Below are 144,179 nucleotides of genomic sequence, written 5' to 3' on the forward strand. Positions count from 1 at the left end.
CAAATTAATCTATGTCATAAATATTAATATATTAGTTTTACAATATAGAAAGAAAGTACATAAACCTGTTATCATCACAAGATTCACACTATCATCACAATAATTTCTCCTCCGTAAGTGTATTTAAGGAACTGTACTTCATTTGATTAATCACATCTGATTACTTAACCTTGTGCATCTGCATTTATTATTAGTAGTTAATGGAGTAATGTTATATTATAAAAATAAACAAATAGAACATGCTATCTAAAATATAGAAAAAGTACAAATTTGAGATTTAACTTGTAACATGATTTTGAAATGTTTAATTAACCTGGTACTCAATAAATATTATTAATTTATAATTTAAATTTATGTGAACATAAATTATAAATTAAGTAGAACAGATATTTTTATTTGTTATGAAATAAATATAAAAAGAAATAGAAGATGCTTTTAGACTTTGCAGTATGCAGGTGACACAGAATGGGCGTACTGTATGAAGTGACTGGATGGGCAGATAAGTCCTGCCCGTCAAATCTATGGCCCCTTCCACTGCACTGCTTGCAACCTTGTTACTGTAAAATAAAATACTATTTAAATAATTAATTTTCTTATAAATAATATATCAATGTGTTATTAGCATAAACTTATTGTTATTATTATTAATTAAAAAAATTATTAGATGTAGTGCGATTAAATAATAACAATGTACTTTTTTTTGTACACCTGTTACGTATGAAATAAAATGGTAGAAATATTAAATTATATTTTTTTTGTCTACCTGAGGTCTGAATCTTTTTCTATTTTCCCTTCCCTCTATATCTTGGTTATGTGTGCAATAGATTCACCTACTAGCATTCAAGTTTTCAGAAGCTGCCCAAAAAAAGTTCATCACACCATTACCATTTCAGGCTCTTTCTTCTTATCCACTTTGCTATTTCATTCTGGGTTTAATATAGGGTTTAAGAAAAAGCTAAGTGGGGGTGACAGATTTTTCTTTTCTTATTTTTTACCAACAAAAAAAATATATAAGAAAAGAGAAAGAAAGAAGGTAAAAGAGGTTGTGTGTGTATATATACATGCCCACATACCTACACAGATCCCTATGGAATGAAGTGGGTGCTCCCAGTTTCACTTGCTTCGTAACTTATTCCTTCTGCTTAGTTTAAAGAGACCAGTTTTGTTACGAAAGGAGAGAAAGAGAAAGAGAAAGAGAGAGTTTGGTTCTTGTAGTTGATGTTGGTGTGAGAAAAAACTTCATTGTTGTTCTTGTTATTATTTTGATATGATTTGGTTATTTGCCACGCAATGATTGATTTGCGTAGCTGATAATAGTGGTGTCTGGTTAGTTTCAAACCTTTTCCGAGTAATTAAGCTGAGAAAGGAAGAAAAAACAAAGACGGGAAAAGAAGGTAAGATGAAGTCGATGAATGATGGCAACACTGATGATGGGAACAATCATAACTGGTTGGGGTTCTCTCTCTCACCCCACATGAAAATGGAAATTACTTCTTCTGCTGACCCTCCCCATCATCACCATCATCACTACTATCATCACCCTCAGGTTTCTGCGGCTGCAGGACCTTGCAACACTGTTCCAACAGGCTTCTATATTTCCCCTTCACACCTTAACCCCTCAGGAATCTGCTATGGTGTTGGAGAAAACAGTGCCTTTCACCCTCCCTTGGCCATGATGCCCCTCAAGTCAGATGGCTCACTCTGCATTATGGAAGCTCTCACCAGATCACAAACCCAAGGTATCTATCCCTCTTCCCCTCTTCCATGCATTCAAAACTTTCCTTTCTTCAGAAGTAAAATACTGGTTTTGATTCATTCAAGGTGATAAAGGGCAGCTAAGTTTTGTTTTTGCTTTCATTGCTTTGCAATTTACAACATAATTGTATCTCTAAGAGGGTTTTTGTGGTCTTGTTGAAGTGATGGTGCCAACCACATCCCCAAAACTGGAGGACTTTCTTGGTGGTGCAAGTGTGGGAGCTCAAGACTATGGAGGCCATGAAAGAGAAGCAATGGCTCTGAGCCTAGACAGCGTCTACTACAGCAGCCAGAATGCAGAACCTGAAGCCAACAGAGGCCATCCTTCTTCTTTGGGTCTTCTTTCTGACCCTTTCAGACAGCAAACCCACCCATATTACTCTGGGCTTGGGATTTACCAGGTGGAGGAAGAACCGAAGCAACCACACGTGACGGTTTGCAGCTCCCAAATGCCTCACGCGGTGGAAGAAGGCATTGCTTGCTTCAAAAACTGGGTGCCACCAAGGGGTTATTCTTCCACTCAGCAGAATCTGGAGCAGCAGCAAGGCAATAATAGCAGTGGCATGGTGGAGGGTCATGGTGCTTCTGGAAATGCTGGTGTTGGTTGTGGGGAGTTACAGTCTTTGAGTTTGTCTATGAGTCCTGGTTCTCAATCTAGCTGTGTCACAGTCCCAACTCAGATCTCATCTTCCAAAACTGAATCAGTAGCTGGGGATGCCAAAAAGAGAGGCTCTGCTAAGCTTGGCCAGAAGCAACCTGTGCATAGGAAATCTATTGACACATTCGGCCAGAGAACTTCTCAGTATAGAGGTGTCACAAGGTTCGTTTACTTCACCTCACTTCACCTCATCCCTTTATCACTCTAATAATTTCTCTTGCCATCATGGCAAAAATCTGAACTTTCATGTAAACTAACGAAACTGTTGCTGCTAGGCTGAATCTTGTGCTTCGATTTTCCATATAATTGTCATTACCTCATCCTCTCTCTTTAGTTCCACTTTTTAATCATTCTGTACTTTATTTATTCAGTCAAGTTCATGGTGGTTCTACTTTTTTGAATTTACTTATTGTTTTGTTTGCCTTCTTTTTAAGTCAATTATTTTGTGGTGATGTGTATCAGGCATCGATGGACTGGAAGATATGAAGCACATTTGTGGGATAATAGTTGCAAGAAGGAAGGGCAAACCAGGAAAGGACGACAAGGTTAGTTACCAAAAACTAGAATATTTTATAATCTAAAATCCTTTTTCTCGTTTTGAAGTATTTTTCGTTGTTTTTGAGCTGTGCCCACCCACTAACTCTCTTTCACCTATTGTGTGTTCACAATGTGGATGACCAAAACGTTGCATGTCACAGTTTATTTGGGTAAGCTACTACTTTTCCAAGGGTCTGCATTTTCAATGTTCTTGTTTTTTTTTTTTTTTCTAAATGCCAATTTATTGAGTGGTGTATTTTCTTTTTGAACTGAAGGTGGTTATGATATGGAAGAGAAAGCTGCAAGAGCCTATGATCTTGCGGCTCTTAAGTATTGGGGACCTTCAACACACATAAACTTCCCGGTATGTTTTAAAAGTTGGCATTTGTGGCTCATAATCTTGTACTCCTAGGAGTCTCATTTTCTTTTTTATATTTGGCAGCTAGAAAATTACCAAACTGAACTTGAAGAAATGAAGAATATGAGCAGGCAGGAGTATGTGGCCCACTTGAGAAGGTGCACACATTATTATCATTATTATTATGCTAAAAGCTATCCATTATTTTTATTGTTTAATGATGATGTTGGTGATTGCTTTGCAGAAAGAGTAGTGGGTTTTCAAGGGGTGCATCAATGTACAGAGGAGTGACAAGGTTCAATGCTGTTTCTCTGCCACTTTTTTTTTTTTTTTATGTATTACAGAGATTAAACATGGTGGTTAAGTAGGTTAAATCCACTTTTTTTTGTTGCACAGGCACCACCAGCATGGCAGGTGGCAAGCAAGGATAGGCAGAGTTGCAGGAAATAAGGACCTTTATCTTGGGACATTCAGTAAGTCCTTCCAGAAAGTTGTTGCATTTCCTCGTACCACACCTTGGCAAATCTTTCACTGCAATAGCGGTGGTTATTTTAGCATTCGAAACCTGAAACTGTAACACTAATGTATATGTATATATTCTTAGGACGTTGTTATTAATGCTATTATGCTGGTGTCTGGCAATGCTTTCTATAAGGCTGTTGATATGGTCACTTTGAACAGCAACGGGTCACTTTTTTTTTAAAGCTGTTGTTCTCCCTTGAAAGATTAAAAAAGTGGTATCTAAATAGTAATATCGATCTCCAGAAAGTTCATTTTTTCTTTTCTAAATGCCAATACCCTTTGGATTTTATATTTTATATTTCAACTACATTCACGGTCATGCATAGTAAGACTGTTTCAAAAGTCGCAATTGATGTTGATAGTGTATTTTTTTTATGAACTGAATTAGGTACTCAAGAAGAAGCAGCTGAAGCATACGACGTAGCTGCGATCAAATTTCGTGGGGTGAATGCTGTTACGAACTTCGACATCTCAAGATACGATGTCGAGAGGATCATGGCCAGCAACACTCTTCTGGCAGGAGAGTTAGCTAGAAGGAACAAGGAAAGTGAGCAAAGAACTGAGGGCATGGAGTACAACGGTGTGTCAAGCCAACAACAAGAGGCTGAGAATGTGAACAACAATGAGAAGAATGAGAAGGGATCATCATCATCATCGGATTGGAAGATGGGTTTGTATCATCAGCAACACCAACAACAGTCAAACAACAACAACTGTGAGATGAAAAACATGAAGTGTGGAAATTATAGAGGTTCTGGTTTCTCTGTGTCCCTACAAGATCTCATTGGGATTGACTCAGTAGGATCTAGCCAGGCCATGATAGAGGAGTCTACTAAGATAGGTGCTCATTTTTCAAACCCCTCCTCGCTGGTCACCAGTTTAAGCAGCTCAAGGGAAGGTAGCCCCGACAAAACGGGTCCCACCATGCTCTTTCCTAAGCCTCCGGTGGGGTCAAAGGTTGTCACTAGCCCTATTGCTAATGGTGTGAGTGTTGGCGCATGGTTTCCCTCTCAAATGAGGCCAGTTTCAATGTCTCACTTGCCGGTTTTTGCTGCTTGGAGTGATACCTAGAACATGATCATGGTTTGGTTTGGTTTGGAAGATGGTTGAGAAGAAGTGGAAGTATCTGATGTGAAACCAAACACGCCATAGCCTATGTCATCTGTCATGTGTTAAATTTTGCATGTGAAAGGGAAGGGGAGAAAAGAAAAGAAACAAAAAAAAAAAAAAAGGTAGAGTGGGGGAAAATGGAAAATGGAAAATGAAAAATGAAAAATGAAAAGATATTGGGGTTTGAAGATTCAGAATATTATGTTGTTTTGCAAAAAGACATTAGTGCAGGAATTTTGGGGATTAATTAGGGGCATGTGGGGGCCATTTATCTGTCATCTTTGTGTATCTTAGTGGAACAAGAGCTTTCCAACCGTAGCCTTTTGGATCTATATTGCGAATTTGAGAAGGAAATGTGGAAATAGGAGGGAAAGTGGTTTTATTTAACAAGAGGACTAATGATTAATTCAGTGAAATGATGTTTGACGAAATGAAAGTGGCCCTTAAATTATTGAGTTTGCTTTTTTTGGAGTTTCACCTTTTCTTAGGTCCAGCTAAGTACAAAACCAACTCCATGTTTCTCAATAATGCAAAAGAACCACCCCTTTGATCACATTCTCTCTATTTCTTGTCTCTGTGTTCCTCAATCTGCATAATACCATCATTGCACCTAACTTTCTTATCTTGAACTTTCTCCAAAGACACAATACTCATTCAAAAAGAAAACCCTTGTCGTAGATATTCTTGCACTAAAGTTTCTGGCTGCCACATCTGTCATAATTAGTCAAGCCACCCATAATTTTACTTTATCAAAAAAAATATATACATAGCACACACATTATGTGGTTAAAATCTCGTGTAACTTTACTCCTTCTTGACAAATCCAAATTCCAAAGAGACACTTAAAAGTTGTTCCATGTCTTGGTGTGGTGGAATCATGATTAGACCCTTAACACAAATATATATATATATATATATATATATATATATATATATATATATAAATGGAGTTCCTTCATTATATGTATCGAGTGTGTGTGCATGTGTGTTTGGTTTGGTTTGGTTTCACTCCCACGTGTGTGCCCCTCGTGTTGTAATGAGTTGTGTTTTGTGCTTGATTGCGCAGTCTTGAAATTCTTGACCGTAAACATGGGACGACAAGGAGGAATTAGTGCCGTCAAAGCTGGAAAATGGTTCCTAAGTTGTGTCGGGAATAGCTGTTTTCTTTTCTGCATGGAACAATAACGTGGAAATAGTCCAAATAATTTGAAACATTGTTAGAGCTATTCAACCATAGGTGAAAAGGACAGGTTCTAGCGATTCAACAATAATGGTGAGTGAGTGAGTGAGTGAGTAATCGGCTTGAGGAATCCAGCTACGTTTTCTGCAGTAATTTGTTCTTTTCTTAAAGAATACTGTTATACCAATGTTCAATTAATGCCTTCCTCCCATCAGACTTTGTCATATATAAATGTTTGAGTATTTACATTCTACAATTCTATTTAATGTTAGTCACACATTCCACAGACAAATAATATACTGAATGTAACTTTTAACTTTTGGTGATGCTGTGTATGAACCGTGCACGTAGATAAAAAATTAAAAATATATATATATATATTTCATTATTAATTAAAATTTATTAAAAACTGTAAAAGTCAAAAATAAATGCATTAAGTAAGTTGTGAGATCATTACTTTTTGTATTTTAAAAGTTTTCCAACATGAACAAAGGGTGTCTTTGAAAAAAGTGAAAGGTGTGTCACTCATTGTGTTATTACTATATTTCTCTTAAACAATATAGGGACAAAAAGAAATCAAATAAAAAATGGTTAAATGGTTAATTATGTATTTGTTTCTAAATTATAATTTGATTTTATTTTAAATTTTGATTTTGTTATGTCTTTAAATTTAAGAAATGTATGAAGACGATCTTTTTTATCCAACGATGTGATTTATTATGTCATATCAAGATACAGTTAACGCGAAAAAAATTGTATTCATGCATATAATGATCAAAGTTTTGAAAAATGAAACGAAAATAAAATAGTTTAAGGATAAAAAAAATGTTAATCTATTGTTAAAATATATCATTTGAATAAAAATAAAAAAGGAGATACATAAATTATTTATGGTGGTGTTGTTTTTATTACACTTGTGATTGGACTTGGAACTAATCTATAACTTCATTTTTAGAAAATGAATAAAACTGAAAAATATTTGAGAAACTGTATTAAGTTTTGTTCATTATTTTCTTATCAATTCTACAAATAATTATGGTAGATGTGTTTGATTTAAGAATAACTGAGTCATGAAACATCTTTTAAACCTGAAGGATAGCGAGTATTGCTTAGAGACAACAAAAATAGAGAAGGTTTCTTATAAGAGGAGATTTTCTTCCATAAAAAACATTTTCTATATTTGCTATTTTTTATATTGTACAAAAAATGAGAAATGTAAATTACTTATCATACATGTCTCCATTTTATATATTTCTACCGAGATAAATAAACCTGTACGGTTCTCATATGCAAAATACCTAAAAGAGATATATATTCATACATAAAACAACATGTAGCAAAAAAGTCCATGAAAATTTTGTTTTTTTTAATGTTAAAAGTACACACATTGGTTTAGTTTAATGTCCATTTCCTCCTCTTATTATTTTTCTCCAAAAGTGTAGAAAGAGACTTATAATCAGAAAAAAGACAGCATATTCTTTGATTTTGCATATTTTTCCTTAGTAAAGTATTATGTTTCAACAAAATATACCTCTTTGTTCAAATGGGAAGAAACATTTTCTTCTTTTCTTGTTCTTATTCTCTCTCTCTTTAAATTTTGAGAAAGAAAGTGAGTTATAAGTGTGGTACATATGTAAAAAAAGGCTTTGTTTTTGACAAAGGAAAAGAGAGAATATCTAAAGTAAAATGCAAGAAGCAGTGAATTGCATGAGTATAAGAAAAGGTTGAAGCAAAAAATGATTTATGGTCAAAAAAGTAGCAAGTGTGGTGGAAAAAATAGGAAAGTGAAAGATGTGCATGAGTCTTTTAACAGAAAATAAAGTAAGATCCATATATTTCAATTGTAGGGTTTTTGTTTTAGTCAACAAATATGATTACAAATCGATCCTAAGCATCAAAAGTTTGCAAAGGACAGCTTTCCAAAACCACCATAGTTGCGCATGAGCTGGATCATCGTCTTCATCATCTGTTGAAAACTTGGTGAAGAAAATTTCAGAGTTACGTATTGACATTCGGATATGAAATTAATTCAAATGTTAATAGGGTAGGTGGGTTCTGTTCTCTCATACATAGCTTAATTCTTTCTGAATAATTTATTAAAAAATACATTGAGAATCAAAGTGAAAAGACTTGTTTAAAAATTGGTGCTCACATTTAATGTTTTTAATGCATCCACATCTAACTATTCTTATCAGAGGAATAAGTACCAACACGAAATAAATAAAGCCCCCTGAAAATATATATATTTCATTAGTTGTGAGTGTAATTTTTATTATTCCTTGCATTTGAAATTCGACATATTTACTGGTTCTAACAATTGTGGTACATGGTTACATAATTGATTCCGAAAGGTCCCCACACACACACACGAGCAGGGTGATGCATGGAAATGGTCCCGAAAATATGTTGGTATCATCTTACAAGTTGATTGAAACTGGAAATAAATTGTGACATATTCGTACTTTTTTGGTTGTGAATTATATATAGTACACAAAATGGGGACCAAAAGAAAACGTTGTGAATGTTTGGTTCTGTTAATGAATAGAGAATAATGGGTGTTCCCTATACACCAGCCATGTTTCACCCTGGGTGGCCTTCACCTTATTTTATATTTATATATATATGTATATATCCAAAAAATATTTTATATCATGGATTGGTTTAAGAGTTTTTACTTCAATGATCTATATGATGAATACTTTTATTAAATGTTTTTACATATAATAGTAAAACCCTAAGTTTAGTTAAAAATAATACCAACATTTTTCATGATATTGTGTATGAGATATTTATATGCAAGCTTGTATTGTTGGAGATTTATCCTATTTAAAAAAAATGATAATACTTACTAAAAACTCAAATTTTAGTCAACTTTTTATTAAAAACTTAAGGAGAAATGGTGAATTTAATACAAAAAAAAAAAATGTTGATACAGTATACTAATTTTGTAAATATTTTTGAAATGCAAATGCAGGTGGAAAAGAAAAGATTTAAAAATGGAATAGTAAATGTTGTCATTTATTGAATTTGGTGAGGTGAGGTCGTTCTCAGTGGATGTACTAAGGTCCATCTCTGAAAATGTCCGCTTAAAATGTAAAATCGAATCTTACTTCTCTATGCAATTTGAACCACCTCCTGTGTCTTCCACTACTTCTTTCACTCCCATTTCTACTCATACTTATCCACTCAACAAATTCATCTCAAAAAACTATATCTTTTGCACTCAATTTTTTATATATACCTATTTTGTATTGTTTTTAAATTATATTTTTCTTTTATAAATATAAAAAAATTATTTTTTTATTATTATTTTACTGCTACAGTTATCAAACAATCTTTTTTCAACCAATTTTATATTACAGATCATGATCATGTATTTTTACTCATCAAGAGAAATCATTGTAAAGTTTAAGTAGGTCATTCTAAAATTAATGTATGTATAATCACATCATGCATGACTGTGAGAAAAATGTTATCTATAATTATCTTGTACGAGTATTCCAAGTTAAAAAAAAGTTATAGTTTAGAAAAAATTTATTATATATATATATATATATATATATATATATATATATATATTCTCATTCACTATATATATAACAATAATCAAAGTCACTAATTGATTGAAATCATAATTTTAACCAATTGTCTTATTCTTACAAGTCTAACATTGTTTCAAATAACCATATAAGCAATGATATGTTATAACTAGTTTTACTAGATTTGGACATGTTAAATCTAAAAATATAATATAAGATTAGGAAATCAATAACACACATTCAAGATCTAATTTCTACATAAACAAATTGATCAACTTGAATACATCTCTAATACAATATGTCATTCTAATAGTTATCTCATTCATAAACAAGTCTAAAATATAATATTATTCTTACCTAATAAGAGCTTGTCTTCCAAGTTTAAAGAAAAAAAGAAGTAAAATATTTCTAATGAGAGCTTCAATCTCCTAAAAAACATCTAAAACACTAAAATATCAATATCCATTTTTTTGTAAAGCATCGTATCATCTTCTCACAAAACTTCGGGAAATCAAATACTTGAAGTGATAATCATAAAAGACTTGAAAGAAATTTTAGAAATAAACTTACTCCATAAAAAAATGTTATAGGTTACAGTTTTTGTGTTTACTATTGTTCATTGTATATATAGTTATAAAAAAATATAAACATATAGAGTAGTCATTATTCATAAAAGTTGAACCCCAATTTTTAAGACCAACTACCTGGTTTTAAAATTTTGCCTTTGTAAAAAATTATTATAACCGCTTGTACATAAAAAGACAAGGAAACTTTTAAATTTGTTTTAAATACCACCAATTCTATGAAATAACTTTAAGAAAGGTTAACAATATTCCAAATATAAAGTTAGGATATTTGAAATTTGAGAATGCATTATGTCCACCCTCTATAACATGTTTATTTTGTAAGAAGTTTTTGTTGAATTTACTGTGGATGAAGATAAGGAAGAGAAAGGACAATAGTGGCCCATGCATGAACTTCAAAATTGTCCTTCAACTGCTAATAGTGTCACTAAAACTGTTCCTTCTTCATTTCAAAATGGTACCATCTTTCAAATATTTCATGTTTTTAACTTTCTTTTCATATATTATTGTACTTGTTTTGTCCATGTATTTGGTTTTCTCTTTAGTTTTTCATATGAACTAAAAAATGTTTTTAAAATGGTCTCTTGATGATTTTTAAACATAAAACCTAAAAGGTAAGTTTTGTTTGGCTATTGAAACTGAATATAAGTATAACTAAATCCTTTTTATATGTTTAACAAAATTTGGTCACATAATTTTATATTTAAAATCGATTTAATTTTTTATATCTGAAACTCTCGTGTGCTATTTTCTATATCAATGTGTAGGTATTTATGACGAACTTAACATATTAGTTGAACTTTTTTGGTGAAGTTTGAAAGATTTAATGTAATGCAAGATTTGAATTTGAAATTGGATTGACTTTACTTCGTAATATTTAGTAAAATTTTATGAGTTTTGAATAAAATTAAAATGAAATCGATTAATAAACTCAAATGTGTTTGTGTGTGTTTATCATATTGATTAATGAAATTATCAAACTATCCTTTATACATTTTTATTAATTTAATTATTGAAATATAAAAAGTCACAACATAAGAAAGAACCATGGATTTATAAAAATAAAGGGATCACTCTTCATGTTAACGAAGAATATTGTCTTATATTTAACATATAAATATGAATTAACTAAAGCATATAATAAATTACATTACTTTTTAAGAAAGTTACATTTTTTTCAAACAATACGAAGTGTGTATAATGTTCTTGCTGGGCCTGAATGGTTTTGCTGGCCCGTTCATATATAAAAAGAGTTCCGTTCAGTAAACATGGTCCGTTTCATGACCCAAAAAAACTATACTTCATTAAAACTATTGGGCTATCTCTGAATTAGCAAGATTTTTACTTTTTGACATTTTAAAACACCTATTTTGAAGGCTTTTATTTTCTTCATTCTCACTTCAAATTTCTTTGCGCAGCCTCATTTCTCAAATTTTCAAAATGACCATTTTACACTTTCTAAAAGTGATTTGTAAATTACATGTTTTGAATTTTTTCTGAAAGAGACTTTCCAAAATTTTCAAAATAAGATTTTTGGAGAAAAATTTTTGAAATTATATTTCACGAAAAAAAACGAAATACATATAATATTTTTCAAAACGAGTTTTCTGAACACTAAACATGAATTGTGTTCGAGAAATAGCTTTTAGGAACACATATAATCCATATCAATGACGATGGAAACGATAGTGGAAGCAGCAACAGTAATAGTGGGGTGTTGTAGTGCAGTGATAAAAGATAGTTTGGTCTTTTTCATTGATATGTGTGTGGAGTGCAGTTAATAATAGTAAGAATGCAGGAAGCAACAACCATTTTGAATTAATAGTGAGCCATGAGTTTTTCAGACTAAGAAATAAGGCCCATAAAATTCACGTCCGCCCTAAAATAATTTAGAGCCCAAAGTGTACAAGTGAGACGGGGCTTGGAATCTAAGTTGATGGATCAACGGCCCATTATACCTTCATCTATGATGGTGGTAATAGGGAATTTGTTCGTGCTGCCCCCATATTTTGTTCCTCATTCTCATATTTTTAAAATTCCAATTATACTGTTGTTATAATTATAGTTTCGGTGTAGATATTATGGATTGTACAATCTGTGATGTAAAATCATGTTTCGGATTGTACAATTCAGAATGCACCTGGATCGTGGAATTTGAAACTTATATTCCATGTCTTTCATAATTGATTCTTATCTTTTTTATGTATATTTTATATTATTATGATATTTTTATTTGTTTTAACAGATATCTTATTGAGGGTGGAGGCGGTGGAAGAAGATAGGATGGAGGTGAAGGTGGAAGAAGATAAGGTGAAGTTGAAGATGGAGATGAAAATGGAGGTGGGAGAAGCTAAGGTGGAGTAAGAGGTGGAAAAAAAATAGGGTGGAGGTGAAGGGAAGTGGAAGAAGAAGAAGATGAGGTGGAGGTAAGGAAAGTATGCAAGTGTTGTGGGGGAGGAGGAAAGAAGAAGAGGAGGGTAAACTAGACTTGTTACCTTGTTGATGGGTGTAATAAGAAAATATAGGGGTGCAAAAAGCAATTCTTGTGAAAACTATTTTCCCAAGAAAGAATAAAAAAAATGATGGTATTGACCGCGAGAAAATAAAATATGATAGTGTTATTTTAATCAGGTTACTAATGTGACGATAACAATTATTTAATAAGAAGACTTAGATAATCATTTTTGTAAAAAGATCTTTTGCCACAATTTTTTTTTATTTACAAAATTTTATTTTTAATATTATTAATTCAAATAAATTTTTACTCGGATAACTTGTTTGTGTTGTGTTCGTTTTTTTATAGAATTAATGAATACATTTTATATACAATAGTTTAAGTATACAAATTAAAAGAACGATAAAATTTAATTTTTTAAAATTTAGATAATATTATAATTATGACAACAATCAATTAAAGGCAATAGAATTTATTAGATTTGAATTTAAATTGAAAAATATTAGTTAGTTAAATTTTGAAGAAAAATGAGATTACTTTAAATTTAAATTTAAAAAATATGACATGTTTATAATAAAAATAATGTAAAGTTATTTACATTATTGAAGTATTGTTGATATAGGAAGATACATAAATGGTTGCAACTAACTGTAGATTGTTAAGTGAAAATATATGAATGGGTTGAAATGATTGGTATTTTGTGAAGAGGAGTGATTGGTTTGATACTTTGGTGAGTTTCTTAATAAACAATAATAGCAGCCTTTTGAGATTAACTTTGAAACCAAACCCTATGTTTCAATCATCATCATCATTCATTGCATCTTCTCCAACCAACCAACCCTTCATCGCATGCTTCCTTCTAAATCTTTTCCATAATCACAACACATAACTTTATTAATTAATTCTGTAATCTCACTTAATTAAGAGATGTACTATGTTTGCTCTCATTAGATTCTCTAATTCACTTTTATATTACTATTATTATATTCATTGATGGGTTATATCCACCAGAACTCTTGTCTGATACCAAAAGTGACTGAGCTATGGCATTTCATAACTTTATGTAAAGAAAAGATAGAAAAGAAGATAAAAGCTTCTTTTCAAGAAGAATTCACAAATGGTTTTGCTCCCATTAAAACACTAACAATATCTTCTTCTTCTAACACTCTCAACATTCTCTACGTTATGGTACTTTTAATAAGTTATATATTATGTAAGAGTCGAGATCAAACCTAATTTAAATATTTTTTCTCTTAATTTTATGAGATGTCTTTTAAAAATAAAACTATAATGGAGTTTCATACTCTTAAACGGATAATATCTCGAGAACGTAATAGTTATTTTTAACAATGCTACAAACAACTTGGATCGAGTTAAAACATTTCACTTTCATTATTAAGGATAACAATAATAAAGTGTATACTTAATGCTTCAATAGAAGGAAGAAATAAGAAAATGAAATAAAAGAATAAGAAGAGAAAAAAAATTATTAAAACAATTTTGTTAAATTAGTATAGAAAAAATAGTTATATTTTTAGTTCTATGTTTTTATTTTCATCAAATGTGGTGTATTCTTTTGTATTGAAAATTTTGGTTCTTAAATTTTTAAGAATGTATAAATTTATATAAATGTGGTGTATATAAATCCTTTGAGGAAAAATCTGTGTTTTTTTTAACTTCAAAAACTAAATTCATCACGTAGAAGTATGGAGATCTCGATCATGTTTATTAAAAGAAAGATAGGAGTAAAATATTTTTTTATTCTTATTTAACTTTTGTGCTCACATTGAAAACTAGTGTAGAAAAGCCTCTACAAATTAGAAACTGACTAAGAATTAAAAAATAAATAAAACTTAAAAGTGATCAAAACTGTAAACTTAACATAGTGATTTAGTCAAAATTTTAATCACAGACGGTGTGTTAAATCACGTGATATTCTAATAATTATGCCTGCAAAAATTAACATAAAATCAAATTTGAAAACATGTAATATTAGAAGAATGAAATAGATCGATCAAGTTTCAAATTTTTAAATTGAATAAATTATGTTGAAAATAATTTAATTATTAATTAAAGTCTCGTATGAAATAGAAAAAATAAAGTTAAACATAATATAAGATGAAAAACTTATAATTTTATTGTTTTATAATTTTATTGTTTTGAGATAAAAGTGACCTCAAATGATTTATATGTATAAATTTAATTTATAAAACCGCAAACTCTCACTAATTATGACTCATATACGAAAAATTTATAAACTCAACAAATACAAATTAGTGGGGATGCATTATAAGAAAACTTCTAATTAATATAATCAAAATTTTGATAATTAATGTTAGTGTCGAATTTAGATATCAATTCATAATAAAATTTATTTTAGTTATTAATTTAAAAATTAATTATAATGTTTTATTTATAATAGAAACTATTTTAATTACTATTAATTTTTAATTTATAAATTAGTATTTAAGTTGAATACTATAATAATTATTTATTTTTAGTTATTAAAATTAATTATTATTTAAGAATATTTTTAATTATACCTAAAAAAACTTGAATAACACATTGTATTAGAAAAAAATGTATATAAGTAATTATTAAATAAAAAAATCTCAATTTTTAGCCTATCATTTCATTTTTAGAAACTTTTAATATTAGTTATCATATACAGTTATGACGTGTAATTAATATATATTACATTATTAATAATTTATAGAAAAAGTTAATTTTGTTAACGATTAGATTATGGCTTCATACAATTATTCTTGTAAAATTTTATTATAATTAAACTATAACAACAAAGTAATGTTTTAGTATTTTTGAAAAATATATGTTATATCCATTTTATTCTATATAAATAAGATATTATATAATTATATAGAATTAAATATGTATTTGACCTCTTAGATTTAATTGAAAATTGAAATTAATTCATTCTTGAAACTATTGATCAATCTAGCCTTCTAATTTTATAGATACATAAATTTAGTCATTTTATCTAAATTTTATCAAGTTGATTTAATGTTTTACACTATTTAACATATCTCGTTTCAATGATAACTAAGAAAATGCGTTTAAAATAGCAATAAATTTAACAAAATTTTAATAAAATAACTAAATTCATATATCTATAAAAATGATAGGCTAAATTAATTTAATGTACAGGTAAGTTTAAAAAGAAATACACAACCAAAATATTAAATAATTAACAAAAAACTATTAAGATATTAGGTTTTAGGAAGTAAAGGTAATAAGGAAAATGTTAAATTAGAAATGATTTGTTGTCTTAATTAGGCATAAACCCATCATTGCTAATTAGGCAGGACCACACTTTGTGGACCATACAAGATGCATACGCACGCGTGATCTTTTCTTTTCAATTTCTTTTTTTATTTTTTCTCTTCCAAATCCATTGCTCAATTATAATATTTCTCTTTCATTAAAAAAAAAAAAAACTAAAACTCACACACACCACACACTTCTCCTAAACTTAGGATAGGAAACTTGCAACTCATTGCATTGCATTGGTTTACATGGAACAAGATTAAAAATTAATATTGAAAATTCTACATTAATTAAATATATTAATATAAGTATATAAATAAAATCCATAACAAAATAATTTTATAAAATTAAACTAAAACTAAAATTAAATTTTTAATATTTGAATTATTTTTATTTTTTTAATTTTATATATTTGTAATTTTATCACTTTGTTGTTAACTTTCTATTAATTTTTTCTCTCCTTTATTATAATATTTACACCGTCTTATTAGTGAGAGAGATAAGATAGTTTTAGAAAACACTAAACAGCGAACAATAAATACCTCCCCTCATATTTGTCAATTTTCCTTTAACTTCTGAAATTAAAAATAATATTATTGTAATAATTGTGATATGTGGAGACAAAATCTGAACTGTAATGGCAAATGACAGCAGAATTAATGATTAATGCTCAATGTATTTGGACTAATTTATTTTAATTTTAAAAATTGCTACTATTTTAATCCTTCACCATTGATTTCCATTATTAATTATTTATTATCAGGTTTCAATTTTTGTGGCATTTTCTCTAAATTGTCTCCAAATTCATTTACATGTGTGATTTTCCGTAAAACGATTTTAGTCTTGGCCCTTTCTTTTTTTCATGGTTTGATTTTAGTTTCTTTATCATTTTGGGTTAAATATTTAACAAAAGTTTGATGTGTTATTAATGGATTATATAGTTTTTATGTAATTCTCATAAATAGTGTGAAGAACTAAAAGAATCATGTTTTAAAGGTGATTGAATTTTAAAATAATGAGATCCAATTATAATTTAATGGATTCTGAAAAAATGTGAGCTAAAAGGTGGTTGAAGGGAACAATGTAAAATTATAGTTTGATGAGTAATTGAAAGATTAATGTTTCGCTAACAAAATATACACTAGTGCAAAATAAGTATATTAGATCGGTTCTGAAGCGCATATTAGATTGGTTCCGCAACCGATCTAATACACACTGATGTAATATGTCAAAGACATATTAGATCGGTTCTGAAACAACCGATCTAATATCTTTTACTGAAAAGAAAAACAAAATATTTTTAAAAGTGACCATGCGAAGGGGCAAAGGAGAACGAACCACCAAAGACCACCAACAAACCACCACAGACCAACACCAACGAACCACCAAGTGAACCACCAACGAACAACCATGGAGAACATCGCACCCCAACCGCAAACTTGACCAAGAGACTTCATGAAACACCATGGGGACCAGCTACACACATTCGGTAAAGCAGCGTCATCACAAATTTGTTTCATTTGCAAAGGAGATAGGAAAGCACCAAGCACCGAGAAAGACAAGTACAAAGAAAGCTTTCTCCACAAACAAAAACTCTAGGCATGAGAAAATGAGGGAAAAAAATACTAACTTGTTGCATTGGTTGTTGAGGAGTGGCATGGAAGAGAAGAAGAAGCTTGTTGAAGCACGATACGACGGTGGTAGGGCATGGTGACGGTGGTCAATGGTGCTTGGAAGAGAAGAAGAAGCAGCAGCGGAGGCGCAAGAGAGAAGACCAAAGGAGGCACGAGAGAGAATACGAAGTTTGAAAAATGAAAAGGGTTTTCACAATTTGTAGTGCAGAAAACATATTAAATTGGTTGTTTTTTTAACCGATCTAATATGTTAGATCGATTCTCCCTATAACCGATTTAAAATACTTTCCAGTATTTACAAAATTGCCACTGCGTTTTAAATTAAATCGGTTCCGCTTCAACCGATCTTATATCATGTTCTAATATCATCATTTTGCACTAGTGATACGAGAATCTTTTAAAAATAAGAACAATAAATGACATTTGTAACATCCAAAGAAAGAAAATAAAACTACGATGCAACATTGACAATATTAAAAGGTAATATTGAATGCACAAATTAAAGGATCTTGTTTCTAATCGTGAAGGAAGAAATAAGTATATGACAAAATGTCAAAAACATATTTTCTAATTTTGGATCAATTGGAGATTTTTTTTGTTTTATTTTTTTTATTTTGAAATTTAAAATTTTCCTCCATGTATATTATAATTTTTTTTGCAAGTTTTACAAAACTACTGGGTTAGATCTCCATTTCATTTTAGTTTTATTTAAGTTTCACTTAGGTAATCATGTCAAAGTGAATTAAGTTGACTTGCATGAATCACACCACAAGTTAAACTAAAATAAATAAGTTCAACTCATAAATTTTATAACCTACACACCAAGGTTATTGAGTTAAGTGAGTTTAATTATTTAAAAATATTTTGTTTTTTAAACTTGTTTTACGTATTTATAACATTTAGGTGAGAGTGAAACAACTCAACTCACCTTTTTATAACATTATAATAGGGGTGTTAGCTTATTTAAATGAGCATTAACCACAATTAGAAAATGACATTATAAAGATAGTTAATAAAAATTTATGTGTTAACGGATAAAATTGAAGAAACAAATAAATTAAATATTTAAATTATTCAAAGACTATTCAATAATGTTTTATAGTCTTAAAAAAAATGGTAATTTACATAATTAAAAATAATAAATTATAATGGAAAAATGATAAAAAGTTATTATCAGTATATTTCGAGTCATTTGTCACTTTTAACCCAATTATAACTCGTTTAATTCATAAATTAAGTAAGACAAATTTAATTTGATACGTTTAAAACAAATTATATTTTTTTCAATTCATTGTCGCTTGAAATTGTAATGAGTTAAATTACCTCATGAGTTTAAATCTCTTTTAACAATGGTACAATTAGGTTTAGTTTTATGATGCACTGATACTTCAATTTGGATCACGTATCCGTGTCGGACACGTATCGTGTCTGATACTTTAGGATACTTCAATAATACTTATCAATGAAGTATCTAAGTTATAAGTCGTAGTACACTATAATAAAATATTTGAATAATGACTTATTTTAGTGACAAAAAATAAGTAGTCACTATATAGTGACAAGATTGACAACTAAAGTAGTTCCAAAAAATTATAATTGGTCTCTAAATTGATAATTAAAATCGTTTCAATTATGAATTGGTTTTTAAATTGGCCACTAACATTAACTACTAGATTTTGGCTACCAAAATAATTGGTCTATAATTATAAAATTTGGATTCACTCCTTAACAACCATATATATTTATTATGTTTGTAAGAATTATTGTACACTTTTAAATGTTCATATATAACGTATCTATCACGTATCGTATCCTATTATTTTGAAAATAAACATATCAACTTATCAGATACGTGTTATATCCGATACACGTATCGTATCTGTGCATCATAGGTTTAGTTACACCATTTTGAATTATAAATAGACTTTCTCTCTTTGTAAATAACTTGTAATGATATTAAACAAGAGTTTAAATTATAAAACATTTATAAATTATGATTAAGAAACATCATTTTTTTATACTTAAATTTTATCTTGATTTATAGGTATAATTGATTTTTAATAATGTGTAATATTCAATATTATTATCTTCTTTTTTTACGCATGAATATAGTAAAGAAAGATTTAAGGTACTCGTTACCATTGCTAAAAAAAATTGGAGCCATATTTAAAAGAATTGAAAGTGGTAAGAAAAATGATCCTACAACTTCCTCTTAACTCTCCCTAATTTTCCATTTGACTAAACTTTTAGCCAAAATAATAGCATAAAAGAGTTAAAGACTTTATCAATAACAATATACAGAGAGTATTTTCTGTGTCCATATTTTAAAATACCAATTTTACTTTTTAAAATATAATTATTTATTAAATTTTAGAAAATTAACCATTATTTTTATAAGTTTTTTTATAAAATCATCTATTTCTACTTCTTTTTTTTTTCTAATTATCAACAATTATTCTCTCATTTTTCTTATATATTTTCTCATTTTTCTGATATATTTTACTTTATTTTTAATAAATATAATTTTATTTTATATAATATTATGCATATTTATAAATGCATAAACACATACATTAGTGTAAAGTAAAGGAAAGGTAATTCGAGTTCTAAAATGTAGACATATCTTAGATATTTTAAAGAGTTTTGGTTATATAAATTTTTTATTAAAAGTTAAGATTATAATTTAAATTATATATTCAGTGACATCACTAGTATTTTTTTTTTCTTCTTCTGTCTCTATTTGATTGTCTCTAACTTTTATTGTAGTCGTTTTCCAATGTATCTAGTTGTCTGTCCAGAAAAGGAGATTATCGAATGAACGATCGTAATAAAATGGCCCACACATTTAATTTTGGTAAGTTGAACTAAGATCATACTAAATTATGATTTTTTTTTTTATCCACTGTGTTGAATCTCACCGGAAGCATATTTTCTTTATTGAGTATATAAAAAAATTTACGACCCAAAAATAATATATTAAACTTACTCGGATAGCCAATACAAAGATAATAATATACAGGATCGATTACAATTAAAAAAACCTAGTTTATCTCCTAAAAAATTACATATAGGTAATTTTTTATATGTAGGTGAAATATTGAAGACAGTGCACGACCTTGTGCAATCTTGCATTAAATAATAAACATGAGATTATGGGAATATGATGTAGATGAATGTTGTGTAAAATTATATGATTTTGTTGGTTATGTAATAGATAGTGATGTTATAGAATAAAGAGGTTAAATATATTTTTGGTTTCTTAATTTTTAGTAAAAATTAAATTTTTTTTTTTTTTAAATTTTGGTTCAATTTAATCTTAAAATTTTAAAAATGTATAAATTTAGTCTTTTTTTAACCAAATTTTGTTAAATATTTTTTATATTTTGAAGTTGTTTTACGATAGTTTCTTAGTTAAGTTTGACTTGAAAATATATCAAATCATGTAAATAATTCAAATGTTGTCATGAAATGTATCCGTTAAATAAATTTAATAAAATTTAATTAAAAAAATTAAATTTACTTCCGTTTGAGAAACTAATTTTGTTTACCTAAGTATTACCTTTTTCTTTTTAACATACATAAACTCTTATGCTACCAAGAATAGAGACATTGGAGATGCATGATTAAGATGAGATAAACTCTTATGTAACTAAAAACTAATCAATAATTAAAAAAATAATAACAATATAATCTATAAACCAAAGTAAGAACGATGATATATATTATATTTTAAAATTAGTGTATGTTAAATCTCAATCAATCCCTTATTGGTTCACTAATATGAAGTACGAACACATTAATATGCATGTGCTACATTTTCAAGTAGGTCCATGACTTATTCCCATGCTCACTTCAAATTGTTATTTATTTATTTTTATAATATTATATGCATTAAATAATTTTTGTGTCCTTGCAAAACCTCACCCTTTGTAAAAGCAGCAATTGAAATTCGTTTTTGCTAAACTTGCACTCCAAATAGCTTCTAAATTTGATTAGTCTCAAGTTTGTGCGTGAGTTCAAATTTGGAATATATATATATATATATATATATATATATATATATATATATATATATATATAATTTTAAAACATAAAATTTCAACTATTTTAAATCATTTTAAAAATATAATGAATTATTATGTAAAAAGACTATTTATCATAAATGGTAACGATTTGCATTTTAAACCACTTAAACAATAATTTGTTACATCATATTTATTTAATTTATAATCGTGTACTAAATTTGAATATGACATGAATATGTACTTTTTCGTTCTTTTATAGTCTTGGTTTCTACTTATATAAATTTCGTCTAGAGTTTGAATTTCAATAAGCGAAATAGAAACTACAACAAAAATGATTTCATACGATACGAAGACATTGAGATATAAATATTTATTTGAAAATGCAATTTTTTATTCTGGCCAACAGAATCCTTAAAAGAACTTAAATTAGTTTATTTATTAAGTAGTGTGATTTAAAAGATGTGAAAAATCTTAAATTGTTTTAATGTTTACATGAACATATTTATAAATGTTATATTTTATAGTTTCAATTGTTTTTCAGAAAAACAAAATATGTTGTAGATTTAATTAAGATTTAATAAATAAATTTAAAATATTTATAAGTAATGTAATATCTCTGTGATATATGTAACGTTTCATCTAAAAGTTACATTAGTAGTTAAACATTCATCACAACAGCTTAATATATATAAATATTTATAAGCTTCTTCAAATATTTCTTTTATTATAAGTATTCTGTTTCCAAAGAAAATTATATATATATATAGATTACATCTAAAAGAAAATAAAATATTTTTCTAATTTTTCTCGACCTAACCAATTACTATTAAGCATCTCTATCTAAATCATTTTATAACAAAGATCATCACAATTAAAACAACGCAAAAGCTAGTATGATTTACAAAAGTAACTCCACTCACGCAACCAAACACTTTTATAAATTCATTCATTAATCATATCACATTCACAATAATCAAGTGTTGTACATACTAGCCCAAGTAACTATCTTTCATGTCATTAACTACCAACATTACATCATCACAAACATTTGACTCTAAAATGAAAGATTTGTGTGTTGAGTACACTCAGAGATTTTGTACCCATAATACTAATTTCATTGACACAAAGTTACATACATGCCAAGAACAAAGTCTTTTTCTACAACAAAGTAAATTCTTTACAAGTTACTAAATATATTTTTTTCACGCTGTACTTTAAGTCATAAAAACCTCAATTAAATCTTACTATCTAATCTTTTTTCTTTTTGTGAATCAAATATTAGTAGAATCAGGATAATCTCTTTTCAAACTATCATTCATTGCACAACTTACAACCTTTTAATATAATATTTTTTCTTAAAAATAACTACGTTCACATCTCACATATATCACAGTAATAGATCGCAGCAAATTATGACTATCGCCTCCTAGTTTTATTTAGCCTAACATCGACAATAGTAAATTATATGCACAACCCCATGACTTTACTCGGTCTCAAATAAGATCATCAATCCCAGTCATTTATCGAAAGAGAATAATACCATGAAAAACCAATAATTTTTGACATTTTAGAAGCATTTAAAATATATTTATCAAAAAGTTTTGAAACATTGTTTGGCTTAGCCAGAGGTCTTGCTTCCGGACGATATCACTTGCTCACCCAGTGAGCAATCTCTTAAAAGTTCTTATAAAATAGTTCATCCAACAAGCAAATTAGTTCACTCAACAATCCAACCACTAGGAGAAACTTGACCAATATGACTTCACTGATTCAACGACCAATCATCTTTGATTTTTGTGTCAGACTCTAATTAATCTTCTAAAGGGTGAACAAATATTTAGAATCTTAAAAAAAAGTTAAAGAATGTAAAAGAAATAGTTTTAGAGAAAAAAAATATTTTTTAAAATAAACTTGAATAATCAATTTTTTTTTTGTTTATAAGATCGGCGATGTAATAATAAAATACTAAAGTTTCAATTAAAAAATCACTTATACTCTTAATTCTTTCCTAGGTCTTATAGTATTTGAGATTATTATAAAATATACAATGTAATATTCAAAATTTTATTAATAACTTGAATCAAATAAATGAACGTGTCTATATTATCACCTCCAGGGAAGATTCATCAAGTTAAGTGTCTATGCATCAAGTACCATCTTATTTGAGTTATTAACGGTATCAAAATTGAGAGACAATTTATGACTTACGACTTATGATGCACTGATACTTCAATTTGGGTCATGTATCTGTGTTCGACATGTATTGTGTCCAATATTTTACCGATACTTCTCAATGAAGTATCTAATTTATAAAGTCGTAATACAATACAATAAAATCTTTGAATAGTGACCAATTTTAGTAAAAAAATAATTAGTCACTATATAATGACCAAATTGAGAATTAAAATAGTTCAAAAAAATTATAATTGGTCTCTAAATTGATAATTGGTCTCTAATTAGAAATTTGGATTCACACATTAACAATTATATATTTATTTATTTGTAAAAATTATTGTACACTTTTCAATATTCATATATCACGTATCTATCACGTATCGTATCCTATTATTTTAAAAATAAATATATTGACGTATCAGATACGTGTCGTATCCGATATACGTATCGTATCTATGTATCATAGCTTATGACCATATACACTTGGATATAAGAACACTGGCTTAAGATGTTTTGTTTGTGATTGTATATATATTAACTATGAAAGTCATTTATTGAAGGTGAGTATATAATGTGCATATCTATAATAGACTTAAAAGAGCCACATTACTAACAAACACAAGTTCTATATGTTAGAATTTTAAAATTTCATCTTTTAAAAAATATAATTTTATAAATTCATATGTATAGGTAATATTGTATTTGTTCACACGTGATAACGAGGTATTAATAGACATATTTGAATGTTTTTGTATGTTTTATTTTACTTTTATAACAACGATAAAAAGTCGTTACAGTTGTGAAATTCATAGATGAAAACCATTTTTTCAAATATATTGATCTTATTTATTTCCCATTAAGTACGTTGCTTGTTATATATGAGCTTATTTCACAAAGTCTTTTGGCTAATACATAAATAATAATTTGATCAATATTTGGGGTATTAATATATTACTCATTTTTCATTTCTTCATATGTATTTGTGTGGATTGGAAAAATTTACAAAAGTAATGTTAGGAACAAATAATGAATATTTATTTAACAGCATTCAAACATAATAAAGTTATGAAATTTTATAACAAGGACTTTAATGCAAAACTCAGTAATTCATTGATTCTCTCATATCTATCTTGTTTGTACTCTTGTTTTCCTTTCAAAATCTTGTATGATGAAAGAAAAGCATAAACAAAAATACAGATCCCATGTCCATAGATCACACACACACTCCTACCAATCCTATATTCCTACAACCAAAACAAATGATAAAGAAAAGAAAAACACTCGGTCCCATGCATATTATATATTATTTATTTTCAGGTATACGCAATTATATAATTTTATTTGACACTGTGCAGGGTCTCATTCTTGATCTGATGATGAGTGTCGAGAAAATAAGCCGTTGATTTCGCATTTTTATTTATTATTATTACTATTTTGGAGGGTTTTCCAGCAAGATCACAACACAAGGATGCCAATAGTTGACTACAAAATTTTGGTTTGACTGGATTGGTTGAAGGACAAAGGCTTCAGAGGCTACAGCTGGAAAACGTAGGAGCAGGACAACAAGGTAAAATTGATCATTAGATTCCATTATTCCCTATGTTCCACACCCCCACAAAGTTAAAATATAAATACAATTAACAATAATAATAATATAAATAAACAAAAGCTTTCTGCTTCACCATTTTTATTTATTACACTATTATTATTACTTAAAAAAATGATCTTTCTTAAAGCAGACACACAACAACACAAGATATCAAGATATCATACCCTGCACTGCCTCCACACCCTGTTCTCTCACCCATCTCAATCAAAGCCCTACACGTGTCCCCTGTGGTCCCCCTGGATGGTTTGGAAGGAAGATTTGGTGGGGTCCACAGTTGAGGAACCGTGGCTGAGGTTGATGGAGGATGATGGAGGTTAGGTGCATATAATTGAGGATTCTAAAAAGAAATGAAAGAGGTTAGTTGGCACTGAGTAAAATGAGTGTGTAACAGCAAAGAGAGAGAGAGAAAGACACATACAAGGTTTTTTATATACATATGTATGTGTTATGTTACTTAGAACAGTTGGCAAATGTGTCAGTAAAAAAAAAGAGAAATGAATAAAAATACTAAAGAAGTATGTTTGTTAATGAATACACAGGGGGCAAGCTTGGCCTTCAAGAGAAGAACCTCTCCCACTCCATCTTTTCACACTTTGCAAACAAATCTCACACGCCCTAAAAAGGAAGATTTATGCTTTAAATATTAGATATTTTAAGATAAGGAGAAGGAGATCTTGATGAGAATAGTGAGGTTTTGTGTGGAGTTGAAGTGAAATTGTTTTGTTGTGTTGTGTTGTGATGATGAAGATGGTTGGAATATTTAAAAAAAAAAAACATACATTGGTTAATGAGAATGGTTATTAATTTTTAGGGTAAACTGAAACTGAAAATGATTACAAGTGTGGGAAGAGAAAAGAGTGATTAGGTTGTGCTTCTGCAATAATTTACCAACAGGAGCAGTTGGCAGTAGTTAGTGTGTCTTTTAAAATGATACATGTCACCTCATAGCTTGGGCAGGTACACACAAAGCAGCAAAGACTCTCTCTTTCTCACAAATTTTCTTTCTTTCTCTCTCTCTCTCTTCTGTGTGTGTCTTTATCTTTCTAGCTTGGTGATAGTAGCAGTAGCTTCTGGGGGATGGTGGTGGTGGTGTTGTGTTTTGTTGTGATCTATTAAAGTTAGATATTTATGCTACATTTTGATGTTTATGCTTAGTACCCAATTGGTGAAATTGGTCTAGCTAGCATTTGATGCTCCCGTCAGAGACACCCCAGTAAAGGGAACTCTGCTAAATTCTGTCTCTTTCAGTCATCGCAGGATTTGAGTAGAATTTGATGCCCTTGGTCGTGCCTTGTTCTTGGATTCTCATCCCAGAATTTAATTGCAAGAGTTTCAACAACCCCTCCTGTCCTATCTTTTAAATCAAACAAATAAAAAAAAAAAAAAAGATAGATACCCCTTCTTTTCTTCACTCGTGTTGGAGCTTCTTAATTAGAAGAGTGTTTCCACTTTCAACCAAGCAAGAAAACACCGGCACCAACAACACCAACAACACAGAACTCAGTGCTAATCTTGCTTAACATGATGGAATGGGGGGTTTTAGATGTTGTTGTGAGGACAGAGGAGAAAAGGGAATCTGCTTTACTTGTAGTTTGATGAGCTGTTAGCTAATCTCACTGTCTATGTCCGCTTTATGCTCTGAAGACTGAAAGGTTCACTTTCTTGTCTGAGGGGAACCATTTTTTTCCCCCTTTTACTGAGCATTGAAGCAGTAGATTTGATCTTGGTTTAGGGTTTTTGAAGGAACAGGTAAAAAACGAAGCTGGTGACTGACTAGGAGATTATATTCCGTTTACCTTTTCTTTTGTTTTTCATTTATCTAAGGCTACAATGAGGGTTTTCTTTTACTTTAACTTCCTCTCAGTCCTATAAAGCTGCCAAGTTATTTGTTCCTTGTTTAGTCCTGCAAGATATCTCTCGAGCCAACTTAGTCAAAATTCACTTTACCCTTTAATCATATGCTCTTGTTTATTTCTAGATGCAGCTCTGATGTGATGAAACTCTTTGAGTCTGATTGATTGGTGAATTATATATAAATAGGTTACTTTCTCGGTTGTGACTGTTTAGGGACTGTTGAGTTTGTTCAGATGGGGGGTCAGGAAAATGCCATGGGATTTCAACACGGAAATGAGAACATTCTGACTTGTCCATCTTCAGCTCTCAGTGGTGCCAATGTTAATGTTTCAGATATGGCTATTAGTTCCGTGTCTATGGCCAAACCTTCTGATGTAGCTAACCCTTTTCTTGCTTCTTCGGCTTGGGATCCACTTGTTTCCTTGAGTCAGGCTCAAACTTTTGGAGGCTCCTCAATGGTTTCTCATGCTGAGTTTGCGAATGCCAACTCTTCTTACCCTCTTGTTCTGGAAAACCAAGGAATGAGCAACACTTCCCACCTTGTTCAATACATGTCTGACTCAAATCTAGGGGGCATGGTTCCCAAGGTTCATTCCTATGCAAGCAGGGGCTTCTCAGAAATGGTTGGTGCTGCTGCCCCTTTTGGCCAGCATGGGTCTGGTGATGTGGCTAACTCAGGGTACCCACCACATTATAATCCGATCAAGGAGGCTCAGATTAATGGTGAACAATCTCAGGTTGAGGATTCAATTCCTGAAGAGGAAGCACCAGGATCTGGTCCTAGTGGGAATAGAAGAAAGAGAGGGCTTGATCATAATTCTACCTTCAGCCCAAATAAGGTTTGTTCAGTTGAATGTGATATCTCCAAGGATAAAACTCAGATGCACTTTCTTAAGTATTTCTTGTGTGTTGTTTTCCCATCTAAATTGGAGTTTTATTTCTACTATCCACACAAAAAAAGTTTTGTATTAAGGTCACACACAAAGAGAGTGAGATTCTAATTTTGATTAGAGAACAATAGCAGAAGTATCTAAGCAAGTGTATATATGTTTTGTCCTATATATATACTACCTCGTTTAGGATTTTTGGAATGTTTCATTGGTGTTGTTTTGTGTGGTTGTGAGAGCTAATGATCGAAACGCTTTACGAGGTTGGATTAGAATGCTGAGAGTGAAACTGTGAAAGATTCTCCGGGGAGGGCCTGTGATGGTCCAAAAGAACATGAAAAGAAGCCAAAAGTTGAGCAGAACAATAGTGCAGATTTGCGTGGCAAGCAATCAGCGAAGCAAGCTAAGGACAACAGTTCTCAAAGTGGAGAAGCTCCTAAAGAAAATTTCATTCACGTGAGAGCTAGAAGAGGACAAGCCACTAACAGCCACAGTCTTGCAGAAAGAGTACCATCCCTGTCTCACCACAATATTTGTCATGAAAAAGTTTGAGACCCTTTATGTATTTTTCATTGTCTAATTATACAACTTTTTTTCTTGCAGGTGAGAAGAGAAAAGATTAGTGAGCGAATGAGGCTGCTTCAAGAACTTGTTCCTGGTTGCAACAAGGTGATTTAAATATTATGATTCTGTTAAATGGTTTCTCTTGAAACTATGATCATGTCTCTGCATACTACTTTTCTCTTTGGATAAACCATGATGGTGTCTTTGGTTTCTGTTAGATAACTGGCAAAGCAGTAATGCTGGATGAGATAATAAACTATGTGCAATCACTTCAGCAACAGGTTGAGGTATGAAAGTAGTGCCATACTTGATGATTTCAATTTACCATTGAAAATTGAATTGAGCATAGTAAGAGATATTTCATGATAACTCAATATGAAAACTTCTTTGTCTGTTCAGTTATTATGGTTTTTGTGATTTGGTCAGTGAACTTATGAAAGAGATATTTTGCAGTTTTTGTCCATGAAACTTGCCACAGTGAACCCAGAACTAAACTTTGATGTAGACAGGATTCTATCCAAGGATGTGAGTGAAGGCCTTAACCTTCTTGGTCCATTTTCTATTTTTTAACAGATTGAATTAAAGATGATTTCATTTCTCTTCATTCAGATTCTTCAATCACGCATAGGACATGGAATTAGTGCATATGGTCCTGGTATCAATTCCTCTCACACATTCCCCAGTGGAAATTTCCATGGAACATTGGCTGGCATGCCTAGTACATCATCACAATTCCCTCCTTTGCCCCAGGTAAAAAGACTAAACATCTCTGAACATGTTACACTCTGATGAGTTTAATTTCTATGCATTGTTATCAAAGTAAAAAAAATAAAAATTGCTAATGTAAATAAAACTTAACTTTACATGACTGTTTTGTAAATGAAAGATAGTGTAAAAACCCTTTACAGTTTAGGTGCATATTCTATTTACACTGTTGTAATCAACACCCTTTAGTTCTGAATTTTGAAAAATACTGATACTCTTACATGCAGAATGTTTTGGACCATGAGTTCCAAAGCTTCTATGGAATTGGATACGATTCTAATACAGCACTTGACAACTTGGGACCAAATGGTAATAGTAGACAGAATCTCAGTTTAATTTTGGTTGTCTGCACAATCAATATCAAGTGCTTGATTCTTTGTAGTTTATTGTTAAATTGAACAGGGCGGTTGAAAACAGAGTTATAGTGTGTGGATTCTTATATAGCCATGTTACAACAACAACAACAACAACAACAAAGACTTTGGAATTTTCTTGTTGACTGCACAATTTAACTGAAGGTTGAAAATGGGGGAACAATAGAGAGAAAGAAAATAAAGGGTTTAGCTGTATAGGGTCCTTAATACCTAACTGTTGGCTCTTCGAAGTTTTAGCAGAAGATGACTTGTTAGATTTATGAATTGGAAAATGAGTTACACATTATAATGTGTGAAATCTAGATGATGATGATGTAGAACAAGTTGCAATGGTCTTGTTTAATGGCATGGAGAGCAGTATTTTGTGGAGCATGCGAGTAAAGTGTGTGCAACTATCATTACTTTTGTTGAATCATTATTATTATTATTATGTATAGAGTTGCCAGGTTCAGATTTTTGAAGCACATTGTTTTCAAGTTTCAACAGTGTTGCAGATTTGATAGTGTGTGTACTTGTGCAAGGATTTATGGTTGTTCTTATGTTTTTCTTTTCAAAAGAAAATGTAACTAATGAGAGAAGCTTCTTAGTGCATGCATCTATCTACAAGGGTGAAAATGTTGCAACTTGTATGATGGTGGTGAGAGATTGTTTATGTAGATCAGTGCTTCAAGTATTGGTGTTTCTTTTTTTCATTTTATGGTGTTCTTTACATAACATGATGTGTTCTTCACTGATCCAACTTGTTAGAGAGAAAATGGGATAATTACTGAAAATCTAAATGGTTTTATACTGTCATATTTATTCACAGACATGATAAGTTTGATGTTTTTTATTCTCAAATACAAAATCAAACTTCATTTGTAATGTTCAAGTTCTCTGGTATAGTTGGTTGAACATCTTACATGAATTGTTTTAAACTCTCTTAAATGTCATCAAGTCCTATGAATAAAGAAAGATAAACTTGATTTCTAATTAATTCATAGTATAAAAAAAACTGGTACGGTTGTTGTACTCATTAATCTTTGTTAAATGTTGAAATATTTTATATCTGTCAAAACTGACCAAAATTGATTAGAATCCAATGTATGAATTGGAGAAAATTACAATCACATCTTTTGAGGTATTTTTAAACAATATTTACACTTGTTATCTCTTGCATTTTAAATATAATGATATTTACTGTATTTAAATTTTAAAATTTATACTTGTAATAAGTTAATATTTTTCATTATTCATTTATTTATTTTTATACTAAAAATGTTCTCATAAAACAAACTTTGTTATTGTAGTAAACATATATGTAACTTATTTTTAAAAGAAATTCTAAAATACTTGCCTCTTACATAACAACACAAAATTAAAATGTGAAATAAATAAGATTTATACAATTAATCAATTAAAAATACGTACTCTAAAAAAATAAAGGTTATAAAATATGTAACATCTGCATTTAAGAAAATTACTCTTAATTGAATATCAATACATTGCAAGTGAAACTGCGTATTAATTCATTTTTCAACAGCATAAGATATAATTTTAAAATATTTAATACGAAATTTACAATGTTTGATCATACAGCAATTTATAATTCGGTGACATCATTTACATCACAAATATTGGAAGAAGAACAGCGACCAAATATGTAAGTAAATATAAGGTTTATAAATGTGAAACGTGTACCGAAATGGTTAAATGTTGGTCATCTAAGTTTTTAATGTTACGAGGTTGCTTTTTCTGCTGCGGACCTGTGATTCACTTCTGCACGTTTCAAAGATAATAATGGCTTCTTAATTATCACAGTTTATTGGGGGTTGAAATAGAGTCTGGTTTTGTTGACGAAACAAACACAAAGAAAGCTTGCAAGAAACTATTATATTGCCAAAAATCAGTGTTGATACTTGGTTTTGTGGTATCTTTGTGAGGTTACAACATTGACTTTTGTTGTTTAACGCTTCAAAACAAAGGTGACCAAAATGTGTCTTCGTCTGCTTCCAATGATAGATTAGGTGAACAACAACGGTTCTGATTAAAGTTTGGTGTGAGATTGAAGGTTACTATGTGGGTAAGAAGTTGAGCTAACACCAACTCACGTTGCATGCTCCATAGTTTCTTCTATAAAAGACTCTTTATGCAATGCAATGGAAATCAGCAGTGTGCATTCACAGAGCATTTCTAAACTGTTGTCAAAATCTTCTTCTGCTATTCATTCTTCTGAAGTTCTTGTATTCAATCATGGGTACGTGTAGTTTGTCTAACGTGATTTTCTCGTTTGTGTTTCTGATGTTGTTCTCAGCAAGCAGCCACACGATGGTTGCTGGAGCACGTGTTCTTTTGGAACCAACATTGTCAAAACCAGAAGTGTCACAACTTCCTAAACCCCAGTTTTCAGCATCAAATATCCCTGCATTCCCAAAGCTTGAGCTCCCTAAGGTTCCTGAGTTGCCCAATATAGCTGAAATACCACCTTTGAAGATTCCTGAATTGCCTAAACTCGAATTTCCAAAGGTTACTGAATTATCTAAGCCAGAGTTATCTAAAGTTCCTGAATTGTCTAAACCAGAGTGGCCTAAAGTTCCTGAATTGTCTAAACCAGAGTTGCCTAAAGTTCCTGAATTGCCTAAGCCAGAGTTGCCTAAAGTACCTGAGATGCCTAAGATCCCTGAATTGCCTAAACCCGAGTTATCTAAGGTTTCAGAATTTTCAAAGTTAGAGTCGCCTAAAGTCCTTGAAGTGCCTAAGTCTGAGTTGCCCAAAGTTCCTGAATTACCTAAGTTCGAGTTGCCTAAGCCAGAATTGCCTAAAATCCCTGAATTTCCTAAACCCGAGTTGCCTAAAGTTCCTGAATTGCCTAAACCAGAGCTACCTAAAGTTCCTGAATTGTCTAAATCAGAGTTGCCTAAAGTTCCTGAATTGCCTAAACCAGAGTTGCTTAAAGTTCCCGAACTACCTAAACCAGAGTTACCTAAAGTACCTGAATTGCCTAAACCAGAGTTGCCTAAAGTTCCTGAATTGCCTAAACCAGAGTTACCTAAAGTTCCGGAATTGTCTAAGCCAGAGTTGCCTAAAGTACCTGAGATGCCTAAGATCCCTGAATTGCCTAAACCCGAGTTATCTAAGGTTTCAGAATTGTCAAAGTTAGAGTCGCCTAAAGTCCCTGAAGTGCCTAAGTCTGAGTTGCCCAAAGTTCCTGAATTACCTAAGTCTGAGTTGCCTAAGCCAGAATTGCCTAAAATCCCTGAATTTCCTAAACCCGAGTTGCCTAAAGTTCCTGAATTGCCTAAACCAGAGCTACCTAAAGTTCCTGAATTGTCTAAATCAGAGTTGCCTAAAGTTCCTGAATTGCCTAAACCAGAGTCGCCTAAAGTTCCCGAACTACCTAAACCAGAGTTACCTAAAGTACCAGAGTTGCCTAAAGTTCCTGAATTGTCTAAACCAGAGTTACCTAAAGTTCCCGAATTGCCTAAGCCAGAGTTGCCTAAAGTACCTGAGATGCCTAAGATCCCTAAATTGCCTAAACCTGAGTTATCTAAGGTTTCAGAATTGTCAAAGTTAGAGTCGCCTAAAGTCCCTGAAGTGCCTAAGTCTGAGTTGCCCAAAGTTCCTGAATTACCTAAGTTCGAGTTGCCTAAGCCAGAATTGCCTAAAATTCCTGAATTTCCTAAACCCGAGTTGCCTAAAGTTCCTGAATTGCCTAAACCAGAGTTACCTAAAGTTTCTGAATTGCCTAAACCAGAGTTGCCTAAAGTTCCTGAATTGCCTAAACCAGAGTTGCCTAAAGTTCCCGAATTGCCTAAGCCAGAGTTGCCTAAAGTACCTGAGATGCCTAAACCCGAGTTATCTAAAGTTTCTGAATTGTCAAATTTAGAGTCGCCTAAAGTCCCTGAAGTGCCTAAGTCCAAGTTACCTCAAATCCCTGAATTGCCTAAACCCGAGTTGCCTAAAGTTTCCGAACTACCTAAACCAGAGTTGCCTAAAGTACCTGAGATGCCTAAGACCCCTGAATTGCCTAAGCCCGAGTTATCTGGAGTTCCTGAGTTGTCCAAAGTTCCTGAATTACCAAAGTTTGAGTTGCCTAAGCCGGAGTTGCCTAAAATTCCTAAATTGTCTAAACCAGAGTTACCTAAAGTTTTCGAATTGCCTAAGTCAGAGTTACCTACAATCCCTAAATTACCTAAACCAGAATTTCCTAAAATTCCTGAGTCGATGAAACCGAAGTTGCCTAAAGTTTCAGAACTACCAAAGCAAGAAATTCCTTAAATGCCTAAGATTCTGAATTGTCAAGTACAAGTTGTCTTCAATATCTAAGAAGCCTAGAGTTCCTGTAACATTTTCATGCACCAATCCTGGAGTTCGAATCATGCCATTTGTCGTCTTGTCCTTAGTTGATAACTGGATGCATTCCGGTGCCTAGTTCTTTCTGCTTCATGGATGTGATGAGATTCTTATGAAATTTCGGTTGTGTATAATATGTTATAGCTGGTTGAGAGTTGAGTGTGTTTTGGTTTATTCGTGTTTTGAACCTTTCTATGTAAGTTATATCCGGTGTGAAGTTCTTTACATATACTACAACATAGTGATATACATATCTTCATGTGTTAATTGTTGGGAATTTAATACGATTGTATTTGCTTGATATTACTTCCATATGTATGTTTCCCCTTTAGTTTCAGCCGTTAAGCTTTTTCTTCTTCTTCTTGTTTTAACAAAATATACAACTCCAAATTAAGCTATAAATATGGTGATTAGACATTTCAAACTTTTAAATTATGCACATCTATTATAAATACAATGTGTATTTAAAACTTTATAGCAAGTTTGAAGTTATTAATAGAAATAGGATATACCATACAACCAAAGTGATTGGTGTTTGATTCGCCATTCTTGAAAATACAAAAAGCTTTATCACATCAAGACAAAGATTGATATTGATTTTCATGATCCATAAAGATAAAAAATAAAAAATAAACATGTTTGTAATCAATAAATTTGAACGCGAAATTGAAATTCATGTTTTAAATTTTAATACATTTTGATTTTCAAACATTAAAAATAAATAGATATATTCTTCTTAATCCAACGATGTTAATTTTCTTTACATATTAAATAATGTTTCAAATTGACACTTAAAGTGAAACATGTAAACAATTCAAACGCTAATCATATGTTATAAACCCTATTTAACACATCAAGAAAAATTAATAGAATTAAGTTTAGATAACTATATTTATTTGGTTTTAAAATTTAAAAATCAAACTATATTGAAATAAAAACAAATTTCAATCCCACCTCAATGTTCCTTGTAAAAATGTATTCAACCTACAAAAATATCATACATAAAAATCAAAACTTTATTAACTCTCAAGTAAACTTTTATGATAGAAGGAAAGAATAACTCCATATTGACAATATTAAAATAAAGAGATAATTATATGAAAAACAAAAACAAAAACTTGTACTAATCTCATCGTAATGTCAAATTTTAAAATTTAAATTAAGATTAATCAAATTTAACATGGCTGATAATTATTAAAAAATAAAATCAAATTAAAAGTAAATATTGAATCAAGAAATAGTATTTCAAAGAATAAAAAATATAAGATCTACTCTTATTTTATAACTCAAAACTCAATATCTAAATTAAATATTTTCAGTACTATAGATTTTATACACTTGCAACTAACGAAAAGTTTCTATCAACCATTTGAACACGTCTTTCTTTTATCTTTATATCGAAATTGATTCCTTTTTAAATTTTTATTGTTTAAAATAACATTATATCTCAATTTAATATATTTATTTATTTATAAGCGCAAGACTTACATTGTTTTTTATATTAAATTTAGATCTAGTTTTCCCCAAGATTAAGAATTATTATTTTCGTCTCGTAGTTTAGAAATGACCCATATTTTGTCTTTACGATAATTAAAAATGATAAAAAATAACCTTAAAGATGAAAATGAAATATCATTAAAATCGGACAAAGCTAACTAATTTTAAATTTAGAAAGAAAGAAAAGTAGTTCAAATTTGTTGAACAAAGAAAGTATTTAAGTATAAAAAGAATGAAATATTTTTATTTTGATAAATCACAATAAGTGTCAATTTGAGTTAATTTGTTTGCATCACAATAAACACTTCACAATTAAAGCATTTAAGCAATTTAATATGTCACCCAGATCTGTTATCGAAGCACTGCCGATCCCGTTTTATTAAAAATGGGCAAATCGTGTCTATACCCTTTTTATCCAGCTTGTGTCATCTCAGCTAAAATACTAATTTTTTCTTATCTAATAATCACGAACACATTTGAAAATATATTTAAAATAAGTAGTAAATCTATACTCTACAGCAAAATTTTATTTAGTGAGTAATCAGAAGGGTTGAATTTGCATAAAAATTTGCTTCTGTTAAACGCAAGCACCACACATCTACTACACCCAACACCTTCAAACTAATTTAGCAATTGCTTCTCGCATCCTATCATTTTATTCAATTCCGTTTTTGTCCCTGAGAATTTTATGGGTATTGCTTCCTACTCCAAGATCTCCTTCAAAGTTCGCTGGTATATATCACCCATTGTTCTGTCCCCACATAAGAAACCAAAAAGGGTGATTGATTACTGTGTACACAGATGAGCACAGTAATGTTCGGACTATGGCCTTCATTTGGGAAGGATCTTTGAATTCATTATAGTATGAACTGCATTAGAATTCAGAAAAAAGGTATAAGATTTATGTCGATGGTAAACTGAATCATGTCATGCTATACATTTTAGGGAAGTAAAGCAGCAAATGAAAGTTTTTTTATCGCAATACAATGATTGATAACTATGTACTAAATTAGTACAACTACATATATTGTGAGAAATGAAAATTATTAATTTAGATCATACGTGATACAACTATATATAAATAGTTAAGATTAGGAGTTAATTAGCAGTCATCACCTAATCACTTAAATATGTTAAGCTCAATGGAAGAGATTTTGGGCGCCCAGTACCAGCGTTCTAGTGGTCACTAGCTCTGGCAGGCTGAGCGCCATTTTGATGGACGATGGCCCTATTTTGTGTTTAAGTTTTTACATTTTCTCTGCAATTTTTTCCAGCTTTCATAAACCTATATAAATGCTTTTTATTGGATATTCTCCATTTGTTGATACTGATCTAAGGGGTTTTGCTTTGGAATGAATGTTTGTATTGAAAGATGTCTTCCTCGTCTTGATTGGAAGATCTTTGAATGTGGGCCCGCTCATTTCAGAGGAAATCAGCCAGTGGCCAACTCCCCAGGCTCAAGAAATTGACTCTTAACAAGGAAATCGACACTCAATCTATTACAAGATTAGAGTTCGAGTAAAGTTGTAAGTTAACATTGACATTATAATGGAGAGGAGTTGAACGATTAAGTGCATGAGAGTGAGGTCGATAAAATCTAACTCCAACAATATCATTCCATATCATTTTTAACCTTTCCATCTTCTAAGCGTGATAAACTTCTGAAGTTGATTTTAATCAATTATGCATACACATGACACCAAAATTATGAAAATATTCTCTAGTCGAGATAAGTTATTAATTGTATAGTTGACTAGTATTACACAAGTCCCTTGAAAAAACTATACACGGTCTTACAGTTTACTATTTGTAAAGCTTAGTACACTTACCAAGGAGTTAATATTGTCAAAATTTCAGCTCGATACAAGGATGCAGAAAACAGTATTCACAATTGTACTGAAGTGGATTGGTGAATATGCCAACCAATTTTTTCTCTCATTTCTCTCTTCCAAAGTTTGGGAAAATAACCTAAAAGCCCCTCTCCACTTAAGTTAAGTGAGACAAATTGAGCTTTATTAATTTGGAGTTTTACACACATAATTGGACGTTCAACTCAACATTATAATACCCAACATAAATCCAAGAACTAGAACAAATTTGGAAGGAAAATAGTGTAATACAAAATTTGTTATTGCAATGCAATTATTGATAATTATTTAGTGAATAAGAGAATAATTAGCAACAAAGAGGATAACCTACCACCCTACACGACCCTTACCATTATGATGACAGATGAAAGCAGAGACTAATATAGGTATAGTAGTGAAAAGCTTAAAAAAAAATTCAAATCCAGTGAACTTTGGCATTAATCATGGCATCTCAATACTTCCATCGTTAAACTTAACAATTGTTATACCTGCTGTTATCACCACAAATACAATAGCCAACCCACAGGCAATGCTAAGGTGTATCTAAGTGAAAATCATACAGTTGAGGTAAGGGAAGGGCTAATCAATGTCTATTTCATGAATGTTAACTATTATTAGGTGTATGCGTCATGGGCACAACCAAAAAGAAAAGTTCAATTAAAAAACATGTATTTTGTATATATATATAAAAAAAAAAAAAAAATCAATGTTGTAAAAGTAAAAGGAGGGGAGAGACGTACTCACACACCTGAATGATGCAAGAGACACCAGCATTGATCAAACCATTCTTCCACAACCCCTGAGTTGTGCACTCCTGAACATGATCTTGAGAACACATCACCTGTCAAAAGACAGTAGTCACAAACCATTTTAGTTACAACATTTTTTGCATCAATCTTCAAACACTTAAAACTACCCCAATTAACATATAACCTCGGATAAACCAAAGCTCAAACATAAATAATTGCTCTTCTTAAATAACTTTTTTAAAATATATATATATATATATATATATATATATATATATATATATATATATATATATATATATATATATATATATATTTCAGAATTCATGTTTCATAATATGTCCTTATCCTTTCGTACATCAATTTAATTTTATCCCCCTTTCTAACTTTAGGGTGGGCATACCTACTTAAAGTCAACTCTGACCCAATTTTTTTTCTCTATCAAAACCTTGGAAAATGAAACTCTTTTTGTGTTGGGAAAGGCCGCTTAACCATTAAATGTAAATAGTTGAAGTTTCAAATGTTTCTCAAATCAACTTTTCAAATGAAAGAAAAATTCAAATGATTCAATACATGATTTGATTCCTTCCACGAAACAATGAAGCAAAAGACAATGAGAATTAAAACTATGATGATAATGAAATATGATAATATAATACCTATGATAACCATGTCCACGACCAGCATTGCAACGTTGTTTATGATGAAGCAAAGCAACAAGAGGTTCCGACCAAGGCCACCATACGCCTGTGTACAGCACAAGCATACCAGCACCAACAACGGTGGGGGATAGGTTGAGCACAGCGCCAGATAACGAGCCAAAGCTGCCTTCGATGTCGTCATGTTTCCATGAAAGTGGGTGGATGTGGTGGGCTTTGGGGCTTCGCCAAACTCACGGTCAAAGAGGGAAAGTGTGATGGTCGTGGTAATGTTTATGTTTATCAACTTTGTGTATGTAAAGTACATAGCCAGAGAGAGAGAACTACAAACTAAAGATTCTTATGTATGGGGTTTTGGCCTTTTACTTGAGGCACCATAATTTCATTTTGGTAACAATGACCAATGAGTAAGGAGTACTTGAATGCACTTTTTGCTCAATGGATATGAATCAGTTTTGACTGATCATCATTTCATACATGGTTTACCATGTAAACAAAGCTGCTTTATATGCAGGAACTTTTCTCATATTTAGTTACAGTGCTAACGAAAATAAAATGGAATTTGTTCACTCTATTATCAAATACATACATGGCTACTCTAAATAAAAAGATGATAGATAGTTTTTCTCTGTTATGGTGCAATACATAGCCGCTGATTGTTGGCTATCTTGTTTTAGGAGGTTCCAATATTAACAAAGTCTTAATGTGACATGACTGAGATTTGATTTGTACAGAAATTTGAAGAAGATAAATTTGGGATATATCAAAGAAAAGTTTAATAAAGAATTCATGCTAAATTACTAATAATAATATCAATAACAATAATAATAAATCATTAACATGAAACTTAATACTGTCTTTATTGTGCATCCTACATTTCAATAAAAGTACCACCTACAATATTGCAGGGTGCTCTTAAGATGTTATGGAATTTATGAAGTCAAATTACGAGAGAACCAAGCATATTAACTAACAACAGGGGCTATAAACTGGTGAGCGTGTTTGGATTAACATTTAATCAATCAAATTATGATGAAATATCATTTCGTGTTGAGAATTGATCTTTAATTCTAAAATTAATTGAGTTCAAGCAAATTTGGATATACACTTATAAGTTTTAATATCAATCTACATACACTAACCAAAACGCACGCCATCTCTACCTGATATTTGCGAGAAGAGAATGTCAACAAAAAACATGAAACTTTAATTTGGCCATAATTTAAAACGAAAATACCTGATAATGATTAGTGATCAGTACTGTCTAATGTAGAAGAACAAACCCCAATATAGCAAGGCAATAACTATTATACTCTAATAAGAAGATACATTGTTGCTCTGCTACTAGTGTCAATTTTTTCTCTTCCTTTTAGAGCTCCTGCTTGGTTTGGTCTTAGGTTCCTGATTTGAATCGGGTGATGATGACTGCCCCACAGCATAACTCCACAATGCCCTTTCTACATCAGATGGGGTAAAGGAGTCCCCTTCTGAACTTAGTTCCTGCAAATTACCACAACCAAATTCCTAGGATGTAAGTTCATCTATAGTTCCAGTCCACACCTTATGACAAGATTTTCACGTTAAAAAAAATCATGATTGTCCCTCGGCACCAAATTCATGCCAAAATCAAACGCAAAAGAGAGATAATATCAAGTGTCTAAAAATGGTCTGAATTGCAGTTGCGGCATGGAAGTTTTTGGAGTCTCCACAACTGCATTACGGCTACAATCATGGTTGCATCAACAACGCTTGTTTATAATTTTTTACACTTTCAAGAAACACGACACAACTTCAACTAAAACCTAGGACAATATGTTGGTAATCACAGCCTCCTTTGGAACAAGGAGTACTTTTTCAATTCGATAAAATTATTTACATCAGCATAACATTCCCTTCTTTTACAATCAACAAATACTTTACAATCAACCTATTCCCATTTTCCTACATTAAAACGTTAAACAAAAAGCATGAATCCTCACATTGAAAGGCACAGAATAATACCTTCGCTTTCATCTGCAACTTATCTACGAACTTTAGATATTGCTTCAGAGAATAATCTTTTGAGTTTCCAAGAGCTGCCTCCATAGCCTGCAATGCACTCCATTAGTAATCTCAAATAAAAATAAGAACTTATTTTTTATATATTGTCCATATAATTTTACACATTAACCAATCATAATTGTAAGAATATAAATTAGTATTATTAGTTCCGAACTAAAGTCCACCCGCTCATATAATATTGTTGGAGTAAATTATTAATGTCTGTTATAGTGGAACTTAGTTTTACCCTTGAAGAAGTATATCAATGAGTTTAGGGAGAAAGTGTATATAAATTACTCTTCAGCTCAACTCCTAAAAAAATTCGAAACTTGAGTGTCCCAAAATAAGTTCCCCAGTCAATAATTATTAATAGGAGTCTTAACTTTTGAACTCTCCTTTTTGTTAATGTTCCGATCTGACACAGGGTTAGCTAAAATAATAATAATAATAATAATAATAATAATATTATTATTATTGCTATAAACTTAATTTGATGCATGGATTAGTTACTCAAATAATAATAACACTAATTAAGTGTCCCTAAAATTATAAAAAATGTCAAAAAAGTAAAATAAAAATATCAAATAATTATAAGAGTAAGTTATAGAATGGATTAGAATTACAGAAGCAGTAGATGTGAGAGATTAATTATTTATTTGATATTTTGATAATTTGAACGAAAATTGTTGTTGAGTGAACAAGTTAACAGAGTAATGGACCTCATCAGACATGAAAGGGGTTAAGTGCGGAGAGAAAGCCGCCAAAACGGCAGAGGCGGTGGCGGGACCGACGCCTTTCAATACAGTGAGTTCATCGACGGCTTTGGAAACATCGGGAAGGCTCTGAAATGCCTTCTCAGAAGCGGATTTCACAACGGCGTCGTCTAGGGACGAAACGAAATCCAACAGACGCGGCCTGAAAAAATTCAACCAAAACAAAAACGTACCCAAACAATCACTAAGGTATCATACAGAAAAAAGTGAGAGAAAGTTAGAGAGAGTGTAGTGACCTCCACTTGCCGCGCGTGAGCTTCCATTGCATGAGACTGGAGAGCTCTGAAGTGGTGAGAAAGGGGTTAGGGTTTCGTTGGCGAAGGAGGGAAGGTAGGTGGTTGCAGTAGAATTCATCGAGAGAAACCAGATTGGGTTTGTTTTTGGCGAGAGAGAGTGTTTGAATTCGAGATTGGTATGCAGAGAGTGCTTCCTTCCACACACTCACTTCTGAACATCCAAAATCCATTCCCACCAAAACCCTCACTCAATAGCTACTTCCCGCTCAACCTAGATTTGATTCCTCTGTTACTGTTGTTCTTTACCATTTTTGCAAAAATAAAATAATACAATTAATTGTTTTTTAAAATTATTCTTTCATTTTTGAATGTGTAAAAAATTAAATAATTACTTGTTATTCTTAAGTTTGTGCAAAATTATTTTATTGTTAAGTTATAATATTTGTAACATTAAATTGTAATGTCGAATATCTTCATTAAAAAACACTCACCCTTATTTCAGGCATAAAATTGAAAAAATATTTTATTTTCTTTTAGATGTAATCCATATATATATATATATATATATATATATATTTATTTATTTATTTATTTATTTCCGTGACAGGGTGTAAGAAGAAATTTGACTGGTGCAGGAAGAAATAGCCTTCTGTGCAGGGTTTCAGATTTGGTAATTGGACTCTGCCCATCAGTTTTAACATATCATATGAAAGAAACTAAAAGAGTACATTTTATTATATGTCTTCATTTGTGACATGACTTCGAGTACTCTAATTTCTTTTAAGTATAAATAAACTGTATATTCACTATAACTCACTATTATGTTATAAATTAAAATCTATAATTTAGATTCACTATCTTTGCTATCTATCTCAACTTGAGATTGCTAATATTTTTTGAGTTCAATCATTTGATGTGCATTTTACGTGTTATCATCGTAAATTGTCAAATACAATTTCACACAAATTGTCTCAAATTATTATGTGCTAGTAAACATTATTCTTTTATAACCATACATATATTACGATAAAGTTTTGTGTGGTGAAATTGAGAGCTTCACTTATATTCTAGAACAATTTGAGATAAGAGGAATATGAGTTAAAAACAAATTATGAATTCGATTTAGAGTACGTAAGTTTTAATTGGATTTCTTTCTTAACTGTATTTTTATTTAAAAAAGTCCTCTAATTTTATCTTATATTTTAAATCGTTTATATTTAAATCTCTCCGGAAAATTTTTGTAACTCTATTAATTTTTCTATCATGGAAAACTGTAATACAATGTTGTTTTATTATTAATAATTAAAAAAACTAGAAAAATTAAAGACAACAAATAAAAGAGTATAAATAGTTGAGAGCATTAATATAGAAAAATTAAATTTATATATATATATATATATTATAAATATTTAATTAAGTTTTAACTCCACAACAATGGGGAACTTTAGATTAAGTCATAATTTCTTGTTCACTAAGTGTGTTGTCAATTAGATGATGTAGTTTTTATATAGCTTTATTACCTTCTTTAGTTTCCACACGTGTAAGTTTATAATTTTACTATAATTTTGTCATAATTTTATGATTTTTTAATTTTTTAATTTTTGTAATTTTATAACTTTGTAATTTTATAGTTTAACTATTATTTATATAACAATTTTCATTATCTATTTTTGTGACTCAACTCTTTTTTTTTTCAATTTCATGTCAATAAATTATCAACCTAGTTATATCAAAACAATCTTTAACCATTCTTCCATCGACAAAGAATTTTTTATAAATATTAGAAACATTAACAACATCATCATATAAATAAATTATTACGAGAAAAATTGTACATGAACAATGTTTTTTTTTTTATTGTACACAAATTATAAATTACTTGCATAAATTTACATGGTGAGTGCTTTTTATAGTAACTTGTCTAATTTTTTTGCGTAATTATTCTTTAACAAGCTCCTCTAAAATTAACACTATATGTGTTATTATGCATTGTTCTTTAAACTTAACAAAAGAAAACTATTCTTTCAAATAAAATTAAGTCATTTACAACTTAATTTTAATTTCAAGTTAATTGAAATAAACTCTTAGGATAAGTTATTATATTCGAGATGTTATCTATTTTATAATCAATAACTATATCACAATTTTATCATACACTATAAAATTGAAAAAAAAATATTTAAATTATCTTTAATATTGATTCTCAAATTACTTGCACTACTATTACTATTATTACTATTATTATTATTATTATTATTATAATAATAATAATAATAATAATAATAATAAGTGTTTGGCAATAATTTCAAATATATAAAAAAATATTTAAAATGTAAATATTACAATAAATTACTCACTATTCTTATATTAAGCATATTAAAAAATGGATACAACTATTTAGCTCTTTTCTAGTTTAGCTAACACATGAAGGAAAAGGATATCATATAACAATGAAAAGTATTTTTGAAGAAAGTGTTTTCTCAATAATAAAAGTATTGAACACATAAAAGCCTTATTTTTATGTAGTTTTTGTTTTCTACCTTTTTTTTCTTTATAGGACCATTAAGACTTCAAAAGAACTAACTTTTTCTTCATTTAAACAGTGGGGCTTGGAAAATTAGTTGGTGTCTTCTCATTCTTTATTGGACACTGTCCTTTCTCCCTTTCTTAGCATGTCACATTTTTCGCGCAAGAGAAACCAGTTGTCATACCTTCCTTACAAATCCTGAAAGTCATAAAAATCATTTTTATCTTCACTTGTCAAAATCATAAAAATATCTCTGCTTTTGAACTATCATAATTTTAAGAAAATTATAATAATTATTTATAATAGGCATATATAAGTGAATAATACAATAAACTAATTTTTTAATTATTAAATTTTAATAATTTTTTCTTATAATTTTAGGTGTTATTTTATAAATAATTTTTTATTTTTTTTATTTTATAATATTCAATATTTCAAAATCACTTAAAGAATATCTCTTCGTATTTTAAATGAAAATTATTAAAATATCATTGACCTTCTAAAAACACATGTCCAATAAATCAAAACATGAGACAATCTAAATCTAAAGAAACTAACAAAAGACTCATTGACTGAAACACTCTGGATTTTCCGTAAAATAAAAGTTAAGAATGAAAGCAGTAAAAATTACGAGAAAAATGAGAGATTGTGGGTCAACTCATTTCATTAATATTTAAAATACAAAATTTGTTTGAAGAATTTATTTAGTAAGAAGAATGAAAAAGATTTTGGATTTTTCATTAACAAAAATTAAACAAAAGTGGTGGAATTTAAGTGAGAAAAGATGACAATTTCTCAAACTCGACTGTGATATTTAAGTGGTAGAATACACTAATAACCATGATATTCAAGTCTTCAATATAGAAATGAAATTATTTAATATATAAATTGACTGAAGAAGTCAAAATCAACACCTTGTACAGCCAAAGACATTAAAGAATAGTGCTTCATACCAAACAAATCATATTTCATTTTTATTCATCATGCATTTTGCATAATTTCAAGATTAGGATTCCACTAAAAAAAACTTCAAGTTTTCACTATATTATATTAGTATTCAACTCTTAGAAATTTCGTTTGATAGAGTGGACTTACCACAAGGAGATAATTTTGAGTAATTAGTAAAAAATTCATTATCTCAATTTCCTTAATTGAATAGTAATTGACATTTGTCCTAAATTTTATTGTATGCTTTATTTCTTTCTCACGTGTAAATATTGTGTTTTCTGAAACTTGGATTTGTAACACTTTCACAACAAATTGGAGTTTTTTTTTTTTTTTTCCTGCTTGAAAATGATTATGTCATAGTGCAGATTTCTCAAACACTAGAGTTCATTCTAGTACTTTAGTTGCTAAATTTTAACATATTAACACGTGAAAATGTCTTTTTGAGGTACCCATTTAGAATATAAACAGTACAAATAAATAATATAATTGTTAAATTATCTGTGTTGTGAACATTTGAAATACCCCCAAAACAGAAAATGATACACAAAAATAGAACTTTTGAAAATGATACGCACAACAAAATAAAACAAGTAGAAAAAGTTTTGAAAACGAAAGAAAGAAAAGGAAAACAGAAAGAATGGAGAGTGAAATTTGTTTCTTAATGTCTTTTTGTGTAGTGAACTTTTCGTGCTTTAGAGTATTTCGATATAAAAATCTTGAATTTAAAATATAGATATTGTAAGAAATTCTTATTGGAGTATTTTAATGTAATAAGATAAAAAAAATTAAAAATGTCTTACATCTCTCATTTATATCATTAATATTAATTTGACAAAAATCCACATATATCACCAATATATTTTTAAAGGAATGTGATTAAATTAGCTTTTAAAATCTATTTTATACACATTAAATAATTACGTCAACTTAATCCTAAAAAAAACAATATTTTGTTTTAAATATACTTAATCAGAAGATAGGTTAAACTTTATTTTACTGTAGTTAGAACTGGATGCGATGCGAAAATATGGAAGTAAAAAAAATTCATATCACGGGTATCCGCGAATAACATTCGTAATGAGTAGGAAATGAATACTATAAATGAATATTCATGGATGACGAGTACGGTTAATTTTTATATCTTAACGGGACGGATACATAGTATCCGTACCCGTAGATATCCATACTCGCTATAATCTAATTTAAATTAAAAAAAAAATAATTAAAACATTAATACATCAATTTTTGATGTGTTATTTTTTATAAATTGATTTAAAAAAATCTTCATTTTTTTGTAAGTTGTTATTCAACACTGTTTAAATAAATTATTTGTATTTTGTTCGAAATTTATGAATGTTATGGATTATATTTTTATTTGAATTTATAGTTAAAACATGTTATCAAATATTAAATTTTTTCTTTATAAATATGTGGATATCCGCATAATGAATTTCGACACAAATATGGATACAGAGCAGATATTTTTCCAACGGGTAAGATACAAGGAATTACTACCCATATCCTATCACACTGTTGACATATGTGCACCAAATTTAAAGACAAAATTAACACACTAATTTAAAATTGATATATCTTAACATTGTCATTTGAGTATTTAACGGCCAATTATTTAGATTTTAATTTTTCATTCCCATCGGTAAATGTGGTCCCCTCCCAACCCTAACTTTATGTATTAACACAGAGTAAGGACCACAATTTATACCCTTAGACATAAATGTTATAAATTCAAAGAAAAATGAACCATAACTTTTTCTATTAACATATGAATAAGGACCACACTTTGAACTTAGCAATAATGTTGCATATATTTCAATAAAAATGGACCCTCTCAGTGGTCACCATGAATGAATGATGTAAGCCATAAATTTTGCCAACAAAAACATTAGTTAGAATCATGTAAAAAATCCAATACCTTGTTGGTTGTCATTGATGAATCCTTTTTTAAATAAACTAAATTTCAATGTCATTTTTCTTAAATGTTTACATCAAATATTTGAAAATTATACTAACTAGTTGGCGTATTTAATGAAAAAAGAAGACCAAGAAATTATCAGTTTGAATAACACAAAATTAGATAAGTAAACCCTAAACTCACGAATTAGTTGATGGAAAAATATTTATCTCTCAATCATTTTTCTTTGGTAAGTTTACGTCTCTAGTATAGTTGCATTAAAAACTTGAAAGAGTTTTATCATTCATGATATAAAGACGAATAGAGATATGGTTCAGTTTTGTTTATCATTATTAATTGCTTTTGTTTGGAGTTATCAGAACGTAGGCATGTTAGGTTTTGCCAGCTGGAAATAATTTTATTTGAGAAATTTATAATAATTATAGAGGAATCTCTGTATTTTAGGATTAAATATGTATTTTTTCTTACTTTTCAGTAAATTTTAAAATTAGTTAATTTTGAAATTTTGGATCAATTTAATCATTCATATTTTAAAATACGTGGATTTAATTTTTTTAATCAATTTTTTTAAGTTTATTTGACATTTCAAACGTGTTTTATAATAGTATTTGACTTAATATTAAAACAAAAATGTGTCAAATAATATAAACAACTCAAATAGAATCCTGAAATGCGTAATAAATTTAACAAAATTTGATTAAAAGAATTAAATCCACGTATTTCGAAAGATGAAGGACTAAATTGATCCAAAATTTCAAAATAAACTAATTTCAAAATTTACTGAAAGTTAAAAGACTAAAAACATATTTAACCACCCTTTTTATTTATACTTTTTCACATAAACATGAAGAAGTTATTATATTTTACATATTACTTTACATTATGTTTAAAGATGCCAAGAACATATGAAAATGATAAATATTCCCTATGGTTTCAATTTTGTCTTTGTTTTAAAATCCTCATAATGAAAAAAAAATATATACTATTTATTATTTATTGTTTTTTTTTTGTACCTGGTAAAGATAAATTAGCTGGATTCATATGCAGCCCCTTGGTTTCACTATGTTGTGGTGGTACACGAAGCCCCTTGATTTGCAGCCTCTGTTTGGTTTTCCTTTTAAAATTTATTATTCGTTATCGTTATTATGTATTTATTAAATTCAACAACTAAAACATCTAAACGCATGGAAGAAATTACAGACAAAAAATAAAAAATAAAAAATAAGCCATGCTTTGCACGCATATCGCAAGATCAGGAAAAAATTAGTGACCATTCTCACGAGGGATAGCCCCCAAAAGAAAGAAAACCCTCTTGAATATGTAGTATTTTTAAATAATTAAACATCAAATAATAAATATGTTTTTCTATTTCCATGTTTTTCTATCATCATTATAAGAATATGATTAAAATAAATAAATATGTGAATACTATTTAGACATCTCCTGCATCTTCTTATCTTATCTCCATGAAGATTAATAGATTCCGATTAAATTATAATACAACGAAAATAGCTGAAATTATAGGATATAATCAAATAATCATTTTTTTGTGTGGATATAAAATCACCTTATTTATGGAGCTAAAAGCTTTAACATAAGAGTTAATCGTTCTTGTCTTTAAATATATAATAGTATCTAATGTAAAACAAATCACTATAATATCTATGTTGACGTTGTACATACCTTAAAAAAATTATTAAGAATTTTCATACTATATATATTAATATGTATTTGAATGGTCCAAATCAAATTTATTCCATATATTAAGAGTATAATTTATTATTATCAATAGATCCAATGGAAACCCCATTTGTATTATAAGCTCTCCTTGTCGTTTGCTTTAACGTAACTCTTTCGAAAGTACATTAACAATTACAACAACTAAATACGTAAGAACATGCTATGTTTCCGAAATATGTTGAGTAGGATTTGACCTTTTTGATTTTGAGTATCAAAATTTTTTAGATAAAGATAAAACCTATTTAGTGATTTATCGAAGGAGTTACTCTATGATCAGTAACTGAAAGATACTTTTAATATTCTAAAAGATAAAAGCATATAGTTGAAAGTGATGTAATGCTTGAAAGAATAATCTTAACACTTTTATTTTAGTAACCTCTATCAGGAAATAAAGTAATAAAAAAAAATTTCTCTTGGCTATTTAAAAATGCAAACGGATGAAAAAAAAAATCAGAGTTTAAAATTAATATACACGTCAATATGCAATAGAAACATTATTATTATTATAGTATTATTATTAATAATTGAAAGAAATGCATTTCGTAACTTATCTTGTAAGAATCGGAAGAAAAATAGTCAAAAGAAAATTGCGGATACCACAAAAGTAATATTTCCTTTATTGGTAGTATAGACTGCATAAAAATCTTAACTTCTTATTCAACAAAAATAATTTGAAACACATAATCTACTGTGTGGTTTTAATACGACAAAATGCAAAAATGTTTCTTGCATAATTTTGTGATTGAAAATTAAAAAAATGTTTGACTTATGTTTTTATATTTAATTGCATAATTCTGCAATATATTTTATTCGTCGCATTATTTTAGAATATATAAAACTCACATGATAACAAAAGAGGAAAAGTAACGTATGTTAAGGGTTGAAGAGACGTGAACAATTTGAGCATTGTCAAAGAACCAGCCTCAACAATATTTATGTTCTTGCGATATAGGTACAAATAATGTTTTTTTAATTTATTTTATTTTATCTACGAATATTTCTCACGGATTCTTTCACTACACAGTGAATTTTAATTCCGTCTCAAACACACTAATGTTTAACATTGTGTTATATTTTCTCTATTTGTAAATATAAGGTGTTTTTTTCTAAAAAGAAAATCATAATATTTTTTCCTAATTTTCTTCGAGATTTATAACAAGTTGAAATTTCAAAAGAAAAATAGAATAATTTGAAAATGACTGACAGAGAAAAATAACTTGGGAAGAAAAAACAACTTGTATATTCTACTTTACTTTTACGAAAACAAAAGAGAGAGTTGACTTTAACACTGTAAAAAAATATTTGTCGATAATCATCAAATATCATTAATAAATTAAAATTATACACAATTTACCGATAAATTTATTAATAATTCTTTTAAAAAAATTATTACTAATGAATTTAAAAATATTAAATTATTAACAAATTTTATCACAACATATTTCAATGATACAAATTTTAATTTGTTAACGAATATTTACGACAAATTTAACTTTCGGAAGGTAATTTGTATTTTAAAATTTATCAGTAAAATTTATTATAAATTTTATTTTGTTGATGAATTTTTATGATGTATAAATATGATACATGTATCAAATACTGCACATATTTGATATATGTTAATTTTGAAAATAATATAATACAGTATGTAATATATATATATTAAAAAATATATTAAATTTTTTTAAATCATAATAATTATATGATTATTATTGTGTGAATCAAAATTAAAATTATATCTATTAAACATTGTTAAAATTCTTTTATAAATTATTATGATCTATAGATAAAATACGTTATTATTAAATTAATATTAATAAAATATCATAAAATATTTGATACTTGTCTAATACAAATACGTAATTCACTTTGAATTATCTGTGTATAAAAAAACAGATAATTTCAAAATAAAGAAAAGAAGATAACTTAAAAAAAAAAAAAAACTCTTCTGTAATTGCAATAGCATATCATAATATATCATGATAATGTATCGACAAAAGAAGAAGAAGAATTTAACAGTGTCATGGGAAGAAAGAAAACGCATTAAGGCACGTACTAAAATATTCTGTAGTATAAATTGACTACAAATAGTATTTTTTTAACATAACTTTATTTTATCAAATCGCTAAGAACTAATTATCTCAATAAATTATTATTTTTTAGCATGCATTATACAAAACATGTCCTTACTTAAATTAAGATTTTAAACATAACTTAAATTTAATTAATTAATTTTTTATAAAATTCATACAATTGTGTGCTAGAAAATGTATTTTATTGTTTTTGAACATCACATTGTTTAAACAGCAATCATTACTTTTTCATTTACGGTAAATGTTAAAATACAAATGCATATCGCTTATTTAAGGTCAAATAATTACTAGTTAACTTCTAATTTTAGCCATATGTATAATTATACATATAATGAAAATTGTTCTTATCATACGCATATTTTTAAAAACTTTAATTTAGTAATTTTTATTTTTTATACATTATTTTCATTTTAAATTAAAAAATATTTTTAATAAACTATTTTTTTTGATGTTATTTTTCCATTCAAGTCTTTATACACAATAAATTAATTATACTCATTTTGTTGTTGAACCGTATTAGATCAGTTACCTTTTCAAAGTAATTTAATCACTTATTACATTTTTTCCTTAAAAAACATAATATTTCCATTTTTTTAATACTAAACTTATTTATTTATTGTTGGAAGCTCTATGACTATGAACAGTTCCATCTTTGGGTGTGGAAGACAATGAATAGAGAAAGCAAATCATAGTGATGCCAAAGTAATTATTTCTACCGTTTTGCTGATAAAAAATAAATAAAAATTATTTCTACAGTCAACGCGAATGGCTGCGAATCAAAAATCAAAGTCATGGTGTTTACATCAATCTTCTCATGTTTGAAGCTGACATTATTTCAAATTGTTAGAAGAAAAACACGAAAGCTACTGCTATAGTACCTTCCACTTCCATACAAAATAAATAAACCTTTCTTCTAAATTTCAGAGAATAAAACCATCACTAATTTTAATGATTAAAAATAATTAATTATATGAATTTAGATATTAATTTATAAATTATAAATTTTTTTAATTAAAAATAATTTTTATTATGAATAAAATATTACAATCATTGAAAATTCTCATATTACATGAAAATTTTCATGTAAATTTGTTAAAAAAATTTACAAGAAAATACTTTTTCCTGTTATTTTTTTTTTAAATTTTAATTGATAGATAATTTTTTCGTGAATAATTATTTTCTACAAAATTATAAAATTCGCAAATATTTTTTACAAAATTTGTTGCGAAAAATGTTTTATACAAAATATTTTACAAAAAAATTGACAGCATTGTCCTGCAAATTTTTTTTCACAACAAAAATTATAAATATTTTCTATAAAAAAAATTTAAAACAAAATTGACATGTGATTTTTTTAATAGTAAATTTTTTAGAAGTCTTAACTATAAATAAAATAATTTTATAGTATACAAATTAATACAAATCTCTCCTTTCAAATTTGATTTCGTAAAATTGAATTAGACTAAAAAAAATTCACAAATAACGTCATATCAAAGTCTTCACTTAGAATATAAATTAACTTAATCTATAAAAGTGAAAAAAGTAAATAATACTCAAGTCAGAATAATAGATTATGGTATGCTTCACAAAAGTCAATAAAAGTATTCTATAAAATATTTTCATATGGTCTTTATTGAATTATTTTATTAATGAAAAATGATGCTAGGTTATTTAATGTATTTAGTTTTTTTTTTTTATCTAATGGATCATTATCTAATTATAATGTTTGGTGTGTTTAATAAAGATTATTTAGCGAGTATGTATTTTTTAAAGTATTAGCATTTCTTGTGATTAGTATTAAATTATTGTTATTTCACAGATCTTTTGTTTTTTTATACATGCAGGAATGTAACCGATTAAAAATGTGAGAGATTATTACATGTTTGTAATGTATTTTACGTGTTAAATATGTTTTTAGTTTTTAAATTTTAATGTGAAATATATTTTTTTTAATCAAAATTTTGATTTTTAAAGTTTAAAAATGAGTAAATAATTATTTTAACTTAATTATGTAAATTTTTTGACGTTATTTCATGTTTATATTTGTGAATTGTTTATATAATTTATTATTGAAGCGATAACATATTAACATTTGAGTTTACACTGCTTAATATTGTTTAATATTGTGTTTGCTTCCATGAATGTCCTGTATAAGCCAATAAGAGAGTAAATAACTGACTTTTACGTTTGATTTGACCGAGTTATGAAGATGAATTTATATTAAAAAATAATGATTTCATTGTTTTAGTTCCTATTATCATATGATAAGTTTATAAACAAAAAACATGACCGTTTATTGAGATTAAAATATGATTTGAAACAAGTACTATTTATATATATTTTTAAATAAAATCAGAAAAGAAAAAAGTCCATGCTCTCATTCATTAAACTATTTTCACTCTCGAGTAAAAAACTAATGATTTCTTAAGCGAATACAATTTAGCTAATACAAAACACGACCTTCACATTCATCCAACCATTAGCTGTCAAATTTTTTGTTCTTTTTTCCCTAACATTATACATTTAATAAATTTTTTAATAATAAATAATAATTAAAAAGTGGTGTAATGATACATAAATAAATTTTCAATGAATTTATTAGTCATAAATGACAATTCGTGAATTGTTATCCGTCTTTTCATGCAAACAATTAGTTATAAATGACACTTAGGGACACGTTATCAGTTTTTTTTTGTACAACAATATCAATTAAATAAATGTATAAACAAACAATACTTCTCTTAAAATCTAACTTTTACATTTAAAAAATAAAAAAATTATATTATATAAAAGAATAAATTCTATATTTCTATATTGAAGAACCAAAAAATAATCTTATAAAATTAAAGGATTGAAGTTATTATTTACCACTAGAGAAATTAAATACATATTTAAAACTTAAAGGAGTTTACTTTTTTGACTACTGAAATTTTATCTTAACTTTTAAGGACTCACACATCACACGTGATTGCGCAATGGAAGGTGGAACATGCCCACACGGCGCAAATTAGTCGAAAACATTCTAATTTTATTTTTCATTGTTTTCTTCATCCCTTTTCATTATTTATTTATATAAATTTATTATTTTTCTTTTATAGTTGTTTTGTTCAGAAATACAGCTAATGTGACGGTACCGTGGCCGTTGTAAACAACGAGTCTCGGGCCTCGCATGGCCCTATAAAACCCGGACCTCTCGTTCGAGCTCCGTTTTCCCTAACTGAAACGGTCCCAAATTTTCTCTGCCAGCGAGGCAGAGAGAGAAACTTAGAGCGAACAGAACAACACATATTCTTCTTCCACCGTCCGGTTAGCGTTAGCGTCGCCGTCGTTCTCTTCTGAGGAGGTTTCTCCGATTTGTTTTTCCGAAATGGTGGATCCGTATGTTCTTGGCTGGATTCTGTGTTCCGTTCTGAGTCTCTTCGCGCTCTACAGCCTCGCCTTCGGCGGAGAGAGCCGGCGTCGCGCTTCTCTGCCGAAGCCGGTGAACAGAATCGAGTTATCGGAAACCGTGACCACCTCCACTAGTGAATGCAGATCGGATAAACGCGATGGCGACGCTGACGTCATTATTGTCGGAGCTGGTGTAGCCGGCGCAGCTCTGGCGCACACTCTCGGAAAGGTAGATGTTGTTGATCCGTTACTCTTGCATGTACTATTTGGACATGTATCTGGACATGTTGTTGATTAATAACGAATATGCATACAGATACGACATGTATTATCTGGACAAATTATTTGTTATTGTTTTTCTTGGTGTTTTTTAAAATTTTGTATTTATTTGAGAAGACAGAACCTGTTTCACCAAGTTGGGGAGTTTTTGAGTTTTTCTTTGCTAAGCATCAGAAGGACGAAGATATAACGTTTTCTAATTTAGAACAGATAAGATGTTTTGTGGTTTATTATTTTTTTTGGAAATAATATATCAGAGGACACATTCAAAATTGATGTGGAATTTTATCTCGTTAATATCTATGCGTAATAGTGCGTAGTTCCATGTTGTAGTTATAGTTGGAGAACTTTGAAATCAATACTTCTATATAAAATATTTATCTTTATATATTAATTAATTTATTGACCTGTTTCTAGAATTTGAAATCTCACATTGAGTGTGTATTAATTATGCATGTTTGATTATTTTTTTTTTTCAAAATATGAGATCATACATTTTCTTCTGTTATTGTGTTAGCTCACTTTTGAGGATCCCGATCTATGATTTCTGTTGTTATTTTATGTGTTTTGGATATAAAAATGAGGTTAGGCCAGCAGATCACGGTTTAAGGGAATTTCTACTATTGATGATCCTGTTGGGCACCCTTTTCGTGTCTGGCTTGGTTGTTATCCTCATACCTTTTAAGTATACAGTATGCCAAGACCACTGGAAATTTGAACTTCGTATGGGTAATTTGTATTGTGTGTTGTGTTGTTTATCAGTGAGATTCTGGACATACAGATAGATATGGGTATTGACTACAGAAATATTATTTTATAGGATGGGCGTCGAGTACACGTGATTGAAAGAGATCTGAGTGAGCCTGACCGTATTGTTGGAGAGTTGCTACAACCAGGTGGCTATCTCAAATTGGTTGAGCTGGGGCTTGAAGGTAATCTAAGTATTAATTTTATACATGCCGTTTATTGCTCTAGAATTTTTCTGAGGTTTTTTGTGCTGTGTTTAATTGCAGACTGTGTAGACAAAATTGATGCTCAGCAAGTATTTGGCTATGCCCTTTTCAAGGATGGGAAACATACTCGTCTCTCTTACCCCTTAGAGAAGTTTCACTCAGATGTCTCTGGCAGGAGCTTTCACAATGGTCGCTTTATTCAGAGGATGCGGGAAAAGGCTTCCACCCTTCCCAAGTATTCATTTCTTCCTTTCTCGATTATACTTTATACCATATGCTTCTATATCCTTCCTTTAATACTTCTTTTTCTAATATATTAAAAAAGATTAGAATCTTGTGGTTCCTATAGTGTTATCTAATCATGTTATATGAATCAGTAATTATATCAGAACAGAACTCAGAAATGATATGTGAACTAAAATGTGATTTTTGTTATTCAATTGAGGTACAGGTATTTACATGGTGTTTTTCTTTTTAAATGTTCTGCAGCGTGCGATTAGAGCAAGGAACAGTGACTTCCCTAGTTGAAGAGAAAGGGACAATTAAAGGTGTGCAATATAAGAACAAAGATGGTCAGGAATTGACAACATTTGCACCTCTTACCATTGTTTGTGATGGCTGCTTCTCAAACTTACGCCGTTCTCTCTGTAATCCTAAGGTGTGAATGCCTTTCGCCTTAATTCTAATATCAAATTCATCAGCTTCCTATAAACTCACCAAGTAAGAGGGAAATACGCAGAATTCTGAATTACTAATAGGAAAAAAAATACTTTGACACGTTTTTACATTTGACACATTATTTCTCATTACAAAAAACAAGTCAAATGAGTGTAAGGATGTCAAACTACCATTGTCCTTACTAATATTTTATAATGCTGTATTTGCAGGTGGATGTTCCCTCTTGTTTTGTTGGTTTACTTTTAGAGAACTGCGAGCTTCCATGCGCAAATCATGGCCACGTTATACTGGGAGACCCTTCACCCATTCTATTCTATCGTATAAGTAGTACAGAGATTCGGTGTCTGGTCGATGTACCTGGTAAGAAGGTTCCTTCTATTTCAAACGGTGAAATGGAAAAGTATTTGAAGACAACAGTAGCTCCACAGGTACTGTTTAAATTGTGTTTTATTCTTTGAATGTATGTGATTAACTTTTCACTGTGTAGAATCTTGTTAACTTTTAATTTTACTGGTCTGTTTTTGACGATGAAGTGACAAACTGTTGCAGATTCCCCCTGAACTTTATGATGCCTTCATAGCTGCTGTGGACAAGGGCAACATAAGGACAATGCCAAACAGAAGCATGCCGGCAGATCCTCTTCCTACACCTGGAGCCCTTCTGATGGGAGATGCATTCAACATGCGGCATCCACTAACAGGAGGCGGAATGACTGTCGCATTGTCTGATATTGTTGTGCTGAGAAATCTTCTAAGGCCCTTGCCTGACCTCAATGATGCACCCACACTCTGCAAGTACCTCGAATCCTTTTATACCTTGCGTAAGGTAATCTTAGCATTACCCAAACTCATCGAAATATTAGTCATTAGTATTTGTTAGTCAAAAAATTGAATCCACTATCTCTCCTATCTTTCTTTTCAAACTAACCTTATAACAATTAAGTGATTGCGGGAGAGTTAAACTCAATCTCTTCTACTCTTAGCAAACATAACTTATCTTCTTCTAACTTTACCACTAAGCCAATCTTATATTTCCATTTATAAATCTGATGTTTACTTTTTAATTTGCAGCCTGTGGCATCCACCATAAATACATTGGCAGGTGCGCTTTACAAAGTTTTTTGTGCATCCCCTGATCAGGCAAGGAAGGAAATGCGGCAAGCTTGCTTTGATTATCTAAGCCTTGGAGGCCTATTCTCGGAAGGACCAGTTTCTTTACTTTCTGGATTAAACCCTCGTCCTTTGAGTTTGGTTCTCCATTTCTTTGCTGTTGCAATATATGGTGTTGGCCGTTTATTGTTACCGTTTCCTTCACCTAAGAGAATATGGATTGGGGCCCGACTAATCTCTGTAAGTTTTAAAAGCTACTTTACACGCCCTTTAACGCATTCTCTACTATTAAAATTTCAAGAAAAAAATTACAAAATTGTGGGTGAATTCTACTACTGAATTTGTAATTTTCTGAAATTTTGTTTTGTTAGGGTGCATCTGGAATCATCTTCCCCATAATTAAGGCTGAAGGGATTCGGCAAATGTTTTTCCCTGCGACTGTTCCAGCTTATTACAGAGCTCCCCCGGTTGGACAATAGAGAATATGTTTTTGATGCATCAAAGAAAATCAAGGTGCTCTCTAGATGAACAAGTTAGCTTTCTTTATCTTCCATTTTTTCGGAATATGAGGGAAGGTTGAAGTTCGTTCCTAGTTCTTTAAGCATTTTGGTTTCTTCCGTGTGTATTCTTTGTAGTCTGTTGTTACTCATACACTGTTTAAGTGCATGTATGATATCTCTTTTTCCCTTTCCACGGCACTTAGAAATTAAATCCTTCATTCATCTTCAACTAAAACCATCCAAACTGTTTTTTAAAGAAAATGATTTTAATTATAATCTTCATTCTGATATCATCATTTACATTTAAATCTAAATACATTTAAATATGTATTTGGTCTCTAACATTTTCAAGAATTTTATATCGTTCATACATGACAAACTTTTTCTTAACTTTTAGTGCTTGAAATATTTATAGATTTTACATATTTTTTCAAAAATAATATTTATTCATATTTTATCTTTTCTATTATGTTAATTTTTAAGTAATTTTTAAATATTTTTAGACGTTTCTTTTGGTATATAATTTTTTTATTATAATAACTTATTATCTTTTTTTTCTTATGATAATATAATGACGAATGTAGAAGCCAGATAAAACAATTGAGCAGCAAAGTAAAGAAATATTTTTAGTGTTATTAAATTCTAAAAAATTTTATATCATCCATGCATAACTTCAATCTGTTTGGTTGGTTTGGTTGGTATTGATGGTGACATACTGTTTAGCTGAGTTGTGATTGGTCTAACTAGAGGGCGAAACACGTTATGCTTAAATTTATATAATTGGTGTATATTTTTTCTTCTAATCTTACCGAAGATAAAAGAGTAATCACGCCTATAAACAAACGTAGGAATCCGTGTTTTAATGACTTATTGGCAAACTTATTAATTTGTCCTAAATAATCAAATTCAGATACTTGTAGTATAGTTATTTAATATAAATATAAATACAACAAGAGATTTCTAGAATTTAGAACCTAAAATACATGTATAACGTTGATTTAAATAATAAAAGATAAATATAATGAAAATAGATATATAGTTAAAAAGTAATGACAAAGGTAGATTAATTCAAATAAATAAAAAGATATTGTATTACTAAAGGAAGATATTCTTTTTTGACAATTTATTAGTTTTTTACTTATTCTGATTTAAATGTTGTGTTTTAGTTAAAATTATATAACCAAGGTTTGATGAGTCTACTATTGTATCCAAATCCAAAACAAACATTAAACATAATTTTATATTCTCAATGTAGTTTCAATGTTTTTGTATTTTTTCCGGTAATTTGATGGATCTTAAACTCTAAATTTATAATATTTGGTTCAAACTTTTCGCCTTACAATCTCTACTTAGTGTTTCTGGGTTAAATGTACAATAATTTTGATTTAGAATTTTAAATATACATGCATACATATTTGTTCCTTTTAATGTTGCTCGGTACACTTAAGCTTATTTGCAAGCAAAGTTTGTTCAACTGAGCTTAACCATCAGCTGAACAAATCTATACTTTTTTTTAAGCTAATATATTTATGATTTTATATAATCTTGTTAAATAAAATTACAAGAAAAGTAAATCTTATTAGAAAAAGAACTCTTAATAAAAAACCTAATATAGATAATTTAACAGAATGATAAGTCATTCAATATTACGGTTAAAACTATATAACATTTATATGTTGCAAAATTTGTTTTTTTTCTGAACCACAGAAGTCATAAAATTTTATACAACTTTTAATTCTTTGTTTTTTTTTTCATATAAAAAATTGAAATTTGTATATCTAAATGCAACTTCCCTTTATTTATTTTAAATTGTTAAAGTTAAATTTGAAAAAATGATTTTCAGTATTTGTTTTTTTGTTTTCATTTCAGATATAGATTTACACCCAAAATAAAAATGAAATTTTTGAAAATATCTCTGTGAATACTTTACATTCGTTTTTGGACCAACCAACTTAAATTATGTCATGTTGTACACATTCTTCCGCGTATATAACTATGGACTTATTTGCTATAAAGGTGGAAGAGAACCAAGATAAATATTATATATATATATATATATATATATATATATATATATATATATTTAATTTCTTCTAAATATTCTGACATGTTTGTTGAGTATTTATGTCACGTTTGTGAGAGACTTGAAGTAAGCACAATAAACTTATTATTATCACCTATAATGTAGTAGACATACCTTTATAAAACATCTCTTATACATTTATTTCAAGATACATACTTTATCTTATAACGTTCTTTGATATATATATTAATAAAAATGTTTGCGAAGCCTTGAACAAATTTGCAGCAGAATTTGTCCCAGAAGTCCCAACAGTGTTCAGTAAATGAATAGATTGGGTAAAAAATAATTTAAAAGATTTTAAAGCGGCCATTGACAGCTGATTGCAATGCTTATCAATTAAATATGTCCCTTGACAATCAATTTCACAGAAAAAAAAATTCAATTCATTTTACAATAAAACAGATCAACACCATCATTATTTATTTATGATGCGATAGTTACCAAAAATTTACCAGCAGAATCATAATTTAACTGGATGATAATTCTATTTAAAGAGTTGTTTTGCAGAGTTGGAAAGTTACGGATTCTAGTTCTTCATTTCCTTTTGTATGGTTTCATATGAACAAATTACTTCTTTGAACTTAGCATCAGAAGCCTCTAGCATATTTTCACATCCAAGAATCAATAATGCCATGGTTGGAATTAACAAGATCCTGTTGTTAATGACTAGTAAAAGCATACCTCTATTATGCTGTTCTGATCGGATGCTACTGCATCATCTTGGTTCTGAATGCTGTTTATGAAAGAGAAAAGATAAATTTTATAAAATGAAACTAAGACGTAATAGAGCACAATATATATAACAGAATAAGGAAATTATGTTAAGATGTGTAAAACTAGGGTAAAAGTTAAACTCTTCTAGAAAACTCACCCCTCTTCACATCCTCCATGTATTCCTTTCGCATTCGGTTAAAGTAGCTGTTTGACTCTTCTACATCTCCCATGTACTCCTTTCGCGTTCGTTTGAAGTACCTCTTCGACTCTTCTACATCTCCCATCTGATTTTAAAAGGCAATTTAACTATAATAATTATAAAACAAGAACAAAACAAGAACGGAAGGAATTGATACCACCAGAGAAATAAATAGCGTATGCAGAGACACATCCAATGACAATTTCTGTTATGCCAAATTTGATGACTTTTACTATTTTCAGAATCACAGAACCATGATTTATGACATTTTAAAAGCGACCATACATAAAAATTAGACTCTACTAGAAAACTCACCACCCTCTTCACATCCTCCTCGTACTCTTTTGGAAGTCGTTTATAGTTCCTCTGCGCTTCTTTTTCAAATGATCGAAAATAACTGTGAATCATTAGTCTCGATCAAACCTGGACAGCAACAAAGAGTTGAGCTATAACATGAACCATAGGTTTCACTATGATTCACGTATTAGGACGACAGAAGAGGAGAAGAGGAGATTAATCGGAGAAATACAATACCAATTAGACCTGAATTTAATATCATAAAGTAATGATATCACTCTCAATCCAATAATGAATTTATGGATTTTCATCTTAATATATCATTCTAATTTTCCATGATACTTAGACTCATACTTAAATTATTAACATCATTGTATAACATCCTAATTTCTCATTAAACTTAAATTCATACTTAGATTACTAATATCATGTGTATCTCTAGTTTACAGTTCGGACACAAAAAACATATGTTCATAGAATAATAACATTACTAAAAAAGATCTGCCACCCAAAATCAAAGAAATTCAGGTGAATGACTCATTGGATCAACTTCTTCGCACGATGCCAAAGGCAAAATCACGGAAACAGAAAATTATTTCACAATATCACAGTTCCTTCCACTTTCTTTGTAATCGTAATCGAGTTTTATCACCCACTTAACTATTGGTTAGAATGATAAGCAGGAGGTACACCGGAACATATAATAATTTCACCAAAAACAAGGTTCGTGTGAGAATGACACCAAGTACATTTGAGAGTAACACTAAGATTATTATTTTGTGGATCAAAAAATAATAAAAATATATTAATGAAAGTTTCACCTAATCTTTGACAAAAGTTTGAATGAAAATTAACATATATTACACATCATCGAAGTGAAGTTTCAACTGTAATTGAAAAACAGTGGTAACAGCAGTTAAGGAACTGCATGTAAATTTTTCTAAAAAAAAGGAAGATGCATACGATTCGAAGAACTATTTGAAAAGGAAACAAGCGAAGTAATGCGGGGAACTAACGGAGAAGGCAGTGGCGGTGGCTCCGGCGGCGCCGAGTAATCCGAAGAGGAACACTCCTATTAGCTTGATATCTTCGGCTTTCTTTTGGTTCCAATTGCTTTCGTTTTCGTCTTTGTTCATCTCTGAATCAAACTCAACAATATCTATTCAACAATTCCAATCACCAATCACCGTTCTTCTCTCTCAGCAGCTATTGCCATCTTTTCATCCTCCTCCTTCTCCGGTTTCTGTTCATCTTACCCACCGGAATAGGTCAAATCAGTTATTTTTAGCGGTAACAACTTAAAAATAATATGTTAATTATATTTATTTTATTTTTAACTTAATTTTAATATATATTATTATTTACTATAACAAAACATAATAATAAAATAATTATTATTATAAAAATAAATAAAAATAAACAGATAATATTTTATTTATTTTGTTTTTTATTATAAAAAAATATAAATAAAGTTGTTTTTTCTTTTCTGGTCTGGTACTAAAACCTTCAGAAATATATGATAAGAAGAGTAAGAGATTTTCGAAAACACAAATATAAACTTTTACTTTTTGTACCCCACATAAAATGAAAATAGTCCACTTGCCAAAGAATGGTTACTTCCACCCCTCTTATCTCTCTACCAGGTTTTAAGTCCTCCCTTCAATTTCTTATAATTTTATTCACAAATTCTTTTAATTTTACAACAGTTTTTTAAATTAAACTCATTTAATCTTTATTCATACTGTCAACAGCAAAATGAATTTCTTTTAACTGGTTTATAATTTTTAATGTAGGCAACCTTTTATCATTTTTTTTCACTTAGTAATTACTTTTTGTTTGTATTTTTACCATTTTCTCGTCCAAACTCAATTAACTTTATTTTATTAATTTTATTATGTATAAAATTAATTTTATATATATATATATATATATATATATATATTTGTTACACACATCTTTCATAATTTTAATATAAAATTTTAGTAATATCTTTCTACTTATATCCATTCCAATAATGTATACCAATAATAAAGGAAATTATGTTTGTTGTTACATTATTTATTGACACAATTTCTTATTATATTATTTATCTATATAGATTTTTATTTTTTCTCCTTTTTAAACATAATTAACTTTATTTTTTTTTGAAATAAAATCATAAAAATGAATAAAATGATTTATTTTAATACACCTATTTTATTTTTAACAGTTTTTTTTTCCATATTGTTATTTTATGTACAATTACTTTTATATTTACAGAATTAATTGTCTTTTCTGAAAAAAATCGTCATTGTTCTTAATCTTCCACAAACTTAACGTTTTCATCGTCACATTCTTACAAAATAATAATTATATTTAGTTGTAACATTGTTATTGAAGAGCCTTTTAAGAATCAAGGAATCAACAACCCTCACAGCTGCAATAAAGCTTTCATTAGTCAAACTCTCATCAATCTTTGATTTTATAGCACTGAAGCAATATTTATTTTTTATTACTACGATTGGACTTTAACAAACATATAATTGACAGACACATGACAGAATCCTTCAAAAATATCCACAAAATTTTCATTCTATAAGGAAACATGCTTCTAGAGAATGTCTAAGCTTTTGTATGTCTTTATTAGTGTGATTAAGTTATTGATATTTATTATTATAAAATTGACTACATCTAAATTGACCGGTCGGTCACCCATCCAGTTGGTACTGACCGATCAATTTAGATGTAGAATTCCAAATGGTTGTGGTGACCGTCAAGTCTCCTTCGAGATCATACAATCCATATTGTATAGTTGATAATGTTTTAAAATATTCCATTTGTCATACGTTTATTTAATGGTTGTATTTTGGCACTTTTCATTTTACTTGGTATAAATGAAATTTCCCAAGTCTTTGATTGTATTTTGTGGCCTAAACCACTAGGTGGAAATATTTTGGTTAGTTTAGACTTGCTCTTTTATATGCCACTAAATAATGAAGTAATCATGTATGACTCTTTCAAGTTATATATCATGTTATCATTGTTGTATTGTCATAGTCCTTTTATATGGTTGAAGGAGTATGTAATTCTATATTCAAAGTCATTAAATTTTTCTTTGTTTTAAATTTTATTTTCATATTTATTGTTTTACTTTAATAGATAACATATCAAATGGAAAATATTAGTTCTAAAAAATTAATACCAGAATAACAAAGACAAAAATGAAGACTAAATACTACAAATAAAAGATATATAATGACTATAGAACAAAGACATATAAAACGGTCTAAAAGAAGAAAAAATAGTAAAGTGAGGACAATCAACATTATTCAGATGACAAACAATTCTTCAAGAATGAGAGTGACATCTATTTGACAGTTGGCTTGATCCATAAATAATGTAAGTAATATTCAATCTCAATTAACATATCAAACCTTTCTTTCCTATACATATATATATTTTTTAAAATACTAATATACACACACATAAACACATATATTACCCTCAAACATTTCTCTTGTAATTTATTTATTTTTATTTAACATGATAGGTTATAATTTTACACCACAAAAGTTTGAAGGATGTAATGATAATAAGCAGGACCAAACAATTCAAATGTGAGTAACATGCAACATGGTTAATACACTCTTACCACCAAAATCAAACCTATGACATTTCAATACTTTATATATAGTGTGTAATGTAAAGATTTTTATAATCGAAAAGATTATTGTCAACATTACACCTTATATTATTTTAAATTCTTTATAATGTAAAGATTGTTTAATATGCTTACATTATTTCTAACTCTTTTTATATAAAAGTTTAAATTTTGTTTAAATATAATTAGTTTATTTTGAAAACATGATAGATTATGGTTTTGCACCACAAAAGTTTGAAAGATATAATAATAGTAAAGCATGACCAAGTAATACACATGTCACTAACATGTCACTAACACCGAAAGTGCACTTTTATTTTAATTTAGGTTATTTTAATAATTTACATCTACTTCATGTAAAAAAAAATACACTAAATTTTAGTTAATTTGTTGTAATTTTTTATATGCAAAAAAAATTATTTTCTTTTAAGTATAATTTATTACTTTTAACCATTTATAATACAATTTTATTTAGTTATTTAACATGACAATTGTTAATTGTATGTCACAAATATTTCAAGAAACAAATTCCAATGCATTAGGACAAAGTAATACACGTTTAAGAGTTATTGAACCTGCTTAATATATTTTTCTTACAATAATTAAGTTATGTTATAGTTTAATAATGTACTTTTACTTTTTCTTCAATTTATAATAATATACATCAAAAAATGTAGCAATGCAACATAGATTCCCACAAATATGCATGATAATGCTGAATAATTTTCAAATATTGTTCCAATGGTCAAATTTCAAATGCCTACTCCAACTATATATCGACATTGTCATGCACAATTGTTTATCATGAATCATATGATATGTGTTGCTATAGTGGAAAAATATTACTTCCACATGTTACTCCTCTAGATCGTTCATTTAAAAGTAAGTATTTTAAACAACATATATGCTTTCATTCACTTCACTCGGTATTCATATGGACAAAAATATAGTTGCATAAATAATTGTGGTATATAAAGTTTTCATGCTCAAGGTGCAATAAATCACAAGATAGTAGGATTTATCCAAATAACGGATCTAAACCTTATTTTTTTTATAGCTATACATTTATGACACTGAACATGAATTACAAAATAGGATGTTGGAAACTTCTTAACTTTATCAAACCATTGTTAATAACTTGCAACAAATACTACATTGATGTAGTCCTTTTGTGCATGTACTTATATAACTTGCTCAAAAACCAAATTTTAATGAATTTTATTTACTCATTAAAGAGTTTTTCCAATCAACAACAATACAATCTTCCAACTATATCTCAAGTAGCAACAATTATTATTATTGGAGACACATAATCAATGACACTTGGATGAAACATTAACGTTGTAAATCATGATAAAAATTTAATAAACATGCAAGAAATTGTCGAATATTATAACCCTTTATAATTTCCTCTATTATTTCCTTTTGACACATTGATTGAGACATTAACAACAAAAGTCATAATGGCCAAAGTATCTCATGTAGAGAATGCTATAATTACATGGTTCAGGTAAATTCTACCATAATCACCTATTTATCAACAATTTACTTATGAATGAAATTTTTTAAACATACATGCTTACTTCAATGTATATTCGTTTAAACAATCAATCTATAGTATTACAAATGAGAGTACTATTACAACAATATTTTGTACACAACTATGTCAAGCTTAAACTAGGGAGGTTACCTTGAATTCGTAATCATCAAAATAATATTCGTCCTGAAGTGTACCAAGGTTTGCTAGATGTTTTGCATAAAGTTCAAACTCATACAAATACTTAATGTAAGTAACATACAAAATCTATTACATCTAAATATATTAACACTCATAATGTCTTTGAAGATAATGTTGACAAGAAGATGATATAACAGTTATTGCTTACGATATTGGTAGTCATTGAGACTTGACACAACGTTAAGAAAATATGATAACTATTGTTCATGATGATAAACGAAATAATTTTATTACAGTGACATGTAATTTGTCTTAGAGTAAAATTTCTTCAAAACAACAAACTCCATGAGATCGTCTTAGCTAGTTCACAAGAATCTTTAGAAAAATTTGAGCAATTAAAGGAAGATGTCATTAATATAAAAGAGTCATTGAAAAAAGTTATAAGTTACATGTATGTCACTAAATTCCAGAAACTTGGTCTACCCCATATACATATGCTATTGATCTTACACAATAATAATAAATTAAGTGATTCAAAAGATTATGATAGCATTGTCAAGACAGAAATATCCAAAAAGGAAGAAGAACCACAATTTCATGATGTTGTACCAAAACATTTGATACATGATTTTTGTGAAACTCTTAATCCTAAATCATCATGTATGAAGCACAATCAATGCAAGAAGAGATTTCCCAAAAATTTCTTGAAAGAAACACGTCAAGGTAATGATTCATATCCTCAGTACAAAAGACGTTTCGATGAACCAATTTCTACAAATAGAAATCTAATTGTTGAAAACATATAGGTGGTTCCTTATAACCCTTGGTTACTCTTAAAATATGTCTGTCATATAAATGTTGAGGTACGTAACAAAATCAAAAGTTTTAAATATTTGTATAAGTATGTTTACAAATGTCCAAATTAAGTAATATTGGAGGTTCATAGAAGATTTACTACAAATGAGGTCATACAATATCTTGATGCTAGATGAAATTGTGCTCTAAAGACTTTATGAATATCTTGAGATGTATCATGTACTGAATGAATCCATATGTTGAAAGATTACAAATTCATTTACCAAATCAACATCAAATATGATTTTATAAGCATAAAAATATTAATGATATAGATAATAACAACTCTAAAACTGTACTCACACCATTCTTCGCCCTAAGTGGAAAAGAACCACAATCTAAAAGATTTTTGTATAGAGAAATTTCAGAGCATTAATGTTGTGATAACAAACAAAATGAATGTTACTAAAGAAGGTCAAACAAGAAAGTTATTGACGAATTTATAATGTATATCCTTCAAAAGGGATATAGTATAAATTCACCAATAACTTTCTTGCTTGGTTTTCTTTAGTACCATTCGTTTTTCTATTATTTCAACAATAATGTTATGAAATTTCTCAATACAAAAATCTTTTAGATTATGGGTCTCTTCCATTTAGGCAGAAAGATCATGTGAGCATGGTTTTGGAGTGGTTATCATCATTTAATGTGTCACTGATGTTTTGATGCTTATAAAATTGCACTTGATATTGATGTGAAAAGTAAATTTGTAGTGTTTTAACACATGGATTCATTCAATACATTGTAGATCTAAAGATATTCCATAAATCCTCTAAAGCACAAATTCATCTAACATCAAGATATTATTGGACTTCATCTATAATAAATTCTCTATGAACTTCCATTGTTACTCGATCTAAACCTTTGCGAACACACTTATACAAATATTTATACTTTTGATGTTGTTGCACACCTTAACATTTATATAACAACACATTTTAACATTAACGAAGGGTTATAAGGAACCACCCATATGTTGTCAACAATCACATTTATATTTATAGAAATTGGTTCATCAAAACATATTTTGTATTGAGTATATGAATCCTTGACACATTTTTTTTCAAGAAATTTTTGGAAAATCACTTTTTGCATTGGTTGTGTTTCATACATGGTGATTTAAGATTAAGAGTTTCACAAGGACCATGTATCAAATGTTTTAGTATAACTTCAAGAAATTGTGGTTCTTCTTCCTTTTTGGGTATTTATGCCTTGACAATGTTATCATAGTCTTTTGATTCACATAATTTATCATTATTGTCTAAGATCAATAACATATCTACATGGGATAGACCAAGTTTTTGAAATTTAGTGAAATACATGTAACTTATAAAATTTTCAATGACTCCATTAATTAATGACATATTCATTTAATTGCTCAATTTTTTTTAAAGGTTCTTGTGAGTAAGTCAAGATAGTCTTGTAGATTCTGTAATTTTAAAGGAATTTCATTCCAAGACAGATTGCATGTCAATGTAAGGAAAATATTTAGTTTATTGTCATGAGCAACAATTGTCATACCATCTTTAAAGTGGTGTGTCAAATATCGACGACTACCAATAAATGATGTTGGTAATATTATCTTTTTGCAAACATTATCCTCAAAGATATTAAAATATGAGTGTTAATATATTTAAATGTAATGAATTTTGTATGTTACTTACACTAAGTACCTATGTGAGTTTGACCTCCATGCAAAGAATCTTGTAAACCTTTGTACACTTCTACACGAGTATTATTTTGATGATTCTAAATCCATCACAATTTCTTTACCTCAATCTTGATGTAATTATCTACGACATATTGTTGTAATAGTCATCTCGCTTGTATTATTACATATTTGATCATTTGGATGAATCTACATTGAGGTAATCATGTATTTGTAATAATGTATTAAAAAAATGTACTCATAAGTAAATTGTTCAAAAATATGTCATCATGATAAAATTTACATGAGCGGTGTAACTATAATATTTTCGGCATGAGATACTTCAACCATTATCATTTTTTGTGTTGATGTCCTAATCATATGTACCAAAAGAAAATAATAGAGAGTTTTGTAAAGGGTAGTAATATCCGACAATTTCTTGTATGTTTATTAAATTTTCATCATGATTTACAACTTGAATGTCTTACCCACGTGTCATTGATTTTGTGTCTCCACTAATAATAATTGTTGCTACTTTAGATGAAATCGAAAGATTGTATTGTGTTTCATTACCAAAACCCTCTTTATATGAATAAAGAACATTCAAGAATATTTGGTTATTGAGCAAGTTATATAAGTACATGCACAAAAGAATTGCACTAATATAATATTTATTGCAAGTTATTAACAATGGTCTGATGAAGTTGAGGACTTTCCCATATTTTATTTTGTAATTCATGTTCAACGTTCAATGTCATAAATGTAACAAGGTTTAGACGCGTCATTTGGATAAAATCTTCCTATTTTGTGATATATTACACCTTGAACATAAAAACTATATGTACCCCAATCATTTGCAACTATAATGTCATCATTTATGAACACCCAATAAATTGAATGAAAGCACATGATTGTACGACTACTTATATGCTATAAACAATGTTTACTTTCAAACAAACCATATACAAATATTTTAAGTAACATTTTTCTGTCAAAGCAACACATATGATGTGTCATGGTAAAACAATCATGTATGACAATGTTGACATGTAATTAAAATAGACAATTGAACGATATTTGAAAATTTTCGAGTATATTATTTAACTACAACATAACTTATTATAAATTGAAGAAGTAGTATATTACTAAACTACAACATAACTTATAAGAAGAATATACTTACTAGGTTCAATAACATAAATTAACAACTATCATGTTAAATAAATAAATAAATAAAATTATATGATAAAATGGTAAAAGGAAATAATAAATTATATTTAAAAGAAAAATAATTTTTTTTGCATATAAAAAATTACAAATAATTGACTAAAATTTAGTGTAACATTTTTAAGTAGCACTCATGACATTCGATGTTAATAATATGTGTATTATATGATTATGCTTCATTATCATTACGTCCTTCAAATCATTGTAGTATAAAACCATAACTTGTAATGTTTAAAGGTAAATAAATTATATTTAAACAAAATTTAAACTTTTAAATAGAATGAGTTAGAAAGAATGCAAGACATTATAAGGTGTAATGTTAACCATAATTGTTTCAAATGTAACAATCTTTACATTACACACTTAAAAAAATATAAGAAAAATATTGAAATACCACAAGTTTAATTTTGATGGTAAGAATGTACTAACCACGTTGCATGTTGCTGACATGTAATTACTTGGTCCTGCTTTATTTCTATTACATCATTCAAACTTCTGTGGTGCACAATTATAACCTGTCATGTTAAATAAAATAAATAAATTATATGCTAAAAATTTGAAGGTAATATATGTCTATTTGTATAGGAAAAAAATGTTTGATATGTTAATTGACATTTGAAAGTTACCTGCATCGTTTACTGACCAAGCCACCTATCCAATAGATATCATTGTCACTCGTGGAGAATTGTTTGCCATTTGAATGGTGTTGATTATCCTTTATGTTTTCTTCTTTTTTTAATTGTTCTATGTCTTTGTTACGTGGTCATTCTACATCTTCTATTTACAATGTGTAGTCTCCATCTTTCTCTTTATTATTCTAATGTTGATTTTTGAACACTAATATTTCCATTTGGTATGTTATCCATTTAAGTTAAAACAATAAATATGAAAATAAATTTTAATACAAATAAAAATCTAATAATTGACTAATACAATACAACAATGATAACATGATATACAACTTGAAAGAACCATACATGATTTCATTATTTAGCAACATATAAAAGAGGAAGTTTGAACCAACAAAAGCATTTCCACCTCGTGGTTTTGGTCACAAAATTCAATCAAAACTCAGGAAGTTCCACCTATACCAAGTAAAAAGAAAAGTACCAACACAAAAAATACAACCATTAAATAAACATATAGCAAATGAAATATACTTTAAAGCATTATCAAATAATACAATATAACAATTATAACTATAAATAAATATCCTTTTCCATTTTCCATGTTTCCCAGTAAAATAAATTACTACAACTGCCACAATTAAATTGAAAGAAAGATTAAAAAATACAATATAAAAAAATTGTCTATTCTTCCATTGTTGGAGCAAGAAGCCCCTTTCACCACACTGTGGACCAATATGACCAGTATTCCAATGCATGGGTAGTCTAAGAAAAAAACTTCATCTATATCCCTATAAGTATCCAAGACATAAATTTTGTAATAATAAATAACAATAACTTAACGACACTAATAAAGACACACAGAAACACATATGCAACGTGGTCTGCAGTGCATTTTGTAGAGCATGCCATATAGTTTTGATTTTCCTTCCTTTTGTTCGGATGATTAAAATCCCCCCAAGTTGGGGGAAACCTTTGAAATGTTCATAAAAATTAAATATAGTGGATAGAGGATCACATGTTAATCCCTTTCTCCTCGTTCCAAATATAACCGAAAAGTAGTATCTATCACATGTTTCATGTAGTGACCCTTACCTTGAATTCACTTCTAGAAATTCTGTAATAATATATATTACTTCCAAATGCAGATGATTATTGGAAAGTCTCAGTATACATTGATAAAAATATTTACAAAGTTGTGTAGAACAAATTTATAGAAGTCTCCGAGAAGTCCCAATAGTGTTCAGTAAATGAACTAATTGGGTACAAAATAATTTAAAAGATTTTAAAGAGGCCATTGACGTCTGATTGGAATGCTTATCAATTAAATATGTCCCTGGATAATCAATCCCACAGAAAAAAATTCAATGCATCCAAGGACAACAACTTTACAATAAAACAGACCAACACCATCATTATTAATTTATGATGCAATAATTACCAAAAATTTAGTAGCAGCAGAATCATAATTTAGCGGGATGATAATTCTATTATGGGAAAGCTTAAGAGGACCTTTGGTGATTAACTTGAATACCTCATCTGGGTTGTTGTACAGAGTTGGGCAATTACAGATTTTGGTTCTTCCTTTCCTTTTGTATGGCTTCATATGAGCAAATTACTTCTTTGAACTTGGCCTCAGAAGCCTCTATCACATTTTAACATCCAAGAATCAATAATGCTATGGTTGGAGTTAACAAGATCCTATTAATGACTAGTAAAGGCATACCTCTATTATCTTGGTTCTGGTCAGGATGATACTGCATTGCCTTGGTTCTAAATGCTGTCTATAGAAGAGATAAGATAAAATTTATAAAATGAAACTAAGACCTGATAGAGCAATATATATATAGTAGAATAAGGAATTTATATTAAGATGTCCAAAACCAAGGTAAAAAGATATGAACGCTAAGTACATCTTTGCTGCAAACTAGATGTTATAGAAAGTGTTATACTAAAGTTTATAGTTAGTTCTTGGCCCATTATACATATAATTTATGCGTGATACAAACTCCTTTATTATAGAACTTTCCATAAGAATTTTGGCAACTAACAATGGATTTTGCTAGACCAATATCCATCATCTCAAGAAAAATATATTACAATCTCTATAGGGAGGACAATCAAAATACTGAATATAAAAATTGCAAATGAAAATTAAGGCAGCCTTATAACATGAGCACAAACAGTAATAATCTTATTTTTCGCATGGATTCACTAATTTCCAACAAATTGATAACCAAACCAACGGTTTTAATAAATAAGAAGGGTGCAAAACCAACCACCCGTCAAATAATATCAAGCAAAGGGTCAATCTTAGTCCTTTTCTTTCTTACATATCTTGATAACCAAAATAAAGAATTCACCATAATTCATAAATCAATCTCTTTATCAATACATATGTAGTGCATAAAGTTTATAAAGCATAAAGCAATATGAAAATAGATAATGATAATAGCAATAATAATAAATAATAATAATAATAATAACAAACAAAAATAAATGAAAATTTACCTTAATCTCAGCATCTGTATAGGGTGTTGTTCTAAACCTGAGATCCATAAAAGGAACCATTAACAACAACGTGAATGCAAAACAAACATGTTACAGTACACGTTCATGTATGGTTTTCAGTTAACAAATAATGTTCAATAAGCTATCAACAAATACCAAAATCACATATTTTTTTATAGGGTAATAATTACATATTGCTCCAAACGAGACATTACTCTAACCGTCCTATTATATCATATAATATCTTCAAATATTCTAGTTATAGCCATTTTCTTCCTGTCAACATGATTCTCATATTCTAGCAAGAACTGCGCCATCTTGTGCTCTGTCATATTTCTACCAAATCACACCTTATACAATCTAGTATCTAATATTACAAAGGCAAAGTAAGGTTCGTATTTCTACCAAATCAACCTTACACAATCTCGTATCTGATATTACAAAGGCAAAGTTACAATGCTTAACACTATATTGTGATAAATCAGGGAAGGAAAACAAGCGCTTTATACGTTCCTACAAAAGCTTACAATGCTTACAATGCTTAAGAATTATGTGATAAATTATAGAATATTAAATAAAGAATTTAATTCTGATATAAACTAAAGAGCAAACAAGCGCTTGATTATTCTAGCTTGAATAATTTTTTCAAACAAGTGCAACAACATGGTCTGTTGATTGTTTAAATAAGATTAAAGTTTAATCAATATTGTGAATGTCGAACAGTTCAAAATATGGAATTTATTCTATAATTACAACATGCGGTTAGGCTCATATCTTGATTTTTACTAGAAAGACACGAAAGGAGCTTGGATGATATATAACGGGGAGAGGGTGGTTAATTAGGAGCCACGGAGGGAAACATGAGTCAAATAATGACGACATTGAGCTGGAACAAAGACAAAATGTAGGAAATCCCAACAGAATGGGTGGTGTCATGTCATAAACGGGATCACCACAGTGGGGTATGCCATTCCTAAAGATGTGAAGTGGCGTTCCTAAGACTGGGATTGTCTTGGTTTTCCTCTGACATTATATTTCTTGCTGTTTTTTCTTTCTAAAGCCCCAGAACTTCAAAATAGCTACTGGCTGTAAGGAGCTTGGTTCCATTTTCCAATTCAATAAATAAATACCTATCACATTCTGATGTATCCATCTCCTTCTAATACAGGGCGTTGAATACCATTAAAAGTTATACTATCCTAGACTCCCAGTATCCAAGGCTCCTCACAATGCAAATGTACAAGGGAGGGCCACTGTGCACGGCATTACCTTTTCATTTGCAAAGAGAATATTCGGATTAAAACACATGATTAAATGATCACCACCAAGACAAAACTTTAATGTTGTGTCAGGTCTCACTGAATAAAATAACACTATTTCTGTAAGTACCTGTCAAGACCCAAAACTGAGTAGTGATGTGATAGTGAATAGTTTCTGCTCTCTCCTGGAGTGTGTTGATAATTGGCCCATTGCTCTCTGAAGGATTCTTCGGCCTTCCAATACCAATCATCTCTTTGAAAATGTTGATGATGTGCACCACTACCATTTCCCTTCCAGCTCTCGTAGCTTCTTCTACGCTTATCCCTTTCCCGATTAAACACACTTTGCATGCGCTTTATACGTTCCTACAAAAGCAACCTAGAATCAAGACACACTGCCTAGCCTCAACCAACCAATTAAACATCTAAGCAAGCAAAGAAAAAAACACAATTTCTTTGATTTACTATAGAGAATAAAATAAAATAAAAAATACACACTACAGTCAAATCTGCTTTCATAACAAAGTACTGTGACTCAGGATCGCCCATCAGAAGGATCGCATTACATCTCCCATTTTATTTTAAAAGTAAATGTTTAACTAAATAATAATAATAAAACAAAAATGAAAGTAATTGATACTAGAAAGAATAAATAGTCTTTGCAGAGACACATCTAATAACAAATTGTTTTGTATGCTAAATTTGTTGATTTTTAATCTAACTATTTTCAAAGTCATCAGTACCATGATTTATGAGTTTTACAATGACCATACATAGAAATTAAACTCTACTTCTCGAAAACTCACCACCCTCTCCACCTCCTCCTCATACTCCTCTTGCAGTCGTTTATTGTACCTCTTCCATGCTTCTTCTTGAAATGATGATCGAAAAGAACTGCCACTCGCTCCTCTTGACTGCGACCTGGACAGCTACAAAGAGTTCAACAATAGCATGATTCATGAACCATCAGTTTATTCCTGTGCATCTCTAGCTTGCATTTCAAACACAAAAAGAAAAAAGAAAAAAAGGGCTTTTCATACAGCATAATCTCCAACAACGTAAGAGGAAAATATATGTTCATAGAATAATAACATTACTAAAAAAATCTGCCACCTAAAAATCAAAGCGATTCTGGTGAATGACTCATCCGATCAACTTCTTCACACGTTGCCAAAGGCAACCATCACGAAAACACTGTAAATTATTTCACAGTGGAGGATCACCATGGTTCCAACCAATTTTCATGAAACACGTAATCGAGTTTTATCATCTCAATTTCAAAAGTTGAAAATTCTAATGAGTAAGTCACTTAAGGATTGATTAGAATGATAAGCACGAGGTAAACCAGACCATGTAACAGTTTCTTCAAAAACATGGTTCGTGTGAGAATGACACAACAAAGTGCAATTGAGAATAGCACTAAGATCATTATTCTGTAACAAAAAAAGTAATAAAAATATACTAGAATTGAAGTTTCAACTAATCTCTGACAAAAGTTTGCATGCAAATCGGCATATATTATACGTCATCAAAGTTAAATTTCAACAATAATTGGAAAACAACGGCAGCAGCGGTTAAGGAACTGCATGTAAGTTTTTCTAAAAAAAAAAGGAAGATGCATACGATTTGAAGAACAATTTGAAAAGGAAACAAACAAACTAATGCGGAAACTAACGGAGAAGGCAGTGACGGCGGCGCCGAGTAATCCGAAGAGGAAAACTCCCCAAAGCTTGATATCGTGCGCTTTCTTTTCGTTCCGATCGCTTTCGTCTTTGTTCATTTCTGAATCAAAGACAAACAATAGCACAATTCAACGATTCCAATCTCCAATTGTTCCACAATCCAAATTCTTTTTTTCTCTCACAGCAGCGATTGCCATCTATTTCTCCTCCTCGCCCTCCTCCGGTTCCTGTTCAACTAAATCACCAGAATCGATCCGGTCCGGTCCGGTCCTGCTAATATTAATCCGAATCATCACTATGACGTGGCACCAATCATCCGGTTCAAATCAACCTTTTCACTTATTGGGCCACAATGGGCCATATTCAATAAGGCCTGGCCCATTCTGAATCACCGGTTCGACACCGTTGGATTCCACCAACCGACACTCCAACATCCTCTTCACTTTTTTTTTTCATCATTGCCATTGCGACGAGAAAAAAAAAAATAACACTTTTTTTTTGTTATGATTCTCTCTCTTCTTTCTATTTGTATTGCGTGCAACTCAGATCTAGCGTTTGCAGAATGCAAGTTCTGTAGGATTGTTTCGTTTATCGGTAATTCCTGAGTTTTGGTTCCTTACGCGTTTTCAGTGCACTGATGTAGCTTTCGTCGTGTTTTCTCATCGGCATTGTGGTGAAAGCGTTTTTCATTCACGTTTTTCTGATTCGTGTGTTGCAGATTAATGCAACTAAAGCAACGCGTTTGTGCTGTAAGAAGATTCGAGAATTGAAAAGTTATGTCCAGGAGACCGGGGAATCCTGCTAGAAGGTTCGGTGACAATGGCGGTGGATTGTTCTCCTCGAAATCTAGGTCGCCGCCCGTTTTGTCGATTGCACTCGTAGTTATGGTGATTTTTTTTTTTTGGATTGACTTAATAAGGTGCTTTTACTTTCGGTGTTTTTTGTTTCTGATTGATTTGTTTTTGGTAATTCTACAGGGAGGTTTGCTTGTCATTGGTTATTTTTACCGGGGCTCAGGTTTGTTCTACATTTTTTGTTTTGTTACTTAGATGTGCTTTTGGCTTGCTTTGTTTATCTATGCAATTCAATGTCACGTTTTTATTTAACAGGTGGATTTGGCAGCCGTTTAGATTCTGTTAGCAGGCTTGAAGGTAGTTTCTAATTTTTTACCTCTCTTTGCTGTGAGAATTTATTACATGGTCCTAGATCACTACGATCTTGACCAATTTACATGTGAGAGGCACTTTCAAATTTAAAATTTTGGCTACCTATTACTTTGAAATTGGTCGGGACCATGACAGGTAATAATCTTGGATCGTGTAATAAATTCTCCTAGACTGTGATTTGTTTCACCGTCAATTTCTTTGTCTATTTAAGATACGAATAGAACTTGTGTACAGTCTCTTAAGTACTAATTGTGCTGATATCTTAATTGGAATGGGAGTTTTACCTTGACAGTTTGCGTAATACTTTAGCGCAAACCTTTATTATGTGAATTATATGGTATGATGTAAGTAGAATTATGCTGATATTTTAGTTGGTTTGCTATAAGTGTGTAGAGCGGATAAGTTCGTTGATGACTATGTGAGGTTAATTCCTAGTTAGCAGAGAAGGTTTTTGACACACTTGATGAATTTCGTTTAAGTTGATGTCTTAAGCAACAAAGCAAGGTTTTGTCATTTAATTGGACGTGCATGGTGGAGCTTTGTCACAAGTGATTGTTTTCTCATTTCGTTTGAGGTCTATGCTCGACTGATGACTTGCTGCATCAAATATGATTTTTTTGTTGTTGTGTTTTTTTGAAGTGATCAAGAAGACTTCAAGAAGACTTTCTACTCTTTGGAATCAGAGGTGTTTCTGTAATGATAAAATTTTTATGGTGTTAAGTTTCATGATGCTTTTCTCTTACTGAGTTGTCCATTAGATGCTTAGTGCTGCATTTGAATCCATAGCATACAACTGCGTGGCTACTTTCTTCACTGTAGGAGTTTCTTCTCTGATTTGTTGTGATATAACTAGACATATGTGGTTCTTTTTGGGGAAAAAAAAAGAGAAAAGAACAAATTGGTCAATAATTCATTTTTTGTTAGACTAACAGATTAAAGGTGTTGAGTTATTTCTCTTTATTGAAATCTTATTGACTTTTATTCATGTCCCAAAGGTTGAAAATCTGCACTTGTACATCCTTTTTTTCTTGTGATAGTATGCATTTTGTTGAATTGAGATTCTTGAAAGATAGCAACTTATTCCATAATATAAAGTCCATATTTCTTTCTCGAAATGCATTTTCTACTGTCCTTTTCACTGTTTTTTATTGCATTAAACAGAAAAAATGTTCGTTTGGCTGTAGGTGTCTTTTTATTCTAGTGAGTTGTTTTATCTAGTCTTCTTGTTGAGGATAGTGATAATATGATATTTTTTTCTTGTGTCAGTTGTCATCCTTTGAGTTGTATATTATTGCTGTGACACTTCCAGTTGGGTTCAGACTGACTGCGTATAACTTATGATGACCATCTTCATACAGTTAATGCAAAACAGTCCGAACATATATACAAGATTAAAATACTTGAAGTTGCTGACACTAACTGGATCTTTCGTAATGAGTGTTCTATGCATTTGTCCTACCGTGTAGTAAACAGTGTTTATCAATGATTTACATCTTATCTGTGGTTTCCCTGTTTTTTGTAACGGCATTATTCTAAAGATTTGATGATAGGTAGAATAGGTTTCATGGAAGTTATTTTCATATTACTCCAGTTTTCTTTGCTATTCTAATTTGCTGTTTACAATACTTGCATATTCTCGAACAGTGATGAATTTTGTTAGTATTTGGGTTCAGTGTTTGGATATTTGGAGATAAGGAGATGGGATTAGATCAAAGGAAGAAGAGAAGGAGGTGAAGAGCATGATAGATAGTTTTTGATTTTCCTTCCTTTTGTTTGGATGATTAAAATCCTCCCAAGTTGGGGGAAACCTTTGAAATGTTCATAAAAATTGAATATATTGGTTAGAGGATCACATGTTAATCCCTTTTCTCCTTGATCCAAATATAACCGAAAAACCGTGACCTAGTGGTATCTATCATATGTTTCATCCAGTTATCCTTACCTTGAATTCACTTCTAGATTTTCTGTAATAATCTACATTACTTCCAAGTGCAGGTGATTATTTGTGCAGTGGAGAGGTCCAACAAGCGATTCCCATTTTACAGAAAGCATATGGAGATAGCATGCATAAAGTTTTGCATGTTGGTCCTGATACTTGCTATGTGGTCTCTAAATTGCTGAAGGAGGAGGAAACTGAAGCCTGGGGAATAGAACCATATGATATAGAGGAAGCTGATAGTAGTTGCAAAGCACTTATCCATAGAGGCAGCGTGCGTGTGGCTGATATCAAGTTTCCTCTTCCATACAGGCCGAAATCTTTCTCTCTTGTAATTGTTTCAGATGCTCTGGATTACCTTTCTCCAAGATACCTCAATAAAACTCTACCAGATTTGGTGAGGGTATCATCCGATGGTATTGTAATATTTACTGGTAAGAGCATTCCATGGAATTTAATGTAGGTTCCCATCAATGAATTAAATTTATTCTTCTGTCTGAAGAATTTATGTGAAACTTAGCATTATAGGTTTTGATAGACCTAAATAGTAAATGGTGTCAGTTGATTCATGTAACTGATCCCACTCTGATCTAGCTGTTATTGAGTCCAAAATTTTGGTTGTTATTGTTGGAGTGAATCATCCACTATGGTATTAATATGTCGAGCATAAATGTTGTTTGAGGTAGTGTCTTTGTGCTTATGTGAACACTTGAACTCCCTTTTATTTGACTTAGAAGTATGATTTGCTTTTACCGGTGTTAATGTTGATGAGTTGTTGGGAGCTTGCGCTTTAAATATACTGCTTTTTATGTTCCTTAATAGACTATCTTAGCAATAGTCAAATAATCTCTTGGTTCTGTCACTGACTTCTGATGAAATCTATATTGAAGGTTTTCCTACCGCTCAAAAGGCGAAGGTAGCGGATGTTTCTAAATTTGGAAGAGCGGTGAGTAGATTTTGCATGAAGAATAAAATGTTATCCATATTTTTTTTAGATATATTGATGTCAATTACTGGGGCTGGGTGCATGGAGGTCCTTGGTCCTAGACCTACATATATATACCTTTCATTTTTTATACATATTTAGAAAATTGGGGAAAAGTTAACGGATTCGTCTTGCTTCAGGCCAAGATGAGAAGTTCATCCTGGTGGGACAAGTTTTTCCTCCAGATTAACTTAGAGGAGAACGAAGCTGCTTCTAAGAAGTTTGAACAGGCTTCCACCAAGAGTTCGTATATTCCAAAGTGCCAAATATTCCACTTGAAATCACTTCATTGATGTATGGGATGGTACAGCATTGGAGATCTCTTAATGTTGCTTCTCTATTTTCATTTGAAACAATTCCTTCTATAAAGGTAATTTAATTCTTTAAAATATACTCGCCTTAGATGGAGTGCATCAATTCTATTAATAGATTTTTATTCTTTGAATTCCAGCCCCTGGCTGCAAAAGACAAATAGTTAAATATTTAACTAAATTGGTAGTTGAATTAGGCTATCTATAAGTAAGTTGCAAATATTCCTTCTTTTGTTGAGATACAAATTAAATAGATGTCATCATATGTTCTTGAGTAATATGTCAAAAGGTTGGATAAACCACATTGTTTCGCTTTAGTTTACTTCAATCTCCACACCATCACTGTTGTAAGCAGTAAGAAATATAATACACTTTTTTTTTTAATATTCTTAGTCGAACTAGTTGAACGAATATAGTTTGATTGTTTGGTTATGTTTGGAGAAAATTTATTTGTAAGCATAGGTTAGAAAAATACAAGAAAATAATGACATTATTTTTTTCATGCGTTAAAAATTAAATTTAGTTTTACATTTTATATGGAATAGCTTGTACAATTAGTTTATAGAAATATTTTTTGAAACAAATGCATGTTGTGATTTTGTTTATTTGCTTTCACAAAATGTTTCTTCCTTTTCAATAAAGAGACAATTTTCTTTAGTTTTTTAAATAGCATTTCTTTAAATAAAATGCTTTATTTTGTTAACTAATTAAAATACAGTGCAATGACTAAAACAAACAGCATAATATTAAATCTCTAAAGCTTAAAATGTTTTATTTTGTAGAAAAATAAAATTGAATAACATCTATACCAATGTTTTATTTTTGTTAAAAATTAAAATAAATCACGCAATGGCTAAAACAAATAGCATAATATTAAATGACAATAAACAAATAGCATAATATTAAATGACAATTTTAAAATACTAGTTTGCTGGTAACTAATGATGGCGTGTGTCGATGCAAGGTTATTGTTTTGTACAACAGTTTATTTGATCTGAATATAGTTTTTTTTTTTCTTTCATAATTTTTTTAATTTTAAATATATATTTTTAGGTTATCGTTGAAAGGCAATTTATTTTTTAAATATGAACTGGATTTTATTTTAATAGTATATAAAATCTAACTTTTAATGATAATATATATAGATTTATATGGAATGAAACATGTGAAATATGAAATTCTTTTGATAACTTTAGGTATGTTTGTAAAATCAACTTCTAGCTGAATGTTGAAAAATTAGTTGTAAGCAAAAAGTTGTTAGTGCTAGTTTATTAAATAATAAATATATGCTAAAGTAACTTAAAATGTAAAAGAATAAATATATGGACATATTTATATGCTATTTTTATTTTATGATTAACTAAATACTTTGATACGTCTATAACTTTTGTGTATTATAATTATTTCTTCTTTTTTTTTCTCTCTTCGAAACTGAATATGAAGAACTGAAGGAATCATCAAATCAGATTACTTAAGAGTTGAATTTTAAAAACCTACTTAAATAAGTTACTTAATCAATCATGTTCATTTTTCTTAAACTAAATTTTATCTACCCTAAAGGAACCTATATGTAACAGTTTAATTGCATTAAAATAGATATGTACGAACTGATTGACCTAAAGAAGTTTTATAAATGAAAATTGTCATTTTATTACATTTAAAAATTACTGTAACACTATACATACAATTAAAAGAAGTAATAGTCACTTTATCCTAATTATAAGAAATCAAACTATATTGTAATTTATGATATATTCGAAATAAATGCAGATAAAGTGTCTGAAATGGACTATTGGCCGACATGAAACTACGTGGATGTTAAGTGAAATGAATTATTGAGGGAATGGAAGTATGTAATATTAACCTCTTACTATTATAATTTATCAGATCTTTACTGTGTTTTAGGATGAAATTTTTTGTCGGATAATTTATTTTCTAAATATTTAAGTTGTTTTATAGTAATATATATTGTTTAGACACTAAATTTTAAAAATAATTAAAAAATTCAAAATTTATGGATTAATTAATTAAAAATTAAATAAATTAAAAATTCAACTAGAAGCTAGAAACATCTTAAATTTATGTTATTTTTATATTTTCTTTTTTATTTTACCTTGATTTTCAGAATCCTCGTCTCCACTTTAGTTAGGATGTCAGAAAATATTTATTTCAAACTGAAGTGGTTATAATTATTTTATTTTTTGTAATTTCTGACAAGTTATATTTTAAACTTTAAACTTTAAATCTTAAACTCTGATCATTAACATTATTTTTTTACCAATGATAAACATAATTTGTTTTTGTTAAAAGTTAACATATATTTCCTATTTACATTTAATGTTAATGAGGTTATTTTTAACCGATATCAATTAAAGCATGAGTTGAAATTACTTTTCAACCAGTGTTAATTAAGATTTTTTTCTAATCAATGTTAACATGATTATTTTTTGTTGTTTCTTCCTCCATCCCATCGAAATTGTTTCCGCAGTTCATTAAATATGTGAATTTCTAGGTTTTGTTTTCTGAAATACACTAAATCAGTTCTGAAAAAATATTTTCGAAAAACACACATCAATATTACGAATCCAGATACCAAATTTTCACCATTCATCCTATTTTGGATCAAAATCTTCAGAGAAAGTCTATATTTACTTCCTGAATTTTGGCAAAAAATTGAAACTCGTTCTTGATAGAAAATTTGATAAAATTTAGTTCCCAAACTTTAAAAATTAATAAATATAGTCCTTTTAATCAATTACGTTGACTTTTTTTTAACGTGTTAAATGTGTTTCATTCATTTTAATATTGAAGTTGTTTATGTCGTTTGACACATTTTTGACTTAATATTTACTGAGAAATGTGTTCGAAACCTAAACAAAAAAGTTAACAAAATTGGTTAAAATGACTATATTCATTCATTTTTAAAGTTTAAGGATTAAAATTTATCAAAGTTCATGGAATAAAAATATACTTTAACCCTTTTATTGAATGAGAACTATGACAATCAAACTATTTTTTTTGATATATATACGGGAGTTTCTTAATCACCTAACATGATATGAGTTACTCTCCAATTAATATTTTCAGAATTATTTATCTGTCAATATATATTGATGTTTCAAGAGTTCTTTCAATCAATGTAGTAAATTTCTCTCAATGAATGTTAATAAGATTTTCTTTTTCAGTTAAAGTTTGTAGAAATGATTTTTTGCCATTGTTTGCAAGGTTGAAATTTAATTTTTTTTTATATTAAGTAGTAATTGAAATACTTTATCTTACTAACGGAAATAAAAATTTAATAAATTTCAATCGTTATCTAAATAAAATATTTAAAAGAATTAAACAAGTTAAAATAATAGTAATTGAAATAAATGTATATAAATTACAAATATTTCTATTCAAATACAGAAGTTATGTAATTTTGGTGAATATATTAAAACAAAATAACCTGAATTAGATGAGTCTCCTCTTTACTTAACTATTACGAGATTAACTCACGATTAAATTTTGAGTAACAAATTCCAAGACAATAAAAGAAATCAAAGTGTCGGTGAAGAAAATTGAAAATTCAAATTTTTGTTTATCTTGTATTTTTATAACTTTTAAAATATTTAAAAGAGTTTTCAAAACATCCTAATTGATTATCATTTATGATAATAAATTATCATTAATTAAGTAATGAAATATACATATTAAAAATCAATTATCTTTCAGAACATACCTACCTATTTAACCAATTGTCCATTATATAATTAATTTTCTCTTTATTGTAATGCATATTTAATTATTTAGTTAATAAAATAGTTTACTATATTATTTGGATTACATTTTTATTATAATAAAATTTATCTTAAATATATTCTTCTCAAATTTGTATTATATATTGTATATTGTATTGTATATACTATTCTCTTGATACACAGTAGTTACCGAAAGTTGAAATTGTTAGAAGAAGAACATGATACTAAAGTCAAAAGGACTTATGATGATATTGATGTATGTTTATTTATTGTAATGTTATTTATTTTATTGATAAGAGATAGAGATAGAATAAACTTTTCAGCATGATCTCACCTTTTTTTGTATTTATTTCTTATACGAGGCAGTACTAATGTCGTATATTGTTACAAAAGTAATGTAACTTTTTTTTTTCTTTTTATATATACTTGTGTGATTTACAGGTAAAAAGTATATATTTATATTCTTTGTAAACGGATAAACTCCAGAACTTACAACTTTACCTAAAGTCAAAATGTACCACGACAAGAAAAAGAGAAGCCATTTTCTATATATTTATTTTTTATTTGAATACATTTCTCGAAACTTCTTTGACATTCATCGCATTATGGAAAAAGGGGCTGCGTCTTATGGAAGCACATGCTATCATGTGTTGATTTATTTGACTTCAAAGCGGTGTGTGATTTTGGACATAAGAATTTTAAAAGCATTTGAGACAGATGGGTTGATTATATTTGACTTAATGCCACCACTATTTTCAGATTAGATTTGCAACAACCTAACAATAAAAAGGTTTTTGCTCGAAGGTTCCTTAAATTTTCCATCCAAATATATCTTTTCTATAAACAAGGTTAGTTTTCGGTTCATACGATAAATCTCATATTTCTTAGAAATTAAGTTTAAATATTTTTACCTGTTTTTTTTTTTATTTCTTTAAAAAAATTTTAAAAACAAAATGGTAATTAAATTCAAAAGCTCCAAAACATACAATACTTTAAAAATATAAAAATACGGTGATTTTTCCTGATAATTTATCACCAATTTGGGTCAGAATAATTTTTTTTTCCGTCAAATATTGTCCTCCGTATATTTAATTTTTTGAAATGATAAATAATTTAAATATTTTAAATTTGCAGTAGATAATTCTATAATAAAATAGAGTAATTTTGTGTTCCGTGATTTTTATGAATAGTTTAGAAATGCCTAATTATTAAGGAGGGGAATGAGTTCTAAATGAACACGAAAGCCCATTTCCTGCAATTTGTTCAATAGTGGGCCCATGGAAGCTTTTATGGCGCGCATACCAACACGTGTTTTGAGCCCACAACTTAGCCATTCAAGTTGAAAAACAAGAAAGACTATGCTACGACAAGGCACAACAATTTTAAACAAGGCCAGAAGCAAGGAACCAATAACGTCATCAAGATCCACGTGGGAAATCACCGATCGAGCGGGTACATGGTTGTGTCATGGTCTGCGATGCAGCGTATAGAACACGTTCTCCTCTGTAGCATGTTCGAGTGGGTTAGTTACACACTCGCATCACGCACATGAGGTTGGCGTCTCGGTGTCCGCCACGTGGCGAAGCCGTTACTCCCGCTTTCGAATTTCATTCTAATATATCGATCAATCATATTATACGCTTCCGAAACGCGATTTCGTAACGTGGCTTTTTCTGATTATTACTTCTACGCTTAAGTTGTTTGCGTGTTGGCTGGCTGCTCAGAGAAAATAGAAGAGAGATAAGGAACCAATTATGCAGTGGGACTGAAAAACGAAAAAGGAAAAAAAGAAAGGAAGAGAAAAAAGGGAAAAAGAAAAACAAACAAACACACCCCAAAACTCAGGGATTCATTTTGTTCGTTGCCTTTGAATCAAACCCTTCGCTGTATTATTATAAACGTGCGTTCTTGTGAAGTGGAAGCAAAAGCAAGGCTCGCGGCATTGCTCTGCGAGTTTTGACTTTTAAGCGTCACCTAACCTTCTTCTTCTTCTCCATCTTCTTCATTTTGGTTTTTAGCAATTCAGCATTTTCTCTAATCTTCTGGTATTCCACCACTGTGCATCGCTGATTGATCTTCATTGACGTGTTGCAAATGCGCATCGCTGTGCAGGTACATTATGCCTCTTTCTTCTTTTCTTCTTCGGATTCTGATTCGGATTCGGAATGTTGCTTCCTTCTAGAATCGTTTCGATTTGTTCTCTTTCATCGATTCATTTAGAGTTAACCGTTTTCGTTTTGTTTTTTTGTTGCTATGGAGTTTTGTTTAATTCAGAGTTGTGTGCCTGTTAGTGTTTGGTTTGAAAGCTGTGTTAGTTTGAATCTGTTTCGGCGATGCGTGTGAAATTCTGAATCTAGTATTGTTGGTTAGACGGATAATAACTGTAGGGTTTATAGTTTGTTTTATTTTACTAATTAGCGAAACTGATAGTGATTTACTGAACTGGTTGTGCTTCTTGTCTTTTTTTTCTGTCTTTTGCACCCTGCGTTTTAGTTTGTTTACTATTCATTTTTATTTCCTCTAGCATGGGAACTAAATATGGTTTTGCGAATTTCATATCGGATTAACAAAGTAGTGAAATTGAGCATTCGGAAGTGTGTTTGAGATAAAATATTTTGTGAATTTCTCTAACTTAGTTTTAGTTGTTACAATTGACTTATTCTCCACCCCTTAAATGTTAAGTCGAGTACTTATTGTAAGTATGGGTGATCAAGTAAAAAAACTGATGTTTGATCAATTCAAATTGCCGTTATGGTGCATTATTTTCTGAAGAACAATGGAATTTTATTTGTAAATAAATTCAATAATACGAGTTACGTTGTTTAGTGGTTCTAAACTCAACTTTTAAATTAGCTTTTTATTAGTACCTGATAGTAAGTTGGAAAAGGTATTGAGAAGTCTATGAGGCTTCACTAAGTAACTTTGCACACTCATGCGTAGTGCTCTTGTCAAATCCTTCATAACTTGCAAGCGGATAAGGTTATGGAGCTTGAATGTCATTCATCACTAATTCGTATTATTGTTATTTTTAATTCCTCTCAAATTGCAAGTTGCATAGTGGATTTTTTTCCTAAGATATTATACGGTGTGATATGAATTTAAGGCATGTATCTTCGTTAGTCAATGTGCCAAAGTAGAAATGTTCTCAAAGTAAATAAATCTTGCTTACAGTTATTTAAGGTTCACTTCTTTAGCTCCCAGAGAGTGTGTCTTTTTTTATAGAACTTTCAAATGATATATCCTTTTTTATTTTTATTTTTTTCATTTCGATCTTCCGTGTCTATGTACTGTTGCATATTGTGGAACAGTAAAAATTCTCATAGTTATTGACAGATATCATACTGCACCTTAACAAATTAGTAAAAGAGATCTTTCAATTTTGCATTGTTGAACCTGCTCAAAGAAATTCATTCTTACCGAGATATTGGTCGGAATATATACTATTTCAGGTGATGGGCATGATTTGGATTTCTAATGTCTTTCTTACGGGGTGATGAGATGCGTCTACTTTTGAAGTACAGTGAGGAGGGATGGACATCAATGCTCTTCTAACTTCTGCTGGAATTAATATTGGTCTGTGTGTGGTGCTCTTTTCATTTTATTCCGTATTAAGAAAACAACCCAGCAATGTTAACGTGTACTTTGGAAGGAGACTAGCCTCTCAGCATTCAAGACGCGTTGATCTCTGCTTAGAAAGATTTGTTCCCTCCCCTAGCTGGATACTGAAAGCATGGGAAACGTCTGAGGAAGAGATACTAGCTATTGGTGGCTTGGATGGTGTGGTTTTTGTGAGGATGCTTGTGTTCAGGTTGTTCAGTTCTTCAAAGATCGAATAGCTTTATTTGTGTGCCTTATGTTATTTTTATGAAGCTGAAAAAAAAATTGTTATTTTAACGAACGTTGTGATAGGGTGAATTGCTTTATTATTTGTTAATTTTTTAATCTGAAATCTACCAAATTTTAACCTACCAATTATATTTAAAAAGCGTATCAAATAAAAAAATTAAGTCTAAAGCAAATTTGATTGTCCATCTTGTAACTTTACTAACTGTAATGTTGACGTTGTCTCCAACAGTATCCGAGTGTTTTCCATTGCTGCTGTCATTTGCCTTGCTCTGGTGCTTCCTATAAATTATCATGGTATGGACAGAACGCATAAGCATATACCTTTTGAGTCGCTGGAAGTATTTACCATTGAGAATGTCAAAGAAGGTTCAACGTGGTAAGACTTCAGAGTTATATATTACTTCTCAATTAAAGTTTTAATTATGTTAATTCAATTAGAATGTCTAATGATGCATACAAGTTGAGAAATACAATAGAAAATATATATTAAATTACTTGAAGTTTCATAACCAGTAATGAACTACGCTCTCAAAGAATAATGTGGATCTGCATCATCATTTGACTTTTCCTCCTCATGGATGAATAAACTACTCAACTTTTCTTTACTGGGAAGTTTATTTGTGTTGTTTTTCTCTTCCAAAACAATAAACATGAAGTGAGTGCAAGAAAATGCGATATTTTGAGTTTCGATTGATCCAGACCTTAATGTATTGTGTTTTTTTTTTTTCCTTTTTCATTTTAAGATGTCAATAGAGTGATAATTAGTGATCTTATGCAGAAATGCACCCCTAAACTGGTTACTTATAGTCTGTTTTTATTCTCTTGCATGTCGTCAGGCTTTGGGCTCATTGTGTTGCGCTATACATCATAACATTCTCGGCTTGCACTCTTCTGTACATTGTAAGGATCTGAACTTATCTACAACATAAGCACCTCTACCATTTTTAGTTTTACTTTTCCATGTCTTAAATATTGATTTGTCAGTGTTTATATTTAGGAATATAAGAGCATTACTAATTTGAGGCTACTGCATATTGTTGGATCACCTCCAAATCCAAGTCATTTCACAATTCTTGTCCGATCAGTTCCCTGCTCTTCTGAAGAATCATACTGTGAAACCGTGAAAAGGTTCTTTTCACATTACCATGCATCAGCATATTTGTCACATCAAATGATTTATAAGTCTGGTAAAGTTCAAAAACTGAAGGTGGGCTTCCTAATTCCTTTAAATATTTTCGTTTTCATTTGAGCGTCATACTGCTTGCCAATTTTATATTTATGTAAAGTTCATTGCTTAGATCACCATCACTTTGTGAAGTCATAACTGTCAATACGTGTTTTTTCCAGTAATCTATCAGTTTAAGATGGTTATTTGGTTTTGTTGGGTAAGCTTAAATGTGAGTTGTTGCATTTAATAGTGTTGGTAGAATTAAAGTATCTTAGGAAAGTGAAAAAGTTAGGAGTGCATCTAGTAATGATTGTGGTATGCAATAAAGTTCATTAGTTGTGGTTGAAGGGTCATGTCTAAAGGCCAATATATAGACCATGTACTGCTCATTGTAAATTATAGCAAGTTATAATATACAAAGTGTTTTATCCAGAAGACTTGTTTGTCAACATGTTCAAGGTAGGAGAACAGAATAAATGTTTGTATGAAAATTATAACCTACATGTTTTTCATTCTCTAACTCTATGCAGTGGGAAGTTATTTGTCCTTCTGTTTGTAGTGAACTTGAAATTTGTGGTAATTCTGTCAAGTAGAAATGGAAGTTACTTTCTCCTTTTTGACATTCTTGAATTTACATTTAGTTTTCTCATACCATTATATTACTAGTTATACTCGATGAAAATGAATGTTAGGCTTTAAAGGGATAAGAAAAAGTTGGTGTAGCCAAAATAAGATGTTAAGATGATGTGTGGTCAGTCACACAAGAAAAGAAAGATGTTTTATATAGGGAGATATTGTTGTGAAATTCAACTATTAAAGTATGTAGTTATTATTTTATTTTATGATCTTTAGCGTCATTTTTATTTTCAAAAATATAAACTTGTAGTACTCTTGTTGACAGAACAACTATTTATAATTTATTCTAATCTTCTTCCACCAGGATGATGCTGAACATGTATGTAAGGTACTTAAAAATGCTTCACTGGACAAGACTTGTAAGCCTAGTTTTAGGCATTGTTGTTCTGCAGCATCAACACATTCTTTCAAGAAGTTTGCTATCGGAATGGATAGTGCTAATGGTGGAGCGGACAATACTGACATGAATTTAGAAACAACGAAAAAGGTAACTTTTTTGGCTGGACTGGTTTACTTCCGTGGTTTATGTTCTTATGTCATAAACTTTCTTTTTCATTATTTGACGTTAAAATACCATGTTTGGAAATTGACAATGTGATCAAGATCCATTAACATTGCTATAATTCTTTATTTTTTCTATTTTGATTTTTAGTGATAAACAACTCTGGTTCATTGTTGTACGTGACCTGTAACCAATTTAGACAGGGAAAATTTTAATCGAAACTAATTGCGTACAGATGTTTGTCCAAGCCATGAAATCAAAAGTAATGTATGGTTGCCTTTTCAACGAGAATGTTGAAAAGGAAGTTCCTAGTGACATGGACGAACAAATAATCATTGATGTAGCTGCATTCTTTTAGGTCGTCAATTCGAGATATATAAGCCATTTATGAAGCTAGACATAGGAATGATCTTTGGTGGATTAATTGGTTCTTGACATGCTATTTGAACCTTTTTGTTTGATCTAGAGTAAGGTCTGTTAGGTAAACATAAATGAGGATAGTTAGGGAAATGCAAAACATAGGAATGTTTCTTAGTAATAATTATGGAGTTCCTTAAATTGTACTTTGGTAGTAGATGGATAGCTACCTTTGGGACTAGGAGTTCATTAATAGTACTCTGGTAGTAGTTGAGTAGATGTATTAATTGTATTTTGGTAGTGGTTATATTAAATGTATGTTGTTGAAGAGACAAGTTAAAAGGGCCTATAAAAGTTTCATATAGCAAGTCATAATCTCAAAAAGTGTTTATCCAAAATGACTTGTTGTCACCTAATTGGCATCAGAGCTTGAGAGCCTGAGCGTCTGAGTACTTAAGAAAGAGTGTTTGAGAGCTAGGGAGTTTGAGCGAGATGGTCAACCTAGCAAACAGTATGCCCTTGCCAAAGTTAACAAAGGACGTCAGCTATGACAACTGGAGTTTGCAAATGAAGGCTCTCCTTGGTTCCCAAGAAGTATGGGAAGTAGTTGAAAATGGACCCCAAGAACCAACAGACATTGAAGAACATACAATTGTCCAACTTGTTGTGCTGAGAGCAACACGAGTAAAGCACAAAGCACCTTTGTATGCGTTGTACTGAGCTGTTGATGAGTCCGACTTTGAGAAAATAACAAATGCTAAATTTTGAAAAGATGCATGGGATATATCGAAGAAGGCTTATCAAGGAGATCATCGTGTAAAGTAGGCCAAACTTCAAACTTTCAAAGGCAAGCTTGAAAGCATGAGGATGAAAGAAGTTGAAAGAGTTGCCTAGTATATTTGTCGTGTTGAGACAATAGTGAACCAACTTGGAGGGAATGGAAAAACGTTGCCCACTTGCCTAGTGGTGGAGAAAATCTTAAGGTCATTAATTGATGACTTTGAGAATATTGTATGCACTATCGTGGATTCCAAGGACTTTTCAACACTCTCGGTGGAAGAGCTTGCTGGATCACTCAAGGCGTATGAGCAACGAAGAAGGAAGAAGAAGGAGAGTCTCTCGAACAAGCACTTCAAGTGAAGACAACATAGAGGAGAAGAAGGCATCTTATACTTATACTCAGAACACTCGAGGCCAAGTGGTATAAAAAGTGATCCTGGTGATAAAAGTCGGAAGACAAGAAGAAGACAAAGAACAGTACGACCAACAAAATTGGTGTAGAAGAGGATAAGGTCCATGGAGAGGATGTCAGTAATGCAACTCAAAAGTTGAGTGTTTTAAGTGTGGCAAATTATGGCCATTGTGCAAAGGAGTGCTACTCAAATAAGTGTTTTAGTTATGGTAAGGTCAGACACTATGCAAGGGATTACCGATCCGAAAACAAGAGGGAAGAGATGATCAACCTTCTCATAGAAGATGTTGAAGTGTTGTTGATGATGGAAAGGTTTGAAATCGGTCTAAGTTCAGGGACTGTTCATACTGAAATTGGAAGCTTAGATGACCAATACTGTAAGGGAAACGACAAAGATTGCGGTGTTGCAACGAGAGCATGATGAATTGGTGAAAGAGAACATGGTAAGAAAGGAAGAGATCAACAAGTTGAAAGTAGAGCTTGATAGTTTGCGAATCTGGAGGGTGTGCAGTCGTGCGAGGCGGTAAATGTGGGTGAGGTTATAACATCAAGGGTGGCAAATCTGGAGACAAATGTGGCTAGGCTAATCATGATATGATATTGGAGATCAATCGTTTCATCGTGCAACACATGGAGAGAGTGTGGATGGAACTCAATGTGAAATGAGTGAGACAATCAAGAATGTTTATGAAGGTGATACAAAAGGTTGTGGAGAAGAAACTCAAAGAAAAAGATAAGGAGATTCAACACCTGGGGAAGCTCAATTGGGTGCTTCAAGACAAAGTAAAGAGTCTCAGAGCAGAGAATAAGATATAAAGGGAGTTTGCACAGAACAATCTAAAACAGGAACTTGCCATGTTAACAAGAAGAATTGCCATCACGACATGGTTGTCCCCGCCAAGTAGAATATTGGAAGTAACAACCGAGGATCAGAGGAGGTGAAAGAGAATGAAGTGAGTGGAAACATAAACCAAAACGGTGGTGTTGTGGTAAGAAAGATGTGCAACGAGTGTGAGGACAATCAAGGTAAGGAAGAAGAAACAAATAAAAAAACAGTTGAAGTTGTCATGGCCAGCGGTAGCAGCAGGATCGACAACTATAGTGATTTATGTGTGCCATGGAAAATGGAGGTATTTTCAGATGGTCAAAGAGTAACCAATCAACAATTGAAAAATGGGCTAGTGCTTGTGGCAAGACGAAATAAAGGATAGAAGATCCATTTAAGTTTACGGGGAGGAGTTTTGTTAGATAAACTTAAATGAGGATAGTGGTGGAAATACGAAAGATAGAAGTGTTTTTAAGTAATAATTATGGAGTTCATTAAATTGTATTTTGGTAGTAGTTGGGTATATGTCTTTAGGACTAGAAGTTCATTAATACTAGAAGTTTATTGATAGTATTTTGGTAGTAGTTGGGTAGCTGTATTATTTGTATTTTGGTAGTAGTTGTATTAAATGTATGTTGCTGAAGAGTTAAGTTAAAGAGCCTATAAATACTGCATGTAGTACTCAAAGTTTCATACAACAAGTCATAATATCATAGTGTTTATCCATGAATACTTGTTGTCAACAAGGTCTTTCCAACACCCATTATTTGTACCTAATATCCAATATGACATACGAAATTTAGTAAGCAAATAAATCTTATTACGTGAAAATTGCAATAGTGATTCAGTAAATAAATATGATTGCATGGTAGACTTAGTCTTAGCATTGTTCATGTTTCTTATCTAAATGACTCCTCTGTGAATGAGTGTGCTACAGATACTATTGCTGTTGCTACTTAATAGCGCGAAAAATGAAAATTTCGAGAAGAACAAGTATACTTCTGGGCCAATTGATGATACATGCCTACTCGGTGAAAAATATCTGAAATGTTTTTTTTGGGAGTGAAAGTTCACTTTATATTTTGGATTGATTTGCGACTCTTTCAATCTTATTATTTTTGTTTTGAATTTATCTCATTTAACTTCTTGGGAGATTCAAAATAGGTGTGATGTTTCCTACTTGTATGTTAGCGACGTATTAGTTGAAAAAAAATATGTTGTCATTATATTTATTGTCCGGTTCTTTTGGGTGCTTATATTTTATCGTTGTTTGTTATATTAAGGGATGAAATCCATGCCCCATTGATTTTCTATTTTCATTTAGTAGCTGTAGAAGTATTTCAGATTGTGATATGTCAACAAATGTTTTGTGTCCACTAGTTTGTGATTCATGTTGGACCTTTGATACAGGAATGTGCCGCTGCTTTTGTATTCTTTAAAAGTCGGTATGCTGCTCTTATGGCTGCAAAGGTACTGCAGACACCAAATCCTATGTTATGGGTGACAGACGTAGCTCCCGAACCACATGATATTTATTGGTCCAATATTTGCGTACCATATAGGCAACTTTGGATCCGTAAGATAGCTACACTTGTGGCCTCTATTGGCTTCATGCTCGTGTTCCTTATCCCTGTTACATTTGTACAAGGATTGACTCAACTAGACAAACTTCAGAAAATGTTCCCTTTTCTGAGAGGGATGCTTAAAGAGTAAGATGTTGCGGCATCTATAAAGTGACTAATGTCATGGACTCCTATACTCTTATAATGACTCTTTTTCTTTCACATGAATCATACTGCTTTAATTTACTTGATGAATGTACAACTTCATTTTGATAAGCAATACAACTTTTAGTAATAAAAAGTACAAAAAAGAAATTGATAAATATATCTGTAGTTTAAGAACAAGTAGCCACTCAACTAGTAAACTATGTTGGGATATGTAACCACTTGAGAGATAAATTATTCATGAACTATTTTTTTCGAAAAATAAAAGTTGTTTGGAATTCTACCAAGCTTTTAAATACGATATTTTATCAGGGTTTAGCCTCTAGGTTATTATCATGTCAGCTGCTTGTTTGAAGTGATAGCGTAAATTATTCACACACAACTACAATTTAAAGTTGGTCATTGATGGTTCTTCTACTCCGCCTATTCTTAGCTTATAATTTCCCACAGAAGCAAAGTCTAAAATTTTGTATTTACATATGCCATGCTTCCTTTTCAAAATTGAAATGATCACAAACTAGTACAGAGAGAGACTTACATGGAATTTGTAGGTGTTTATTTATTATCTAAAATGCTATGAAGTTCACTATAAATTGACTCATTTTTGCAGGAAACTTGTGAGGCAGGTGGTGACTGGTTACCTACCAAGCGTGATATTGGTTTTATTTTTGTGCACAGTTCCACCTATGATGATGCTATTTTCTTCTGTGGAGGGGTCTATTTCTCGTAGTGAAAGGAAGAAGAGTGCATGTTGTAAAGTCTTGTACTTCACAATTTGGAACGTGTTTTTTGTTAATGTATTTACTGGTTCTGTTATCAGTCAGCTCTCGGTTTTTCTAGCGTAACAGATCTGCCTGCCCAACTTGCCAAGGCAGTGCCATCGCAGGTGATATATCTTAGTTCCTACAAAAATAGTCTGATTTTTAATCTCAAACTTTATTTAGATTTATTCTCATATGTTAAAGTATTCTTATATTATATTGTATTAGAAATGATTTATATGCACTTGGACATATTAGGGATTTTAGCAACGCTGAATAATGTACACACTTGTTATCTTGATTCCCATCTCTACCCATTTGTGGAAGAAATAAATAAGTAACTCTTCTGTAATTAGTAATTCATTTTGTTTTGGCCTTGTCATGGTGTACAGGCTACTTTCTTCACAACTTACGTTTTATCGTCTGGTTGGGCGAGTTTGGCATGTGAAGTTATGCAAATTTTCCCTCTTCTATGCAATATTTTCCAGAGACTCGTACTCAGACTTAAGGAAGATGCACTCGATAGCAGCCTATCTTTTCCGTACCATACAGAAGTTCCAAGAGTATTATTGTTTGGATTCCTCGGCTTCACTTGTTCTATTCTGGCACCCCTGATGTTGCCCTTCTTGTTGTTCTACTTTTTCCTTGCTTACCTTGTTTACCGAAATCAGGTTAGTAGTACATCTATCACGAGTTCATCTAATCTTTTGCTCATTATTAAGTTTATTGCATTTAATTATTTGGTTCGCATAAAAACTCAACTAATAGGAACGTTTTTAGTTTTTTTACGTTTTATCTAACAAACTTAGCCATACATTATTACTAGATTTGGGTAGTGATTGTTTCCTAACAATTTATATGATTTGAGTGATTAGTTATCGAAGAATATGTGAGAAGTTAATTAGTTGCAACAGAGATTTTTTTTTTTTGTTTTGGGGAAAAACAGGGCGAGAGTCAGCTTAGTCTAGTTTCTCATATGAAACAAATATAATAAAAATGAATTGACTAAGGAAGCCGAGAGTTATTATAACTTAATGATTATTGCTCGAAATAAATTTTATTAGTAAAATATTCTCTTTCAAATGAAGAGATATGACCGAACGATGTAAATTATATTGAAAATTTTGATCATGATATATTATTTTCATATAAAATTAAAAACTAGTTAATGGCATCATGGTTTCTTAAAAAACTGATATTTTTCAAATTTTTAACCATAAAGCCATGATTTAACTATTGTGTGTATTTTATCATCGTTGTTAGTTTACTTAGAAAAGAAATTGAACTCACAATCTCTCCAACTCTTTCTTCCAAACCCTTCAAATTAATTTTATATCTTCCAAATATTATTAATATTGATATTAAACCCACGACTTTTCCACCTTCGTTCCAACTTTTGTCGGACCAACCTTATACTCAAATCCACCTACAGTCAATTTTGTTTAACTACAAGTACCCCGATGGAGAAAAGAAAGGAAATTACTTGTGTATCACTACATCTTTACATTCAACTGTATTTAATTTGTTTCTAAGATCCTAACCAAAATAAATGATGCAGTTCATTTTATGACGTCAAATGATGCTTATTTTACGTTCCTTCCCGTTAAAACCTGTCAATGATTCTTTGATTTTTTCTTAACCAGCGCAAAAACCTTCCACTAAACATAATTTTTCTGTTCAGATTATCAACGTGTACATTACAAAATATGATAGTGGGGGACAGTTCTGGCCTATTGCTCACAACACCACCGTGTTTTCGTTGATATTTTCTCAACTTATCGCGCTGGGGGTGTTTGGACTTAAACGCTCATCAGTTGCATCTGGATTCACCATTCCATTGTTGATTGGTACGCTTCTATTTCATCAGTATTGTAGGCAACGGTTTCTCCCAATATTCAAGAGCAATTCAGCACAGGTAAAACTCCCTTTCTCCCTGCCCCAGTCCTCACCATCGCCCTTGTCTTTCGTCCAACCCTTTTGAATTAATCAGGCTTGCTTTAGATTGTAACTGACATGGATCTGAGAGATGAGCACAGCGGGAGGATGGAAGAGATTTATGAGCATTTACCTGTAGCCTACAACCAGCCCAGTTTAATGGAAGATGACTCAAGCCAACCCCAATGCGTCAAACGTCACGGGGACATGGACAGAGGTCAATCTTCATCGCAAGATATGGAAAAAGGTTTGTTTTAATATTAAGAGTAAATTATACTGTGATAGCTCAAATTGCAAACCATATTCCTCATCTTGGAATCTATGTATTAACTGTTTTAAAAACATTCACATTCCTTTTTCCTTTTTTATTAAACTAATTTCTCTTCATTGCTTAAAAAACATTACACCGTGTACTTCCATTAAGAGTAAATGTTATAAAGAAGTAAAGAAGATCATGTACAATCTGAAAAACTCTTGTGGAATGTCAGTGTAATTCACTGATATTGTGATTTCCCTCTTTGAATGATGTTTATTAACTTAACTTTTCTTGGTAGAAGGTAAATAAGGTGGAGAGGAAAGAAATAGATGGAAAATAAAATGAGTTTATTTGAGAATAAATAAAAAAGGAGAGAAATAAAAAGGTGATATTAACTCATTATATTTCCTCAATTTCTTATCCATTTCCGTTCACCTATTTACTATTTATCTATTTCTTTTATCTATCTTAAATTAAAACACTTATATTTTTACTTTATTTCTTATTTTTATCCTTCCTATTTGCTACTTATAATTTTGTTTCCTTTTCTCACAAACTGACCCTTGGCCCTGTTTGTTTTTCACTCAGGCAAGGAGCTTTCTCAAAAGGATAGACCACGCCCAGTACAACGCTCAGTGAGTTTGAACTCGGATAAATCTGTACTTGGTTTAAACCTATGAGTACTCCGAAAATGCTGTACATTGTATAAGAAATATCATGACGTGCACTAAAGGTGCCTGTGCATGAACAATTGTTCAAAATATAGATGAAGATGAGAATCACTTGAGATATACACATATATGTTGTTCATTAATTTTTTAGTTGTAAATAGTTTTCTTTTAAAATGAGTTCAATTAAATGTAAATAGACATGTAATAATACAACATTGTCATCAAAAGTGAAGTAAATTTCAGAAAACGGTGAAATTGAGATACGGCAACATGTATATATCTTTAAAGGATTTAATTTGCATTAAGAAAAGGAGCTTCCAAATTAAATTAGAATTAGTCTCAGTGAAATTTGTGCGCCTATTTTATTGATAGATTTTTTATTAATTTAAAAGTAAATAAAAACATCTATAAATGGTGATGCACAAGTATAACTTGCTCCTCTGCTGGTTGCATTGCATTACTTGAATTATATTCATGAAGAACAGCAGAAACCAAAAACTGGAGTTATCACGTAGAAAAGGAAATCTGCAGATGTGGCAGTTAACTTTTCCATCCATCATCTATCACGAAGTCTCCAAATTAGAGAAGTTACTCGTTTCTTGTTGGTTCTTTGCATCTTCAATCAAATTTCTCCAATGCCACAAAACCTGCATCAGTCCCCCACTTGCGACATGCAATAGAAATACACGAGGCACTGTTGCAAACCATGAGGACATGATCTTGACAAACACAAAGATGAAGTACATTCCCAGAAGACGCCATTTCAAAACCTTCTCCTGTCAAGTACAAATCCATGAGAAAAAGTAGAAAAACAACTGAGCACAGAGCTGATGATGAAATACACAACAAATTCAAAATATAATACCTCACATCTATGAAACAATTCTTGTGATATCTCCTTCAAGAAATCAGCCACAAGACAGCCAGCAAAGAGGCCAACAGGAATTATCAGTTCACGGTTTATGGACAACGTATATACAACGTCTGATACAAAGCTATAAATGAAAAACAAAACAAGAGACCACTTCACTGCCTCTTGTGAGAGATTAAGCAGTTTATCTAGAAATATATGCTCAGCCTTTTTCCAAGGAAATTCTTGAACAAAGACTGGTATTGTTCCTTTCAGTTTCTCCCTCATGATTCCAATCTTCATCTTAACCTCATTGGGTTCATTATGCTCTGCCATTGATTCTTTGAATGATCTAGTTCGATTATAACTTCTTAGACGGGGAAAGTATATTTCTGAGCATCTGTGGAAATGGCAGGGTTGGCATTGAAACAGCTTTACCTACACAAAAGAAGGGAAACTAATTACTACAAATGAATGAAACTTTCAGCCACTTACGTTATATATCATACTTCATAAATTTTAATGACTGCAACTTCACTGTAATGGAATCCCCCCATATAAAATTGGAAGGCTACTCATGAATCGTGACAAATATAGAGCAAACATTTTTACACTAATAAGAACCAATTTAGACAAAATATTGAGTAACCTTCTTCGAAAAACTTTGCACTGCGAATGTATCAAAATTAAACGCTTAACAAATTCCATCCATCACGTTTCAGTTAAGTTTACTCATCATATCAAAGCAGGACCCATTGTTCACCTTAAGCCAAATCTTAAAAGTTTCTCACCCCTATGTAGTTTCTCAACTTAATTGGTCTTTCACTATTTCTTTCTCTTCTGAACCGTTTTATGTTGACACTCTTCCTCTGAAACCAATCATTTACCAAGAAAAAAACTCAGGTATCTCCCTAGTATCAAAAAAATTTCAGTCATAGAAAATCTTTGTCCTAATTGCTCTTTCTATAATAGTAGTCCTAAAACACAGTGCCAAAAACATCATTTCCTGTTTAATCGCATTCAAATAGATAGCACACAAATTTCCTCATACACAAAGAACATCACAATGCAACAAACTAAAGGTGACTTCAGTACAAACGTGTGGATCATTTCGATCGAATTAAGAATAAAAAGGAAACTGAATATTGATTCATATATAAGACATCATTTAATGTAATTTACCCGTGAGACGATGTTTTAGTTGAAATCAAGGAATGTAATAAAAGCATACCCGAAACATGGGAGTTGATGGAACTGCAAGCGAAGGCAAAATCGCCATGCTTCTCTGCTTCAGCTGCAACAACCCAATCCAGTTTCTAGTGCAATTATTCATTAACCTTTCGTGTTTCTCTAGGGTTTTGCGTTCGGAGAGGTTTGGGCCTGGCCCAACTTACTTGTTGCAAGGCCCATCTTCGAGCCCGTAATTAAACTTACATCACTTTGTTTTCATCTTTTTTCTTTTCCTCACATGCTTGTTTTGGTTTTGTGAAGTTACTTAAATATTTATGTTGATTAGTTTTGCACTTCACCACAAATGACCTTAAAAATAAGCAAATTTATTGTATACAGCGATTTCTTATTGAATTACGGTGTAAAACTATTTTAACTATCAGTATATAACCTTTTTCAATGTATTTATATATTTCAAAAAAATAGATTTTAAAATATAAAAAATAAGAAGCATGAAGAAAAAAAAAAAAAAGAGGTGCAAAGAGAATAAAAAATTATACAAACAAACTCTCCCTTAGTTTGGGATTTTTCTTCCTTTGCCTTCGCACTTTCTTCTTTCATTCTCATAATATGAAAATGACCAACTTGCTTTATTTGCAATAATGTTTTATGGTATAATTTTATTAGAATTACACTTTTAAGATCAAACTTTTATTTGAGTTGATAATTTAAATAATTTTACTTTTAAAATTTTAAAAATAAAAAAAATCAAATAAATACCCGATGTGTAATAAGGCGATTTTCTACACCCATGTGCTTAAACCTCTTATCCAAAAATAAATATATAAATAAATTAAAAAAAAAAAAAAGCATGAGAGAAGGTGTCGTTTGGCTGTTGTCATGGCTTGAATCACTGACCAAATTAATATATTATTTTGAATGTTAATTATCATTTTCTTTAAGTTAAGTTTTGAAGTCTTTGGTTTTATGTCGTAGGATTTTTCTCTCTCGTTTCTTCTGCTTTCGGGATATTCCCTTTCCCTTTACAGACTCAACATATTCACACATGCATTAACTTTAATACTTTACCCTACTTTTTCCTTAATACAATATATAATTATGGATTAACCTAACAAATTTTTGTTTTCCTCCTTCTGGCTTCTTTCAGTTTCTGCTATGTAGCATGCTTTATCACTTTAATTAATTAACATAATTAACCATTCACATTACATATGCATGCTTGTTAATAACAAAAACAAATTTACACCCAGTAAGATCAATCTTACTGATCAATTTTGTAATTGGTTAAGCTTAAACAAACTTCCTAATCATAAATAAATATTAATTTTATGTTTAAATTATATATTAAAAATTTAAGTGTGAGTCTAAGTCTCACATCAAGTAAAAATGAAAAAATTGAGCATCATATAAAGATGAAGACCCATAAATTTGTTATCTTAAGATTTTTAATTATGAGTGATGTCAATTTCTTATATGTGAATTAAACTCATGTCTCGTTGTATTATATTTTGGTAGTGATCCTTTCTCGAAAAATTCAACTATATATAAGTCAATATTTTTTATTATTATATTGATAATTAAATTGTTTTGAGTGAAATCTTTTCCTCTGAATATTATTTTCTCACCGATAACATTTCAACTTAAAATCTGATAAATAAAGTTCATTTTTTTCTCCATCAACAATATTTTGAGTTTTTCTTATTAACCACTTTACTACAACAAAAATACATGTATCTTCGTTAACTTTTACAGGTAAAAGTTAAAATGGTTTTACCTATAGACATTAAACATAGGTAAAACTCTCACTATACTTAAATTGCAATATTTAAGATAAAAAAGATATTATACTACAAGATGAAACTTCCAAATTCAAATATTTATTATATATTAATTTATTGAAAAGGATTATCAACATTTCCCTAAAGCAAATCCCTTCCTTTTCTTTAGAGGTTTATATCTTGGCAAGTGATAAAAACAAAACCATAAAATTATGTTCCAAGTTAACTATAACTATGAGGCCAACATAGTTTTATTTGTTAACTAATACTATATAATTAAGGTGCCTAAGTCTATTATATGGACCCCAAATATATTATAATATATTATATACATATTTGAGGCAATTAGATAGTGGTGTAATCAGCTATAACGGCCAAAGTTTGAAACTACAGAAAAGAAAAATAATATTATATTAATAGTGAGTGTCAAATTATGTCAAGTGTCAACAAAACCCTAACAAATAATGACCATGGCTTACCAGAATATCATCATAGTCAACCAAAATTCATCTAAAATATTACAGCTATGATCAATTACACATACACAGTCAACATATTATCTTATAATAACAATGACTAATTAAGTTTATCTAACAAGCAAGTCAAAAAAGAGAGGTCTATATTACACATTTTTTTGTAGGTTTGGAAACTTGGATGTGATTATCAAAACCTAAATAATGATCTTTTTTTTTTCTTTGTTGTTCACATTAGTGTTCTTCATGTTAAGGTTTATTTGGATTTTTTTTTTATAAACATTTGCAAGGGAATAAAATATAAAAAAAGAAATAACTTTTTACAAATCAAAGTTAATTGGATTATATAAGTTATTAGTCAGGACACAACTCTTTCTACTTAAGAGCGTATGAATCCAAACACCATTATTCGATTGTGACTCGGCCCATCCGGCCTTCGTCACAGGACAATTGTTGTCACCCACAACATGATTTTGGAGTGTCAACATAACTGAGATGTCAAAGTTCATAGCGATACATAACGTATAATCTCCTTTGAAAATTAGAAAAAATGTAAAACTACCATAAATATATATATATATGGTCATTTATTATGTTATATTATATATTTTAAAAAAATAGAAACCAATTTGTGAGGATTTCTTGGATCATGACAAAAATAATTTGGTGAGAGATAAGTAATATTAATAAATGATGAGCATAGATCCAAGCCCTAACACATTGGATTCCATTCTAAATAAAAATTCTAGCATTGAAGACCGTAAGAGGACTTTGGTCCATATTAATTAATTTCAAATTAATTTAAGCAATTAACATAGCATGACATACATTGGGTGCAACTGAGATTTAATCAAACTTGTCGTTATGATTCATGCCAACTACATTTGACCAAAATTGTAAACCCTATTTCAATTTCAAAGCAATATTATTGGAATATTATACTATATATCTTATTGTTCAATTAACATTTTTCATAATGGTTTATGGCTGTTCGTTTTGACCAGTGTTAAAGTTAAGGGTAACAACAATATTTTAAGGAATTGAAAGCTGGCTTTCGTTTATGTGTGATATTGATGGAAACCAAATGTTCGTTTAAAATTCTCTAATATAATATTGGAAAATGATTTCAAATTTCTAACTTATTTTTGTAAAACTAAGATTACCTTCTTTGATTTTATTTCTATTGTTGATACATAACTTGAATATATAATTATTATATATTACTTTAATTTTAAACTGGCTTAGAATTTTTGCAAATAATAATTCAATATATACCACATTTATGTAATGAAGAAAAAATTACTATACTAGTTATATATTTTCAGTCATATCTAAAGTTTAACTTTGATAATATATACATATGAATAACTAAGATAAAATATCAAATTTAATTGATAGACGACGACAACAACAACAAAATCGTAAATCATGTTAAATAAATAATATGTCAAATATAGCGATACTATATATATATATATATATATATATATAGAATATGAATTCAAATGTATATAAAACGTACGATTCAAACTTAATATTCGAAAAGACACAACCAGCACTAAATTTAAATCTTTTGATATTTACTAGTAACGTTCTATATAATTGCATTAGATATGTAAATTTGAATTTAGTTATACATATATAACTTTATTTTTTTGGTGAAGACAAGAGAAAAAAGGAGTATGAAGGACTTGTTTAAGGCCAATTTTTTATATGCTTTTTATATCTCTGATTTAATAAATAAGAGTAAATTAAATATGTAATAATGGAAATTTCTTTTATACAAGGGTTGCCAATTATTTTTCTACTAGCTAAAGAGAAAAAAAATTATTATCGAATTATTCCAAGTAGATGTCATGAGTTGTTCTAATTCTAGTAGGAATAAAACGATCTTATGATTAGAAACATCATAGTCATTTCGCTGTAGGTTTTAAATCTTTCCAACAACCTTAGATGGATTAGGTTAAGAATTTTGTATGAAATTTGTTTCTTTTATGTGTTGCTTAAAGATTGAGGAAAATTTCTTTTTTAATTTAACAACCTATATTATTTAGTCTTTATAGTTGTTGAGAAATGGTATACTATTTAATGAAAGTAAATATGATCCCATTGCTACCTTAGACTTTAATTAATGTCAGATCTTAACACTGCTTTTTATATTTTGGATGTTTCTCTTGAAATCGCTCAATATTAAAGGTCGCAATAACTTAACTTCGTAGAAGAGTTATAACGTCTCTTATTTTCTTCAATACTTACGATAAGTACATATACGTACATATACGTAAATATAAAGGATACTATATATTACTTTTAAATTTAAGTTTCTATACCTAATCTTGTTTAATTTAAAAATAAAAAAAGACGACTCTTGCTCTCCTCTTTTATATCCACTTTTTCTTCAAAATAAATATGTTAAATTAGATGCATATATAATCAAAATTAAAGTTCAAAACGTACAGAAAACTAAGGCTAAAATAAATAGTAATCATCCATTATATTTAGGATAGATTGAATATATATATTATAATATGAGATAGAGGAGAAAGTGAATTGTTTGAAGATTTCACGTCAACTAGAGATAAGGTAGATTTATAAATACATGAAAACTTTATTTTATAAGTCGGTTTTGTAAAGTTGAGTCAGATTTAAAATTTACTTTTTAAGATGATATTAAAGTCATTGAAAGTTTATTTCAACGAGATTCGCTATTTGTTAGGTTTATCATACTACTCTCACGCTTGAAATGTATATATCTCAAATTAAAAATCTCATATCGAGCAAAAATAACATATTTATGATATATAAATAAAAATAAACTTTACCTTATAAATCGAATTTTTAATATTGAATTTAATAAATTTCAGTTATTAAGATGAAAATGAACTTTATATTTATATAATAAACCTAGACAATGTACTTGAAGTGATGATTGTACACAGGATGAGATTATTAAATGGTTTCTTAGAAAAGAACTATGGAGCATGACTTTTCGATGCTTTGACAAAACCCATATCTAAAGGTTTCAACAAATTAATATATAGGACCTATGATCCTTATTCCCACCTAGAAAGAGTGAAAGGGGTAAAAAGTAACACAAATCTTAAATCAAATTTAAACTATGGCTTTCCAATGTTAATGTTTCACTTTCATTTTATATATACTATGATGTATGATGCATACTGTTGAAAGAGGAACTTAAATCTATTCTAAGTATTACTGTGATCCTGACAAGTGATTATATACAATCATTTTTCTTTAGATAAAAAAAAAATAAATAAAAACTCATCTATATTAAATTGTTGTCTAAAATGGAAAGGAATCATTTGGTCAGCAACATTACTGAACTTTCTTTTTTCTTTTTCTGAGACTACACAGATTTTGAATCTTATATAAGTCAATTTTAGTCTATATTAAGAGTACTTTGGAGGGATTTGTTTCAAACATTTTAGATTTTTTTTTTATAAAATTCAAATTAACTTATACACAAATTAAAAACAAAAATTTAGATAAATTATACAAGAGAATTTACAAATTATATATAAACAAATTTTAACTCTTATAAATCTTAATTTTATTTTTTCTATTTTTAAAAATTTTAGATAAGAAATTTGTCCAACATGAATATATTTAGTTAATAAAATTTTATAAATTATAGACACAAATGCATATAACAACTAAACAATTAGTTAAGAATCTAAGTGCAAGTTTAATTTTTATTTTAAGTAGAAAGAAGATAATTGAATAATATAATATAAAGAAAGACCAATAAATTTATTATTTTTATCAATAAAAAATGAAATTGAATTAAAAAAAAACACTTGAGAAGGTGTTTTAGCCCTTATACAAAAAATGGAACTTGTAAAAAAAACGGAATAACTTAACATTATGGCTCTACCAACCCAAAAGACCAAACAAATTAAAAGACCGATAAATTCATTGTCTTAATATTTATCGTAACATTAAAACTGATGTGAATTCTTTACATAAATTTAGCTTTATCTTACAAATAAAATCTCATTGAAAGTGTTAAAACTCAAAGTTAAAAGGTTTTGTATGGAGGTAGTTAATTTTCTTTGGTGGTTGGATGTAGTTTAATTTGACAACAACAACGGAAGAATTGAACAGCCACATATTCCAAAAGCTTGTTAACTGAGTCACGTAAAGAATCTATATTTTTTAATATGTAATTAAGAAACTATACATAAGAGGTCCTAGCTAAAGTATCTTTCTTATATATAAACAAAATGCACCCTATTGAAACATCTCATTTTATGCTATTAATGTTCACTTCCATCAACAAGACAACTCTCTCACCATATTAATACACATATTTTATCTATATTTTAGGCATCTATCACTGCTCATGCCAGGTGCCACTTCTTTTTTAAGAAAAACTATAATATTATACACCACTTTTATGCAATATTCTTTTACAATAGCAGGAAAAATAAAACAACAAGAAACGAGAGAGATAAATGTAAAGTGAGGTGAAAACTGTGATTAAAAACAAAGCTAAATAGTAGAAGACACAAGAAATTTTCCTAGATACAACACTATAATAAATGAATAGTACAAGTTCTGTTTTCGAATTAGATTCAGTTTTGCATTCATAATATATCACGTTTAATAAAGCAAAACATTATACAAAATATCAAAATAACATCTAATAATTATAATGAAAAAGTAACACCAATATCGATTAGTTTTCTTAAGCGCTTATAAAAACAAAAAAAAAAAACTAAAAGAGGAAGTAATGTCATATTTATTTTGTAATATATCTAAACTAATTTGTAAATGTTTTTTTATATATTGATATATGCATGTATTCAACTTCTTGTTAAAAAAGTAAACTTCAAATTTTAATTTTATTTTATATTATAAATTAATTTTATTTCTGATCAATTTGATATTCTTGCACACTTTAAAGTTATAGTTAATATAGAACTTTTAAAATTTGTAGACAAGTTTTCTTTAAAGTTATATATATATATATTATATTATAAAGAAGTTTATGCATGTAATGTTTTATCTTAAGTTTGTGAAAAGGTAGCATAAGAATTGATTGTATCTCTTTATTTGTTTTGATGAAAGAGAAATGTACACGTAAACACAAACCACATTGTTCAGTGTTGGGCGCAGACTAAAGGGTACCCTACTCAGTGCCTTTTTCTGAGATTGCATAGACTTTGACTGGTCTTCTCTATGCACACAATAAATCATAAATCATACCACAAATCAGTTAGAACACGAAACATATTTAAATCATACCCAAATCAATACACAAAAACAATAGTCAGAGAAACTACACTGCTACTACCTATAGCAGATATCATCAACATTCAACACTAAAGCTTAACTAAGCACAAATTAACATATAGCTACAGTACATAGATAGTTATACATACTATATCTATATATGTAACTTATTTTATTTGTCAATTACCCCCTCCCCTTGTCACAAATGGCTAATAATAGTAATGAAAGTAAAATAACAATATACAAATAAGATCATGTTATTGTGCCCCTGGGTAGTTAAACTCTTGCAAACCACATTCTTCACCTTCAAAATGGGAAGCAAGTGAATCATGGTGATAAATGGTGGTTTCACCCCAATTTGTGGCGGCGGTGGTGGTGGCGGTGGTGTTTTGGTCACAAGTAGTAGTGATAGTAGAATCTGTTATCTTGTGGTGGATCATGCCCTCATTGTACAAGAACTCTAACCCATCTGAATAATGAGAAGAAGGCACCATTTCCTCAAATGATGGGGTGAAATTACCACCTTGTCCTTGCACCATGTTGTCGTCAACACCAGAGTATTGACCAGTGTGTGCAAATTGTACCTCGTTGTTGTTGGCAACAATGCAGGCCGAAGAAGAAGAAGAACCAACATGAACTTGTTCTTGATAAACCTGTTGCCCTTCTGATGGAAATTGCAGATTATTCAACCCATCAAGGGTAGGCTGGTAATAATCACCGGAAAATCTTCCTCCGAGTTTGATGAGGAGTTTCTTGATGGAATCTTGGTCGTTGAAACCTGGACCTTGGTTTGTTGTGTATGGCAAGGGTACTATCGGTAGTGGCAGCACTGGCATGTTAATGTTCTGTGGCCAACATAGTTGTTGATGTTGTTGTTGATGTTGTTGATGTTGTTGACTAGTGTTACTATTTTCCTGAACCATGGATAAGGAAGAAGAATCACCATCGCTACTCCTCCTATTAGCATCACTAATTTCTTGCTTAACACTGTTGTAATTGCCTCTATTACGTGGCTCTCTTCGATGCTTCCCTAGAAGCTTCTTTTTCAGCCTCGTGTTCCAGTAGTTCTTTATGTCATTATCAGTTCTTCCCGGCAATTGTGCTGCAATCACCGACCACCTGCGATCAACAAACCAAAGGGTTTCACGAAACAAACAACCATTATCTACTCAGTAAAAGTTATATCTCCAAAAACCAAACACGCATTATAATTAATTATTAGCATGCATATATTGTAGCAAGCAAAACCTGGGAGTGAAATGAACACACACACACACACACATACCTGCTCCCGATACTGATGTAAAGGCTGCAAATAATGTTGTCTTCTTCCTCGGAGAAACCACCGTGCCTGAGATTAGGGCGAAGGTAGTTCAGCCACCTAAGGCGGCAACTCTTGCCGCATCGCTTAAGGCCTAATTCATCACAAAATTAAAGATAGTAAGTACTGTCAGACACACACACACACACACAAAAAAACCTAATCTTGATACTGATCATGATGTCTGTTAAATTAATGAGAATTACCGAAACCAAATTGGAATATATATAATCTTATAATAATAATTTAGACAGTGTGGTTTAAAAATTTGAAGTATAGAGATGGATAGTGAATGAAATGATGATGAAGGAAAGAAAAATTTAGAAATAGGGTTAGAAAAAAGTGGTAAAATATATACCTATTTTTTGAGGCAAAGCAATCCAGTTACCACCAGTGCCATGTTTTTCTATGTAGGATTTGAGCTTAGCATCTTCTTCTGGTGACCATGGACCTTTCTTCACGTTTGCTTTGTCGCAGCAAGGAGCTCTGCCCATGTTGTCTTCTTTTTGGTTTTGGTGTCTGCTTTGAGCTTTTTGATCTTTTGATTGATTGGGCAACTTCCACTCTTTAATTACAAACCCAAGTCAGAATTATAGGAGAGAGAGAGAGAGAGAGAGAATGAGAATTATTAATATAAAAAAACTTGGAGGGGATAAACATGATTCCAAGACAATCCATTCCACTATTTTTATATAGTGTGTGTGGCAGAAAAGAAAGGTATGTGTTTATTTGTATAGAAAATTCCTGAAATTTAGTATTGCCAGAATAGGAGAATAAGGTTTGTTCTTCTTGTCTTTCTTAGACTGGAATCAATTTTAAGTTGTATATACTATGGGCTCTAACATTTTTTATTTTCCTTCCAACTTTTCCGACTTCACTGTCTATGCATGCATCTCACATAATCTCACACTCTTTCTTCATTTTTCAACTTTTTTCTTATTACAAAAAATTGTTTCTTTTCTTTTTTATATACTTTTAATAACACATTTTCATCACCTTTTTTTTTTTTCTAAATGTTATCATTAAAGTTCTCCCCCACCCGACATTTTTTTATAGTTTTCCCTCATTTTATTGATGTGTTGAATGTGTAACATGTTGCTATAAAACAAGTCTATTAATCATGACCATTTTTATGAAATAACTTCGTTTTATTACTAATAAAATGTATAAAAATTGAAGGATGTTACGATAAAAATATACTAAAAATTGAAACTTAATCATAAAATGAGCAACAAAAAATATGACAATTTAATGATAAAACATGTCACTAAACCTTTTTTTTTTACAATTTAGTGATAAAATCCAAATATCCTTATTTAATATATTTGTTTTTGTTGATAATTAAACTTTTTTTTTATTTAAAGAATTGGTTGATGACTTCTCAAACCTTATTAATTAATAAAGTTGTAGCATGGAAATAAAACTATGAGAAGTGTACTATATTGAAGTTTTTATTACATTTTCTTTTGTTAATTAGGAGTTATCAACAATGTTGGACATTGTTTAATGGTGATGTAGCTTTTGTCAATGCTTTGAAATTTGGCTGTGAAGGCTGTCTTATATTAATGTAAAGTTAATATCTTTCCAACTTCTAAGTTGACCAGTTTTATGATCACTTTAGGGCACAGAGAGTCTGAAATACTCGAGAAGGACACATGTGCTTTCAAAAATCTATGTTTAGAGTTTTTTTTCAAACCAGATTTTCTTAGAAAAATAGTTTCTAAAGGATAATCTTTTAATAGGTTTTAATGCGCATGAATCAGGAAAGTGAGAGGTGAGAAGGATGATGTGTAAAAATAGAAGAATTTAATAAAACTCATAATTACAATGAGAGAAGAAAAACACACAATATAGAGAGCCCTTTGAAAGAACTTTTTATGAATTTTATTCTAATTTAAAAAACTACACATGGTTTTGTGATATTTTCAATATATAATGATGTTGTTGATGATGTGATTTGGTTTTTATAATCCATGTGTTCGAAGTAGCATTTATTGAAAACAATACTAAAAAAATCTCATATTTGTTAATTTTATTTTGAATTTTTTTAAGAAATACTTATAAGTTTTGTATAAAACACTTTTCGTAAAAAATTTCGTAGAAAATATTTGTGAATTTTATAATTTTGTAGAAAATAATTATCTACGAAGGAATTACCTGTCAATTAAAATTCTTAGAAGAAATAGTAGAAAAAAGTCTTTTCTTGTAAATTTTTTTAATAAATTTAAAAAAAAAAATCATGTAATATAAAAAGTTTTAATAGTGAAAATAAATTTATGTACAAGATATTCATCTTAATAGGACCGTGACATTCAAAAACTGACCTCATGAGTATTTGAGTGTGAGAAATAATAAAGATAATTTCATCTTATGGGGTCCGTAACTCACCAACCAAGCTTCATATCCGAGAAATGAAATTAAAAATTGAAGGATGTTGATATCTATAAGGTGTAATCAATCTCATTGATTTTAGTCCAAAATTGAAAGGTTAACAAAGATTCTAGAAGAAAAAGAAATAGAGGAAAAGCGTGCATTGAATTTATGTGGAAAAGTTGTGAGGGTTTTTTTCTTCCATTTTTGGTTGGTGAACAAAATGACTTACTAGATAATAAGAGTGCCGTGAGAACCGAGGCAGTAGGCTGACTAGTGTGTACAAGCACTATCCCCACACTAAATATATATATATTAGGGTTTTAAGTGAGTTTGATTTCATGTTTAATAGAAATACGTTTTAAGAGGAGAATCACATATTTATTATTTTGGAGTTTTATAATAAAATGTTTATAATTCATTGATCACATCTACAAAATGCTAAATTATCGATAAAATATCCATAGATTTTAAATTTTGAATTATTAATAAAAATATCTCTAAAGTAAATTCGAGCATTTACTACTAATGAAATATTTGTCAGTAATATTTGTCAATAATTTCTTAGGTCACGTGTTCGTGTCGAACACATATCCATATCTGATACTTTATGAGAAGTAATGAAATATCTAATTTATAAAGTCATAGTACAATACAAAGAAATCTTTGAATAAAGACAAATTTTAGTAATAAAAAATAATTAATCATTATATAGTGACCAATTTAAGTACCAATTTAAAAACTAAAAATTATTTGCAACTAAAATAGTTCAAAAAAATTATAATTGGTGTCTAAATTGATAATTAAAATAGTTTTTATTATGAATTGGTTTCTAAATTTGTCCCTAACATTAGCTACAAATATTTTGACTATTAAAATAATTGGTCTTTAATTAGAAAAGTGGTCTTTAACATATTTTTTTTACTAAAATTGGTTATTATTTGAAAGTTTCCTTATAATGGTATTTTTACAATGACAATAATTTTTATTTTTTTATGTTAACAACTTTAGTACATATAGTTTTAATTTGGATTCACACAATAACAATCATATATTTATCATGTTTTTAAGAATTAATATACATTTTTTAATATTCATATATCACGTATCGTATCCTATTATTTTCAAAATAAATATATTGACGTGTCAGATACGTATCATATCCGATACACATTGTATTTGTGCATCATAGGTAATTTATAATGTTTATTACTGACAGATATTTATGTCAATAAAATGAGCGTCAAAGTTCCTATTTTGGACTTTGCCCATTTCATAATAAAATTCATTGGTAAATTCTTGGTAATTGATTTTTTTGAAAAATTGTTGGTAAATATTTGCTGATAAATAAATTTTTAAAAATTTGTTGCTAAATCTGTTAGTAATTGAATCTTTTTAAAATTTGTCTGTAAATTTGTCGATAAAATGGGTCTAAACATTTTTACCAAATTTGATGAAATATTTTTAATAAATTAAATGATGTTGGATTAGTAAAGAAGAAGAGAAGAAGAAGAGGAGAAGGAGGAAGAAGAGAAGGAGAAGGAAAAAGAGAAAGAAAAGGACGAGGAGCTAAGGTTGCAACAGTTATGATAGTACTAGAGGTTGCGACGATAATGGCAGATCCAGTAATGACAACAACAATGGAGGAAGAGGAGAAAAAAGAAGAAAAAAAATTGAAAAAGGGAAAATAAGGAGGATCAAATAACGATATTTACTAACAAATTTTATCAAGGCCAAAATTTGTCAGTAATTACTAATGGATATTAACCGACAAATAATTATTGATAGCTTTTTACTGTCAATAATTACATATGGACTTTGACTATTGATGATTATCAATGGATAATTATTGACAAGTTTTGGCCATCAATAATTATCAATGGGTAATTACTGAAAAATTTTGAACGTTTGTAATTATCGACAATTTTTCTTATTCGACAATAAAATTTACTAATGATCATTTGACTAATAGATTCTTTATCATCGATAAGTCATGTGTAATTTTGAATTACTAACGAGGATTAATAATTGCTGACAAATTTTGTTAGTTGATAAATTCTTTTTTCTAGTAAACAACTTAGCATGTGTTGTGGTCATTTTTCTATTATATTATAGAATGGATTTTAATATATTACATATTTGTTTGTTTGAGATTTTTTATAAAAAATTACGTTATAGAACTAATTTAAGTGAATAAAGAAATTTAATAATGGAAAGGGAAGGAAAGAAGAATGAAATGGAAACTTTTTTTTTCTCCAATTTGGCGCTTAAGAAACTAGGAAAAAGGGAAGGATGGTAAAAATACTTTTGCCAGCAAGTATTCACAGATAAAATATGTCACGGATAAACCTTTCATTTAGTAGGTAATATAAAATAATTATTTACTTATTATTATTAATTGTTGTTTCATTTGAAGAACTTTTTTATTTCGCTAAAATAATTTTTGGTATTTCTCAACCATTGAGTATATATGTTGATATTTGAAAAGTTTTCTTAGATCTCTAAGGTATTTTTCTTCTTATCATACCCTTAATTACACATTTGTTTTTCTTTTGTGCAATTTCTTTCAATAGTCTCTCAAAATGTTTATAAGACACACATGTGTTTAATTTTTAATATTTTTATTTGTTGTTTATTTTCATCATGTAGAATATTATTTCAATATATTTTATCTAATTATTTTTATTTTATAACTCGTTATCAATCATACTGTAATTTTTTCACTATAATTGTATTAATAACTTTTATTTACTATAGTATAAAAATTTATTGTAATTGTCGTCAATATTTTTTTATCACTATCCAACATATATTAAACTTCAAAAGATATAAGATCTATGTTAAAATTTTATTATTATGTTTATTATTTGTTCTTTCCGTCATTTTCATCAATTGATGTATTATAACTTTTATTAGTGTATAAAAAAGATATTCATTAGAATTTAAAAAATTGAAGTAAACAAACATTTAAAATATATTTTAATTTGAATATTTGTTTTCCTTTTATATATTTTTAAATTTTATCAACTAAGTTCCATTAATGTTTGCATATTTAATAAATGTTTTGGTTTTCATGAAATTTTATTTGGTATTCTAATATAAAATGTAAACAATTATAATTTATTTCAAAGTATTTGATATCGAAGAAACAATCATCCTCCTAATATTGAATTTTTGATAATATTATGTTTATGTTACCTTAATTTTTTATTATTTTATAAAAAATAATTAAAATTGATATTAAAGGGGTAAGAAAATGGGTACATGTATGGGTACAAGATTATATCCGTTACCCGATATGGATGGGTGTTGAAAGGGGGAGCTTGTTCAACTCAAGTGAAGATGGTTTTGATGATGTCCAAGGCTATGCATCATGTGCATCACTGGTTTAGGATTAGTCTTGTTTTTTTAGCTTGTGCATTAGATGTTGTAGATCAAGAATTACATGTAAAACAAGCTTGAATTGGATTAAATCAGCTATCAAACTTTTGAATGTGTCAAAAGCAAAACTCGTAAATGGATTAAATACTTAACTAATAGATTATATGAAGGCACTGCACTAATGTAGTGAAAATACACTCACAATAATCTATTAAGTAAATACCTAATCCATTAATTACTACAGCAGAACTCTGGTATAAAAACAGTTTTGAAATCAGTTTTAAAACAAAGAGAAAAATAATTGAATTGCAGAGAAACGAACTAAGAGACTTCTTTTTATGAGATCAAGATACATATAGTTCTTGTGCTTGCTTGGGAGATCATTCAATTGGACAATCAAGAAGATTGATGGTGGATTCAACCTTTGTGGGTCAAGATTGGATCTATGATCAAGTGATAAATCTGCACATCCACTAGGTGTATTCGTTTCTTGTTTCTTTTCTATTGTATTTCTATTTACAGTTGATTCACTGTGTGAAGTGAAGGTCTAGGTGCAATTGTGTGGATGCATTGCATCTAGGGGTAGTTCTTGATTTGTAGATCAACTCCTTAGTCTTTAGGGTCTTGAATTATATAGATGTTCTTGTAATTCTTGTATCTCTATTGTTTTAGTGGAATCCTCCTAAGTGGGTTACTTAGGAGAAGACTGGACGTAGAATCATATTGAATCGAACCAGTATAAATTGTTGTGTTCTTTGTTTCTCTCTTCTTTTGCACCTTTCTTGATTGCTTTACACAATCCATTAACACAAAGCTGTAAAATTGGTTAATTGGGTCATTAGGGTTAAAGAAACTTTCAAGATTCAATTAAAATAAGTGAAAGACTCAATAAACAGTTTAAATCCCTTTTTTGGTTGAGTTATATTAGACATATATGTTTTAACAATGAGGATGAGACAAAAGTTTGATACCCGTTGGGTTTAAGTATGGGGATGAGGATGGATTTTTTCTACGGAGATGGGTATGAGATAGCAAAACTCATTCCTACCCCGCCCCGTTGCTATCCCTACTCTTAATGACTAAGATATTTTGTTGGTTTTCATTACGAATAAAGAGCGTGTCATTAGTGAATTGTATCAAACTCACCTCGACCCCATTCTCACCTACTTTCATCCCTTGTAAAATCTTTTCCTAAAAGACCCTTTTAAGCATCCCTGATAAGCCTTTTGAGTCCCCTTGTCTAAGTTCTTTCGTAGGTATGAATTTCTTTGATTAGGCTCTCATTCACTAAAATTAAGATTGTAGTTAACTCAAAATACCTATCTATCTCCATTTATTATGGAACCTCAATCAATCCATCATATAAATAAGATAGTCTCACTTAAGTGAATCATAAGCCTTTTCATAATCTACTTTAACCATAATTAATTTTACTTTACTCATTTGAATTTATCCTTAAAATGAATCATACACTCTAAAACTTAGCAAGTCTACATACCAATTTAGAAATCCAAACAACAAAACACAAAAAGATCATTTAATTTGAGAAAATATTTTTTGTTCTTTATCTAAAACAACATTGTAAATTTTCAAAAATTATAAATATATTTATTTCTTTACAAAGGTGATAGAAAAGGAAGTCAAAATGATAAAAAAGAAAAGAAAAACTATATAAAAAAAATGCTAAAATTTGTTATAGAAAATTTAAGTCTCTTTCAATGATAAATATGAAACAACACAAAAGAAAATCAATTTATAAATTTTATTATATAAATAAATTTTCATTTTTTATACAAAAGTATACTATCATTACAAGAAAATTCTCAATTAGAAAATAATTTTAGAAATTAAAAATAGTTAGTCACTATAGTGATCAATTTAGATACCAATTTACAAAATTAAAAATTATTGATTTCTAAAATAGTCACAATTATAAATAAATATAATTGGTCACTAATTAATTAGAAACCAATTTAGAAACTAAGTCATTTTGGTAGCCAAAACTCAAGTACCTAATTTTTAGTGACAAAATTCCTTTGGTAATCAAAACCATAATAGCTAATTTTAAAGACTAATTTAATGACCAATTATAATTTTTTATTCATAATAGTGATTATTTTAGTAACCAATAATTTTTAATATTTGTAAATTAGTATATAAATTGATTACTATAGCTACTAATTATTATTGGTCACTAAAATATTTCACTATTTAAAAGTTTTATTTTAGTGTATTACGTAATTATATATATATATATATATATATATATATATATATATATATATATATATATATATATATATTATTAAAACATTTAATATTTTATTGATTTTGTAAAAATTGTATAAGCTTTTTTTTAATTTGAATTAGTCATTTTTTCTAACAAGTTCATTTAATAAGTATTAACCATATTTTATTTTTCAAAACTAAATTTGTTTATCAATTTAATCTATTTTCATTAAGTTTTTTTACAATGTTTATTATTTTCACATATAGTCATGGTTAATGGCGAACATTTTTTTAATTTAAACTATATAAAAGTTATAAAAAAAACCCAACAAATATTAAAAGTAATACAGTAACTAATTTTTTCAATAAAATTAAAAATACATAATAAAAAAGTATAGTATAGGTGTAGGCCGACATCATCCCGGCCCAACCAAGGTACACATGCGATTAGGGATATCATCGGAGCGGGTAGGGTACAGATAGTAGCTCCCCCGTACCCTACCCGTTGGATAAATATTCACCTCGTACCCCTATCCATATCCGTCGGGTATTCATTATGCGGGTACCTACCTATTTTTTTTCATATTCGCGGATATCCATCATGGGTACCCGCGGATATCCATGGGTACCTGCAAATATTTACCAAATTATTTAAAAAATAAATATTTAATCTTAGATTCAAATAAAATAAAATACATCACTGTCATAAATTTTAAATAAAGTTCAAATAAACTCAATTTCATACAAGTCCAAATAATTATAAAAGTAAATATAAAATGATGTTCAACACAATAAAAATTCTTTAATTAATGCTTTGATCAACAAGCCCATTTACTCCAATTGATTCCTGAAAAATAAAAAAAAAATAAAAAAAATAATAAACCTGAACTGTTGTCACGTGCCAAGTATTCTTATTTTGATTCCATCATTTTGAAAACAAACATACCATAAATGTCACTATCTATGTAGGGTTTGATGTAGATGCCCGATTTCAAAGAAAGGAGAGAGAAGAATGTCAAGGGAAGTACTTGGAAGAAGACAACATATCAATACTTGAAGTTGGAAGAATGAAGACAAAAGTTTAGTGGGTATGGGTATCCACGGGTACAGATACTTAATACCCGTACCTGCACCGTTAACATGCGGGTATCAAAAATACTCGTACCCGCGAGTAGCGGGTATCCATTTTTAATATTTGTTTCTTACTGTTGCGGGTTTTACCCGTGGATACCCGTAGATACCCGCGGGTACAGATTTTTTTGACATCCCTATATGTGGCTGACATCATCCCGGCACAGGCAGGGGCCGACCTCATCTCGGCCTGGTGGTGAATGTTGAAGGAAATCTTCTGTGCGATCCAATTAAGCACAACAACCCAAATAAACACAATAGTCCAACAAAACACCATTGGCAAGACAAGAAGGCTAGGTATATCTCGTCCCTTTTGGCCTTGTATATCCCGGCCCAATAATGCGATAGATTCGAAGATGAGCGAAGAAAAGATTCACAAAAAATGTTCTTGAGATCGTTTGGTTCCATACTAAAACAGTTTCGATCATGTACATATATTAAGATAAAATCACACAAATAAGATAGCATAGCTAGTAGTTTATAAGTTATAAACTTCTAAAATAAGTTAATTTAAGTATTTATAGGAAAAAAACCCAGTTAGTTCAGTTATAATTTACTCAAATATATTAAATTAAGTTATCGATAATTTTTTTGGTTTTTAACTGATAATCTAAAATTTTATTTTGAATATTTACCTATTAATTTTTGAAAATCCACAATTTTAATCCAATCCAAATTTGTGCTCATGTTTTTTATTGTACATTTTAATTAACCAAATTGCCTCTTCATAGTACTACAACATAATTTCTTAAAAATCTAAAAGCTAAAATAAAAAATAGAAATTGATGAGAAACTAAAGTTACAATATTTTAAAGAGGTCAAATTAAGGTTTTTACCATTCCATAGATAGCCCCACAAAATTGAAAAAAAAGTTTAAGTCAAAAGAATCATACACCGTTGTGCCACAAAAGGGAGAAATTAGCTTAAAACTTAACATATTTAATGCTCATTTAAGCTTTGCTTATTTGACCACAACTCACCTTTACATTTTACTACTTTACACTGCACACTTTCATTATGTTCCCTACTCCAGTATGAAAAATTGTAGACTCCGTGCAGTCAAAATTTAATGATTAATAAAACTTTAAACATATTAGTGAAAAAAAACTAATTCATACTTTTAATATTTTAAACTGTTTATCTGCAAGTAAACATTCATGAAAAATATAAATTTAGAGTTAAATATATTTTTTATCTCTAAATTAATTATAAGAATTGTATTTTATTTTTAAACTAAATATATATATTAATTTTAATCCACAACTGCGTTTTACTTAAATTTAATCGCTTTTTGGTTTGTTGTTTGTTTGTGTAGAAAAGCAGATTCCTACTAAGCTTTTTCTTAAATGTAATCCTATTTATAGCACCGAAAAATAATAGCTGACCTCATTATTCCTTTCTTATTATTTTTTTTCATGTTATTTTAAAATAGTTATTTATATAAATTAAAATTAACTTACATGTAAAATAAAAATAAAAAATAACTAAATTTGTTTTTACAAATTAATTTATAAATAGACTAATTATTTTAACTCATTAAAAATATTTGTATTTTTCAATGTCTCTGTATGAAAAAGTTGGTCCTATATTGTTAATGAACATAATCAAAAGTTGAAGGTTATATAATATTGATCCTAACTAGTTCAACATAAGTATTGTTTTTTTTTTCAATAAATGAACAGAAAAGTAATATGAGTGTTAAATTAATTAAAATTAAATTCAGTTGAATGAAATTGAAATTGTCATTATTATTAAATGTATATGTTTGGTGTTTTATTGGACTATTAATATATCTCACCTGCAATGAAAGTTTTATTCAAAATTAATATTAATAATCATTTGAAACATGAAGCAAAAATTTGGTAAAATAAATATGTTAAAAACAAATTATTACAAGGAAAAAAGTGGTTGGTGAAGCATATATATATATATATATATATATATATATATATATATATATATATATATATATATATATATATATATATATATATATATATATATATATATATATATATATATATATATATAAGCTAGTAAGCAAGTTGTGCAATAATAATTGAATAATTAAAGAGTAAGGACCAAAGTCTTTTCTTTCTTCTAATAGTACGACAGTCAACTTATAATAATTCGATTTTGACCATTGGGTTTGAAAATTTTGGAGAAAATTAATATGTAATTTAGTCTTTATATGTATTATACATTAGTACTAACATTTATTTAATTATTTTTTCATAATAACTTATTTGTAAATCACCTTTAATTTTGTTATCAATTATTTTATCGTATTCATGGAACTATATTTTTTTAAGTTGGATATGTTAATATTTAAAGTACCTTTTCTATCAATAAACTAAATTAATGTTGACTAACTTATTTTCGCATGTTTTTTTATTTATTTTTATATGTACTTCTCTTTTCTATTGGGTGAGGCAATAAGTTAAAGAAATGTTTTTTTTAAAAATAAATTTTAACTTAAAAGCCTTTAAAATATGAGATAATTATGAAACAACTATTTCATTTTCAAAGATATTGTTTCAAGTTTTCAAGTAAGTTTTAAATAAATAAAAAGGTCAAACATAACCTACAATTTGGCCCATTAACTCATAAAGAGGGACCAACATACTTAACTTTGGGACACTTTAAAGACTAATTTGATTGATATTTTATAGCTTAGGAAATCAAGAATAAATTTTTAAATAAAAGTTTTAACTATAAACTTCAGAGAAGAATAAAAGGAATGTTTCTATAGTTTAAGAAACCCTAATAAGTAACCCTGCTTGCATATAATGGGTTGTATTTAAAGGTGTAAAATTAAGTTCAACTCTAAATAGATTTAAATTTAATTCAATTTACAAGTTACACATACAAAATTTTATAACTCAACCTAACTATAACTTCGTAAGTTTGTTTATTAAAGCATATATAATTGCTGCATGAAGTTAAGGTTAGTAAGAGGGTTCAAAATTGAATTGATCTAAAAATTTAACAGAATCAGCTCCAAAAATTCTAGATTAAAATAACGAACTTTTTATCGATTTGGATTTTATTTTTCAAGAATTAGGTGATTCAATTCAATTTCAATTTAACACAAATCGATTCAAAAACCGAATTGAAAAAAAAATATTATTTCACTTATAAACGATATATGTCAATAATAAAAAAATTCTATTGTGTCCAACTCGGTTCATTGTTAAAATTTTTATATTATATGAAAGTTTTCTTGCAAATTAATAAAAAAAATTTGCAAGAAAGAATTTTTTTTTCTCCATTTTTTATATGAATTTTAATTGACATGTAATTCCTTTGTAGATAGTTTTTTTTTACATATAAAATTTGTAAATATTTTATACAATTTTTTTTTGCAAAAAGTGTTTTATACAAAATATTTTGCAAAAAATTAGTAGAAATTTCTTGCAATTTTTTTATAACAAAAATTATATGTATTTCCTACGAAATTTTTTTCAAAACAAAATTGACAGAAAATATAAATTATTTTAGTAGTACATGCACTACAAAAAAAAAACGACTTTAGACAACACTAAACAATATCACAGGTATAAAAATGTGGTATAAACATAGTAAAGGTAACACTTTTTTAGGTGTGGCTTAAAAATTATCCTAAGCAACATTTATATAAATGTTGCTTGTAAACAGTGTGAGATAATCCATAGAAATATGGTCTAAAATATATTAAAAATTAAAGTTTTTATATTAAAAATATTTTATCCCTCCTTTTTTGACTACAAACTCAGTTTCAGAAACGTGAAAATTTGAATTTCTTCCCTCCCTTTGGTTTTAGATTGAAAACATGAAGAGCTCATAGTGTTGAAAATATGAAATTTTGAGAAACACATATGAAAATCAAAAAATTGGTTTAACACTGATAAAACGACATATCCTTTATCAATGAGTGAATACAAACTAATGTATTGTTATATGATAAAAAAAGTTGGAAAACAAAAATCAAGGATAAATTTTTAGAAATTCAATTTTAATGTTAGATCAACTCGTCACAAATTTAACTTGAATCCATTTAACTCAAAATTTAACTAAATTAAGTTGTTTTTAGTATATGTTTAACAAGTTTTAAACTTCTTTTTTTTAATTCAAACCAACTCAAACTTATAGTAAATTAGATTGACTCTCGTATTAGAACTCATATTAACATTCTAATTGTGTGACAAAACCATATTGCCTTCCATTTTAAATATAAAAAATTGAAAAAATTGCTATAAGTATTAATCTATAATACATATTTAAGTTTTATCTATTAAAAATAATATACTTAATTATATATTATATAAAATTAATGAAAATCATAATATAAAGGATCACTTAATCCTAACATATTTTTATTCATGTAGAACTAGATTTAAATAAATATCTTATAGTAAGATGGTTAAGTTAAAATGTTACGGGTGAAAAACACGACTTCAAATAAGATATTTCTTTTACATGTCTAATAATTTTTTTTTTTCGATGATTCAAATAGTATGAGATTCAATCTCCTTAAACAAAGTAAGGTGTTGAGGTGTTATATATGAATATAACAATCATAATTGAAATGAAAATTTAACTAAAAATTAGTAACCAGAAAAGTCCTATTTATAAAATCGTCACTTAAAAAAATAGGGTTTTCGAAAAATAATAATCATTAGTAAAATTGGTAAATATTTCGTGCAAATGATATAGTTAAAAAGAAAACACTTCATAATTTTTTGAAATAGAAGTAGCAAGGAGAGTCAAAGTTAATGAGTTAAAGCTACAAAGAGCATTGAATTGAAGTTGAATTTAGTAGAATGGAGAGTGAGTCATATTCATTGAATGAAATGAAAGAAGCATTGTGTTGTGGTAAAAGGTTAATTAATAGTGTGATTAATTGAGTGGGGATTAATTTGAATGATAGCAAGTACTTCCTCTTTATAATTGAAAATAGGTATGAAAATTAAAGATTCAAGGATAGGGATGCTTGACTTTTCATGCATATTTTGTTGCAAAATTCTTGAAAGCCACATAATTATTTTAAATTAAATAGCAATTTAAAGTACTGTTTAATTAGTAAAAAGAATTTAATATTGGAGGAGTTAAAAAATTATAATTTTAAAGTTTGAATTCTTTAGTAATTTTCCTTTATTGTTCATCTGATGTGTATTCAAAATATATCAAAATATATTGGTGATCAATAATTTTAAAATATATATAATTACTTTTAAAATAGTAAAATAATGTATTTTTAACGTTCGATAGAAAAATCAAACTCCATAATTTTGTATCAAAAAGTTAAAAGACTACATTACTATTTAATGCTTAAATTTTCTTTAGTGCACCGATACATAATCTACCATTTAATAGTATGTTCAGCTTTTTATACGTTGTGACTCATCTTAATTAAGTAATTGTAATTTTAAATCTTTAGCTATTCCTACACACTACTAATAAAAATATGTAATTTTATTTTATATTATTTAATTCTGATTATATGGTGCAAGTTCGATCTTATTTTCCTATGGATTTAGAAAATCCTAGAGATTTCTCAGCGTACATTGATTTATGTAACTACTTTTCATCCAATGATTTGAATTATACGGACAATATTTTAATCTATATTTGTAAAATTTAATCAATTAACAAAACTAACAATCTCATATTTTTTAATACTAAGTTATTTATTTTGAATTTCAATGTATTCTGTCTTCAAATATATAAGTTTAAAAACATTAGAAAAGAATAATTTATATTTATTTAATATTTTGCGCTTATTATTTTTTAGATAATAAAAAAAAATAGTCATTATGAGTGAAGAAATAAGTACCAATAGTCCCTTAGTATGATTAATTATCCTACCCACGCATGAAATGATGAAAAAACACAGGATTAAGAAAAAAAAAATTAAAAAGCTCTCGTTTTCTTTTTTCTAGGTTCGTATTCTTCTTAGAACATTATACATATAAGAAATAAGAAAGATTAGAGTTAAACTTTATCTACAATTATCTATAAAATTTTCTCTTCATTTTTTTATTTACTTTTTGTTATTTTTTATTTTATAAGTTTACTTGAACTTTTATTATTTGAAAATGAGTAACTTATATTTATTCTATGAATTTCTAATTGGGATTTTTAATTTGTGTATGTATTTCTCTTAATGGTTCCTACCCTTAGTGTATGTATTTTACTAAGTACAGTATGACCCAAATACCCAAATACCCAAATACTGTACAAAAGATCCGATAAGTATGGAATGCAGATCATATTGCAGGCCGTTTCTTTCTGCACCGCTATAAATTTCTCCCTGCACCCTCATAAACTTTTGTATTTCAAATTGTGCAACGTAAAATATAACTTTACATTCTGAAATATGTAATCTAAAATTAATTTTTTTATTTTATATTTCAGAATATATAATTTGGAATATATATATTTTTATTTTAAAATATAAAAAATATATTTTAGATGGTACAATCTCTAATATACTTGTATTTTGTATTATGCAATTTTTTTTATTATGTAATCCAAAATATAGAATTTGAAATACAACGTTTTTATATTTTAAATTATACATTTTCAAATAAAAAATTCATGATAGTGCACGCTAAATTTATGTACTGCAGCAATTAATTTTGAGTGGGCCAAGACCCAGATTCATCGGAGGCCCTTCTATTTGCATACCCGAACTGCTATTTACACTAGATTTTTCTTTTATTTATTTTTTTATCATCAAATGTATCTATGTAAACCTTATTCTTTATACTCTCCATTCTAATTTTTATCTAGATCATTCTTATCAATTTTCATTCTTTCTCTATTGAAGGTAAAAAAAGAAAAGTGAATTTCAATGCAATTTTCATTTTAAATAATCATTTTCAAAATCATCGAAAGGAGTAAACAATCAGTTTCATATTCATCTTCCAGAAAACATTATTTTCCTCAAATGCATTAAATATATTGCCTCCTATATCATAAATGGCTATTTGGTAGCTTAAAAATAATTATTATACATGTATTATGCTATTTTTTTTTCTTATACCTGTTTTAAGTTTTGAATAAAGGCTTGCTTGAATGATCAAAGGTGGAAGAGAGTTAAACTCTTTTTATTAATATCAAAATAGAGAGAATCAATGAAACTTGGTGACCATTGAGTGTAAGGTATGCAATATCTATATTTTTGGTGACTATTGAGTTTACAGGAAATATGGACTTTATAATAAAAAGGAATTTTTTTTCTCTTACCAATATCTATATTTCAACATTCTTTCTTTCAATTATTCTTTATGAAAGTAATCTTTCCGCAAATGACGATACATAACTCATTCTCTCATTTATTAAAATTAAAGATAATTGATTTCACTCTCATGTGATTGCGCTTTTTATTATTCATATAAAATTGTTATGGTTATTGTTCTTGGTCAATAAACTAATTACATATTTTTCTTTGTTTAACTATAACTGATAAATTTGATTGAATTGTGATAAGAAGAGACACATCAATAAATTTTATGTTTATACGAGATTTTTCTTACAAATTTATTAACAAATAATTATAAGAAAAGATAATTTTTATCATTTTATCTAAAAATTTTAATTGATAGATAATTCCTCCGTAAATAATTATTTTTTACAAAATTATAAATTTATAAGTATTTTCGATAATTTATTTTGTGAAAAGTATTTATACAAAATATTTTTATAAAAAAATTGATAGTAATTATTTACAATTTTTTTATAACAAAATTTATAAATATTTTTTACCAACAAATTTTAAAACAAAAATAACAGGAAATTTAACTTTTATTGGTGTTTTATCTTGATTCTTGTACCAAAGGTATGAAGTTGCTAGTGTGATAGAAATATATTCATTGCTTGATTTATAAATTTCGTTTTGTGTAGCTTGATTTAAATCTCTTCAATTTGCTTTTTCTTATAAATTAAAATAAAAAATAGTTTAAGAATTTTTTTTATTATATTATTCAAAAAATTTAAATATATAATATTATAACTTATATCATTAATATTTATAAATTAAATACACTTATTTAATATGTAAAAATAATAATAATTAAATTTATTTAATTAAAGATATTAATTAATTAAAAAATAGAAAATATTTATATAGTTAAATATACCTTAATAAATATCCATCTCTTTATATATACAAAGAAAAAATGAAAGAAACATTAAAAAGTTACTAAGCTTTTAATAAAACAATTCAAGATTTTCAACCCACTCACTTATCATTTCTGAGCAATTCATCTCATTATTTTTTGAGTGGACCAACAACATGTTAGATCATAACGGTTCAGAATAAATTGTTTTGTCACCCTTAAATTTATTAAATTCATCAAAAAATGTAATATGCTGGTAGTATTAATCAATTAAAAATTAATTAATTTATTTTATCATCTTAAATTTATTTTCATAATGATTGAAATAAATACCAAGATTTTTATTTCATTTTTTTAATTATAATACATAATATTTTAAAAAAATTCCTCCTTCACACACACCGGTAATGAAATATAACAATGATTAGAAAGATATTTTCCGACCTTCAATAATGAGGCAGAAGTTTGATAGCAACGCAGCATATCATAAACATCTTTAATTTTACTATATACATCAATAAGTGAATGTCTTTGTGTGGAAATTCACAACACTTTTAACTATGAATTCAATTTATATAAATTAACATAATTTCTGACCTAAAATTTTAACATAATAAATTTATAATTTTTTATATATTATTTAAATATTTCACATAAAACTTAAACTTGAATTTTTTTAATACAGTGAACATCATCTTACCATAAAGGTTTACATGTTCGAGAAAAAAAGAAACTGACATTTAAAAACATCATATATGCAATGCATATGCTTCTCACAGGTATTTGAAATTTTTGTGGACATTGAATTTATGTCTTCATTTTTCTATAATCCCATTTGTCTTTTCGGTTATTCATTATACACCGTTTAATTAACAAAGTAACACAAAACTTGGTCAAAAACATCAATAACAAAAGGTTGGAAGATTATATATAATTTAGAGCAATACAAAACCACCAGTCGCTTCAAGTTTTGTCACCAAAATAAAATCAAATATGCACTAATAGCATTAGCACTTGTCTAAGGTACTATATATAATATAAGAGACTTAAAGGACTATATTATAATAAAATAAAAATTATCATGTTACATGATTATTTTCTTACAAATTTTGTTAAAAAGATTTGCAAGACTTTTTTCTGTTATTTTTTCTAAGAATATTTTTTTTATGGATAATTATTTCCTACAAATTATAAAATTCGTAAGAATTTTTTATAAAATTTATTACGAAAATTATTTTATACAAAATATTTTACAAAGAAAATTGACAACAATTTTTTGTAATTCTTTTTCATAACAACTTTTGTAAGCACTTTCTGAAAAAAAAAAAAAGAAATTCAAAACAAAATTAATAGAAAATATGAGTTTTTTTTAGTATTGTATAATCGAATTATGATTTTTGGATAATTATATTTTTGAGTAAAAAATGTGATTTTAAATTTTAAATTTTAAATTTAACGTTCATCTTAATTAATAAATATATATATATATATATATATATATATATATATATATATATATATATATATATATATATATATATATATATATATATTAGAGTCAAGATCACAATTATTCCACGATGTAAATTAACCGGATGGAATCACAATAAAAATGTTTGATTTTGAATAAAATTATTAAGAAAAGTTGTAGCTAATGATACTCATTTTATCCAAATATAGGGTATAAATAGTGAACTCACAATTTGCACAACTTAACCATGTTAAATGGGTGTTATTTAATTTTCAAAGAAACATGGTATATATAAAGTGCATGTGAAATGTGATTATGTAATGTGATTGATTAGTCTAATCAGACATAAAGTGAAGTATGTGAGAAAGAAAAGGTTACCTTTCATAAAGAGCTTGTCCAGCTGCTGCACTGCTGACTAGACCTTCTTCTTTTCATCTCTTCCCTTAAAACTCATCTATGTGTCAATCAATACCAAAACAGAACATTATTTAAGATTAATCCAATTAATCTCCAACTATAGTTGTAATTGTGGACTTTGTCTGTATGTTTGTTAATATCCAAAAGTCATTAAAATAAAAAGAATATTTATAGTATATACAAACTTAAAACTATGATTAATATTCTTTTAACAAAAAGTTATGATTTTTCTCACTTATTAACTTATTTAGGCACAAAAAGGTCAAGCTTACGGCTTGAAGAAAATAATCATTCTCAATATCACGTGTCAATGTTAACACAATCTTCGGTTATAATGTAAAAGTTTTCGTTATTTTTTAGGTTTACTTCTAAATATTCTTTTTAATTTGAAATAAAACAAACACCTATATGAACAACTCTAAAAATTCTAAACCCTTTTCTTGTACATCAAAATTTATATTATAAAAGAGTGAAAGTGTAGTAAAATGATTACGTAGATGGCAATAAAAAACTAAGGTTGTGTATTTGTTTGTTGACATGAATGGTTGGTGAAGAAGAAAAGAAAAAGGTTGTGGAAAGGCCAAACAAACACCACAAACCCAAACTCTCACTGCCCAAGTGGCCTTAAAGCCTGGAACACTTCTCAAACCTTATCTTCATCATCTTCATCATCATCATTATCATCATAATCTTACTTTTTTTTTATAATCAAATGCCAATTATATATATATTTTTTTTAATTCCTCATCAAAATAATAATCAAATGCCCAATCATGCCATATTATTTCTTGGCCCACCAACCCTATCTCTTGTCTCCCCTTGTCAACCTCCTATTGTAATTTTTTTTTTTAATTTAGGGGTTTTCCTTGTCATTATAATCCTTTCAAAATTACAATTTTAAATTTTAAAAGTGGTTTTATAAGGTTGAATTTGTCTCAAAATTAATATTAAAATTTATTTTATTATTATTTAAAATATGATTTATTTATTATTGTCAATAAAGTTATAAGATTGGCTTAATAAAAAAAATTAAAAAGAATGATTAAAAAGGTCGTGGTTCAACTTATCTATTAATATTGAAAAGATTTTATGTTAGTTTGAAAGATTTAAAAAAAAAAAGTTGAAAAAATTGTGGATTTAACTCCCCACTAAAAAAACCTCACGACGATATTAAACGATTAACATTTATCGATAAAAAAACCAAATTTATTATTGAATACTCTATATAATTTTAGATCTACAGATTTTATATTAAAGTATTTTTGACATTACTTGTAATAGAAACCTTACACTAATTAATGATATTAAAGTTTAATAGAAAGATTTATCAATTGCAATAGAAATCTTACACTGATTAATGATATTAAAGTTTATTGGAAAGATTTATCAATCATCCACTGTCCAATCATGTAGGAATGTTTTTAGTCATGCAAATTTTATCTTTAACATATGTTTGGTTTGAAAAATATGCTAAAGATCAAGTGTGATCTAAAACTTCTAAAAGAAATACTAAAATAATATACTAAAATTTACAACTTTTTCAACGTATATTATTTCATAAGAAACTTAGTAAGCAAACTATTATATCATAACCCTAATAATGTGATTATCTCTAAACCATTTTATATTTGATATGATTAATTGGAATGAGGCTAAACATCAAAACTAATTGGTGAAGTAGCATATGTCATGGAAAGGGACATCCATTAACTTTTAACCTTATTTTTCGTCTTTCTTTAGTTTCTATCTTCTTACTTTCTTTCTTGGTCTTATTTAGTATTCGTGCAAGAGAGTCTTGTGTTGTCTAATCCTAATTATTCCCAATCATCCTTTGGTTTAAACAATGCTTTAATATTGTTCACTGTGACAAAGTCAAGATGCTATTTAATTGTGCAACAAACCAGTAGTTGCTGAAAGTTCAATTTCACTGAATCACTTGTTAGTGCTTATGTTTTTTTTTTCTTATTCATAACAAATTTTAAAAAATAGATTTTAAGTTTAACACAATTTTATAAGACTGGTTTATAAGATGAGAAATTATAACACAATTTTGCACAAGACTGGACATTAATAGATGGTGTTCGATAATGGATGACATAATGACCTAACAAATGTTAGGTTATTAGGTTTTATAGAGGGGGTTTCACTGAGGAGAACAATACCAATGAGATCTGAGCTTAACCATATAAGGCATTGACCACACTCTCAACCCAAAACATTAAGATAATGAGTTTATGAGTCTTTATTCTTATATAGTGATCTACTTTCTTATTTCTAGCCAATGTGAGACTTAAACTTACACTTGAATTCCTAATAATCTCTTCTTTAAGTGTGAGTCTCTTCAACTACATTAGTACATTCCCCTTCCAACAAAAATATTCCCAACCACAATTACTTCTTTTTCTACCTTTTCTATACCACCGTTATTCTTAACAGGACACGCTTACCTAAATAAAATTCCTAACGTTCTTCTTGGATATCGATTGTTCCCATCCATTTACAAATACATGAACAAGATAAAATATATTAAAATTCTTACTAAAAAACACAAGTATGAATCCACGCTTTTCTCCCACATACTTTGTAGCACTACTATTGTAAAATTACAATTAGATTTCAGAATCAGAATTGACTTGAAAAAATGATTTAGAACAATTTTTTTTACTCTTTTTCGGTTTACTTCCTTCGTCAAATTGTAATATTCCTTCATATTACATTCTTATTTGATACCACTATACTAAAACCATTGGTATGGAACATATTGAAGTAAAACTTTTAACCATGCTTGAGTAGGGGGAATTTTTCTTCATGTAATTTGATGTTATCCGTCACATCAATTTCAATTTCTCAATCATGATACATTGAATCAATTGATTCGTCGGTGATTTGCTTATCAATCATGTCCTAACATGTATTTTTTTTTTCCACCTAAATGGTTTGTTTTTTTAACTATGCTACATTACTACTTTTTGTTGGTCCTAGAAAATAAAAAATGAAAAATAAAAAATAAAACTAAACCACTTTTTGTTGCTTCACACTTTATTATTGATCCAAACTAATACTAACCGTGAATTTGTTTTGATATAATTGCTGAAAATAGGTACAAAAAATAAAGTAGGACCTACTTGTCATATATTCTAATAATATTCATTTGAAATCATAGTGGTAGGTGTTTTTCTTTTTGTATGATTTAACTATTTTTTTTCTCAATAACTTTTATATCATAAATAAGGGAAAATACTTTTAGCTATTCAATGGCATGACTTGATTTTTATTTTTATTTTTACTTTTTCTACTATTAATTATTATTCATGTTAGGTTTATACATGGATATAGAAGCAAAGCTAATGATGGAAAAGTTGATGTAATTCGTAGAGTAGCAATGATTTGATATTCTTTACACCCAAAAATAGAGAATCAAGTTCCCTTATTCGCACTACTAATGTCAAGATATTCCAAAATAATAAGAGGATAAAGAATTTGCTTCACACTGAATTTACCTCATAGTTCAAGTGCATCCTCATCTTAGGATTGCGACTTTTTTTTTTTCCAAAATAAATGAAAAGTATATATATTTATGTTTTGAATGTTACATTAACTGTTTTGTGTGTAATTACTAACTTTAAGGTTGATTAGATTTTAACTTCATATTTGATATCTTTAATTAAATTGATATTATAAACTTGTAATATATTAAAGAGAAATGATATTTGATAAAGTTTAGAGAAATTTTATTTCGTATATTAAGTATTCAAAATTTGTATTTTTTTTATTAAGTTTCTGGTGGTTATTTTATCTTTAAGGAACATTATTCTCTCTTTATTATCATAGCTTACATATTTTCATATGAAGAATAAAAAAATATTTAATTAAATTTTAAGTTTCTTGCTTAAAAGTTTTCAGTTGAGTTTTTATTAAATAATTTTATTTTTATATTTTTTAATTGAGTTCTTGTCATCATAATAAAAATAAAAATTAAATTGAATTGATTTTTAATTTTTTTCGTAAATTTAAATATTTTTAATTAAAATATTTTGTTTTATTGAATATTTAAAATATTTATATTATTCAATTGAGTTTATCTCATCAATGGGAATTATGTGACCATTTGATTTTGCAGTTTCAAGTAAATCACTATCAACTTGATGATGAAAAAATATTTTTTCAACTCTAATTATTTTTATCAAAATACATCATTTTTGTGTTTGTTTTTGTTACGAGATTGATCAATGTACCAAATTATATCAGTAATAAAATTAAAAGTTCAATAGGGATTTGTAAACACTTTACAACTCTTTGTAATTTATATAACTAAATTAGATAACAAATCTCAAAAAAATAAAAATAAAACTCTTTTTTTGTACTTTATTAAAGGTTTAATTATGTCTTTAGTCCCTATTTTGGACTCGAAATCTCAAATTGGTATCCAAATTTTTTAAAATCTCAAATTGGTCCCTTTTTTAGTTTAAAAGTCTCAAGTTTACCCTTTCCGTTAAATATGGGTTGACGGCATAAAAGTCTAAAAAAATAAAAATAAAACTCTTTTTTGTACTTTATTAAACATATGATGTGCAATAATATATGATAAAGAATTCACTAAAATTGAGTTTCATGATCCAATTCAAAGTAAAAAACACCGAATAAACAATATTCTTGTAATTCCGACTCTAGGATTCACACTTTATGTAACAAGTTCTAATGTCATAGAAACAAGTCTAAACTTGAATAACAAAAACACTAATGTCTTAGCAATTTTTATTATATGTTCACATTAATGATCAAAATTATGATGTTTTGACTGACCGTTGATGTATTCTATTAAAGTTTATTCTAATAAAGTTTGTTGTTTGTTAAGTGTATTATCCAATCATTTTCGAATCACCCATCAACTATTGTTTGTTATGTGTTAGATTGCCATAACAACATCATTTCAAAATCAACTTCAAAGATCACAAAAAGAACTTGGTGGCCTCGAAAGATAATACATATATATATTAGGGTTTATGAGCAAAATAGTGAAATCTGATAATTTAGAAAGGAAAGATTAGAAAAATGTTATGTGAAAGGTTGAGAAACATGTTTGGTTGTGTGTGGATATGGAGTTTTCATTCTGACTTGCTCCCTTTGTGGGGCTGTCTCTCAACTCCTTTTGTTTCTTTTCAAGTGGTATCCCATCATCTCTCTCTCTCTCCACCATTTTACATATTCTCATGTCAACAATTATATAACCATTATAAAACAAAATCACATTCACAGTGGATTCTACATCTTAATCTATGCCCGCATGATATATGTTAGCTATATATAACTATACCATACGATTATATACTATTATATTATATTATATTTGTGAATCTTAGTTAACTAATAATTATTGTATTGGTTGACGCTAATTATTTTTAATAACTAGAAATATTTATGTTTGTGTCTGATTAGGGTAGATTTAGTTGATATGAACTAAATAAATAATAAAAATAAATAATGTTAACATTAGCCTAATTTTATTTTTTTAATATTTATATTTATTTAATTTATTATTTGTTAACTTTTATTTATTTATTTTCTTGTAGTAATTATAGTTGTTCTTGCTTTTCTTGTAGATAGTTATTATGTTTGTGATTCAAACACACTTTTCAAATAAATTGAGAAAAACTTTGGTGGACTCTAGAGGCTTTTTAAATAGAAAGTGTGATTCCCTAAATTTTATGACACAAATGAAATAAATGCATGGATATTATCGTATCTAGAAGATTTCAAGTTCTCGTACTTTTTTGGAGAAAGAAATGTCAATCCGAATACAAACTAATTTGGATTTAAAAAAGAAATTTACAATTAAATTATAAATAATTTAGATTGTAATAGCAATTCTTTGCCGGTATTTAATTTCTCATGTGAGTCTTAATTTAATCATTTTCATAATTAATCTTTTTTATACAACACCTTTAAAAGAAACTTAGTGTGACTATATAAAGAGACAAAGAAAAAAGAATAAAAAGGAAGAAAAATGAAGGAAAAACAACCACATTTGATTGTTAAAAAAGTTCTTTTCAAGGTAAGAAAAAAATTAAGTAACACTACGATTGTTAGAATATGTTATTACCTAGTGTGACTTTTATAATAAGGTTATGTGGTGGGTGTCTCTAACTCTATGAAACATGTGTAGTAATATAAATATAGAAAACAAAAAAATATATAAAAAATTGATTGTATATTATTAAATTTGTGTAAAATGTTATAAAATATGTTATATATACACACAACTAATCATATAAAATACACGTAAATAAACCTAAAACATGAATATATACTAATAATAACATAATGTTTAAATGTCATTGATTGTCTTTGGTGATGGTACAAGTGGCATCTTAGTAAGTGGATCATTGTAGGGTGGCATTCAACCACTACATCATGTATTGGATCTCTCCATTGAAAATTTATACCCTAAAATAAATATATAAGTAGCTTCAAAAGTACTTCAAGATGGAATCTCACATTATAAATTCAATTGGAATAGTATATAAATTGCTTTAATCTAACTCAACACTAGGATAAGAGTATAGAGATTGACTCTAGTTTGATTGGTTATATAAAATATTTTTGAAAAATTATAGTTGTGACAAAATAAGATTAAATTAAATATACCATTCAACTAAAATTCCACAAGTTATTCTTTTTTTTTTTTTGTTCAAAGAAATTTATATTCCAAATTTTTATATTTCAAAATTTACTAAAAACATATTAGAGTAAAATTAACTTAAATTATACACTGAGACTTAGTTTTTTATAACTTATTTGTTTTAAAACGCTAAAGTGTTACTTTTTTACATTACACGTCCCTTGTTTTTAAGTTTTAAAATACTACACTTAAAATTTGTTATTATAATAATTACAAAAATAAATATAATTAAAAAAAATCACAGAGAAGACTGTTATAGTTTATTCTACATATTAAATTGATTCAATAAAAGTACTCATTTTCCTCTTCAAACTCTAGTGTATCTTACGTTCTGTTGAATCCTTTAAATTTCTATTCATTTTAAATCTTGAACTGTTTGAAAAAAAAATCAAACCTCAACTGTTTAAATAAAGTTGAAATTCCAAAGGATTAAATATGAGTAGAATTATTATAAGGAAAATGGTTAAAAAAAAACCTTGGGGAATTAAATTAAAATTTAATACAATTTAAACAACAAGAAAGTTACTTATTTTGGTTTTAAAATATAATATAAAGTTCTATGAGAAATTTTGTAGAAAACTATATAAAAAAATATCTTTTATAACTCTAAATATAACAAATCTAATTAATTTTACCTTCTATGTTAATCTTATCTCCAGAATGACTTTAATTTAATTAAAACGTCATTTTTAGTGACCCTCCATTTAGTTTAATGTCAAATTTTAAACAGGTTTATTTTAAACAAATTTAGTTTAAAGAATATTCATCTATTGTAGTGTGGATTTTTTTTCTTAGATTGGAAAGATAGTAACTATTTTTCTTTTTCTGAAAAGGAAAGTCTTTTTATCCAATGATGTTATAAGCAAATTTTACATTTAATAAAGTTCTATACGAATGGAAAGGATTAAGGAATATAATCACTTGTAGGAAAATTTTCTTTTGACATTCAATGAGTTTCAATTTTCATGCTTTTTTTGTTAATGTGGAAAGGTTGAAGATCTACACGATATTTATCTTATTGGTTAAGTAAATGAGACATTTTAGTAATATTTTTCCAGAAAAAAGGTTCAGTGAAGTCAACAACATCAATTCTCAATAACTTTGTCTTGTCAGCTTTCCTTATTGTTTTTTTTTATAATCATAGTTTTGTCAAATATTTGGTATCTTTATAAATCATGTTATTAGCTTTTCTTCTCAAATACTTTATTTTCATTGAAAAGAAAAAATCTTGATAATGAAACTAAAAGAATAGGGTAGTTAAATTTCAAAATGGTAGTTGCAACTTTAAAATTTAATTTTTAAATATATTTTTGTTAATTGAAATTTATTGAATCGTGAAATAATGGCACTTTCTCATCTTATTAATCAAAATTTACCTATAATTTTAAAATTAATTAACAAAATTTGTGCCGTAAAGATGAGCTTTTAATAATGCTCATAGATAATATTTATATTATAATACTTTTGTACATATATCTATTATATATCTTATCACATACAATAAAAAAAACTTATATATTAATCACATTTTCAATTTTATTTGAAATAAAATATAGAATTAAACATGTTTTTAGTCCCAAATTTTTATGTATGAAATTTATTTATGTATGAAACTTTAATATAATTTGATATTCAAACTTTAAAATATAAATAAATATAGATCTTATAACTCAATTATGTTCATTTTTAGAAATTTCAAAATGATGTTTGAGTTACTTATACTATTTGACATATTTTAATTAAAATATTATTTTGAGATGTTGTTTTATACACGTAAAAATATATAATATCATTGGATAAGAGAAATATATATATATATATATATATATATATATATATATATATATATATATATATATATAACAATAATTTAAGAAATTATATAAAAAAGTGTCTCTAAAAATAAATAAATACTTTGACAATTTTTTTTATAAAGTTTGACAAAGTTTGTTTTTCAACACATATCAAACATTTATCTTTTTTTTTCAAGTCACATCAAACCGTTCTTTCATCCATTGAGGTGTTGCGAGCACATATGCTTTATGAAAAGTTTGTCAACAAAATTTTATTTAAAAAGAATTCCAAAAAAATAAAGATTATAATGCTTTGACAAACTTTAAATATATTGTATAAATTATTTTATAGTTCTTTTCACACATCTTCCTTTTTTTTTCTTCTAACTTTTTGGAATAGAAACTAATATCGCTTGTATCATAAACTATAGTTGACCTTATGAGTTTTTACACAATGTAGAAATCTAACAGAGATTCCCCATTACATGAATATAAAATGCAGAGTAATTAATCACTTTGCAAATACATATAATTTCATATATAAATAGTTTAATCACATTCTTTCTATCCTTTAGGTATCACAACTATGTAATTTGATTCTTCAGTTCCTAATTATACTGTGGAATCTAACCCTTTAAATATTTCAATCTGTGTTATTTTAACCCTTATATTAACATTTTGTTAAATTTTTACCATAAAATTCAGTAACTTAACACTCCATTTAATAACATCATAATTCACGAGTTACACTTACACGACTTAATTAAAAATTTAATTTTTTTCAACTATCATAAGCACAAGGTAGTAAAAGTAAAACTAAAACTCAGCAATATATGATTTGAGCACCACATCACGTCACAACAACAAAATATGAAAAAGGAAAAACAACAACAAAATCATCTTATAATTAGAAAATCCAATTTGTTCATTGAAATTTATAGATGTGAGCTTTAAGCCTAACTCAATCGCATAAAACTGGCTTCTAAGATAAGAATTGTACCCACTTATATATTGTAAATTGACCTTAGTCAATGTTGGTACTTCCCATAGCAGAAATCTAAAAATAGAAATCACATAATCAAAAGTGTAATTATAAACCTCGGTTATCTAGTTTGAAACATAAAAAAGCATTTTGAAGGAAAAAGAAAAGTTGGAAAAAAAAAAAAAAACCCAGGAAGAAAAGTAGAAAAGTGAAAAGGTTAAAAGAGAGTAAAATATTCTCTCCATGAAATATGCTCCATATTGTGCGTGGTATCCACTTTCCACGTGATTCCACGTATACTATATACCATATACACTTCATCATGATTCAATTCCTTGTTATTTTGCAGAACATGTCCTTCTTCAAAAGAAGAGGGAGGAGTCATTAACTTTCTAATGGTCAACTTATGAGCCAAAAGCACACAAAAAGGAAACTAATTAATTTCATATTAATTTTCCAGAATATATAACCTTCTCATTTTCTTCCTTGCCTAATAATAAACAAACAAAATCAGACCCCACAAATGCACAAACCCAACAATCATAATAAATGCTCTTCATTCACACAAAATCTCACACCCTCCTCTTTCACAAACTCTCTTTTCATTTCACAACACTTCAACACTTTCCACCTTCACAACTATGAGTTTTCATGAAACACCAAACATAGGACTTGGTCTTGGTCTTGGTCTTGGTCTTGGTCTTGTTACCTTCCATGATGAATCAGAGAACTGCATGAAGAGTGATGGCCACAACAAGATCAGAAGGGTGGAGAATCCATCAAACGGTAACAACACATACCCTTCACTTACTTTAGGACCACCAGAAGATGATGAACATGATCATGATCATGATCGTGATGAAGTGAAAAATGATCAACCAAGTTCAAAGACCGAGTCCTATGAATACTTTCGACCACAGGTTTCTTCTCCCAGTGTGGTTTCTTCGTTTTCCAACTCCTCTAGCATCAAGAGGGAGCGAGATCAGGCCATGGGAGAAGAATTTGATGTAGAAGTAGAGAAATTTCAGACAAGGGTAACAGATGCTGATGAAGATGGTAACCCCAGAAAGAAACTTAGACTCACCAAAGAACAATCAGCAATCTTGGAAGAAAACTTCAGAGAACATTCTACTCTCAATCCGGTATTTTATATGTTATATATATATAAAATAATTATGTGTTTAATGGTTATACACTAATAATGTAAAATAATAATAATAATATGTTGTTTTAGATCTTTATTAAATGATTCTGATGTGCACTAATTAAACTTTTGATTCCCTTTGTCGTTTTTTTCCTCAGAAGCAAAAGCAAGAATTGGCAATGAAGCTGAATCTGCGAACCAGACAAGTAGAGGTGTGGTTTCAGAACAGGAGAGCCAGGTACCCTACTTTACTTTTATTTACCATGTTTCTCTGAAATTATAGAACTAAGAGTGTTTATGAGAAAACTAAAACAAATATTTGAAAAGTATTTATTACAAAAAATGGATCAAGTTACACCACCATAATTTAAACAAAATCATTTCTCTTTTCAGTTTTTATAATTTTTTAATACACTGATATATATATATATATATATATATATATATATAAAGAATATATATATATATATATATATATATATATATAAAGAGAAGGGATAAGTTACTTCTAAATTAATTTTATGAAAATTATTTCCTACTTTAATATTTTTTTAATATCTAATTGTTATTAGAAAAAAAGAGTAATTCTAAGTAACTTGATCCCTTGTAGATAATGAAACTATATATACATCATTTAATACTTACCGTAGCATTTGAGTGAAGTTTCTGAAATACTATTGAACTAATAATATATTTACATAAAAAGTAGTGGATAAAATGAATAATAATGATTAATTAAAGTGATATATATGTATACATATATTTTTTCATTAATTGTAAGATAATTTGATGCACACAGGACGAAGCTAAAACAAACTGAGTCAGATTGTGATGTATTGAAGAAGTGTTGTGAGAGTCTGACAGAAGAAAACAAGAGGCTGCAAAAGGAGGTTCAAGAACTGAAGTCAATGCAAGCAATGGCAATGCCTCTTTACATGCAGATTCCAGCAGCCACACTTTCCCTGTGCCCTTCTTGTGAGAGAATTTCTGCTACTAAAAGTGAAGATGAAAATGCCAACAACACTACTTCTTCATTACTTTTTCCTTCAAAAACTCATCATCACCACTTTTACAAAAGTAACTATCCATTCTCTCACTCTTCATCTGCAGCATGCTAAAGCTCTGTTTCTTTCAAGATGAACACGAGACAAAACGAGAACGATCATATATAATTTGTGGTAATTACTACTATATATAGTTTGATAATTAATTAGTTAGAATGTAATTAAAGATATATAGAGATCATTAATTTAGAGATCAATCCCAACCACATGCTTTCTTCTAATGTATGCACGTGGTTAATTATATATATATTTATAGTACAAAAATAGCTAGAAAGAAAATTTCATATAGAGATTTTTCTAATTTGTTGTAATTTAATTACATGTAAGATATTTATGGTCTATGGTTACATTATATATATATATATATATATATATATATATATATATATATATATATATATATATATATATATATATATATATATATATATATATATATATATATATATATATATATATATATGGATCAATCATCATATTGAATGGTAAGAACTATTTGCTTACGAGGAGAGACTGTGGAATAATCTAAAGTAGTGCAAGAACGACAATCTTAAACGCAAGTTGCTTTAAAGATGTTTCCGTACAAGTTTGTTATCTTTTATGTCATGATTTTTTTTTTTAGTTATTTAAATAAATAATTATAAGAGTTTTGATCTTATCTTTAATGTATTCATTTGTCTAGGATAACACATGATGTATTTTAATATTTCTAAAAGGCTATAATTGCCTTTATATGGATGCAAAAGCTTGGCCAATTCTCGGTGTTAAAAAAAATGTATAGAAAATCTTACGCTAACTAACCATGTAAATAAATGTTAAGTATCCAAGTGTGAATCTAAGTTTTATATTGGCTAGAAATGAGAAAGTAAAGAACTATATAATGATGAAGATCCATAAATTCATTGCCTTAAGACTTTCGATTAAGAATGTTGTCAATGTTTTATGTGATTGGGTTCAAGTCTCATTAGTGTTAAATCTCTCTGATGATCTTCTCTCGAAAAACCTAACACTAAATTTTTGTCTTTCAATTCTATAATTTTTAGATGCTTTTGTGAACTTATAATAATATTTTCACTCGAATAAAGTACAATCGTTACATTAACCACACCCAACCCTAACATTTAGGGCAAGGTAATATTAATCAATTGATCTTACCTGTGCGTGTATCACACATAATCAAATATTTCTAAAATTATACATACATATGTTTGTTGACATTTTTATCTTTTGAAATATTCAAAATGGGCAACAATAATTCCTTTCCTAATATAAAGAATATGAAACTATGATACTTTTTTAAAGATACTACTAAATAAGGTACACTAAAAATTAACATCCAATTCATATCATTATCACATAGTATATCAATGTAATTAGGATAATTTACTGCAATCTTTCAACTTATATCTTAGGCTTCAATACCTTTTTGGTTCTCATTTTCGTAGTGTTTGTTGCGGATGGTCCTAATTTTGACAGAATGTTTAAAATGATCCTCATTTTTACCGAATGTTTAAAATGGTCCTCATTTTCGCAATTCGTGTTTTATTTGGTCCTTTTCTGGAGCATTGTACAGGTAGCACGGTTTGTATTAGGGTGTGTTATGTGTACTGTACATAAGGCTATCTAACTTTAATTTTTCAATTTAGGGGAAATTTGCAATTAAGGAAATTTCTTCATCTTCGTCTTTCTTGAGCTCGGATTTGCAGACGAAGCAGTTAATACTTGTCATTTCATCATTGGATTGCAGTTGTGCTCTTCATTTCAATTTTTCAATTAATCATTATCAACGAGGTAAGTGGGTTAGGGTTTTCTAGGTTGTGTTTGCTCGTGGGTTAGGGTTTTCGTAATTCTATTTTGGGGTTTGTTTGATTTCGATTGTTGTGATGTTCTGCATGGTTTCTAAATTACTTCCATGATGGTTGTTTTTTAAAAGGAAAATACGGAGGTGAGTTGTTGAGTGTTGTGGGTAGAGATGCTAATGATCATTTAGTGCTCTTAGCGTATGCTGTTGTGGAAGTTGAAAACAAAGAAACTTGGACATGGTTCTTGGAATTGCTTAATGGTGATCTTGGAGGTATTGATGTGTGTGAGACAATGAACTTTATCTCTGACCAACAAAAGGTATGTTTAATATATGTTCAATTTATTAATTTTTGTTTAATGTTGTAAGTACTAATAATCTTATCATTGCACAGGGATTAGTGCCTGCCATTCAGGACCATGGTTCTTGGAATTGCTTAATGGTGATCTTGGAGGTATTGACGTGTCTGAGACAATGAACTTTATGTCTGACCAACAAAAGGTATGTTTAATATATGTTCAATTTATTAATTTTTGTTTAATGTTGTAAGTACTAATAATCTTATCATTGCACAAGGATTAGTGCTTACCATTCAGGACCTATTACCCACTGCTGAGCACAGGTTTTGCATGAGGCATTTGTATGCAAATTTCAGAAAAAGATTCTCTGACCAAAAATTAAAGATACTCATGTGGAAGGCGGCTAGGAGCATAGTGAATGTGGATGCTCAACATTACAGTTGTAGGAAATGGCTTCTGACGGCTATCCCTCAACATTACATATTGGACTTTAAAAGATTTAAAAGATTACACACAATAACAGTACGAATGATACAATAACAACACAAGTGAACCTCATTACTAAGTGCAGCCTCTTCTCATCAACCTTCAATAACTTCTCCAAATCATTAATCTGCCTCATTTGTGTCATTATGATGACATCCTTTTCATCAACACCACAATTTGAAAAAGTTGCAGCCCACATTATTGGAACCACCACTCTGTAAATCAATAAACCAAAAATTAAAACCAATTTATTATTAACACAAAAAATAAAAACAGATTGTACCCAAAATCTTCTATCAATATTCTTTGGAGTTTTTGCCATCCTCAAAATTGTCATCTCTCCGCAGCTACAAATCGGGATTAATCCATTTCTCGTTGAACCACCAATAGTGCACACACTAATTGGGAATGGAGGAACAAGATTGTCAAAACTCACCAATTGCCTAAATATTCCTTACCAAAACCCTAGCTCACTTATTTATCCCCAAATATCTAATTACCACACCTGTACAGTACACGTAATACACCCTAATACAAATCGTGCCACTTGTACAATGCTCCGTTAATGATTTAAACGACGTTACAGAGAAGGACCAAATAAAACACGAATTGCGAAAATGATGATCATTTTAAACATTCGGTCAAAATGAGAACCATGATAAACATTTTGTCAAAATGGGGACCATCCGCAACAAACACTACGAAAATGAGGACCAAAAAGGTATTTAAGCCTATATCTTAATATATAAAATTTAGGATAATGATACTTTAACCCACTTTTAACCCACCACTCTCATCACCCTTAGATTATCACATCACATCACTATAAAAAATTAAAATAGATGATCTAATGATGAGGAGAGTGGTAAGTTAAAAGTGAGTAAAAAAAATAGGTTAAAATATCATTTTCCTAAAATTTATATCGTCCATGAAGTCATTTCTTAATCTAAGGACCAAGAAACTATGATGTTTCCTGAAATATACAATTAAAAAAAGTTCATTAAAAATTTAGTTAAATATAATTTTAGTCTCTTAATTTTAGTTTGAAATTGAATTTTGTTCTTGTTTAAAATTTTGATACATTTTTATCTATAAATTTTGAAAATGATTAACCCAATTGTGTAAAAAAAAAAATTGATGCGTAAGATGCGTTTTCTAACTAACATTGAAGTCAGTAGCGGAACTTGAACAAAAAATTTAGGGGCACCAAATTAAATGTTGCATATATTTTTTTTTAATTAGAAAAAAAAACTTTTTTTTTTCTCTTCATTTTCTCTGCTTAAAACAAGTACACATTATAGTAGAATTCAAAAAAATATCACTATCATTCGTTATTAATATCATGATACCAAA

General features: G+C 28.9%; 12 protein-coding genes across 16 annotated transcripts; 7 read left to right on the forward strand and 5 right to left on the reverse strand.

The window, feature by feature from the left end:
• Positions 1 to 815: 815 nt before the first annotated feature.
• Positions 816 to 5,391, forward strand: LOC114194631 (AP2-like ethylene-responsive transcription factor CRL5). Its single transcript, XM_028084979.1, has 9 exons — positions 816 to 1,739; positions 1,918 to 2,575; positions 2,876 to 2,958; positions 3,112 to 3,120; positions 3,226 to 3,314; positions 3,393 to 3,466; positions 3,553 to 3,603; positions 3,705 to 3,781; positions 4,219 to 5,391. The coding sequence occupies exons 1-9, from the start codon at positions 1,400 to 1,402 to the stop codon at positions 4,899 to 4,901; spliced, it is 2,064 nt and encodes a 687-aa protein (XP_027940780.1). The 5' UTR covers positions 816 to 1,399; the 3' UTR covers positions 4,902 to 5,391.
• Positions 5,392 to 26,001: 20,610 nt separating this feature from the next.
• On the forward strand, positions 26,002 to 30,562 carry LOC114194107 (transcription factor bHLH74). 3 transcript variants are annotated; one of them, XM_028084170.1, is made up of 9 exons: positions 26,002 to 26,383; positions 27,494 to 28,119; positions 28,441 to 28,674; positions 28,771 to 28,836; positions 28,950 to 29,018; positions 29,185 to 29,256; positions 29,341 to 29,481; positions 29,724 to 29,805; positions 29,899 to 30,562. In XM_028084170.1, exons 2-9 carry the CDS (start codon positions 27,514 to 27,516, stop codon positions 29,919 to 29,921), a joined length of 1,293 nt encoding a protein of 430 aa, XP_027939971.1. In that variant the 5' UTR covers positions 26,002 to 26,383; positions 27,494 to 27,513; the 3' UTR covers positions 29,922 to 30,562. The 3 variants fall into 3 exon arrangements, with proteins under 3 accessions (XP_027939971.1, XP_027939970.1, XP_027939969.1); XM_028084169.1 differs by lacking the exon at positions 26,002 to 26,383 and adding an exon at positions 26,390 to 27,175; XM_028084168.1 differs by lacking the exon at positions 26,002 to 26,383 and having other exon boundaries at positions 26,390 to 28,119.
• A 1,465-nt stretch (positions 30,563 to 32,027) lies between these two features.
• Positions 32,028 to 34,514, forward strand: LOC114195520 (protein PELPK1-like). The gene has a single exon (XM_028086018.1). It carries the CDS (start codon positions 32,103 to 32,105, stop codon positions 34,125 to 34,127), a length of 2,025 nt encoding a protein of 674 aa, XP_027941819.1. The 5' UTR covers positions 32,028 to 32,102; the 3' UTR covers positions 34,128 to 34,514.
• Positions 34,515 to 36,144: 1,630 nt separating this feature from the next.
• LOC114193395 lies at positions 36,145 to 39,731 on the reverse strand. The gene is made up of 3 exons (XM_028083169.1): positions 38,976 to 39,731; positions 38,316 to 38,408; positions 36,145 to 36,568 (listed from the first exon to the last, which is right to left on the reverse strand). Exons 1-3 carry the CDS (start codon positions 39,280 to 39,282, stop codon positions 36,531 to 36,533), a joined length of 438 nt encoding a protein of 145 aa, XP_027938970.1. The 5' UTR covers positions 39,283 to 39,731; the 3' UTR covers positions 36,145 to 36,530.
• Positions 39,732 to 40,161: 430 nt separating this feature from the next.
• Positions 40,162 to 42,305, reverse strand: LOC114193394. Its single transcript, XM_028083168.1, has 4 exons — positions 42,025 to 42,305; positions 41,735 to 41,930; positions 40,977 to 41,063; positions 40,162 to 40,475 (listed from the first exon to the last, which is right to left on the reverse strand). The coding sequence occupies exons 1-4, from the start codon at positions 42,252 to 42,254 to the stop codon at positions 40,326 to 40,328; spliced, it is 663 nt and encodes a 220-aa protein (XP_027938969.1). The 5' UTR covers positions 42,255 to 42,305; the 3' UTR covers positions 40,162 to 40,325.
• Positions 42,306 to 54,379: 12,074 nt separating this feature from the next.
• Positions 54,380 to 58,372, forward strand: LOC114194766 (squalene monooxygenase-like). The gene is made up of 8 exons (XM_028085165.1): positions 54,380 to 54,884; positions 55,755 to 55,866; positions 55,948 to 56,122; positions 56,377 to 56,545; positions 56,775 to 56,993; positions 57,115 to 57,390; positions 57,636 to 57,914; positions 58,046 to 58,372. Exons 1-8 carry the CDS (start codon positions 54,633 to 54,635, stop codon positions 58,151 to 58,153), a joined length of 1,590 nt encoding a protein of 529 aa, XP_027940966.1. The 5' UTR covers positions 54,380 to 54,632; the 3' UTR covers positions 58,154 to 58,372.
• Positions 58,373 to 60,878: 2,506 nt separating this feature from the next.
• LOC114193225 lies at positions 60,879 to 76,846 on the reverse strand. 3 transcript variants are annotated; one of them, XR_003606240.1, is made up of 11 exons: positions 76,587 to 76,846; positions 75,718 to 75,840; positions 75,042 to 75,277; positions 73,653 to 73,689; positions 72,868 to 72,925; positions 72,676 to 72,786; positions 70,945 to 71,030; positions 62,484 to 62,718; positions 61,486 to 61,593; positions 61,129 to 61,255; positions 60,879 to 60,990 (listed from the first exon to the last, which is right to left on the reverse strand). XR_003606240.1 is itself a non-coding variant. In XM_028082948.1 (7 exons), exons 1-6 carry the CDS (start codon positions 76,689 to 76,691, stop codon positions 72,707 to 72,709), a joined length of 639 nt encoding a protein of 212 aa, XP_027938749.1. In that variant the 5' UTR covers positions 76,692 to 76,846; the 3' UTR covers positions 71,250 to 71,600; positions 72,676 to 72,706. The 3 variants fall into 3 exon arrangements, 2 of the variants coding, with proteins under 2 accessions (XP_027938749.1, XP_027938750.1); XM_028082948.1 differs by lacking the exons at positions 60,879 to 60,990; positions 61,129 to 61,255; positions 61,486 to 61,593; positions 62,484 to 62,718; positions 70,945 to 71,030 and adding an exon at positions 71,250 to 71,600; XM_028082949.1 differs by lacking the exons at positions 60,879 to 60,990; positions 61,129 to 61,255; positions 61,486 to 61,593; positions 62,484 to 62,718; positions 70,945 to 71,030 and adding an exon at positions 71,693 to 71,932.
• A 196-nt stretch (positions 76,847 to 77,042) lies between these two features.
• LOC114193224 (probable pectin methylesterase CGR3) lies at positions 77,043 to 81,130 on the forward strand. Its single transcript, XM_028082947.1, has 7 exons — positions 77,043 to 77,187; positions 77,312 to 77,480; positions 77,571 to 77,610; positions 77,703 to 77,744; positions 79,755 to 80,129; positions 80,586 to 80,641; positions 80,821 to 81,130. The coding sequence occupies exons 2-7, from the start codon at positions 77,370 to 77,372 to the stop codon at positions 80,971 to 80,973; spliced, it is 777 nt and encodes a 258-aa protein (XP_027938748.1). The 5' UTR covers positions 77,043 to 77,187; positions 77,312 to 77,369; the 3' UTR covers positions 80,974 to 81,130.
• A 5,252-nt stretch (positions 81,131 to 86,382) lies between these two features.
• On the forward strand, positions 86,383 to 98,736 carry LOC114193972 (CSC1-like protein RXW8). Its single transcript, XM_028083984.1, is given in 13 exon segments — positions 86,383 to 86,843; positions 88,181 to 88,539; positions 88,807 to 88,953; positions 89,414 to 89,477; positions 89,575 to 89,784; positions 90,686 to 90,868; positions 94,669 to 94,967; positions 95,596 to 95,816; positions 95,819 to 95,871; positions 96,139 to 96,417; positions 97,428 to 97,661; positions 97,748 to 97,928; positions 98,526 to 98,736. Coding segments are annotated over 12 exon segments (2,241 nt in total). The 5' UTR covers positions 86,383 to 86,843; positions 88,181 to 88,261; the 3' UTR covers positions 98,618 to 98,736.
• Positions 98,737 to 98,947: 211 nt separating this feature from the next.
• LOC114193973 lies at positions 98,948 to 100,806 on the reverse strand. The gene is made up of 3 exons (XM_028083985.1): positions 100,690 to 100,806; positions 99,474 to 99,896; positions 98,948 to 99,384 (listed from the first exon to the last, which is right to left on the reverse strand). The coding sequence occupies exons 1-3, from the start codon at positions 100,789 to 100,791 to the stop codon at positions 99,172 to 99,174; spliced, it is 738 nt and encodes a 245-aa protein (XP_027939786.1). The 5' UTR covers positions 100,792 to 100,806; the 3' UTR covers positions 98,948 to 99,171.
• Positions 100,807 to 108,190: 7,384 nt separating this feature from the next.
• Positions 108,191 to 110,076, reverse strand: LOC114193873 (transcription factor RAX3-like). Its single transcript, XM_028083839.1, has 3 exons — positions 109,836 to 110,076; positions 109,442 to 109,571; positions 108,191 to 109,275 (listed from the first exon to the last, which is right to left on the reverse strand). Exons 1-3 carry the CDS (start codon positions 109,969 to 109,971, stop codon positions 108,414 to 108,416), a joined length of 1,128 nt encoding a protein of 375 aa, XP_027939640.1. The 5' UTR covers positions 109,972 to 110,076; the 3' UTR covers positions 108,191 to 108,413.
• A 28,473-nt stretch (positions 110,077 to 138,549) lies between these two features.
• Positions 138,550 to 140,570, forward strand: LOC114193453 (homeobox-leucine zipper protein HAT9-like). The gene is made up of 3 exons (XM_028083261.1): positions 138,550 to 139,174; positions 139,335 to 139,414; positions 139,976 to 140,570. Exons 1-3 carry the CDS (start codon positions 138,674 to 138,676, stop codon positions 140,292 to 140,294), a joined length of 900 nt encoding a protein of 299 aa, XP_027939062.1. The 5' UTR covers positions 138,550 to 138,673; the 3' UTR covers positions 140,295 to 140,570.
• Positions 140,571 to 144,179: the final 3,609 nt, after the last annotated feature.

Source organism: Vigna unguiculata, chromosome 8 (assembly GCF_004118075.2).
Source record: "Vigna unguiculata cultivar IT97K-499-35 chromosome 8, ASM411807v1, whole genome shotgun sequence".
In the NCBI taxonomy this organism is placed as follows: Eukaryota; Viridiplantae; Streptophyta; class Magnoliopsida; order Fabales; family Fabaceae; genus Vigna; species Vigna unguiculata.

Bases quoted from the DNA above. Each gene is read 5' to 3' on its own strand.
- LOC114194631 (XM_028084979.1), top strand. From the start codon at position 1,400: ATGAAGTCGATGAATGATGGCAACACTGATGATGGGAACAATCATAAC. The intron at 2,576-2,875 runs GTTCGTTTACTT...GATGTGTATCAG, and splicing joins CAGTATAGAGGTGTCACAAG to GCATCGATGGACTGGAAGAT. The intron at 3,315-3,392 runs GTATGTTTTAAA...TATATTTGGCAG, and splicing joins CAACACACATAAACTTCCCG to CTAGAAAATTACCAAACTGA.
- LOC114194107 (XM_028084170.1), top strand. From the start codon at position 27,514: ATGGGGGGTCAGGAAAATGCCATGGGATTTCAACACGGAAATGAGAAC. The intron at 28,675-28,770 runs GTACCATCCCTG...TTTTTCTTGCAG, and splicing joins GCCACAGTCTTGCAGAAAGA to GTGAGAAGAGAAAAGATTAG. The intron at 29,019-29,184 runs GTATGAAAGTAG...GATATTTTGCAG, and splicing joins CACTTCAGCAACAGGTTGAG to TTTTTGTCCATGAAACTTGC.
- LOC114195520 (XM_028086018.1), top strand. From the start codon at position 32,103: ATGGGTACGTGTAGTTTGTCTAACGTGATTTTCTCGTTTGTGTTTCTG.
- LOC114193395 (XM_028083169.1), bottom strand. From the start codon at position 39,282: ATGTACTTTACATACACAAAGTTGATAAACATAAACATTACCACGACC. The intron at 38,409-38,975 runs GTATTATATTAT...GTCTTTTGACAG, and splicing joins CGTGGACATGGTTATCATAG to GTGATGTGTTCTCAAGATCA. The intron at 36,569-38,315 runs GTGTGTGAGTAC...ATTCTAATGCAG, and splicing joins GTGTCTCTTGCATCATTCAG to TTCATACTATAATGAATTCA.
- LOC114193394 (XM_028083168.1), bottom strand. From the start codon at position 42,254: ATGGATTTTGGATGTTCAGAAGTGAGTGTGTGGAAGGAAGCACTCTCT. The intron at 41,064-41,734 runs GTCCATTACTCT...AGTGCATTGCAG, and splicing joins CCCCTTTCATGTCTGATGAG to GCTATGGAGGCAGCTCTTGG. The intron at 40,476-40,976 runs GTATTATTCTGT...GGTAATTTGCAG, and splicing joins AGTTGCAGATGAAAGCGAAG to GAACTAAGTTCAGAAGGGGA.
- LOC114194766 (XM_028085165.1), top strand. From the start codon at position 54,633: ATGGTGGATCCGTATGTTCTTGGCTGGATTCTGTGTTCCGTTCTGAGT. The intron at 55,867-55,947 runs GTAATCTAAGTA...GTTTAATTGCAG, and splicing joins GGTTGAGCTGGGGCTTGAAG to ACTGTGTAGACAAAATTGAT. The intron at 57,391-57,635 runs GTAATCTTAGCA...TTTAATTTGCAG, and splicing joins CCTTTTATACCTTGCGTAAG to CCTGTGGCATCCACCATAAA.
- LOC114193225 (XM_028082948.1), bottom strand. From the start codon at position 76,691: ATGAACAAAGACGAAAGCGATCGGAACGAAAAGAAAGCGCACGATATC. The intron at 75,278-75,717 runs GTGAGTTTTCGA...TTGCTTTTGTAG, and splicing joins AGGAGGAGGTGGAGAGGGTG to GAACGTATAAAGCGCATGCA. The intron at 72,787-72,867 runs GTATGCCTTTAC...AAAATGTGATAG, and splicing joins CCAGAACCAAGATAATAGAG to AGGCTTCTGAGGCCAAGTTC.
- LOC114193224 (XM_028082947.1), top strand. From the start codon at position 77,370: ATGTCCAGGAGACCGGGGAATCCTGCTAGAAGGTTCGGTGACAATGGC. The intron at 77,611-77,702 runs GTTTGTTCTACA...TTTATTTAACAG, and splicing joins TTATTTTTACCGGGGCTCAG to GTGGATTTGGCAGCCGTTTA. The intron at 80,130-80,585 runs GTAAGAGCATTC...TCTATATTGAAG, and splicing joins TGGTATTGTAATATTTACTG to GTTTTCCTACCGCTCAAAAG.
- LOC114193973 (XM_028083985.1), bottom strand. From the start codon at position 100,791: ATGAATAATTGCACTAGAAACTGGATTGGGTTGTTGCAGCTGAAGCAG. The intron at 99,897-100,689 runs GTATGCTTTTAT...TCTTTTGTGTAG, and splicing joins CATCAACTCCCATGTTTCGG to GTAAAGCTGTTTCAATGCCA. The intron at 99,385-99,473 runs GTATTATATTTT...TGTACTTGACAG, and splicing joins AATTGTTTCATAGATGTGAG to GAGAAGGTTTTGAAATGGCG.
- LOC114193873 (XM_028083839.1), bottom strand. From the start codon at position 109,971: ATGGGCAGAGCTCCTTGCTGCGACAAAGCAAACGTGAAGAAAGGTCCA. The intron at 109,572-109,835 runs GTATATATTTTA...GTGATGAATTAG, and splicing joins TGCTTTGCCTCAAAAAATAG to GCCTTAAGCGATGCGGCAAG. The intron at 109,276-109,441 runs GTATGTGTGTGT...TGTTGATCGCAG, and splicing joins TACATCAGTATCGGGAGCAG to GTGGTCGGTGATTGCAGCAC.
- LOC114193453 (XM_028083261.1), top strand. From the start codon at position 138,674: ATGAGTTTTCATGAAACACCAAACATAGGACTTGGTCTTGGTCTTGGT. The intron at 139,175-139,334 runs GTATTTTATATG...TTTTTTCCTCAG, and splicing joins AACATTCTACTCTCAATCCG to AAGCAAAAGCAAGAATTGGC. The intron at 139,415-139,975 runs GTACCCTACTTT...TGATGCACACAG, and splicing joins TTTCAGAACAGGAGAGCCAG to GACGAAGCTAAAACAAACTG.